Source organism: Rhipicephalus microplus, chromosome 3 (assembly GCF_043290135.1).
Source record: "Rhipicephalus microplus isolate Deutch F79 chromosome 3, USDA_Rmic, whole genome shotgun sequence".
Lineage (NCBI taxonomy): Eukaryota > Metazoa > Arthropoda > Arachnida > Ixodida > Ixodidae > Rhipicephalus > Rhipicephalus microplus.
Genome location: NC_134702.1, coordinates 180,077,369 through 180,221,547, shown reverse-complemented (window position 1 = coordinate 180,221,547; position 144,179 = coordinate 180,077,369). Strand labels below are relative to the sequence as shown.

Sequence of the window (144,179 nt, the reverse complement as noted above, 5' to 3'; positions counted from 1 at the left end):
AGGCGAAAATGCTTTAGGCCCATGTGCTCAGATTCGGGCGCACGTTAAAGAACCCGAGTGGTCGAAATTTTCGGAGCCCACTATTGCAGCGTCTCTCTTAATCATATAAAGGTATTGAAACGTTATCCCCACATATTAATCAATCCCTCCACGTAAACTTCATTAAAGATTAATATCATCCAACTGAGAAAACAAAGAAACAAACGAAGATAGCTTTTGCGTTCCAGTCGACTTGGAGAAATGCTTTGGTAATCGTACAACTTTCTATGGCCTTGTCATTCAACGTCAAGCTGGTCAGTCAATGTCGACATTTTTCAGTTGAACGCATCTTCAGCTACATGGTGAGCAAAATGAAGGCTTTCGTTATTGTCTTTGTGGACTTCGCAGGATGGTGGCACTTAACAATTACTCTTACGACAAATACCCCACGAGTAGCGAAATTGTTCCAAACGGCCATCCCGTTTCACAACCGGTGCCAGACGCCCCCCTGGACAACTCCATTTCATTGGTATGCGTCGTCCGTCGCAACCAGAGCGAAGGCCGCGAACTACTTGCGCCACGTGTGTGCGTGGAAATTTTCCCGAAGCTGGCTTGCAATCGAAGCACTAAGCATTTTCGCATCCTCCGCTATTTTTCTTCACCAATGGCTCTAAGACATTTCCAGAGCCATCGGCTGCGCACTGCACTCATACGTACTGGACGATCATTAGCACCGGTTTTGAAATAGTCAAGAAATTAAAAAAGACAAAACACACACTATCATTGCTGGGTTTTCACAGAATGCGTAGACCGTGTCAGCGGGAGGCTTTTAGACTGCCGGCGAATCGCCCACGCGCTGGACATCGGTCTTCCAAGTTTGCCTGTCATCCATCGCTATTCCAGCAGCGGTGCTTATGTGGGTTCCTTCGAGAAACACCGAAGCGCAGACACATATTTCTTCTCATTCTGAGAAATCTTTTGATCGCGCCTCGTCTTAGTGTCGACGCTTAGTTTTACGAATTCATCCAATTAGTCTCAAACAGCGACGTGAACTTCAAGTGAACCCGTGTCAATCGAAATAACAGTGTGGTCAAACTTCTATTCTACGAACAAAACTCTATTCTACGAACACGTCGGTCCTGTGCCTTCGTAGAAGCGTACGAAAACACTAGCGTGTAATATTGACTGGTGCGTGGGTGCAGAAGGTGTCTAATCCGAAAGACAGGGGTCACAGCAACAAAGAGCGATCCACCCAGAAAATGCGGCCTGCAGCTTCACGATACACGCGGCCCAAAAATGTGCTACAGGGTGCACTGTGAAGTACGACGCACAAACGTCACCATAAAAAAACCACCGCCCGGTGGGCTTGTATGCGTGACAGCTACTGATTAATACCGCGATAGAAAGCTGCGCACATTAGCTTGACGATGGCGCCCCGATAAGATGGGAATGTGTATGGAGGGAAGTGTTCGCTTTGTTCTTTGATTCGCAGTAACCATACCACTCGTATATAATAGAATCAAGCGCTTTGTTTTAGGTTACCGCCGGACGGCCTTCGTTTCACACGCCCACCTGCGGTGACCCGACGAAGAGCGGCAATCAATTAATGGCGAACACGCATCGACTGCGCTCTGTGGCCACTGCCTATCCCGGTTCCCACCGAACCGCTGAAGTCGACAAAGCCGTATACTGCAGAGTGCGCAAGGCTGTCTTATATTGTCCGTGCGCGGTTCCTCAACGGATGCACCTCGAGCAGCCGACCGCTGGCGGCGCCATCATCACTGCACACGGCGCCATTTAAGATTCTAGAAGAAGCAAACATCAAAAAAGAGGAACAAGAAGCCGCTCGTACAACGAAGATGCGAGCGCTCTTGCTCTCCGCCCATCTACATGCGCGCGCAATTCGATGCCATCTGCATTTATAAAGGCCACCATTAACCCCGTGTCGAACCGAGGGCGACGCCGTGTAAAGGAAAGAGAGTGCCGTGTAGTGTACATCCGACCACGCATGCATTACACGCCAATCCGCTCGCTCGCACCCGGCCGTGCATGGATAATCGCGTTTACCCAAGTCTCACTCGGATCGTAAACGCGCACTTTCTCGATCGTCAGCTACTCCGGGTCACGGCTCTCTCCCCCTCGTGAATCTCTTTCTCTCTAAGCAGAAAGAACGAGCTTGCGCGTGCGCGAACCGGCGCCCTTGGCGCCCTCAGCCCTATTGTTTTGCCCCTCCATCGAGCGAACCGATCACGTAATGCGTTCGGCTGACCGACACCACGTACCCGCATGGGTCTTTCTCTTTGTTCTTCCCAGGAGGAAGCGACGACCACAAATGAACAAAAATCGTCTAATACAAAACCGACAGCAACGACGGCACGTGGGATGCGTCGTTATATTTGACGCTCTTTTTTATATAGGCACTAAGCGTTTGGCTGAGTGAACCCTTGCGCAGAGCAGATTTCGCGCACCGCTTACGCAAACGCAACTGATGCGAGTCCGAATGTCAGAACTCATTACGTCGCGAGGCTCCGTTGCCGTCGATTTGGATGCGCTCATCGGTGATGCCACTTCTCCGCTGGGCAGCGTATCGCCGTATGGGTAAATTGACTACAAAGAAATGGAGCCCAAGGTACGTGCCGCGAATGACCAACGCGGCTACAGGAAGAGAGAGTCTTTAACAGGAAGTGTGTTGGCGCGACCTTTTGCAGACGGCTCATTGTTGTCCCCTTGCACACGATGAGCGCATGTTGCTCAGCGCCGCCGCGGGGGAGCGCAGCGGTATGAGTGCGGTGCAATGGGCAAAAGTGTTATCTCATAAAGATTGAAAGAGCCGTAAATCTTCGGAGTCGGGACGTTTAGATTTGAAATGACTGAGGCATCCTATGAAGAATATGAGCGGCGAAAAGTTTGACATATGTCCCCTGTGTCATAGTCACCGATTTTTTCTGCAGAATCGTACATATATACAAAATCTCTCGTGCCTCGTTGTCACTGAAGGTTCCGTCTGGACGTCACTCTACCAGATCGCACAGGCCTTTTGTGCTTTACCATTCTATTTTCTTTCCGGGATCTTTTCCTTTTCCTTTGCTTTCTTTATTGCATTCTTGCTTAGCCTGATGCCACGTAAAACATCTTCAATTGACGGCAATTCATTTTTTTATTTCCCCGCTGTAAGAAAGAGATATATTGTGAATGCTGTTCTTCAGGAAAGACGTGCTGCAGATAAAGGCACGGGCATGGTAAAGAAGGCTGTTAGATAGGACTACGAATTTTCTGCGCATCTCTAGAGACCTCACCGTCAGAGAGACTAGAACAGTGTACTGTCTCGGTAGTTTCTAGGACTGTTAGACATGAGTGTTTGTTAGAAAACATGGCTGATTCTTCCATCATACGAGTCAATACAACCCAAAAATGAAAGGCGCCTTCGCATATGTAGTGTTCTTCGCACACTGATAGCTTGCACAACGTCTATTGGTGTTTGGAGCAATAGCACCACTTGAACTCGGTTCACCCACGTCAACACCTAGTGTCACATTTCTATCGCGATGACTAATGCCTGTGGCGTGCTAGCACGTGCCACGAAAATCCGACCAGGAGAAGACGACGACGCACCGAACACGAGATGATTCGCTAGTTCCGTAGACTGTCACGCCGCCCCGCGGCCACCAGCGTATTTTTTTCATATATTATTGGCGTTCATAGCGGCGTTCATTAGCGGCGTTCATAGCATGTGCATGTACAAGACGTCTTGGCTAGTGTTGAGCCTTCACGAGAACGTTTCTGTTGTAGTTACCAGGCGCACAAAGGTCAATGCAATCGCAGCACAGCGAAAATGGTGCGCTTTTCAGACACAGCGAAATAACAACTGAGACGCTTATTCGCGTTCGTCTGTACCTGTGAGCACGTTTTGTGCGTCATTTGTGCTTCTTAAACGCGGGGCGCGTTTAGTTCTGCTTGCCATTCGGCGCGTGACCTTCCGATTTGTTGCTATCGCGTTCATTGATTTGCCTTTGCGGCAAAGCTGTCACTTTTTTTTTCAATTCAAGTATGCGTCAAAAGTATCGACATTGCGATAGCTAGCTCAGTGAAATCTTACATTGATAAATATCCGCTCAAAACTGAGGACGTGAAAATAAATACAGATTGTCATAACACCCTTTGGGCTGTTGCGTGACAAACCACGTAATGATCGTGAGGCACGCCTTTAGTGGAGGGCAACGTGCATGGACATCGCACGCCAGAACAAGTGATGTGTTTGGCATTGATGTGTTTGGCATTGATGTTTGGTTCTTGTTCGGGTCTGTAAACGAATCTACAGAGTGCACACAGATTACAAAAAAGTTTATTAGAGTTCTCGAAAACATTCCTACGCGTTCACCTACGCAGCACTTATTCCCGGAAAATAATATAATGCCTATTGCAAAAACATTCCATTACTTACTGTGTAAAGCAGTAAAGCAGGCTACGCTTACCAACTCCACATTTTTTTTTCTAAACTTGCAAAACTTCAAGAAAGCACCGCAACCTATATACCAAACAAGGCATGTTGAACCGTTCTGTGTCAAAACATACAAATCTACATATGGACTGCAAGCCCTACAAAATAGGCTTCCAGGGCTATTCAATGAACTAAATCGCCAGGACATTAGATTTCCCGAAAGGACTTTCCAAGGACTACGACAGTATTTTAAAAAATGTTGAATGTTCTGATTGTTTGTTGCACATCGGTACAGATGATGTCAAAAAGACTTATCTTTCATCTATATATCGATTGCCTCGTACTGGTGTCTTTAGAAAAATTGTATTTTTTCATTGTTCCTTTCTTTTTCTCCAGTGTATAGCCCTGTCTTGAATGTGTTATTATTTGTATAAGAAAATACATTATGTTCTCTGTTATTGTTTGTATATTACATAATAGCATGTGAAATTGTGTAATGCCGAAATTAGTGTAGTACCTCAATACGGCTCCTACGTATTTACGGTGTTGGTGGTAAGTTTTTATCAGTTTTCTTTTTTGGTGTTTAATTATTTATTTATTTTTATCTTTCTGTTCTTCTTCGTTTCCTTTCAATATAAAAGTTGTACTTGACGTTGCCATTACGCTGCCCAGTGCTTGGGGGCTTGCAGCTCTGTCAAACTGTCGATTTCTGACGGCTTTTACTGCTCGCTTCCAGCGTCATGTACGTTGTGCAAGATGTATACAAGCGTCATGTACGTTGTACAAACAAAAAATGCCTTCAGACAAAATATATAATTAGTGATCTCACAGCCAAGACATCTGGTTGCCTGACTGTGCACGCCCATCATCGTGATATAGCCGCAGTTGTTAACATAAACCTGGACACAGCATATCGTGAATGCCACGCAGAGACACCAGCAAGCACATAATAAGAACTCGATTTGCATTTCTCCAAAGCGTCGTCAATGAATTCGGTGTGCACGCCCGAGTCATAGGGTAAGCTACGTCTGTGCTCGTGCATGCACTACCCCACTGTGGTTCGGCAACACGGAAGGCAGAGGTTCGTAGCTCGAGCAGCGAACACATGCAGGCGTTACGCGTCATGCTGGCCTTCACCAAGGCATGACATTCAGCGGTCGACATCGTTGCCTTTCTGTAGGGCTTATTGCAATACTTTTGTTAGTCGGTGCTATCACGCTCGAAGCCGTCTCGGCGGCGTAGCAACACCGCCAGTGCATGCGGAAGCTGCCCTAACTCCGACAATTAGCTGTCGCAAGCTGACACAAAGCGAAAACCGAAGAACGTCTAGGGCGACTACACGATGCCAAAGGTTCTCGCCGGAATCGAAACGCTAGAACATGCCCCTTGAGACTGGGAATCTCGAAGCCCATGCGTAAACAGCGTCGTCGCCGAATTGTTTTCTGTAGGCGCTACTGAGTGTGATGCCAAAATACTTCCCTTGGCCGCTAACAGACGGCGGCGCCACACAGTAGCGTCGCCGTCTGTTAGCGGACAATATTTACGCCTCCGACAGAGAGCACCTTGCGAGAGAGAATGCGTGAAAGACATAAGGAGCGTCTGCGGTTTGTCATGCATTTGCATTGGTACTTTAGCCGATAGTACACCGGGCACTTCTGGTCGTGGTGAGAAAGCTACTCTACAGGTTCGATCCCCGACGGCGCAACATTCAGATGCTCGAACAAAGAGAGAGCGACAGCCGGCACAGGTGGAGGAGAGAGGAGTTTTCGTAACTTTTATTTTATTCATGTGTTTTAGTAAGGGGTTGGCTGAAACGCCTCAACTAGGTGGTCGTTGCAACGAGCTGTCAAGAATCTGCCCTATTGTTCCCTCTTTGGGTGCGCAGACTATAAGACAGTGCGCGCGTACCACTCCTCCAGTACGGCCATGCCATTGCAAATTAACCGCACCCCCTTCCGCAGCGTAGTGTACCTTACCCGGATATCCAAACCACGCTAGCATCCCTGACCATCAGCAAGCTGCAGCAGCGTGGCTGCGGCTGCTCCACCAAGTTGGCTTTACGACTCAACTAGACATCGGCGTTATCAATCTTGTTGTACGCCTTCCCACTGGTGGCTTCGATACCCTTCAGGAGAATGAACCGGATGGTCATCAGAGGAGAGCAGTGAGGGTCATCCTAGGATTCCCAAGTAATGCCCCGTGGCAGAGACCCTGGCCTAGGCCAGGGAGTGCCCCTGTCCCTGCGCATTCTCCAGCGTGCGCTGGGGCGCGTCGACCGCCTTCACCATGCCACCGACGGTAAGACCATCTTCTAGCACCTCCGCAGCCAGCCGAGGTCAAGGATGGTCGGTATCTGTGCACTCTACCACCGGAGGGTCCCGGATCCACCAGTCTCGGTGGCTCCTCGACCACCCCGTCGCCGGCCGCCTGAGGTCCACCTGTCCTTGGACGGAGAAACCAAGTGCCGAACGCCTCCTGCAGCTCTGCAACAGGCCGCCGTCTCCAAGCTCCAGGAGCAAATAGCAGGCCGGCAACTGGTCTTTACCGACGGATCCGTCATGCCAGACGGTACAGTGGCAGCTGCCTGCGTTATCCCATCCCGAACCATCAGCAGGCAGTGCCGACGACCCTTCCCGGCGAGCTCCATAGCTACGGAGCTGGTGGCACTTCACCTGGTGGCAGACCTGCTGGCTGAAGACGTCCCTGCTGAGCTGGTTGCAATCCTTTATGAGAGCAAGGCAGCAGACGCTGGCCAACCATCGTCATTCCGGGCTCACGGGGAGCCTCCTGGCATCCAAGTATCGGGCTCTTGCGGCGACCGGGACGTCCGTCTTCTTTCACTGGCAGCCCTCTCGCGTGGGCATAGCAGGTAACAAGAAGGCGGACACGCTGGCCAAGGCAACACACCAGCCGGGCACCCCCATCACCCAGATCGTGGCGGCCAAAGGCTTCACACCGGCTCGCCTCAAAAAGTTCACAACCAAGCTGCCTCGGTCCATCCGGACCAGAGGGTGGCCAACGGGCGGGGACCCAAGCGTCTTCCCGAGGTAGGCCTTACCAGGAGGGAACGAGCAGACCTGCTGCAACTGCAGACTGGATATGTGTGGACGGCGGCTCGCCGCTAATTTAAGAGACGCTGCGTCTCCCCAGCCTACAGCCGCTGCGGTGACCACGAGACCCTCGAGCACGTTCTCTGTGCCTGCCCTGCCTTGACACAGAAACACTTGAGGGTCACCGCGGCCTGCTGGAGACCTGCTCTTCCTGCGACCACCCTGGAGCACCTGCTCTTTCAATCTCATCCCCGTTTACCAGCACTCGAGATCTTAGTGAAGTTCCAAGACGATACGGGAATCACGGCCTACCACTGAGAACGGGAGCCTTGCCACCCCCATCCTTGCTGCCGGACTGCTGTTCGTGCTGAGGACGTCTGCGCCACTACTCACCTTACGTTTTCTCTTCTACCCACTTTTTCACCATTCCGGGCCCCTTCCCGCAAGCGCTACGCCATGCTCCCAGCCAGGCTGCAGAAATTAGGTGCCTTCATCTTCTAACCACTATTACGACCACCACCAATCCTCCATTTCCTTTCTCACCAGTTCCTTTCTTGAATGGTTTGAAACACATATGCACAACAGTACATACATACATACATACATACATACATACATACATACATACATACATACATACATACATACATACATACATACATACATACATACATACATACATACATACATACATACATACATACATACATACATACATACATACATACATACATACATACATACATACATACATACATACATACATACATACATACATACATACATACATACATACATACATACATACATACATACATACATACATACATACATACATACATACATACATACATACATACATACATACATACATACATACATACATACATACATACATACATACATACATACATACATACATACATACATACATACATACATACATACATACATACATACATACATACATACATACATACATACATACATACATACATACATACATACATACATACATACATACATACATACATACATACATACAAGCTAGATGTTATCGGAAGCACGTGTTTCGTCTGATGTTCAGTCTTCATTACCATTGTAACGTACATATGACGTCCATAACAGTTCTAAATACACGAACCATCAGCAAACCCGCAAGGCGTACTCATGTGACGAAAAAAGCGATAGAGATACGCGAGCGTTGTGCAAATTGCACGCTGATTTCTCCAGGAAAGGCGTTCGGAGAGTCACGCAAATGATGTCTTCGACTTCAAACGAGGAAAAGCAACATAACTTGTCATCTCAAGGAAACTGCAGTTATATACGATTCGCTTCAGTTGCTTAACGTCGCAATCAGGGCCGCTCAAGCACGTGTTTGCGAGTTTACGTAACAATGCATCTCGCAGAAGTATCGAGCAAATGCTTTCCCTCTCGTATCCGTGTGTGGAAGCCAGGTAATTCTTATACGCAGAAGCACGTCCCTATCCCTGTGTTCTGTAAAACCTGCGTCACTTCGAAAGACATCAGTGTCAGAGTGGAATATATCGTGACGGCGCGTAAGGGATCTTTCGTAAAGGGTGTTTAAACTTCGTAGAAATCATTATTATCAGCCTTACTACGCCCACACAAGGCAAAGCCCACTTACACATTTCGCAAAATAACCCGGTCCTCTGCTTGCAGCGGCCACGTTATTTTCTGGAAACTATTTAATCTCGTCTGCCCAACTAATTTGCTGCCTCCGCTTAGCGCACTTGCCTTCTCTTGGAGCTCTGTTATTCTCAATGACCTACGGCCTTCTTGCTATGTACGCATCGCCCACGCCCATTCTTCGTTCTTGATTCCGGCTACGAGCCTCTCAAACAATACCTTTCTTTCTTACTTTTATCGTTAAGACTTCATGCCGGCAGTCCTGGTAAATTAAGTAGCATGCGATGGCTGATCAGTCAGTTGTCATCTTGTGCAAATATCATGTACCACTTGACAACGGTGTAAGAATTCATTCTTACACCACGCACGTGATGCCATCTGCAAGAAAGAGGGCTCCACACTCGCCGCCTCGGTTACAAGTGGTCCTTGCTAGCCCCTCTCTCTCTCCCTTTATCAGAAAACCTTCGAAATATATATATATATATATATATATATATATATATGAGATCTAACAGACAGTAATGCCAAGGAATGTACAGGGGAAGTTATTAGAACCAATAGAATGTAAATAAGAAGAAAGAAAAGTGGATGAAAAAATTACCAACTGTGAGCAGGAATCGAACCTACGACCTTCGAATTACGCGTTCGATGCTCTAACCACTGAGCTATCACAGCGGCCCTCCCTCCATCCACTTTTTTGGGTTTATCTGTGAATTTAGAAGTAGGAGTGACAGTCAGCGCCATCTATAAGCCAAATGACGAGTGTGAATACACTCTTATGCGCATGTTTGGCGTCACGTAGCACGTGAACTTATTATGAGCGGGCACTTGATTAATTGTCCCTCTTATACAACCTAAACACACCAAGTCTGCCAGTACGAGACCCTCGTTCAATGAAATAAGGGAAAGAAGTGTATACCTAAGGGCTCGTCTTTCCGTGTTTCAACACAATATTAATGAGATCTAACAGACAGTAATGCCAAGGAATGTACAGGGGAAGTTATTAGAACCAATAGAATGTAAATAAGAAGAAAGAAAAAAGAAAAGTCCACTTTTCTTGAAAAAAATAAAATATGAAACTATCATAATCATGATAAAATAAAATATGAAACTATCATAATCATGATAGTAGGCACGCGATCACTTCTCCATCTTCTTCATCTATCTTCCTTCTTTCTCTTCTGCTTCGCTCAATAAAGTAAAAATATTAAAGAAGGATGATAAATAAAATATAGAACGCAAGCATAGCCATGTGTAGTATAGTGATAGCAAGGACCGGGAAAGAGACAAGTGAGGGTGTGAAAGCCTAGCCAAGCCATGGCACCAGCTTAGGTGAGATCTGTTGTGGCGCAGCCTTGCGCAACTTAGTGCAAGCTACGTTAATTTCATTACATCGTCACGAAAGTATATATCTTTAGTAACGTACAGCATAGGCCCACCGCAAGATGGATGTGACACAGTATAATTCCTGCGATGGCTTGCAGCAATTGACGGGCAAATATTATAATACAGTCACATACACGCTAAAACTGTGCATATACAGATACCGCAGTCGTTGGCACTTTGTGACAGCAGTTCCCTCAGATAAGGTCACGGCAATTAAAACGGCAAAAGGCAGGCCGTGGCCGAGACTTCCAAGAATGCGACTGCCATACATGCAACCAGTCTCCGTAGCCGTTCGGTCCGGCTCATCAGCTCAGCGAACACCATCGACTCTGCAGGCTGCTCGCAGCAACACCCACATTGTGGCCACCGGCACTGTATCTCGGTCACCGTACGCGGGGACCACCTTCGCGCGTCAAGTCGAATGCACGCGCTATTCAGCTTCCGTGTGCGCACAGACGCCGCCGCGTGAAATTGCCGAGCACGCATATACACACGCATAGGGCATACTGCGAGCTCACGCAAGAATGACCGCGCCCTGACGCGAGCGGGCCCAGGGCGGGCGGTGGGACGAGTGTCAAGAGTGTTGCTGTTGTTCCGCGCCCGACACCCTGTGACCGCCCATCTCGGGAGAAGTGCGGGACCGTGTACGCATTGGAACAAAGGAACAACTGCCTGGAGGCCTCAATGAATACGGCCGCACCGCTGTAGTACAATCGAGAGAATGAAACGGGATAGTCAGATACACATGCGCGCAGGTATTCGCGCGGCGTCGCTCTTGAAAACTCAACAGCGCTCGCCTTCGCTCCATCGGTGCAGGAATGCTACAAGTAAACCCCCTCCTATTCTCTTCATGCAGTATATCATGATACGCTCCGGTAATGCCCGGCTTCTTGCATGTGTCTCTCCGGTTCCCACACGCGCGCCCTGCAGTTCTTGCGGGTGCGATAAGCCATTGTCTTCCGAGGCGCACCCTGTATGTGCGGGACGATGCTTCCCAGCTGTGGCACCCCTCATCAGCCCCGGGGGCATGCATGACATACGCGCGGCGGTCGACGCGACCAATGAGGTGCGTCCTTGTCTGATTCCATAGCTGTGGCAATTTCAATGGTATACACCACCTGTTAATTTCCTCCTCCTCGACAAGCTTCTACACTAGCTAAGAAGGGAAGATATTTGGGGTTCGGAATGGGTCCCCTCGATGACTCGAGTGCACGGTGGCAGCGCGAAGGAAGAGCCGTAGTCCGGTGAAGAGACGCTTTATTGCAGCCTCAGGCGACTACCCGAGTCCAAGCCCGAACATCCGCTCTACATCAGCCGCATTGATTGCGCTACACCCAACATGCTCGTAATTGGTGCCTCATACTAACTCCACCGATCGAGCGAGTTTCTAAATCACGTGATCCCTGAGGCACCCCTATCACAGCGGGTCGTTGCAGCGGTGTGCAACATTGCGGTATAAGAAGGACAAACGTTAAGTTTCACAGGCCGTTAGTTTACATCGAGCGGCATGCACGCTCCGAACAGTGTTCAAGGGAGTGCGAAACACCGGTTGGCCTTTATTTCGAGATCGCGACTATTGACCCGAACGTCGCGGGATCGAACCTCGGCCAGCGAAGTTTGGCAAAATGCTCGAGGCACGTATACTTGGATGAAGATTCACGTTAATGATCCGAAATGACTGAATTAATGAATGAATGAATGGACTTTATTTAAAGTCCGGCAGTTTTCCCGGGTGACCCGCCGCGGTGGTCTAGTGGCTAAGGTACTCGGCTGCTGACCCGCATGGCGTGGGTTCGAATCCCGGCTGCGGCGGCTGCATATCCGATGGAGGCGGAAATGTTGTAGGCCCGTGTGCTCAGATTTGGGTGCACGTTAAAGAACCCCAGGTGGTCGAAATTTCCGGAGCCCTCCACTACGGCGTCTCTCATAATCATGAAGTGGTTTTGGGACGTTAAACCCCACATATCAATCAATCAATCAATCAGTTTTACCGGGCGAGGTGAGAAAAGAGTGGATTAACCCCTGTCCCTTCCCACTCTCCGTTGATTATGATGGCGGTGGCAGTAAACATTTCTGCAGCCTATACCGTGTCCATAATCATGGTTCTGAAACGTAAAACCCGAAAAATTATTTCTATCACTCTTATTTTCAGGAAACACCCTCTTGAATCACATCGTCTTCCGAGTACTAAGCGCTTTAATTGTTGCACCAACATGCTTGTTCTGAACGACTGGTCAAGACGCTCATTTAGTGGCAAAACTAAAACACCTTAATCAACAATAACTAAGTAAATTGCAGGATATGTTAGTGAAATATACACTCCAGCATATGTCTTCATATACGTATTGCAAGCCAGTGGTGCGTACGTTTGTGTTAAGGATTTATCACGGAATCAAATACTTTCCTTTCGCAGAACGGGACTCGAAGTACTACTTTGTCGCTCAGATCACGGGGGTCATGTAAGCCCTTACGAAGGCACTTCTGCACGGTGGGTCTAAACGTAGACCGAAATGACTTTCCCTCAGTGTTTCAAAACGCGTGCACAACGTAAATATCCGTTAAAAGGGTACTGACACAAAATTTCAAGGCCGAGATAGCCTGCGGGGTCGATTCTCGTGAACATTCGTGTGCCATCTGCAAGATATCAACAGCGAATATAGCTTGGAAGGTATGTTAAATTATTTTGAAGTTTGCGTGAGTGACAGACTCCATAGCGCTATAGACACCCTCGAAGATGACACCAAGGTGACCCCCTACTTCCCTCACGTCCTCACGCTGCGGTCAACAAAACAAGTTATGATGACGTCATAGCCGCCATTTTTTTCTTTTGCCGCGTTAGTTCCCGCAGTCTATAATTCTCGGCGGCTGGTTGCGAGTGCGTGGCCATGGCTCACGCTTAGAAAGTTTAGTGTTTGGCGACATTCCAGCCCATTTCCTATTCGACGGTAATTCTTGATGCGGAACGTGCGGAAGTGCGTCACAGTTCTGTGTAATGACGTGTCAAGAGCTGCACACGCTATAGGTGGCGAGAGTTGCACCCAGTTTTCGGAACTCTCCCAAACCAAAACTGAAACTGATTGATAATGAGGGGCCTATGATTAATTATCTGTCGTGTGCTGCAGCAAACGATGCGTCTTGTCATTACAAGCAGGCCCCCAGCAACACACTGCAGCAGAAAAACGCGAGGCCAAAGCTTTTGTGTCAGTTTTAAGGTGTTAGCGCATGGTAAAAGACACTGAAGAGAAAAATAATTTCTCGTACTACTAAATTACATTAAGTATTAGTAAAATTCAAAAGAAAGCTTGGTAAGTGAGAAAACAGACAGACAGACAGACAGACAGACAGGCAGGCAGGCAGGCAGGCAGGCAGGCAGGCAGACAGACAGACAGACAGACAGACAGACAGACAGACAGACAGACAGACAGACAGACATACATACATACAGACAGACAGAAGGGCAGACGGACAGACAGACGGGCAGACGGGCAGACAGACGGACGGACGGACGGACGGACGGACGGACAGACAGACACACACACACACACACACACACAGACTGACACACATACAGACAGACAGACCCGCCGACCTGCTGGTCACGGTGATGTAGGCCCATGTGTTCAGATTTGGGTGCACATTAAAGAACACCAGGTGGTCGAAATTTCCGGAGCCCTCCACTATGGCGTCTCTCATAATCATATGGTGGTTTTGGGACGTTAAACCTCACATATCAATCAATCATTAGCCTACAAGTCAATTATCCACCCTATGCTAGAGTATGCCATGACAATTTGGGGCTCATTCACGAAAGTCAAAAAGAAAATTTAGAATACTGAAAAAGACTCAAAGATTTATTTACAACTCACGTGGTCGTAGCTCTTAGCGAATTCTTAAAAAAGAAATAATAGGCCACATTGATGAAACAAATTGTGCTACTGTGCTACACAGCCTGGAAGCATTGTTTCCGAGTGGCCCTCATGCTAGACATTGAATTTGTTACATTTGCCGTGTCAATGCAATAGAAGCAACTTTCAGCTGGGAGATGAGATGAAGTTCCTTTCCAGAAATATCACACTTTTTGGGTGCGAAGGAGCTCTGGCTCACGCCTGTATGCCGTACGAACGTGCCGCAACTCGGCGTAGGCGCTGGAGCGGTGGCAAGTAGGTCACGCCGCAGCTATGCGTTGACGTCACGCTCCCCTCACAGGTGCGCGCTGACGTCACTCTTTTCCTGACCCACAGCACGCTCGCCGCAGCTGCCGCCTCCTCCGCCCGCTCGCAACACACTTCTCTCTCGCTTCACCCTCTCCACTGCCCGCAACGCTCGACCGCATGTCGAGTGAAAACTTCTTTGGCTCGTTTATCTGCGATGAAACTAACATGAAACCCAACCTGCCTCCCGTGCTTTTCGTTTCCACAAGCATCTACTTGGGTGAATGATACACCGAGTTTAGCTTCAAACCGTTCTTCCAGCACCTGCGTCGACACCCGTTTCAACCAGGTCCGTTCGCACCGCTGATTCTTTGCATCCTATCAGGGATCCCATCGGGGAGATGGTCCGTAATTTTTTGTAATAGTAATATATCTGGGGTTTACCGTCCCAAAACTACGTTATGATCATGAGATGCCACAGTGGAATGAGATAACAACTTTATTCGCTTCCTGCAGGTTACCTGGCTGGGTTCCCACCTAGGAGTTGGCTGTGAGACCATGTCTCTCAGCAGCTTCCTTGGCGTGCTAGATCACCCAGAGTTGATTATCTAGTCCTGAGCAGAGCAGCGCGGTCTGCCAACGCTCCCGACGGTCCTCATTGGAGGCCGCGTCTCTCATTTTGCAAATTAGTGCTGGACAATCCCAGAGAATATGCACTAGTGGGGCCCTATAACTACAGTGCTTGCACGAATTTGTCATATACAAGCCGGGGTAAATGTGTTTCATAATTACGGGATTAGTGTAGTTGCCTGTTTGTAATTGCCGCCATTGAACGTGCCCGGTTGAGCTTGAGGTGAGGAGGAGAGTATTCTCGTTGTTGAAGTCTATATTGCTGCGTAATGTCTTTGAATTTGGTAAGTTTATTCTCCCCCTCCCATTCCTCCACAAGAGAGTCCGTATGGGTGGTGTCCACCGCGAACATGGCCCGGAACGTGAGACATCAAGCCACGTCATGCGCAACCTCGTTAAGATTGACCTCCGTGTGGTCGATGGGTGTGTGGGCGGGAAACCAGAGTGTGCAAGCATTTTGGTCGTCGGAGTGAGTTTTGCCCTCAGTAAGGACTTTCAACGCCACTGTAAAAGTTCTACCATTTGCAAAATTTGGGACTGCTGTTTGTGAATCATTGATACTGTGAATCGGTGTGAGCTATAGCGAGCGCGATAGCGACCTCCTCTGCCGTACCCACGTGATTTGTATTGATTGAAGCGCTGGTTATGCATTTATGTGTACGGTGTACAACCGCAAAAACAAAATGGCGATAGTTTTGATAGTGCGCTGCATCAACGAAGACCGCCTCCTTATTGCGTCCATAAGTTCAGAGCATAACTTTGGCTCTACTGATTCATATGCCTTTGTTGTGCTCAGGGTGCATGTTCTTTAGCAACGGTGGTATCACGAGTTTAGTACGGATTTCACGCGGTATGTCGTATTTGATACCATGCTAGGCGTGGTAAGAAATGCTGAGACTATGGAGAATTTGGCAATACCTGCTTTCGTATTGCTCAAGAGCTCGTACTGCGAGATCTGTTGCACTTCAATTATTTCTTCAAGCGTGTTATGAAGGCCTACTTTAAGAAGGAGATCCGTGCAGGTACTGTGCCGAAGTCTTAGCGCCTGTTTAAAAACTCGTCTGATGAGCCGGTTGAGCTTAGCTTTTTTCTGCCGCGAACCATCGATGGTAGGCAGCGACATAAGTAATGTGGCTGAGCGCGAAGGAGTGGATAAGCCTGAGAATACTACATCCATTCATACCCTGATGTTTACTACTAATTTTTTTTTTTGATAAGTCGCATTGTGTGGGAAACTTTGGCTTCTAATTTGCGGATTGTCTCACCATTTGTGGCTTTCCTTTCAACCAGAAGTCCTAAAACCCGTATTTTATCGACTGTCGGTATGACGCCTTCATCGTCCGTCTTCAGGGTAATGTCTGTGTATGACCTTGTTGTACTATACCATTAGTGTGGTCTGCCTCTGAGTGTGGGGCGGTATAAGAGGAGTTTGGACTTCTCCGCCGAACAAGAAATCCCTGTTCTGCGTATGTATCGTTCCAATACGTTTAACGCTTCCTGTAGCCGTTCTTCTATAGAGCCATCGCTGCCATCACATATACAGAGGTTAATATTATTACGACGTGTATGTGCCGGATTGATAAGAGGGAATAGAAGTGTGGACTTGGGAAGAAGAAGATCTCTCGGCAGTTTTATCCGGTGCGGCCTCGCCATCCCAGCTTCCGTTTAATAAACCCCCGTACCCCTACTTCAGGCGTAACAGAGTGGTGGAAGGTGCGGGGTACAGTATACGTCGACGAACCACGGAGCCACAGCTGTTCGAACTTCGCCGGAGCCGTCGTATTGCCGGTCTGCCACCGACACCAACTGCCATGGCCGAGAGCGAAGGTCACGCCTTCTCAACCACACAAAGGTCAGTGCCAGCTGCACCTCGATATCACTATATGGAACCCCGCCCGTTCGCGGGAAGAGCAGGAGAAGATGTGGATGCGTGGCTGACACAGTACAAAAGGGTGAGCCGGTACAACTGCTGGGATGCCACCGACCAACTGGGAAATGTCGCGCTGTTTCTCACGGAAACAGCTCTGATGTGGTACGAAAACCACGAAGATTCCTTAACAACGTGGGATCGTTTCACTGAAGAGCTCAAGAAATGCTTCGGCGACTCTGATTCAAAAAAGAAGAGCGCGGAGCGCACGTTGGCTCAAAGAGCTCAGACTCCTGGAGAAACGTGTACCACCTACATAGAGGAGGTCCTGATGCTCTGCAAGATCATAGACCCGTACATGACTGAAGAGGACATGGTCGGCCACCTTCTGAAGGGTATAGCAGAGGACGTCTACAACTTTTTGATAGGCAGGGAAGACCTCACTTCCGTCTCCGCCGTCCAACGCCACTGCCGTACTTTTGAGAAGCTAAAGACCCGTCGTATTGCCCCGAAATTTGGTAGGCTGGCAAATGTAACAACGGTCGCCAGCGTCGACGTGAGCCCGCCCGCCGACCTTGCCGCTACTATCCGGACAATAGTGCGGGAAGAACTACAGCGACAAGACACACTGTTCCACGACACCATCCGTCATACGCCTACCTGTTCATCCTACTACCCGGCCCCGTTCGCTCCTCTGCCACCATCAGTATGTGTGACAGACGTTCGCGAAGCTAGGGCTTCGTGGCCACGCCGAGACTCATTCGCGTCTGACCAGCGGTATGACCAACGTCTTCGTCCCGGCCCCGCCCCACAGAGGCGCGCAGCTCCCGTTCAGCAATCTGCTCCACCCCGTTCGGTTAGGCGACCCTACACAGCCCAGCGCTCTCAGCAGTGGTTCGGCGAGCGACCCCTACCCATCTGCTACAACTGTGGCGTCGAAGGCCACATTGCCAGGTACTGTAACTACCGGCAGCCGCCGAGGTACGACTGCCCACCGAGATCCCACCTGTCCGACTTTGCACAAGCACCAACGTTCCCTGGAAGCGCATCTTACGAGACACCAAGGCCGCTGCGAAACCGTTCTCCAGCCTCTGACCGCAGTCTGACACCCCCGCCAGCCCCTCGCTCCAATCGGTCGCCGTCTCCTAGGCGCCGCTACCCTTCGCCGCCTCCGGAAAACTAGGCAGCGCGGCCGCTGGGGGTGAGGTCGCTGGTGATTCGCTGCAAGAAGAGATACCTCCACCGGTGCTTATGTTTAAAAACAAAGTGCAAGTTTTTGTTGATGGTGTACATACGATGGCTTTGGTGGACACTGGAGCCACCGTGTCGATCATGAGTGCTGCGTTCAAAGCTCGTTTGGGAAGAAAGGTGACCTTTTTGTTGGAGAAAGCGATAACGTTCTGTGGCGTGGGCGGCAACTCGTTGTGTCCGATTGGTGTTTGTACCGCGGCAGTGTTACTGAGTGATCAAGTGTTTGTGACAGAATTCACGGTTCTTTCGCGGAGCACTCATGACATCATTCTAGGCATAGATTTCTTGCGAATGTGCGGAGCCACTGTAGACTGTCGAAATGGCGAAGTTATCATAAGTGACGCTGTTCCTCATGGACTTATCGAGAATTCGGGTACGGAAAGCGGTGCGCTCCGAGTCTATGAAGATACCGTTATCCCGGCCTTCTGTGCTGTGCGCGTTCCAGTAGCTTCTTCGCATATTAACGACAATAAGACCAGTTTCGATGCGCTAGTGGAGCCTTTCCATCTAAGTTGTATAAAGAAGAACACGTTGGTACCCCACAGCATAGTTTCAGTGAGTGAAGGTCGTTCAGACCTTTGGACAACGAATTATTCAAACGAACCGGTGCTGCTACCAGGAGGACTTAAACTAGCGTCGTTTAAAGAATACTCGCCAACAACAGTAGCTGTCCTCAGTGACGTTCGACGGGATGAACAAGTGACCGCCTGCTCAGACAGTTCGAAAGTTTTACCTATGGTTGATAAGGCGCTGACTGCCGACAAGCGCAGAATGCTTGTGGACGTTTTGTTAAAGTACTTGCAAGTTTTTGATTTCTCCCAGAGTGACCATACGCCTTCCATTCCTCCATTTCGTATACGCCATAGGATAAATACAGAAACAGCACAGCCAATCCGACAAAAACCGTACCGAGTATCGCCGTCCGAGCGCAAGATAATAGACAATCAAGTGCGTGAAATGCTCCAGAAGGGCATCATTCAAGAATCATCGAGCCCTTGGGCAGCTCCTGTGATCCTTGTGAAAAAGAAAGACGGTACCTGGAGATTTTGTGTCGACTATCGCCGTTTGAACTCCATCACGAAGAAAGATGTTTATCCTCTTCCACGAATTGATGACGCCTTGGACTGTCTCCATTCGGCGTCATACTTCTCGTCTATCGATTTACGTTCAGGCTACTGGCAGATTCCCATGCATCCAGCGGACAAGGAAAAGACTGCTTTCATAACTCCAGACGGACTTTATGAATTTAACGTGATGCCGTTTGGATTATGTAATGCTCCTGCCACATTCGAAAGGTTCATGGATACCATTCTGCGTGGCCTAAAATGGAACGTCTGTATGTGCTACCTAGATGACATCGTGATCTTTGGGCGCACATTTCGTGAGCACAACGAACGCGTGGACATTGTTCTGGAATGCATTAGAAACGCTGGCCTTGTTCTTAATTCGAAGAAGTGTCATTTCGGCGAGCGACAAACCTTAGTACTTGGGCACCTTGTGAACAAAGATGGGATCAGGCCTGACCCGAGCAAGACAGCAGCTGTGAAAGCGTGCAAACCACCTCGCTCAACGAAAGAGCTTCGCAGCTTCCTAGGCCTGTGCTCGTACTTTCGCCGATTTATTCCCGCATTCGCCGACGTTGCCTTCCCCTTGACCAGTCTGCTACGTCAAGGTACTAGCTTTGAATGGACACATGACTGTGAGACGTCTTTCAACCAACTCAAGTTCTTACTCACATCGCAGCCCATTCTCCGGCACTTCGACCCTTCGGCGCCGACCGAAGTTCATACTGACGCCAGTGGCATTGGCATAGGTGCAGTTCTAGTACAACGACACAGTGGAAAGGAACATGTCATTGCGTATGCCAGCAGAACTTTAAGTAAACCAGAACGGAATTACACAGTGACTGAGCAAGAATGTTTGGCACTCGTCTTCGCTGTACAGCGATTCCGTTCATACCTGTACGGTCGTCCCTTCCAAGTGGTCACAGACCATCATTCCTTGTGCTGGCTTGTAAGCCTCCGAGACCCATCTGGCCGCCTGGCACGCTGGGCCCTCCGCTTGCAAGAGTATGACTTCACGGTGTCATACAAGAGTGGCAGGAAGCACGCTGACGCTGACTGCCTTTCGCGGATGCCGCTTACTACAACACTTTGCGATGCCGACAATTTCGATCACCTAATTGCGTCAGTGACTCCAGTATTCCCGGACAAGACCACCTTTGAAAATGAACAGCGGAAGGATGTCAGCTTGGAGCCATTATTTGCTGAAGCACGAGCGTCCACTTTGGCCGGACGCTTTTGCGTTCGTGAAGGATTACTTTACAAGAGGACCTTCTCGGCCACGGGTTCCCGCTTCTTGCTGGTGGTGCCGCACACACTCCGTTCCTCCATTCTGCGCGCCATGCACGACGACGCAACTTCGGGTCACCTGGGAATGACGCGAACACTCCTTCGTACACAGGAGCGATTTTACTGGCCACGCATGCGCCAGTCAGTTGAGCAGTACGTGGCCAGTTGCACTCAATGCCAGACGCACAAATCAGTCACGACTGCTCCGGCTGGACTTCTACAGCCTGTGACGCCTCCCAGCACTCCCTTTGAGCAAGTTGGCATTGACCTCGTGGGCCCTTTTCCACGCTCGGCAAAAGGCAACCGTTGGATTGTAGTGTGCGCCGATTACCTGACCCGCTACTGCGAGACGGCCGCCCTGCCATCTGCGACTGCTGGCGAAGTATCCTCCTTTCTCCTGCACTCTATCATACTGCGCCACGGACCTCCTCGCGTCATAATAAGCGACCGCGGCCGTCAGTTTACGGCAGACGTTGTTGAGGAACTGCTCCGTATGTGTGGCTCGGAACTTCGTCATTCGACACCTTACCATCCACAGACGAATGGCCTTACTGAACGAACGAACCGGACACTGGTGAATATGCTTTCAATGTACGTGGCGTCCAATCACAAGAACTGGGACGACGTCTTACCGTTCATCACGTATGCCTTCAACACTGCCCAACACGAAACCACCGGCCACAGCCCTTTCTTCCTTCTTTACGTTCGACCCCCTCGTTATACCCTGGACACTATCTTTTCGTTTTATGACAATGACGATCCTTCATTAGCTGAAACACTATGCCTTGCAGAAGAAACTCGGCGTCTTGCCCGTCTGCGTACTATAGCATCGCAAGACCGCTCAAAGCTCCGCTACGACAGCAAGCACCGCCACGTCACATATGAACCGGGAGACCTTGTAATGGTGTGGAAGCCTATCCGCAAGCGTGGCTTGTCCACAAAACTTCTCGCCCACTACACTGGCCCATTCGTTGTCCTTGAGCGCCTCAGTGCAGTAGATTATAAAATAGCACGACTGACAGCTAGTGGGAGACGATCAACCAAGACCGAGGTTACCCATGTGGCTCGCCTCAAAGCTTTTAGACTGCGGGACGATGCATGAAACGCGCGGTGCGCTTCGTCTGCGAAGGGGGAAATATTACGACGTGTATGTGCCGGATTGATAAGAGGGAATAGAAGTGTGGACTTGGGAAGAAGAAGATCTCTCGGCAGTTTTATCCGGTGCGGCCTCGCCATCCCAGCTTCCGTTCAATAAACCCCCGTACCCCTACTTCAGGCGTAACAATATCATCGGCATATATGCTGTGATGAATCACAAGAATCATGGACAATTCTGAGAGCAAACCGAGGAGAGCAGTTAATAACATAGGAGATATCACGAAGCCCTGTGGAGTTCCTGCGCTTCCTATGGGTATCTCAGATTATGTGAGTGCGCCCACTTTGACTACAGCTTGTCGGTTTGTAAGGAAGTCATGAATATACTTATACGTTCCAGTTCCAAGATTTAAGGCATTAACCTGTTGAAGTATTGAACTGTGCGTAACATTATCGAATGCTTTCTTAAGATCTCAACATAGTATAGCTTTGGACGAGTGGGTCATGTTGTCTATAATTTGTGCTTCAATTGAAGCATAGTGTCCTGCCATAAAAGGTGCCTTTGGAAACATAACATAGTGCACGGGAGAACGTCATTGTCTTCAAGGTAATCTGTCAGTCAAGCTAAGAAGGAGTGCTCCACGAGTTTGCCTACGCAGGAAGTTAGAGAGATGGGTCTAAGGTTGTTAATGTTCAGTGGCTTCCCCGGTTTGGGGATAAGAATAATCTTCGTAAACTTCCATTGCGGGGGCAAACATCCTGTAGTCCAGCATGCGTTAATGTAGTGCGTAAGGTGACTAATTGATTCATTGTCTAGGTTATGTAGTGTGTTGTGTGTAATGGAGTCAAAACCAGGAGCGGATTGGGTATTAAGGAGGTGTAGTACGGTGCGAATTTCTGCTTCCGAAAATTCCTCGTCAAGAGTAGCATTTGTCTGACCGGTATAATCTGGGTGTAGTTAAGGATGCGCTTGGGAGATGTGTGTGGTTGCTATCTCTCGCGAGAGTTCCTTCTCCGTACCTGTGTAATCATGCATGAGCTTATTGATTTTCTGACGATAGACTGCTCTGTTGTTTTCAGGGTCTAATAGATGACGGAGAAGGTGCCATGTTTTTCCGAAACCCATTTGCTTGTCCATGGAGTTGCAAATTTCGTGCCACTGTTGCTGGCTTAATTCTTTAGCATATGTTTTGATCTCTCTGTTGAAGAGCGCTTTACGTTTCCGAAGATTCCTGTTTAATCTCTGAGTTTTCCACCTCTTTTGGAATGATTGTCTTGCTTCCCACGTATGTAGAAGTCGGCTATGAATCTCCTCAAGGTGGGCCTCTGGGGGCACTGTTTATGTAGCGTGATCAATGTCATGTCTTAAAGTGTTCGTTCAATGTTCAATATAATCGATGGGGGAGACAACATTTTCTCGTGACTTGCGGAACCTGGCCAATTCGACAAGCTTATGTTGTTTTCCTGCCGGTTTGGGAGGGCCCCCTTTGATGTGGATATCGATGGTGTAATGGTCGCTACTTAAGGCCTCTAGTATGTTACGCCATGTTTTTGTGGATGCATGTTTGACGAATGTGAGATCTCGTGTAGTGTCCTTGCTAGAACTGGTGCCGGCACGAGTAGGCACGCTTGGATACGTGATAAGCGTTAAGCCTTCGTTTTGAGTGTCGAGCCAGATATCGCAACCACTTTGGTGAGCATAAGAATATCCCCAAGCTGTATATGGATCATTAAAATCGCCTCCCATTGTAATGTAAATGGAACCAGCGATGTTGAGAGTGCTCTTAAGGAGGGTGCCAAACCTGTGTTTTTTGTGTTTAGGGTTACTCTATATGCTAAAGGCCAACTCCAGCGATTTTTGACCATGTCAGATTAATGGTGTTTTTATGTTCCTTAGACACCCTTCTCACGCGCCCGATAACTGAAATGCTTTAAAAACTTGAAAATAATTTTAGTTACCGAAAAACCGCAATACCGAAACAGAAACCAAACCAAGCGCGTTCTACGTGTGACGTAAAGATTTGCCTGACACTGCCAGAATCTGCCTGATTGCACATAATTCCCGCCAGATGGCATTACATGTCCACGTCGCCGTGGCAGATGGCATTACATGTCCATCACGTGTTACGTCGCAAGGTAACAGGAATGCAGCAGTCATGAAAAATAGGGCACTGTGGAATTACAATAGGTATGATGTTGTGAGAGGAATATGGAAAGGGGTCATGGTTCCTGGGCTGACGTTCGGCAATGCGGTCTTGTGCATGAGATCAGATGTTCAAGCAAGATTAGAAATTAAGCAACGTGGAATAGGTAGGCTTGCTTTAGGAGCTCACGGGAATACACCAAATCAGGGAGTACAAGGTGATATGGGATGGACATCATTTGAGGGCAGGGAAGCTAGCAGCAAGATAAAATTTGAGAAGCGATTGAGAGAAATGGGGGAAGAGCGTTGGGCTAGGAAGGTTTTCAGCTACTTGTACATGAAGAATGTCGATACAAAATGGAGGAAGCGAACCAGGAAGTTGACTGGTAAATACTTAGAAAACAGCAGGTGGCCAAACCAAAAAGAACTATCGGTTAAAAAGAAAGTGAAGGAAACGGAGACTGACATGTGGAGAGTGGGCATGATTAAGAAGTCCGCACTAGAGATCTATCGAACTTTTAAGCAGGAAATTACCAAGGAAAGGATCTATGATAATACTCGGGGTAGTTCTTTCCTGTTTGAGGCCAGGACGGGAGTACTGCGAACCAAGATATATCGGGCCAAATACGAAGGGGTAGACACAGGATGCAGTGCGTGTGGAGAGGAAGAAGAAACTGCCGAACACTTGATAATGTTCTGTAAAGGGCTTCACCCTATAGTTCAGGATGATGGCGCAGAGTTTTTCAAAGCACTGGGGTTTAGGGACCGGGAGGGCAAAATAAACTTTAAGCGGGTAGACTTAACTAGAAGGAGGTTACCTGATTGGTGGCTAAAGTCAAGGCACGAGTGAAAATTAAACTCTTCACTGCAAAGTATGAATCCTCAAACTCACTTTTTAAGGAAAAAAATAAGTATAGTTTTTGGTTCATTAGGTATTACGGCATGGGGGCGCTAGCCACCACCCGATCTAAAGGGTACAGCCATATCCATCCATCCATTCATCTATCCATCCATCCCATGGCGGTCGGCTAAAGCACTTACACTGTTAAGGTGAATATATGGCGAATCGTGTGTGGCTCACAACGCAACACCACTTGGCACCTATCGCACACCCACCAACACGGAAAAGGAAATCGCGCGCTCAACCAAGGAAGCTCCAGCCAAACCCCCACAATCCATAGCATACAAGCAGACGCTACAGTGGCACATCAGTTCGTCACTTCCGCAAGGCAAAACTCAACGTCATACACACAATGTTGCCATTGATTCTGGCAAGCGAGGTGAGCGTTTCGAGGCAAGGTATAAAATTGATTTGAAAAGAATCTGTGAAACTCTCAAGCCCGCAATTCGGCATGAATGGCGCAAACGCGCAAATGAATGTACACAGTGAATTTCATTGAGATCCATTGACCTCAAAAAATCGCCGGAGTTGGCCTTTAACTACGAAGAAGCCAGCGTGTGTTTGGCGATGTGGTATGGGTTCAATTAGAATGCTATCGATGTGCCTAATTTTAGTATCGTGTTGTACAACAGTGTGGTCTCTGCGGACTAGGGTTGTAAGGGTGGTAGTATCTCCAGTGGCCCATTCAATTGTGCGGTACCATGCTAATTTGGTCAAACCATGCGACTCCTTTAGAATAATAATATCTAGCTTCTCCTTATCGCGGTTGTTTTGTGTAAAAACTGCTTTTTCATTCGCGTAGCTTCGACAATTCCACTGCCAAATGTTGTACATAGGTTGCTTAGCCATGGGGAGGAGGGGGGGGTATAAATGTTGCCGGCTGAATTAAACCGGTGGGTGACGAAATGCGTTGGGATGGTTCAGTTCCAGGCGCCATTCCATTCGATGGCTGCGAGGAGGTCCGCGACTCCACTGCTATCATTCTTTGGTGGAAGTGTTCATTTTGCTGTTGTATTAATTGAGTGAGCGTATCTACACGATCAGTGAGTGTAGGTATAAGGCGAGACGTTGTGGTCATCCACGCAGTAAATTCTCTAATTTTATCAAGTCAATAAGAGTGGTATTACTAGTAATACGTGCGTGTAGGTCTGTCCTCACTAACCGAAGTTTCCGCTTTACTTTTAGGGGGCGGGGGGTCGCCCTCTCCTTCATTTGTTCTAGAGGTGTTTCAGACATGGTTTGTAGAGGAGTATTTACTGGGTGTTGTCCTGGGTTCTTAAATTTACGAAACTTCCCTTTAAGCATGCGGTTTTCCTCACTTAAAGCATTCATTTTCTGATTGCATTGACTAAGCATTTGTTTGAATTGAACTATCTCTGACTCTAGCTTTTTCAGTGCGTTCCAAGACGAGGCCTCCTCAGACCTATACTGCGTTCCCGCGACCACGTCTGTCCACCTCAATTCGTGTGGTCCTTGTGTTCGGCTCGTGACCCGGATCCGGACCTTGAACGGTTGCGGAATTTGGGCCGGCCCCGGCCTTCTTGTGGCCGAAGAGGAAGAGTGTTCTGCTCATTTGCATCGTTACTGCTGGCTGTAGGCTTGGGTTAAACTTGTTGGCGCTCCCAGCAGCGACGTGTCACGATGTAAGGGGTCTTGTACCGTGCTCTGCAGGTCCTGTCGGCCGTCTGGTGGTTGCTTCCGCAGAGTTGGCATGTGGGTGTACACCAGTGTTGCGGAATGAGCACCTCAATTCTATTCCCATTCCATTGCGGGGAATTTCTACTTCCCGTAATTCCATTATTTTCCATTCCTTGGGATGAAAAAGCTTACCCCGTTCCCACCCCGGGAATGGCCAGGCAAGTCAATTCTGTTCCTACAATTCCTCAACGTAGGAAAGTCATGTCTTGATTGCTTTATGGAGGTAAGAATCACTGTAACAGCACCAATCTGATGTCATTACATGTAGAAGAACTGCAAAACTACGCTAAACACGTTGCCACGGTCGTCAAGGAATAGTAGATTGGTGTCTTATTTCGTGCAGTATAACGACACTACTTGTTCCCATGTGGGAAGTTCTCCCCCTATTATGGTGTTTCCACCCTCAGCACAATCTTCAAACAAGTTAATAAACAGTTGGCAACGCATGGCTTTACTTGTTTCGAGCGTATTTTTCTACTTTTGCGGCACCTCTCTAATATAGCCACCAGGTAGTAAAGATTCAAACTTTTGCCGTTACTAACCAGGAATGTCATCTTGGTCTCTTTATCAGGGCAACTACAAAACCACATATGTTCCCAGATCTCTCATAAACACTACTGCATGTCTTGCAGTAATCGGGCATGGAGACCAATCTTAATTTTGTCGATTTCTTTGGAATAAAAATTTCGTTCTACGTGATCACGCATATATGTAGAGGGGCAGACGATGATGTGTAGAAAACGTCCATTATTTTTTTTTAATTCTATGGCTGCTAACCGGTACACAGTGTACTATTTGCAAAGTAGGAGCGTAAATAGCCTACTAAAGGCTGCTACAGTATGCGATACCGGTTACGTCTTGATATTCTATGTGCGCGTTTGCGTGTATGTCGTCATCTGCGATTCGTTCATGCCTCTATTTATGTCGTTGGGGTGCGTACTTGACATTGTTAATACATGAAGTAATCAGTGGCCCCTGAAATATTTACGTGGACAATTGCACTCCGCTTACTCTCCTATATATACTTCTGTAATTGAATTAATTATCTTGATGTGGCAATATACATGCACATATAAACGCCCGGTAACTAAATAATCAGTAATGTGTTATTTACTCGAGATAGCACTATTCACGAAGTACTTTGCAAACTAGCAAGTCTCACTAATCAGCATTTTACTACCTTCACTTCAGTTCAGTTCTTTTTGTGACAAGTAAACGGTTAGTTTTTAGTTAGTGAATGAGCAGGCATTTTTGCTAATAGTGCATGTTTGCACGAATGATATTTTAATATTATTTAAGCCAAAGTGCGTTAATGCTAAAATGACTACTTATACCGGTGTCACACGGGCACTTTTAATCGCGATCAGGGTGATCCGGATCGGTTTTCTTGATCGCGATGAACTTTATGGCCGCTGCTACACGGCCCAAACTAATCCGGTTCGAGCTTGAGTCAGATGAAATGCACCAGGTGGCACTTGCGCGCATCAAAACTTGTCATTGAGAAAACTCAGCATACGATGTATCAATAGAGCCACTTATCAGCAGTATGTTATTCGTGAAAGAACCGCTCGAACATCAAAAGCTTTGTGTGCCACTAGAAAAATAATTTTATAAGTCCATCATTCGGTAGAGTTTCCTTTGCACTTACCTGTATTACTGTGCGAGAATTTCAATCTTCACTTTTATTTCTGATGGCACCTGCTCGTACCCGTCCACTCGGAGCGACACGGAAATCTCGTTGTCCATGCCAGATTTTTCACTTCTGGCAGCTCAAGTATCCCATTGTTCCTGCGAGCGGTCAGTTACTAAAAAGGTCTCTTCATTCGACCACGAAGCGCGCGTATGGTGCGACTTAGTCGAAAAGCTAGCGCCACTCATATTCAATTTGCTTCGAGGGGCTCCAACTGTTTCGATCAACAAAAAAGTATCTAGTAACGTTGGTTTCGATGGTGCGAGAGTTGAACTTGTCCGCCTGCTTATCGTCTGCGGTCAGCACGAATCTTAAAATATGCAATATTACAAATATGTTTCCAATTGAAGCAGTTCAAAGTTGCTTTGATAAATAAATGTCCAGCTTTTGATATCTGTTTTTACGTAACTATGCTTGATTTTCTTGTTTGTTTTTGCTTTCAACAAGCGCGGCCAGGGGGTGCAGACGACACGAAATCGCCATCCCTCAGTCAGATCGCGATGCGCGATAGTGTTGATCCCGATCGGGTCTGATCGCGACTAAAAGTGACCTGTCGCAGCACCTCATGCAGATCGTGGTTAATCCATATCGGCCCTGATCACGATTAAAAAGGCCCGTGTGACCAGTATTAGCGAATCGTCGCGCAAGGATCCGGGAAGGCGCCGCCGACGTGGGACCACCTACTTTGGCTGCCTACCAGAACCAATTGCTTTCAAACGTATATTCTATCTCTCTCTCTGCGGTTCATCTTGTACAACAGTTCATCACACACAAGCTTCACACAGCGCACAGTTAACCGTGTTAAAATGTGCGCTGCGCCGACGTAGAGACCTTTGCCACATAGTGGCTTCAGGCAAACACACTGCTACAAAAAGTTGCCAGATCCCACGTACAGTGGGAACCGATGATATGCGAAGCACGAATAGGAATGGTGATAGGTCACTTTAAAATCAGCACAACGTTACGAGGTGGAGGTAGATAATGTCGTGCATGATTTCCGTGTCATGATTATCATGTTTGGATGTGTCGTTTACCTTCGTAATCTATTCACGTCACGTGATACCAAATTCAGTATATGTGGAGCTAGCGAAACGGCCGCGAGCATGTTATGAGCGTAGTATGTAGCCATGTTTTACATGAAATTCATATCATGCTTATCATATTTGGACGTCTCATTCACATTCATCGTCCATTCACGTCACGTAATACCAATAAATAGATAGATACGCTAAAACTCGCCGAAGTTCACGACAAGAAATGCCTCTTAAAACAAACAAAAAAAAGGGGGGGCGTAGTGTAGGGCGTTCTGCGGGCAAGCTGGTATACCAAAGCTTCAGTACACAAGCATCACACCAGCATCAATACGCATCACAACATTGAGAAACACTTTTCGAATATGCGTCGAAGTCGTCGACGGCGGCAGAAGCAAAAGCAAGTGCAAGCAAAGGATGGGGAGACAGCAGGCGGCTGAGGCGCCACCAAGGGAGAAAAAAATCGGGTGTAGGGCGAGCATGCCCTACAAGTTCCGCAAGACTCGTACCACGGCGTAGAGTCATGGTTACGCAAATAACATAGGAAAACTTCGAAGAAACTCTCTATTAAGGACAGAATCTTAGTAGGCGTGTTGCTTATACCTTGCTTGTAATGAGGAGTGTTGCTTATACCTTGCTTGTAAAGGTGTGTTGCTTATACCTTGCTTGTAAAGGTGTGTTGCTTATACCTTGCTTGTAATGAGCCAGGCCTTTTTAAATACTGCTTTAATGTTAAATAGGAGGGTCTTACTGATGTTTGAAGTTTGAAAAACAGCACGTCAACGAAAATGAGCTCTATCTGAGGAAAAATACGCAATTCCATTGCACGAGACGCCGCGGCATGTCTCCCGAAAACACAGGAGCTCGGAACAGCAAGTCTGCTCTCCACAAACGGTAGAGGAAGACTCCTTTAAGGAAAATAGTGTTTAACCAAGCTTGTCAAGCTTGACCTCGTCATTTGAGACTGAATCTTGAATGCATTGCACAATACCAAAGAATACATTGCTCACAAAGCTTCAGGAATTAAATTTAAAGCAAATAAAAGAGCGCTGTAAGTTGGGGCCACACAGCACTGGACAACAATGTGATAAGATTGAGGCGGAAGAAAACCGCACCCATTGGTACCGCTATATTGACTTTTCCCGCGTGTCCGTCTGCTCCGCTTTCAGGTGCCGGCGTGTCTGTCTGCTTCGCTCGGCGTCGCCATAATGTTTGCTTCCCAGAGATGCTGAGGCTACGCCAACCGGACAACGCGATGCGGCTGTTGAGTAGTGCTGCAAAAGGCAGCTACAGAAACTCTGCCATGGCAGGGAAACGGGCCACAGTGTTGTGGTGCCATTTAGTTTTGGATGAACAAACCAGTTGTGGAAAATAGCCTATATCCTGTGCAATAGCAAGGCTCTATGGCCAGAACCATAGTGAGGGTCTATAGCCTGAGCAATACTGGGACTGAACAGCTCGTGGGCCTCAATAACTAACAACTGCGAGGCACAGAAGCCTGTGCAATCTTGAAGGTCAATGATTCATCAACCCTACAATCATGAAAATCAAGGAGTCCAAAGAGGCCCCGTACCGACAGCTGAACTGCAGCAACCAATTGCCTGCACAACTAAAGAAATGGTTCCACAATTTTTTAAAGACAGCGTCGCTGGCAGTCCGGCTCCCGACTCCAGTTCGGGGTACGTGCCCATTAGTGCAGGCTTGTGTCCACCTACCTTGGAAAATAAAATGGCACGTAATTCTAAAAATGTATTAAAAAATGCGTGGCCCACATGACATTACTACAGCTGCCATGCAAGGAAGACAAACACGAGATCGAGATCCATGGAGCATGTGAGGACGCAATTTATTTCTCCTTCAGAAACTACATACATTTCTTTTTAAACTTCTCCTATATATATATATATATATATAATATGTATAATGTATATATAACAAGTCTCTCATTCCAGGGTGAAGCAAAAAAGAAGAAAAAACAAGAACAAAAGAGGGACAACACAGCTTCGCATTCTTTTTCTCGCTTCCAAATGAACTAAGGCAAATGGACACTCAAGAAAATGGGCACGAAAACTTGATGCATGCGCACATTCATTTATCGCTGTGTCCCAGCAATGCAAGTGACAACACCCAGTGTGCATTGCGCCTTCCTTTTTTCATTTCCCAGAAACCCCAATTCCTCGCGCTCCTCTCCGCTCTAGCAGCACACAGACACGTGGCCCACTCGCGCGTGTCAAAGGAACCGACCCGCAACATCTCTTTCGCTGCTTGGCTCCGCACTTTGCTGGCAGTCCAATCACGGCGAAAAGTCGCTACCTTCATCACTCACTGTAAGCTTGGAGTTCATCGGGATGAAGGCGCAGCGCAGGGACAACACCATTTACATAAATAGAGCACTCAATTTTGTTAGACAAAAAAAAATGAAAAGCTTGTCGCATAACCGGCCCCGTGCAAAACTGTGGCTGCCCCCTGCCCCCCCCCCCCCACCGTTTGCGGTGTCCTCGGCCTTGTCCAACGTTCTCACTCGTCCAACACCCGATCGCTGTTGCAAGCATCGGCGAGAAGAGATTGGTCTGCCTCGTTTTGATCAGCACTAATGTCGATTTAACACTGGTCCTGTCCTCCCAGCCACTCGACGCTCTTAGAGGAAAAAAAAATTACCAAGTGGGCTCGGGACTAAAATAAAATACACAAGGTAGCACACTCAAAGTACTGTACAACCAGCCCCACTCTCAAACATAGCTCCACCTCAGGCACGCAACATTGACGAGCGCACACACAGACACGTACAGTGGATAAGGAGGTGGCCAAGTGCTTGGCTGTGCCAAGAGAACAAAAAAATACCACTCGGCTACAGATACCCGGAGAAGCAGCAGAATAGAGGAAAGTGTGCCCCTTGCAACAAGACACTAACACGCACGCATATGTACCCGGTACATGTTACACAGGAAAGTCTCACGCACAAAACACAGACACGCAGCGCGCCCTGAACCAGCAGGCTGGGGAACAGTAAAACAGCAGTGGGGGGGAATGTTGCTCTACTGCACTTCTCGAGACTGAAAGACGCAGCTATGAGAGGCGACGAATAAAAAAAAATCTTAAGCGCAGAGAGCGAGGCCCACAGAGTTTCTTCTGCTAAGGTGGGGTAAATTTAAAAAAAAAAGGGGGGGGGGGTTCTGTGGCACAGAAGAGGAGGTCAGACCAAACGTGAAGGGGCAGGATGCGTCGAGTAGCAGTCTGTTGAACCACCCATCATCGTCATTAGGGGTGGAAGTCTGTGCCTACATGCTGTAGCCTTGGTAGCCTGGCATGGGTGCTCCGTAAGGAGGTGCGTAGCCAGGTGCACCCAACATGCCCGGTGGTGCTGTCAGCATTAGCTGGGGCTCCGGGGCTGCAAGAGAAGAAACAAGCACACTAAGCATGCAATTGTCATAACTTCATAAGAGTAGCAGCTTCATAACAACTGAACATACAAGCTTCATTATCAATTGTCATGACTGGGGACTGGCGGTACAAGAGACGCCCTTCAGCTGAGCCCTCTCAAGCAGTGCTCGTCGACAAAAGCGCTGTCTGTCCCACAAGAGCAAAGGAATAGTAAGTGCACTGCAAGGAACACGCACTGGCGTGCCAGTGACACGCAGTCTGCGTCGCACACAATCACTGTGACACGCAGTTGGTGTTTCAGAAGCACGTGCACAGACAGAGGGGGATAAGAAAGCGCGTCGCATGTGCGTAGGGGTGCTCTCTCTGGCCTCCGTTACGGCCGGTTGTGTCTCGCGGAAAGGCGTGCCTCGACGCCCAGTCTATTGAACACCGTGTAAACATCTAAATATATAGAGCGTTTTTGTCGTCAAGAAGCCTCACAAGGGTTCTTCCTTGCCCGTTGCCTCGGTTGCCAGCTGTGCCCCGCTCCTCGCTTGCATCAGTGGTGGCAGCGGTGGGATCCGGTTCATGTTCTTTTATGATGCTGGTCATGTTCTTTTACGATGCTGAAGCTGGTGAGTGCTCACTTTCTTTAGAAATTCTGCCAGGTGTTTTGGATTGATGCAGAGGTTCATCCAAAGGGGTATAGATTGGTTGCTCTTTCGTGAAGGCTTTGGTACTTTAGTGACACCTTCACGGCAGTTTGAAAGTCTGCAAAGGGTGGACCATGGATTTGAACAAGTTAAGAAAACCGGATTTATTGCTTTTGTGCGAGGAGCTGGGGATCGAGGTGGTGGCGATACATAGGAAGCCACACATGATAGATGCGGTTAAGAAGTCCGGCGTGGATGAGGAGGAACTTTTCGAGTGCTGGAAGCTAATTCAGGAAAGGATGCCAAGGGCACGAAAAGACGAGGAAAGAGACTGTCAGGCATAAAGAAGAGGCGCTCAGCAAACAAAGGCAGCTTGAAAAATTAGGGCTTGAGCTGCAGAAAACAGAGGCAAAACATGAGATAGGTAAAAGAACAGAAAATGCAGAAATTCATGTAGACGCACGAGTGAGCATGAGGTACCTCTTGCAGCCCAATGAGCGAGGACATTATAGCATTTCTTGTAACTTTTGGGGGGAAAAAAAAAGCTTGTCTGAGGATGGGCTTCGATTATGCCCCATGCCACAAAAACTGCTAATGGTTTTGCCCTGCCAAGCAGCCGACACTCTTGCATGTTTACCAGCAAAACACGCAGAGGATTATGAGAAAGTGAAGGCTGCACTTCCAAAAGAAATTTCAACTTCCACCACAAGCGTTTCGCCGAATGTTTGCGGACACTCGGGAAAGAAACAGGTGAAACATTTCAGGAGTTCAGCTTCAGCATGAAAGCATATTCGGTGGAGTGGCTAAAGAGGGACGGTGCCTACAATGAGAGACCAAGCTGGTGGATTTGATATGCCTTGAGCAATTTTACGGATGTTTAGACGAGGAGATGTATTTATGGATTCAAGATAGACCGAGAGAGCAACAATGAACGCGCAGCTGAGTTGGCCGATGAGTACACGGCCCGCCGCCAGTTAGAGAGTGCGCGTTCCTTTGTCCAGCAGACAGCCGCTCAGAGACTGTCCTGTATGTAAAGACAGTAGCGCTGTAAAGGATGCACCCGAGAACGAAGCAAAGGAAAACTCGTGAAAGAAAGGGTTTTGAGGAAAACAAGCCACTAATGTTTCAGTGCCATGAGCCAGGGCACACAGCAGCTGGCTGCCAGAAACCCAGGTTGGTGTTCTCGGTAACGGGCAGCGACGACGAAAATGTGCCCGTCTTAAAGCCTTACATATGCGACTTAAGGGTAAACTGAAAGAATTTCAAAGTACCTCATAACACCGCCGCCATAATCCACCTTCTCCATCCTGATTACATAGAAGATGAAAATTATTGACTGAATAGAAAACAGACTGAAACACAAAAGGCTTGTCTGTCCCTGTCTGCATTTGTATGTCCTTTTCATTCCTTTTGTGTTTGTCTATTTTTTTGCACAGTTACATTATGGGTCATTACCTAGTCAAGCTCTATCCCCAGAGTAGCTTCAGCCGGCCAAAAAGCTGATATTTCACTTCTGAGGATACGTTTCCTAGTTGAAATACAGCTGATCTCCTGCTTTTGTTGCACTCGAAGTTTCAGGCTTGCGCACTCAAAAGGGCGCGACGGAGCTGTTTTCACCGTGCAACATTGCTTTCACAGGACGTCAACGTTCATACTAACAGCAGGACATCACTAGTTGCACTTCACAAGCCAAAAAATCGTAACAGTCGTAACAGCGAAAGCAGCCTCATCATAACAGCGATGCAGTTATAGTGACGAGTCCCGTCATTGCAAAGCAATGACTGTGGTGAGGGGGCCCATCACAGTAGTGTAATGGTGAAAATGAGGGGGGGGGGGGGGGGCATTGCGTAAATTTGTAGTCGCTTTAGACGCCACTGCCTAGCTGTTCTGGTGGCACAGTTGGTTGACGCGCAGTTGGAGATGTGGTCGTGCCACAGGTCATTAGTACAAATCATGTTTTGTTATTCTTTTATTAGATTTTTTTCGAAGGAATGTGTCAATACTGACGTTGCTGCTTTCAAAAAGCCGTAATTTGCTTTTTTGCAAGAAAATCATGTCGCTGTTTGTGCCGGTTTTTAGCCCTACCGCGTGGATTTTTCAAGGCGCAGTGGGTACTGTTAAGTTTGGCCTGGAAATTCGTCAGGGCTGTCGCCGTTGTGCGTAAGCTGGTCCACGGGGGAGGCTCTCAATCCCTTCGGCGCCCAGTCTGCCAGACGCTGTCGAAGATTTGTGTAATTACCCAGACAATGCGGCTGGCAAAGGCGAGTTCCCGTCTTTCAAATGCGAACCCTTTCGTCGTACCTTCAAGCAGCAGCGGTGCCCGATGACCTCAGTGATTCATGTGACGACGGGGAAGCTGTTGCGACTGGTGCCAGAGCCGACAGGAGAGCGGCGCTCCTTTCGATCCCCAATCAAGTAGACGACCGGCCGGCTGCCTATGCTCATCAGGCATTGTCCGTGATGGCCGGAGGCTGAGACGTCCTGTCGCCACGACATCGGAAACAGTTCCAGAGAGGACAACAAAGAAAGCATCTTCCTGGAAGAGACCGCGGCGGCCACCACAAATCACCCCGCTAATTGAGCGAACAAAATCGGCAGACCCTTTGAGGTATGCTGTCAGGATCGTGGGAACTATCGACTAACGGCACACACACGGTGATGAAGAGCCCTGCTGGCGCCACCTTGCAGTGTAGTGTTCACAACTCAATATTCGACGTTCACTCAATATTGACGTTCAATATGCTCGTCCCCCTCACGTTGTGTGTGTGTGATTGGTGTTCCACTCGGAGAGGAGGAGCCCGACAGGGCATAAAACGACGCCGCAGAGTGCTGGACGACGCTCTGAACTATGTAATAGTTCAACCACCACGCTCGTGGTTTGTGAAACCACTAACCTTTCTTTTCTGTAAATATGTGTAAATAGTGCCATAAACCTGTTTTGTTTTCCGCATCCTCTTGTCAGCGTCCGTATCCTCCTGCGATTTTTCTTCGACCCCAACAACTGGTGGCAGCGGAGGGATGCCATCAGCGACCTTCCTTCCCATCCCTTACAACTGGTTGGCAGCGGTGAGATGAACTTCACGACGTGGTGCTGTGCTGTGGTGAGTGCTTGGTCTTTGCTTTGACTTTCCAGGCTTCAATTGTGTGAGTTTATTAGAAGCTGGATCGTGTGTGAATTAGGGAGATTACCTTTTGCGAGTTGTAGGGATCACCTAATTATGTGTGAAATGCAGGACCAAAGTACAACGGCAATCATGTCGTGGAAGGCAATGCTAAGAGATGAACTTTTGGCTGTGTATAAGCATCTTGGCATTGAAGTAGAGGAAAGAATGGGCAGGACAGCGATTGTGAGGCTGATCTCGCAAAAAGCCAGTGAGGAGGAGATCAAAAACTCAGTAGAGATTTCTGAAAAAAGGAAATGGAGGAGCGAGAGAGAGAAAGGGAGCGAGAGGAACGCGAACGAGAGGAACGGAAACGAGAGGAACGGAAACGAAAGGAACGGAAACGAAAGGAACGGGTAGGAAAAGAAAAGGAAAGCAGGGAGAGAAAGGAGAGGGAAGAAACGAAAAGAATGGAACGAGAGCAGGAGAGAGAGCAGTGGGAGGAAAGCCTGAAATTAAAACAGGAAGAGAGAAAAGAATCAATACTGTTCCTTAGAGCGTCTCAAATAAATTCGAGGATCCATGCATTCGAAGAGGGGGAGGATTTAGAGTTATCTAACCTCTTACGAAAAAGTTTGCAGAGAACTAGAGCTCGACGAAGACTGTTGGTCTATCACCTGATTGAGTGTCCTTCCGGTCATTGTGATGGGTAGATTAAACTACCTTTCCGTGGAACAGTTCAATAGGTACGATGTAGCTAAGGCAGCTTTACTGCGGTGCTTCGGCATCAGAGTTGACAGAAAGCGAATAGAGTACAAGCTCACGAACGCTCCCGTGAAGAACGCGCGATGTTGTGCTGGTAGTAAAACCAAGCCTGAGAGAGGTCGGCGTGTCTCTTATAGCACCAAGGTGGATAGTGAGCGAAAATGGGAGATAGAAAAACGGGAGCGAGGTGAAGAGCGTGAGCGAGCTCTCAGCCTAGTGATTGAACTGTCTGAAGAAAAAGTCGAGGCAAGGAGGCGGAAGTTTCAGCTATTCGAAGTGTAGCGCACGGGAAGTGCGAGGTGCAGCCCAGAGCTTAAGAGAAGGCTAGCACGTGTGAAGAGCGCAGCAGGTTCGAAGACGAACCAAATGCGAGAGCTGCTAAAGATGCTGCTCTAATGAGAGAGGCCACTGAAGGTCAGAGCGAGTGCGACGAGGTGCTGTGCCAGTTAAATGCTAGCGAAACAGCTAGGATAGCTGTAGAAAAGCTGGTACAGACCTCAACTGTGTTTGTCGTAACGGTGGATCTTGCAAATGAGGTCGAAGACATCAAGAACACCGGAGAAAGCTCGGGAGAAGCAGCAAATGCAGAGAGTGAGGAAAACAGCACGGTTGTCGACTACTCACATCAATGCCAGCTAGAGTGTCTGAAGGAAAACAGCCGCACTGTTCCTAAAAGCGCCGAGCTGTACGCCAGTCTAGAATGTGAAATAGGGGATTTTTTTCAGAAATCATTTAGACTGCACGGGTTTGACAGCGGACGAATACTGTGTGAGAGTTGACGAGCTTGCGATGAAATATGAAAGCTTGGCAACGAGCCGCAAAAAGCGGCGCATACGAAAGACTTCGCAAAGCCGCGAGAAAGACGAACAGTACTACGCGTGTAAAAGAAGGCGCAAAACCTGTCAGCATAGCAAATAAGAGCTTTGCAGCAGCGTCAAAACTGCATTGCATGCGTCCGAGCAACCGGACGAAAAGTAGGAGGAAAGAGGGTTCGCGACAGAATTCGCGGAAGAGGTTTAAGGCTTTGCGGGGACAGGAGTGTCGAAGGTGTCCTACAAGAAAAGCCACAGTAGCTAAACACCGCTCGGGAGCTAGACCAAAGAGGACACCGTCACTCTTTCCCTTGCATTGCTCGAGTTCCCTCCGCCAGATTGACAGAAGTCGGCCGAAATCGCAAATGAGGCGTAACGCTACCGTTCAGCTGGTAGCACGTGCACGTTGTGGACTCTGGCGTTCGCGAAATCCGCCAAGAGCGCGACCGCCGCGTGTGCGATTGAAGTGAGGGCCGACTGTAAGCTTGAGAGGGTGACACAGTAATTTACGGGGAAGCATGTTTGTTTGCTTATTTTTTTGGTTTTGAAGTAATATTCCTTTGTCATCTTCAAGGCTAGTTTGTTTAGATACAGTTTCTTCCCCTTATAGATTTCTTAAAAGCATTACGAGTGTTAAGAGTTATGCGGAAGCAGTAACCCGCATCAGTCAACTGACTGCGTGCTACGAGTTTTTCTTTTATGTAAGAACTTAAATAGAGTAAATGAGCAATGTTTAGGAAGGTTTTAGAATAAAACCAAAAGCGATTTTCGAAATGCTCAGGTTAGAGAAACATTCGGTACAGGAGTTTTAGCGCAAAATTAACGCCCATTTTGTTAGATGCTCATGACGTGTACGGCGTCTAGCGTTATTTTTCATAGCGTTTTGGTTTTTGTGAATATTTACGTTCAAATGAGTGTTTAGGGATACCGAAGTTAAAGGGATATCACCTATGATTAAATGCGTTTTCGCTTGCTAGCGCGCTTTGGATGAGAGCATGATGTCGTGCTAGGGCGCACAGTAAAATCCTGAACGTTCTTTAAAAAAATGGGCTGACATGGAGCTACATTCATCAAATGAGCCCGTAGCATGAAAGGTTTTGTTCCCTTCATTTTGTTGTTTTTGCGATTACTTAGGGATCATATGATCACTTGAGCTGAGAGCGTTGCGTTAACCAAATTTTGAGGCTAGAGATACAGTTCTCGGATTTATAGGACGCAGTTTGATCTGCTGCGAGTAAGTTTTCATTGGCGTCAGGGTGTCCTACAAGTAGGCACTGACGACTACGTTAAGTATTGAGAGAATGAAAAATGTGCTCAGATACCTTGTGTATAGTGTCTGACAGCTCTCGTGTAAAAACCATGTAGTTGGTTGCGTTTCATGAAATTAGTCATGAAGTTAAAGGGGAGTTACAACTTAGTAGTGCGGATGGCAGGAAAAAGCTAGTTTTGAAGTAGTGTGATTATGGTTATATGGGGCCAAATTATATTTGCCTTTGTGTGCTTCTCACACGGCAATATGTTACATCTTTGGTAAACATCTCCACGTCCATGATTGTTGTAACTTTGGCGGCACCAAATTGTCTCAAAGTTTTTGCGTACAGGTTTCTCTTTTGTTTTTCTTGAGAAGCCTGGAGGGTTTTAAGCGGGTCAAATGTGCTTGACTTCGGCATGGTATCGTGTTGTGTGGTTCGCCTTGCTGTTGTCGATCATTGTGAGCTGGTTTGGGAGTTGGTTTCGAGTTCGCAGCTGGAGGGAGAAAGCCAGGCCATCGTCCTCGTCACCAACCATTCTCTTCGTGCCCAGCGGTTGGGAGCGCTGGCCAGCAGAGATTTTTCGGGCGGCGGAGGAGCTGTTAAGTTTGGCCTGGAAATTCGTCTGGGCAGTCGCCGTTGTGCGTAAGCTGGTCCACGGGGGAGGCTTTCAATCCCTTCGGCGCCCAGTCTGCCAGACACTGTCGAAGATTTGAGTAATTACCCAGACAATGCGGCAGGCAAAGACGAGTTCCCGTCTCAAATGCGGACCCTTTCGTCGTACCTTCAAGCAGCAACGGTGCCTGATGACCTCGGTGATTCATCTGACGACGGGGAAGCTGTTGTGACCAGCGCCAGAGCTGACAGGAGAGCGGCGCTCCTTTTGATCCCCAATCAAGTAGACGACCGGCCGGCTGCCTATGCTCGTCAGGCATTGTCCGTGATGGCCGGAGGATGAGACGTGTCGCCACGACATCAGAAACAGTTCCAGAGAGGACAACAAAGAAAGCATCTTCCTGGAAGAGACCGCGGCGGCCACCGCAAATCACCCCGCTAATTGAGCGAACAAAATCGGCGGACCCTTTGAGGTATGCTGACAGGATCGTGGGAACTCTCGAGTAGCGGCACACACACAACGAGGAAGAGCCCTGCTGGCGCCACTTGCAGTGCAGTGTTCAAAACTCAATATTGGACGTTCACGTGGACCGTGCATGCTCGTCCCCCTCACCTGTTGTGTGTGTGTGATTGGTGTTCAGTCGGAGAGGAGGAGCCCGACAGGGCATAAAACGACGCCGCAGAGTGCTGGACGTCGCTCTGAACTATGTAACAGTTCAACCACCACGCTCGTGGTATGTGAAACCACTAACCTTTCTTTTTCTGTAAATATGTGTAAATAGTGCCATAAACCTGTTTTGTTTTCCGTATCCTCTTGTCAGCGTCCGTATCCTCCTGCGATTCTCCTTCGACCCCAACAACTGGTGGCAGCGGAGGGATGCCATCAACGACCTTCCTTCCCATCCCTTACAGTACGTTGTTGGTATGGAACATGATGCGTTGTTGGTGTGAAATTTCAGATCGAGTCGTGCTGACCAACTGAACTTTTTCTTTTCTGTTTCTATATTGTTTCGAGTAATGTTGCCTATTCTAAAGGCTGCATCCTACAGCGGAGCGATGGGAAAAGTCGCTGGCCAGGGAGAACCTGGACGATCAGATGAGTCGGGGTGCTCGCCAACTGATCCGGCTCGAGGAGTGGCAGTTGCCACAGAGGCCTTGTCTGAGCTCCCCCCCACCGCGAAATCCACTGCAGTATTGCAACAGTAGAGAGTTTTCACCACCATCTTTTAAAGCGCGCACGTGCAGAGACACTACCGCATCGAGACAATTGATACAGCACACCGTAATGATGTACTTATGAGGTGGCCCGTTTTAACAACGCTGCCCATAGTGAGGGGCCTCAACATAATACTGCTGTTTGTGCTCTTACTGAAGTGATTGGAAAAGTTTTTTTTTTTCTTTACTGTTGCACGAGGCGACCTTCCCTCATTGTAGGATACATCGACGCTGCTAGATGCAGGTTAAGACTTGCGTACAGTAAAAGCTCGTTAATTTGAACCGCAAGGGGAAGCTGCCTCAGTTCAAACTAACAAAAGTGAAGAACAATAGCACACTGCGAGTAGGGCATAACAATTTATTTTTAGAAAAAATATGTGATCGCGGTCTTCCTTCTTTCCTTCAAGGCGACTGCCAGTACTTTTTGCTCTAACGAGCGAATTTGGCGGAAGGCCTCTTCTCCGTTTCTTCAAAACTTAAGACGGGCGGCATTCAATCCGGCCATGACTTCCGCAGCAGAGGGCCGCACTGGTGCTTTGTCCTCCTCATCATCGTCACTGGCAGCGACAGGTTCCGCACTTCTCACATGACATATGTTGCCATCCGTGAGTACACCACACACCACTGCACCCGAGTCCACATCGACGTACAGTCGAGCCCGACTATATTGAACCCGTTTATATCAAATTATACCGTATATCGAACAATTCCTAAACACGATAAGTTTACATTGAGAATATATAACAAAAGTTAGTGTTTTATCGAACGAATAGCAACGACAACTGATATATCAAACTCCATGTGCCTCAAAAGTGCCCCAGCCAGTTGGCTTTCCCTCGCGGTTGTGGGGAAAACTGCCGGCGCCACCTTAGAAAAAGTTGGTTAGACCCGGTTGTGTGCAGGCGAACACCCCCTCCAAGAAATGATCCTGGCCCGCTCACAGCGCTTACAGCCAATCAGAGGCCATCGTGCTTTCTCCGAGGCACTGAGGCGGTAGAAGTGAGCGTCATTTTTTCTTTGTGCTTGTGTGCCTGCTGCTGCCGATTCAGCATTGTCTGTGGTGTTGCCTGTTGGTGCTCTGTGAACTGTATTGGCGCGCTGTCATCATGGCTTGCGCAAAGAGGCAAAATTTGCCGTTCACCACAAAAATCGAAATCATCAATCTGGTTGAACGCAGTTGAAAAGTCCGACGTCGCCGCGGCGTACAAAATTCCAAGGAGCGCCTTGAGTACTATCCTGAAGAACAAGGAAGACATCAGGGCTAAGTCGGACAAAAGGCCAAGTGCCCGTGGCGCCCAACGTGTGCGCGCTGCTGTGTACGAAGATGTTGAAGCGGCCGTTTACAAGTGGTTTGTGGACGTTCGGTCGCGAAACATCCCGGTGTCTAGGCCTACGATCGAGCAGAAAGCCAAGGACCTTGCTTTTCTGCTTGGCAGGAATGATTTCCAAGGCGATTCAGGCTGGCTTCAGCGGTTCAAAGAACAGCACGATATCGTTGGCAAAGCTGTTACAGGTGAAAGCAGAGCGGCGGACCTGGACAGTGTAGAAAAATGGCTAGAGGAAAACTGGCGAGATATCGCAGCAAGATATAGAGCCCAAGATGCCTTCAATGCGGATAAAACCACTCTATTTTGGCAAATGTTGCCAAACAAGACCCGTGTCGTGGTGACAAGACAAGCTGCGGCAAGGCAAACAAAGCTCGTGTGTCCGTGCTGTTGGCAGCTAATTTAGACGGATCGAAAAAGCTTCGACCTCTGGTTATCGGGAAAAGCAAAACAACGCAGTATTTTCGAAATGCGCTGTCGCTTCCAGTTACCTACCGAGCAAACTCAAAAGCGTGGATGACCGGGGAGCTTTTCAGCAGATGGCTATCGTCGTGGAATGATGATATGGTAGGCGAAAATCGCAAGGTGTGCCTGCTCGTGGACAAATGTTCATCGCACCACTGCAGTACGACCTTCAGCAACATCGAGCTGCGTTTTTTGCCCCTGAACACTACATTTGTACTGCAACCACTGGATCAAGGAGTTATACGAGCAATGAAAGCCGGCTATCGGAAGTGCCTGGTGGAGAGGCTGCTTCAGAACCTTTGTGTCGGCAGGGAGCTTCAGATCGACTTGCTCGGAGCTATTTCTATGTTGAGTAGATCGTGGGCAGATGTGAAGAAGGAGACGATCCAGAACTGCTTTAGGCATGCCGGCTTCCGCATGCCTGGTGATGACACCCCAAAATCTGACAGCACTGAAGACAACGCAGGTGTTTCCGCCGAAGTTTGGAACGAGCTGGCAGAGTTCCCGGGTGCTATCGACGGATCGACATTCGACGAGTTCGTCAGTGTGGGCGATGATGTCCCCATCATGGGCCAATTACAGGATGAGGATTACATTGCAGACGTCGTGCCGACCACGAGCCAAAGCGACAGCAAAATAGAAATCGACGACGGCCCATTGCCTACATCCTCAGAAGTGATTAGTGCACTTGCGTTGGTCCGGCGCTATTGCTTGAATGTGGAAGGTTGCGGCCTCAGCTGCTCCGACTGACAACGTGGAGGCGTGCGTGCTGTCGCAGGCAGTGAAGTCGTTGACACAGAAATAAATCCGGGACTATTTTGTTCCACAGTAGGGCACGCAAGTAAGCCACCATATTAATGAAGTACTTTAGTTTGTTATGTGCCTTTGTGTCAAAACCTATACCGGGCCTATATCGAATTATGCCATATATCGAACTAATGAACATTTTTTGGCGAGTTCGATATACCAGGAATTAACTGTAGTCCGCAAAGCCGACGTCTTCCAAAACGTTCGCTATGGGGTCGGTGACGCCGTGTTCGAGCACTGGTGGCTCGTCAGCTTGCAGAGCTTCGGTGCTGAAGCCACAGTGACAAAAGCAATTTGCTATCGTAAGCGCTGTCATTTGCTCTCAAGAATGCACAAGCATGTGTAGTGCACTTAGGGCTGTCACTTGGTAGTCATTGCACAAAATAATTCGTTCCAACATACGACTCCCATAAAATGATTTTGAATTTCTAATTATACCCTGGTCCATGGGCGGCAGTACCACTCTCGAGTTTGCTGAAAGGAAGGCCAGCTCAATGGCCTTCGTCTCAACATTGACTTTATGAGCCAAACAGTTGTCCACAAGAAGCAGGACTTTGCGGCAGCAGCGTTCGAACTTCTTGGCAAGCTTTCCCAGCCACAGCGCGAACAATTCTCCCGTCATCACGGCCTTTTTGTTGGCCGCGTAGTCTGATGGGAGGGACCAAATGTTCTTGAGGCAACGAGGACTTTTCGACTTGCCTATCACTATCAGAGGCAACTTCTCGATACCAGTCATGTTCGCAGCAAACATCACAGTTATCCGTTCCTTATTTTTCTTCCCTCCCGTGCACTTGTCGCCTTTATACGCGAGTTTTGGCGGGCAGCAATTTGAAAAATAAGGCAGTTTCATCCGCATTTAATATGTCCTGCAGAGAATACTTCTCCATGTAGCCTTGAAGCTGTTGGGAATCCCTTCGCTGATCACCAGTTGTTGGGATCCCGGGGTGCTGTGGTAGCGTGGTGTAGCTTCGGGTTGAGGAAACGAACGCTTACGAGATGTGGATACGAAAAACAAACAGGTTTATGGCACTATTTACAAATATTTACAGCATGAGGTTAAGAGTTCGCAAACCACGAACGTGGTGGTTGAACCGCTACACAGTTCAGAGCCACGTCCTGCACTCTGCGGCGCCGTTATAAGCCCTGTCCGGCTCCTCCTTCAGTGGAACACCAATCACACACGCACACAACAGGTGAGGGGTACGAGCATGCACGGCGCACGTGAACATCCAATTTCGAGTCAAGATCACTGCACTTAAAGGTGGCGCCAGAGAGGCTCTTGCTCGTCGTGTATGTCGCTGGTCGAGGGGTCCCAAGCTTCGGACAGCAGACATCAAACGGTCCGCCAAACGGTCCGCTCAATTAGCAGGGCACTTTGTGGCGGCGGTCGCCGTTTCTTCAAAGGAATACGCTGTCTTTGTTGTCCCCTCTGGAACGGCTTACAGCTTCGTGGTGACATGACGTCTCATCCGCCGGCTAGCCGGGACAATACCTGGCGGGCATAGGCAAGCGGCGAGTCGGCTACTTCTTTGAGGATTAAAAGAGCGCCGCTCCCCCGTCATCTCTCGACGCTGGTTCCAAGAAAACCGGGGTTCCAGGCGTGGGAACGCTGCCCGGCTACGCTTCTCAGCGACAGCATGGCGCCTACCGATGTGGGTCATAACAAAGCTCTTCGGAGCGCCAACCTTCACAAGTTTCCATGTTGACTGCGTTCATTTCACCCGACACAGCACGGAAAATGAGGTTGTAGCGTTCGCGGAAATTGTGCAACCACCCATCTGAAGCAGCGAAGTCGTCGTAGTCTAGCTGCAGGGCGAAGTCCGCTGCCTTTGCCAGTATGACTGGGCCACTCAGTGGTATGTCCTGCGAACGCATTTCCTTTATCCAAATGAGAAGCGCTTTCTCGAGGTCAGGATACTTTGCGGGCCGCAACCTCCTCTTTTTGCTCGCAACTTCTGCCTCAAAGGCATCTTCAATTGTCCTATTTTTTATATAAGTAGATAGCGTTTTCGATACCCCATGCTTTTTCAGGATATCTTGCTTAGGCAAGAGTCAGGTGTCCACTTCTTGCAGGATATCAGCTTTCTCCTGAAGTGTTATGGCACATTATTTGCCGCGGGCGCACGCCATCAAGTCGGAGCAGCAGAATCGCGACAGACGGGAAGCTACTACCGGCGCTACCGCAACAAATGTTAGCCGAGGCCTAACACTTACACAAAGAATCGCGACAGTCGGAAGCTACTCTCAGCACAAACAGCCGAGGTGTACGACGCATGCCCGAGGCCGACTGCAGAGAAGGCTGGGCGAAGCTACGACGCACCCGATTTGCTGTGTGCTGGTCATGCCATCTGTCGTCTAACAGCGACAACTACGCAGGATTTTCAAAGGATCCGAGATTGGCACTTAAAAAAAAACAAATCTTGGAGGTTACGTAGGATGGAGAGCAGGCAGCCGCCGAGAGAGAGAGATTGTGGGGGAGGGGGTGAACAGTAAGTGGCGCTATTTTCTGCACTCTGGCCTCCGTGCCAGTTTTTCCGTTTTTCTCTCTGCTCCCTGTCAACGCCACCTTGTAACTCTGCAGCCGCCCTATCCAGTGACTAGCCAAGCCACCGATGCGGTGGCGCGCAGTCCGAGTTATCCGCGGCAGAACCTACTCGCATTCGAATTAACGGGCTTTTTTATTCATAGGCTTGTATGGAGCTTGGCCGGACCATAACTTATAGTTCGAATTATTGAAGTTCGAATTAATGAGCTTTCACTGTAATTGTTTCATCGACTCTGTCACACCTTGTGGTTTATTCAAGCCCACAGCTGCACCAGACAGCACTTGCAGATTAAAACATCCAGATGACCGGTCACCCTCAAAGCTTGGGTGTGTACGCATTTTCATCATCTAGAATGATACGGAACCCGTGCCGCTCCCGCAGGACAAGAGTCGTCTCAGGATGGGAAGACAGCTACAGAGAGCACACCCCCATGTGAGCATCTACAGCACCGTAGAGAGCTGAATGCTTATCTACGTTTGCATATACAGTTGAGCCCACATATAACGGCCCCACTTAAAACGAACTTTCGCTTAAAACGAACAATATCCCCGTGACCGTGAAAATATACATTGGTTCAATAGCACAAAATCGCACTTACAACGAACGTCTCTGAGCACCGCTGATCGGTTACAGCAAACAAAGTCTGCGGTCTGCCGACTTCCCTGGAAACCAATTTTGACCACGGATCAGGCATCGGCAAGGTGCCCATACATTCTTATAGTTAAACGCCAACCATGCCTCTGCGACCCTTTAGTTGCCGCTTTCTCCCACCCATGGAGGAAGGAAAGCTGTTTCCTTCCTCCATGCCCCGACCGCTTTTTGTCACGCACCCCTCCGTGCTTTGTCCCCCCGCTACTCTGAGCACCCCGCATCGCGAGACGGGGCCCGCGTTTTCACGCTGCCACCGATCTTTCGAAGACCGGTCGGCCATATACCCTGTTTTTGATTGCTGGTACTGTCGTTGGTGTCGCCGGCCTGGAGTGACCAGAACATTTGCCAACATCGTCAGTCACCAACTCAATCCGATAATCTGCGTCTAGAGCACGCGCATACGCTACCCCACCTACTCTGATAATTTGCAATTCGTTTCGTATTTAGGACTTGTTCTCGTTCACTTCGCACTCAACTCAGCATGCCTTCCGCGCATGCAGGAGCGTGAAAACGGCTGTTAATTTGTGCGGAACAAATCACGAAATATTGAAGTTCGTGAGACCACGCGAACCCGCCGGTGCAATAAAACGATTTTTTGACCACGGCCATCGATTCTTTGAACACCGTCGCGCGCACCGATCCAGGCGGCCATGCTTTGATTTCTGCGCACGCAGGCACTCTTTCCAAGTTTTTTTTTACGTGCGATTTTTGCGAACCTTTCAAGCAAGCTACCCAGCCTGCCTCCTTCCCTTGTGTTTTGGTTTTTCAAGGCAGCCCTCTCGCCACATCCTCCCCTCTCTTTATGACAACTTCTTGCCCCTTTCTCGCAAGTCTGCTCTTTTCTCGATCAAAACCCCTTCGCCCGTCTCCACCACTCCGCGACGCCCGCCATGCTGGCTCAAATTAGTTTTGTTTTCTGACTGGAAACGGGCCTAGAGCTGTTCCACGCGTTCTGGCATGTGTCGCGTGTGCGCGTCTTGCTCGCTCTTGGTGTGCATGTGTGATCATTCATGATGGCCAATGGGAGGACTAGCACGCTTTTTCCTGCCGCTGAACAAAACGTCGGAAATGTGACCGCTTGGCTTGAGCGTAATCCGCGCGTTAGGTGCCATGTTGCGGAGCGCTTGCTCATAGCTGTTGACCGCCTGGCAGCCAACTTGCCGCTTCGGGTGTCCCGATATTCAACTGTGAAGATGGTGAATATTTCGTGGGGGGCGGTGACAGCTACATGCGTGCGAGACTTTTCGAGAGGCCTACTTCGTCGACGTCGCGCCCAATGCTGAGCCTGAAGCTTCCGAACTGCGGTGGCGATTTGTGGCAGCGCGTCGTCGACTCTGACCTGGGAGAGCGGGTGGGACACCTCTTGATATGGTTTAATTACGGCCGATGATGATGCCGACACTGCGGAACCGTTTATAGATTGGGGCATTGTGAATGAAGTACGTGGCAAGAGCGATTTGGAGGAATCGGATTGCGAGAACGACGAAACTTTGGAGCCAGTGCCTCATGCAGCTTTTGCCACAGGCCTCGGCGAACGAGCACCCTGCCGTTTTAAATGAACTCGAGACTGCCCTTATCGCTTCTGCTCTTCGAAACACGTGCATCACGGACATTTTGGAGCAAGAAAAGTGTGTTTTCACTCAACTTTTTTTAAAAGCTGCGTTTCATTTACTACAAACTTCTGGATACACTGAACGGGTGCCGCATCACGCTCAGGTTCGTTATAAGCGGGCTTGACTGTTGGAATAGCATACTCATGAGACCTAAGCGACGAGCATATCCCCTTGCTTGAAGGAGCCAATTGGATCACATGACTAAGTCTGTGTGTGCCATTTCAGGCAAAGTATAGGCCCGAAGTCGAAGCTACATGTATTGTAGTCATGTATTGTGGTTTTCGGACTTACAGAAACATACTGTCCAATTACACAGCCCTCAGGGTTGGTACACATTCTAGGTTGACTTGCACAACGTTAGGCATCAGCCCATATGTAGCCTTATACAGCAACACGAAGAATGCGCGGAAATAATTCAGGGACATCACATTATTCAGTGATGGAAGGAACATTTTGCTTTTTGGAGCAGATAAATGGTGCTTTGGAGAAGCTTAAGGGTCTTCGGAGTCGAAAAATATGCTATAGCGTAGGGTTGCTATGGGTGTTTTCGGAGCAGGTGCATATTCCTATGGACTCCTGCAATCTAAAGAACTGTTTAAACATCAAATAAATATTTATATTTATTATTAAACATGCCGTATTCTAGTAACCAGCTAGTATACAAGCCGTATAGTAGCATCAATGGCATAAATAATGGGGGGGCCTGGGGTCATGGGAGTCCGGACTTTTATGTTCAGGCTGGGGAGGACAGCCGTTGCAGGGACAGTTCAGTATAGCACAATCAACTTTTTAAAAAGCTTCTTATCTGTTACTGCATATCTGTGTTAAATGCCCCTCAGCTGTGTTGAATATGGAAAGCTGTGTTGAATATGGAAATCTCAAAAAGGTTAAAAAAAACTGAATAGAACAATGCAATTACTCGAGCTCGGACCCCATGCTCGTTTTTTTTTTAATTCTATTTGAAAGTGACGTTTCTTACATAAATGAAAATACAACCCATATTAAAAATACAAATCCCACCATGGACCAATATGTATCACCTCTTGCGATTTTTCTGGATTTAGGTCACTGAGTAGCATGCTAGGGTAATAGTGCAAACAGCTTGTTCTTGGTTTTGCTTAGGCTCACGGGATGGTCCCATGGTTCAACTTCATTCTTTAGTTTGCCAATATCCTTTCGGAGCAGGTTTGGAGCAGTTACTAGCAAATGTTGCATTTTGGAGCAGCATTTCCCTTTTGAAGCAGTTTGGAGTAGCTTGAACAGCACTTCCATAACTGCATTATGTGTAACAAATTATTAGTTCAAGCTACGGTATCAATGCAAACGAATGAAAACCCCACGGAGGGTGGTTATTCAATGCAATAAGAAAGTCAAATCGCACGCAAAGAACGAAATCTGCACACCCAGCGCAGTATCAATCATAAATCAGGTAAGGTCTTCATTCCACTCTGGATGTAAAAAAAGTTGGTAGTTATATCCCCGATGAATGAACACGATTATCATTTAAAAACAAGTAATACTTGAAACAATACCAAGAGAAGACAATAAAAAAGCATGATTCGCACCGAAGTCTGACACCAACGACACTGTGCTATGAAATCTGCATGGTAGGGTTGCTAACAACCACCGCAGACAGACACGATTTTCTTGACACTACCTTGGAAAAAAGGGGGGGGGGGGAGAGAGTAAAATTTGAATACAAGAATTCGAACCGCTGACCTGCGTCACGGCCTCTCCAACTGCACGTCAAGCCACTACTCCATGAGAACAGAAAGATGGTGGCGTCTAAAACTACAAATTTAGAGGAACAGGCCCCCTCATTTTCACCATTACACTACGGTGACATAGTCATCACTTTACGATGACGGGGCTGTCATTATAGAGGCATCACTATTACGACGGGCCCAGTCACTTAAAATTTCACTATGGTGACTGGTCCCCTCTTACGACAGTACTGAGTTGACGAGCCCCGTCACCTTAGTCACTGCCAAAATTATAGTGGTCACAGCTTAGTCAGGAGAAAGGTTTTGCCTTTATTGCAGTACACCAGAGCTGCATGTTCTAACCAATTAGTCCAGAAATGACTCACCATAGACGAGGGGTTTCTGTTCATTCTGTGCAGATTCTTCCAGCCTCTGGTTCTCGTTCTCTTCTAGCTTGTCAACCTGCAGCACACAAAGCATACGCTCTTACTCTTTAACGATGATGCCACATATGCATATTTATTCTGTAGTACAGTCCATCCATGTTAAATTTAATTATTGCCTTTACGGACTCGTGTTACCCAAAAAATCGGCTGTTTTAACTCCACCACTTAGGAGCACAAACGCTCAGCTGAGAAGCCGTAAGCTCTCCTGTCGCACATCTGAAGAGAAGGCAGTTAACTAGTCAGCTCCGCAACGCGACACCTAGCGTGCGGATTACGCTCAAGCCAAGTGGTCACACTTTCGACGTTTTGTTGAGCGGCAGGAAAAAAAAGCTTGCTAGCCCTCCCACCGGCCACCATGAAAACACACGCACACCAAGAGAGAGCAAGACGCGCACACCCAATACACATGCCAGAACGCGAGAAACAGCTCTGGGTCCGTTTCCAGTCAGAAAACGAACCTCATTCGAACCAGCGTGGCACGCGCCACGGAGCGGTGGAGACGGGCGAAGAGGTTGTGATCAAGAGAGGTGGGTAGGCTTGCGAGAGAAGGGCAAGGAGCTGCGATAAAGAGAGGGAAGATGAGGCGGGAGAGCGATTTTGAAAACCAAAACACGGGAAGGAGGCAGGTTAGGTAGCTTGCTTGAATGGTCCGCGAAACTCTCACGTAGAAAAACTTGGAAAGAGAGCATGGTCGCCTGAATCAGTGCGCGCGGCGTTAATCGAAGAATCGGCGGCCGTGGTCAAAAAATCGTTTTGTTGCGCCGGCGGGCTTGCGTGGCCTCACGAGCTTCAATATTTCGCGATTCGTTCCGCGCAAATTAACTACCGTGAAATATCGAAGGTCATGAGGCCACGCAAACCCGCCGGCGCAACAAAACAATTTTTTCACCACGACCACCGATTCTTCGAACACAGCCATGCGCACCTATTCGTGCGGCCATGCTTCGACTTCTGCCCGCGCAGGCACTCTTTCCAAGTTTTTCTATGTGAGAGTTTCGCGAACCTTTCAAGTAAGCTACCCAACCTGCTTCCTTGTGTGTTTTGGTTTCCAAGGTGGCCTTTTAGCCACATCTTCCCCTCTCTTTATCGCAACTTGCCCTTCTCTCGCAAGCTTGCCCTCCTCTCTCTTGATCACAAGCCCTTCGCCCGTCGCCACCCCTCCACGATGCCTGCCACGCTGGCTCGAATTAGTTTCGTTTTCCGACTGGAAACTGGCCCAAAGTTGTTCTGGCATGTGTGTCATATGTGCGCGTCTTGCTCGCTCTTGGTGTGCGTGTGTGGTCATGATGGCCCACGGGAGGACTAGCACGCTTTTTCCTGCCGCTGAATAAAACGCCGAAAGTGTGACCACTTGGCTTGAGCGTAATCCGCGTGTTAGGTGCCACGTTGCGGAGCACTTGCTCGTAGCTGTTGACCAGCTATAAGCCAACTTGCCGCTTCGGTATTCCCGGTATTCAGCCGTGGAGATAGTGAATATTTTGTGAGCGGCGGTGACGACTACATGCGCGTGAAACTGTTTCTGCGAGACCGACTTCGTCGACGTCGCGCCCAATGCTGAGCCTGAAGCTCCCGAACTGGGGCGGCGATTTGTGGCAGCGCGTCATCGACTCTGACCTGGGAGAGCAGGTGGGACATCTGTTGAGATGGTTTAAATACGGCCAATGATGATGCCGACACTGCGGAATTGTGCACGAATTGGGGCATCGTGAATGAAGTACGTGGAGAGAGCGATTTGGAGGAATCTGATTGCGAGGACGAAACTTTGTAGCCAGTGCCTCATGCAGCTTATGCCACGGACCACGGTGAACGAGCCCACTGCCGTTTTAAACGAACTCGAGACCGCCCTTATCTCTCCTGCTCTTCGAAACGTGCATCACGGACATTTTGGGGCAAAAAAAATTAATGATTTCACTAGCAACTTTTTTTTAAAAGATGTGTTTCATTTACTATGAACTTTGGGATACAGTGAACAGATGCCGCGTCACGCTCAGGTTCGTTGCAAGCGGGTTCAACTGTATACTGCAGTAAGTCGAACCTCTGCAGTTACCTTAGCTCTTGCTGCTGCAAAAACAAGGTACTATGGACAGGGTAAAGCTATCAAGCTCTTCAAAAAACCTTTATGTGGTCTATCACTGGAGTACTACAATTCACCTGTGAATAGTTTTTAGGACATGTGAAACGTCATGTTAGATTGATTGATAGATATGTCAGGTTTCACATCCCAAAACCACCGTATGATTAAGAGAGACGCCGTAGTGGAGGGCTCCGAAAATTTCGACCACCTGGGGTTCTTTAACGGGCACCCAAATCTGAGCACACTGGCCTACAACATTTCCGCCTTCATCGGAAATGCAGCAGCCGAAGCCCGAATTCAATCCGACGACCTGCGGGTCAGCAGCCGAGTACGTTAGCCACTAGACCACCACAGCAGGGCCGTCATGTTAGATAAAACCCCATCAGTTGAAGCCGTTGTGTCTGCAAGTGTCATGAGTGCAGTAACCATTCATGCCGAAGCTCCACACCTCCCTTTCCAGTGCAAAGGAGAAATAACTTTCAGCTTGTATCAAGTGTGGAATGAGAGGGAACTTCTCCCAATAACACTAGCATGTGCAACGTCGTACCTGCTTTAGGCATTCGTCAATTAACTCACGGCCCTCAGTCCCCACCAGCTGCGGAGCAACTGACCACGGCGGCGGTCAGATCTGCAAAGCAGCAGAGGGTGCTAGGAATCTCTGGATACGGACAGGCCACCATTGGAACTTGAACTTAGCAACGTTTAACGTTAGAACGTTATCTAGTGAGGGAAGTCTAGCTGTATTATTCGAGGAGCTAGAAGGCATTAAATGGGATATAATAGGGCTGAGTGAGGTTAGGAGGACAGATGAGGCCTTTACTGTGCTACAGAATGGGCACGTCGTTTGCTATCGGGGCTTGGCAGACAGAAGAGAACTGGGAGTAGGGTTCCTAATTCACAGAAACATAGCTGGCAACATAGAGGATTACTATAGCATTAATGAAAGGGTGGTAGGCATTGTAATTAAACTGAATAAAAGATACAAAATGAAGGTAGTACAGGCTTACGCGCCTACATCCAGCCATGATGACGCTTCAGTTGAAAGCTTCTATGAAGACGTGGAATCGGCAATGAGTAAGGTGAAAACACAGTATACTATAGTAATGGGCGACTTTAATGCAAAGGTAGGGAAGAAGCAGGCTGGAGACCAGGCAGTAGGAGATTATGGCATCGGCACTAGAAACTCCAGAGGAGAGCTACTAGTAGAATTCGCAGAACGCAATAATCTGCGTATTTTGAATACCTTCTACCGAAAACGAGAAAACCGCAAGTGGACATGGAGGAGCCCTAATGGCATAAATAAGAACGAAATAGACTTTATAATGACTGCACACCCAGGAGTCGTGCAGGATGTGGAAGTGGTTGGCAAGGTAAGATGCAGTGACCATAGAATGGTACGGGCTTGAATCCGCCTAGACTTGAAGGAACGACAGAAACTGATACGCAAGAAGCCAATCAATGAGCTAGCACTGAGAGGGAAAGTACAGGAATTCAGAGTGTCACTGCAGAACAGGTACTCTGCTCTTAGCGAGGAAACCAACCTTAGCGTAGATACAATGAATGATAATCTGACGAGTATCATCACGGAGTGTGCAGTGGAAGTTGGAGGCAGGGTAGCTAGACAGGACACCGGCAAGCTTTCCCAGGAAACGAAGAACCTAATTAAGAAGCGTCAAATCATGAAAGTGTCAAGTACAACAGACAAAATAGAACTGGCAGAGCTTTCGAAGCTGATTATTAATAGACGTAAAGTATGCGATGTAAGAAGGTATAACATGGAGAGAATTGAGCACGCTCTGAAAAATGGAGGAAGCGTCAAACCAGTGAAGAGGATTGATTGATATGTGGGGTTTAACGTCCCAAAACCACTATATGATTATGAGAGACGCCGTAGTGGAGGGCTCCGGAAATTTAGACCACCTGGGGTTCTTTAACGTGCACCCAAATCTGAGCACACGGGCCTACAACATTTCCGCCTCCATCGGAAATGCAGCCGCCGCAGCCGGGATACGAACCCGCGCCCTGCGGGTCAGCAGCCGAGTACCGTATTTTTCGGTGTATAAGTCGCGGTTTTTTTCTGAATTTTTCGTCGGTGCGACTTATACAACGGTGCGACTTATATACAGTCTAAATCGGATCAGATGCCGTGAATTAGGGCCGTTTCACATGACACAAAAGTAGCGATTTTCAGTCCGTGAATTCGCTCGCAGCGAAAAAAAGGCGCCAGTTCGCTCCCACCGCAGCGGTCCGTGGCGAGCTTCCAACATGTTGGAAGTTTTCGCTCTGATCGCAGCGGCGGGAGCGATTTTTGTTCGGGACCCGTCGAAATAGGGCCAGGCCCGTCAAGCCGTCGAAATAGCGTCGACGTGTTTGTTTTAGCAAAGATTGGAAAGTGCTCTTCGTTACCGTTCATAGAAGCTTAATAATATCGTAACGTACAGATTTTTATATTTGAAACATTCCAGTGTCTGCCACAACAAACGGTGGCAAGAAACGTTTCTCGCCGCTCCAGTCGCAGAGCGAATATCGTGGACCGTTCGCGGTCTATGTCAAACGAAACCGCCATTAGCGGCGGCTGCGAATAGAGTGATTGAAGCGAACGGAACGATTTTTTTTTTTTCGCTGCAATTGCGGCATGTGAAATAGCCTTAAGGCGGCCTGGACATTGCGGCCACGCTTTCTCCGTCGGGCAGTTCGCCGTGCGCTCCCTTTTGTCATGCACGGAAACCACATTTCAGAAAAAAATAAAAAGAGTGGTAAATTACCTCCCTAGAAATAATAGTGCTTATATAGTTTTGCACAGAAAATAAATAATCATTGAGGGGCGAAAAAAAGTAGAGGTACTTAACGAAATTATAAATAATGGAAGGCAAGTTCGCATTTCGGACAAGAGCCGCTGGAGCCGCTTCGGTTGCCATCACTTCCGCCCGCTCGCCCGCCGCAGCAGTCGCACTTGCTGCCATTGTGCATGGTCAGGTGTTCTGTGGCATGGTAGCATAGGCGTAGCGGCGTTGTTGCAGCGTCCTCGTTAACCATGGCGCCACATGGAAAGCAAAGTCGGCGAAGTTTTGATGCGAAGTTCAAGCTGCGTGCAGTTGAATTTGCAGAACAACACGGAAATCGTGCTGCAGGAAGAGAATTCGATGTCGCCGAAAAAGTAATCCGGGACTGGCGCAAGGCTCACAGCGTCCTCCGGACAATGAAGTCTACTAAGAAGGCCAACCGCGGCAAGAAGGCACGCTGGCCGGACCTTGAGCGTAGCCTGCGAACGTGGGTGCTACAACAGCGAGCCGAAGGGAGAGGCCTGTCTACAGTGCAGCTGCGCCTGAAGGCGAAGGCTTTGGCAGCGGAGACCAACACTGAGGGATTCAGTGGTGGTCCATCGTGGTGTTTCCGCTTTATGCGGCGGAATCAGCTCGTCATGCGAGCCCGGACTACAGTGAGCCAGAAGCTACCCGACGACTTTCAAGCGCAGCTGGAACGCTTCAGCTCATTTGTGAGGGAGGAAATTGCAAAGAAGAACGTCAGCGCGAGCCACATCGTCAACATGGATGAAGTGCCGTTGACCTTCGACATCCCGCTCGGGAGAAGTGTTGCCGAGAAAGGCCAGAAAACTGTGACGGTGAGGACAACTGGCCACGAAAAGTCTCACTTCACCGTTGTGCTCGCCTGCTGCGCAGACGGCACCAAGTTGCCTCCCATGCTCATATTTAAACGGAAAACCTTGCCGAAGGACATTTTCCCTCCCACGGTGGTGGTTCAGGCGAACGCGAAGGGTTGGATGGACGAAGAAACAATGGGCGTGTGGCTTGACCGCTGTTTTTCACGTCGACCCGACGGATTCTTTCACGTGAAGCCAGGAATGCTGGTGATGGACAGTATGCGGGCTCATATCACCGACATCGTAAAAAAAAAGATCAGTTCGAAGAATTGTGTGCCTGTTATCATTCCCGGCGGCATGACCAAGTTGCTTCAGCCGCTCGACATATCCGTCAACCGCAGCTTCAAGGCCGTTCTGCGACGTTTGTGGGAGTCATGGATGTCGGAGGGAGAGCATAGCTTCACTAAAACGGGTCGCATGAGACGCGCTGAGTTTGGCGAAGTGGCGAAATGGGTGAGCGAAGCTTGGCATTCCATTTCTGACAAAACAATTGTGGCGGGCTTTCGCAAGGCCGGGTTGATCCCCGGCGTGGCCGATGTTGAGTCCGATTCGAGCGAGTCGGAGGACGACAGTGACGAGCCAGCAGTGCTACAACCCGAAATAGCCGCCCTGTTTGTGAGCGACTCGGAGGAAGAGGACTTCGATGGTTTTGACTTGTCGGAATAATAAAAATACTTCTGACTGGAAATATTGTTTTTATGTTTGTTGGAAGGCGCTCGCACGCGTCTGCCAACAGCTGGAAACTTGCAAAAGCGGCGGCCGCCTCAAGCATGCATTTTCGCAATGCTTTCTCACGACGCGACACTCGGCCGGATAAGCAGGTGCGACTTATACACCGGTGCGACTTATATATGTTTTTTTTTCGGAAAAACTGCCATTTTGAGGGGGGTGCGACTTATACAAGGGTGCGACTTATAGACCGAAAAATACGGTACCTTAGCCACTAGACCACCGCGGCGGGGCAAAAGCAGTGAAGAGGAAACTTGGGATAGGCAAAAGGCGGATGTATGCACTAAGGGACAAAGAAGGCAAATTAACTACCAATATGGATAGGATAGTTAAAATAGCGGAGGAGTTTTACAGAGATCTGTACAGTAGCCGAGACAACCACGACCTTAATACTATAAGAACTAGCAGTAACCCAGACGACACCACACCGGTAATGATAGAAGAAGTCAGAAAAGCTTTGGAGAGCATGCACAGAGGCAAAGCTGCTGGTGAGGATCAAGTAACATCAGATCTGCTGAAAGATGGAGGACAGATTGTGTTAGAAAAACTAGCCACTCTATTTACGAGGTGTCTCCTGACGGGAAAAGTACCAGAGTCTTGGAAGAACGCTAACATCATCTTAATACATAAGAAAGGAGATGACAAGGACTTGAAGAATTACAGGCCGATCAGCTTGCTCTCTGTAGTATACAAGCTATTTACAAAGGTAATTGCTAGCAGAGTAAAGAAAACATTAGAATTCAATCAACCAAAGGAACAAGCAGGATTTAGAACAGGCTACTCAACAATTGACCACATTCATACTATCAATCAGGTAATAGAGTAATGCTCAGAGTATAACCAACCACTATACATAGCCTTCATAGATTACGAGAAGGCGTTTGATTCAGTAGAAATATCAGCCGTCATGCAGACACTGCGGAATCGGGGCGTAGATGAAATATATATAAACATTCTGGAAGAAATCTACAGGGGATCAACTGCTACCATAGTGCTTCATAAAAAAAGCAACAAAATACCAATAAAGAAGGGTGTAAGGCAGGGGGACACAATCTCCCCAATGCTATTCACTGCGTGCTTACAGGACGTTTTCAGAAGCCTAGAATGGGAACAGTTAGGGATAAGAGTTAATGGAGAGTACCTCAGTAACCTGCGCTTCGCCGATGACATTGCATTGCTGAGTAACTCAGGGGACGAATTGCAACTCATGATTACAGAGTTAGACAAGGAGAGCAGAAAGGTGGGTCTTAAAATTAATCTGCAGAAAACGAAAGTAATGTACAACAACCTCGGAAAGGAGCAGCGCTTTGCGATAAGTAATAGTGCACTTGAAGTTGTAAAAGACTATGTCTACTTAGGGCAGGTAATAACCGCAGAGCCTAACCACGAGATTGAAGTAACTACAAGAATAAGAATGGGGTGGAGCACATTCGGCAGGCACTCTCAAATTATGACAAGTACATTGCCACTGTCCCTCAAGAGGAAGGTATATAACAGCTGTATCTTGCCGGTACTTAGCTACGGAGCAGAAACCTGGAGACTCACAAAGAGGGTTCAACTTAAATTGAGGACGACGCAGCGAGCAATGGAAAGAAAAATGGTAGGTGTAACCTTAAGAGACAAGAAGAGAGCAGAGTGGATTAGGGGACAAACGGGAGTTAAGGATATCATAGCTGCAATAAAGAAGAGGAAATGGACATGGGCCGGGCATGTAGCACGTAGACAGGATAACCGCTGGTCATTAAGGGTCACCAACTGGATTCCCAGAGAAGGGAAGCGGGGTAGGGGGAGACAGAAGGTTAGGTGGGCAGATGAGATTAAGAAGTTTGCGGGTATAAATTGGCAACAGCAAGCACAGGACCGGGTTAACTGGCGGAACATGGGAGAGGCCTTTGTCCTGCAGTGGACATAGACAGGCCGATGATGATGATGATGATGTGCAACGTACCTTGGTGATGTATTCCCGCATAACTTGCACAAAGTAGGGCATGGCAAAGTCCATAATGTTGTGCTTCCATGCAAGCTCGAGGATGACGTCGGGGTGCAGCAGGTCGTAGCACTGGAAAAGACAGGCACCAAAGCACTCGTAGTTCTTCTCGTCCAGGAACCAACTCAGCAGCTCCTCTGCCGTCTCGGCATTCTTGGACTCGGCAGCATACTCCATCGCGTCCCGGAACAGGCGATCCTTCTTGCACAATTCCACCGACTGCTTCCAGCGGTTATTGCCCTTGTACAGATAGGCGGCCAGGCGTCTGAACTCAACCAGGTCATGCCGCTCCAGCCGCTGTGCCAGGGCAATGTTGTCGAAGTTGTCGAAGGCATCGATGGAGGTGCGCAGACCCTGGAAGTCCTCCTCCTCGATGAGCAGGCCATTGAGAGCCTCGTTGACCGCCTTGTTGTTGAGGCTCTGCACCGAGCGCAGGTACGGCTTGACCAGGGGCAAGTGCCCCACTCGACTGAAGTGGCCCACGGCCCGCGTGTGATCCATGCGGGGCGCCAGTACCAACAGCAGGTCATTTAGCAACATTGGCTTGTGGTCCAAGTAGAATTGCACAGCCCGATAGTAGAGCTCGATGTTCGCAACCTGCAAGGTCGAGGCAAAAGGGTCTCGCTCACTGGCTACAATGTTCATAGCCACGGGCATGTTGCACTTATTTGCATTTAATGCATGGTCAACTTTAACACTACCACAACACCATTTCCGAACTCATCACTGCACTAGTCTGTCCTAAAGCTTTGAAAACATTTCTTCAACCTTTCAACAGTCTTGCACACCATGTTCACGAGAGTACAAGAGATGTGATGTTTAGTGGCACAGCAGCAGTAAGCGACTGAACGCGAGTGTATTAAATGTACACTTAAGCATTATAATTTGAATACAATTAATGTAACATTGCTGTTATTCAGTAAATCCGTATTCAGAAAATCTCGAAAGGGATGTTCAACTTTGCAGGATGTTCAGTATCATGACGTCATCACTGAATTGGCCGTGAGATTTTGAGCAGCCCGCAACAGAAGAGCAAGTTCTGTACGAGAACAAGTGTGGAGTTTGAGTGTACCAGCTTTTACACACTGTGATAAGGCCATGTCACGACTTGAAGTACAAGTCTTCGAAATGCTTTCAGTAATTATTAAGTAATTGTTTGAAGCACAGTTTAATTTTTTACAAATGCAAGCTTGTTTAGAATGCACTTTTGTTGTAAGAGCGACTCTCGTGTGCCGCCGCACGGACCACCTCAGCATCTCAACCCCTGGCCAGCACATGAACACTGCAAAGCAACTGCCACATTCGTAACGTAAAACCATGCACCTGCAAAACAACAATCGCTGTAAACACACAAGGCAAAGTTCCCTGTAGGCTTGAGTATACAGTGAAAGCTCGTTAATTTGAACTTGGATAATTTGAATTTTTGGATCATTCGACCTGTAAGTTGTGGTCCGGCCAAGCTCCATACAAGCTTATGAATAAAAAAGTCCATTAATTCGAAGGCAAGTAGGTTCTGGCGCGGATAATTCGAACTACGCGCCGCCACGCCGGTGGCTTGGCTAGTCACTCGTTATGGCGGCTGCAGAGTTACGAGGCAGCGTTGATAGGGAGCAAAGAGAAAAACGAAGAAACTGGCACGGAGGCCAGAGTGCAGAAAATATCGCCACTTACTCTTCACCCCCCTCCCCCACAATCTCTCTCCCTCTCGGCGGCTGCCTGCTCTCCATCCTACGTAACCTTCAAGATTTGTTTTTGTTTTTTTAAGTGCCAATATCCGAGCCTTTGAAAATCCTGCATAGTTGTCGCTTTTAAATGACAGATGGCATGACCAGCACACAGCAAATCGGGTGCGTCGTAGCTTTGCCGAGCCCTGGTAGGTGTTCTGTGCCCAGCCTTCTCTGCAGTCTGTCTCGGGCTTGCGTCGTATACCTCGGTTGTTGGTGCTGGGAGTAGCTTCAGACTTTCGCGATTCTTTGTGCTGGTGTTAGGCCTCGGCTAACGTTTGTTGCGGTAGTGCCGGTAGTAGCTTCCAGTCTCACGACTGCTGCTCAGACTTGATGGCGTGTGCCCACGGCAAATACTGTGCCAAAACACTTCATTCCAGCACACACAACAAGCTGGCCTTCCTACCAGCAAACACGACAGGAGTACTGCAGCCCATGAACCAGGGTATAATTAGAAATTTAAAATCATTTTATCGGCGTCATATGTTCGAACAAATTATTTTGTACAATAACTACCAAGTGACGCTCCTAGGTTCACTACACATGCTTGTGTGTGCTTGGAAGCAAGTGACAGCGCTTACGATAGCAAATTGCTTTCAACACTGTGGCTTCAGCACCAAAGCTCAGCAAGTTGACGAGCCACCAGCGCTCGAACACGGCGTCACCGCCCCCATAGCGGACGTTTTGGAAGACGTCGGCTTTGCGGACTACGTCGATGTGGACCCAAGTGCAGTGGTGTGTGGTGCACTCACTGCACTCACTGTGTGGTGCACTCACTGCGACATATGTCAGGTGAGAAGTGCAGAACCTGTCGCTGCCAGTGACAATGATGAAGAGGACAAAGCACCAGTGCGGCCCTCTGCTGTGGAAGTCATGGCCGGATTGAATGCCGCCTGTCTTTTCTTAAGTTTTGAAGAAACGGAGAAGAGGCCTTCCACAAAATTTGCTCGTTAGAGCAGAAAGTACTGGCAGTCGCCTTGAAGGAAAAAAGGAAGACCGCGATCACAAATTTTTTCTAAAAATAAATTCTTATGCCCTACTCGCAGTGTGCTATTGTTCTTCACTTTCGTTAGTTTGAACTTTCGTTAATTCGAACTGAGGTGGCTTTGCCCTGCGGTTTGAATTAATGAGCTGTTACTGTAAACACTGCACACATCCACAAAGTACTGAAATCTAGAAGCTAGCGTCTGTCGCTGAAATTCAAGACTTCCCCAAGCAACGATGAAAAAGTGCATGCGGGGAGCCCCACAGTGCACAGTGATGTTGCCAAAAATAGTACAGGGCACCATAATTTTTTTTTATTTTGCTTACTAGACAATCAGCACGTATTAAACTTGATTTCGAGATGTCACCTTTGACAAGCATCTCATATATGGCCCCTGTGCAAATGCATAAAACATTAAAATTACGACAATCGTGTTCAGTGGTCTAGGGGTACGGCCTGTAGGTCAAGTGTGCATGTTTAACATTATTGCCTCACCTTGGTGCATATGCCTAGCGAAAGAGAAGCAAGTGCTTTCTTTTAAAAGGCCCCTATAACACCTCAGATATCTTGTCAAACATTTCAACTAAACACGCACATCATGTGCAGAATGCTGCTACGATCAACGATTCTACACGTGGCAGGCAGCGCTACAAGCAGCCCGGTTGAAGAAAGTTTCCCTCTTCTCCTGCGAGCATCCGCACGACGCCGAAAACTTGAATCTGACGCACAGCACATTGATGCTATGATTGGTCGAGCAAAAGCCTACGACTTCCAGTTAGTCTGCAAGCAGCTGTCCTTGCTGCTTGTTGTCCGCTATGTTCCCTTCGTGCGTGCAAATCAGCTATTGCGGCCTGTAACGCAGGGTCCATACCAGCAGGATTCGTTAAGCACAGGCCAGCTTGGCAGCAGCTGTTCCCTGACAGGCACACAGTTGATGGAGAGACGGACCCATGGAAACCGGAAGTAGCCGGTGTTTCAAGGAGTGCTTTGGGGGTAACGTACGCTGTGCGAGATTGGTAGGGGCGCTAAGCGGCTTTGGGAGAGGATACCTACCAAGGGTAGCGAAGGAAGGAGAGAAAAGAGTGATCTCTGCGTTTCGAAACTCCGCTATTAAAACACAGTTACGAAAAAAATTTCCTGGCTTTGTGGTCATTGTATACTCGTGCACAACTTCCCCCACACAACTGGTTCAGGCCAGGTCTCCCGCATCTAGCGTCACACGAGTCGACAGGATGAAGACCTCGCAACCACTTCATCGCCCGGCCATCATCATCGAAGACCTCAGCGAGACTCAGTGACCGAACGCGGACCACCAAGACCACCAAGCATCATGACAGCAGCATCAGACGACCTTGACATTCCTAAGTACACCGTATCAGCGGACGACGGACCCGTACAGGACTGGTTCAACCTGTTCGAGCTCCATGCTACCACTGCATCTTGGTCGGAACGGGAGATGGTTACGAACTTCAGCGACTATGTCACCGGTGAGGCATTTAAGTTTTACCTCACCCACATATTCGACAACGACGAGTCTTGGCAAAAGATAAAAGAAGGAATGATCATCTGGTTTCAAGACTATAATGAAGATTCGATTAGCACACGTACTCTCAGTGCATTCAAACTCAGTCATCGCAGTCATAAGCAGCCTTCACGCACTCGAGTACAGAGCATGAATTTACAATTCCCGTCAGGTGAAGTTAGCCACATGCTCACGGAAAAACCACATGGTCGTGTTCCCAACCTTCCACCTGGTTCCTCATCCGCGGATATATCACCAATGCTCAACTCACCGCTGCATAAAAGAATTGAATCCGCTATTAATGACCGAGATGCATTTAATACTTCATGCCACATGCGTACTTTGCAAACTGACTTGGCATTCAGCCCAGCAGTGCCACAAAGACAGAAGCATTCACAATCAGCATCTTGTGAAGGAAAGTCTTCTGCAGAAGCGTCTAGTGCTAATCAATTGCAAGATCGAAGTGACGTGAATCCAGTATACAACCTCACTGCCAACAATGAAAACAAAAGCACAGGTGCAACTTCTGATGACACAAGTAATCTTCAGGCAACCACCAACAATGAACGATTTATGAATACAGAAGATTCAAGTGCACGAAACCCCGCACATTGTTTTGTGCCGGAAACATCTGCATTGGTTCACGTCGTAGAAGCCTGCGAAGGACTTGCTAAGAATCCTGACACAGCACGATCAATGTCACACCACAAGCAAGTCAACGAAACCAAGAAACTACAACGTCAACGTATACTTCAACATTGTCAACGACGAAAGGAAACCTCATCGAAACCACTTTTAAGGCTCAAAGAACACTTCAAAAAGGTCCATCGTCGTGGATACATTCTCCACCAAAAATCAAGAATGTGCCTTCCATCAAACCATCTGCGACATCGCCATAGAAAAATCTCCAAAAGCCACAAAAGCACCCCTTGTACTCGGCAGAAACACAGGCAGCGCCCAATCAACCTCGATCAACGCGCGCGCAAGCTGCCTGCACGACCTGTACCACGACGATGAATTCCATGCCTACGATATCCGAACTGTCCATTCTGCAAGGTGTTCGAACCTCGTTTGTTCTTCACAAGAATGCCGGCTGCGATTTCCGCTATCTCCACGTCCAAAGCATTCTTGTGTTATCCAGGACGCAACCATCAGCCTCGCCCACCAGAACTCCTGCGTTAACCGGACTGCTGCACTCATTCCTGATCGTGTGACGTATGAAGCGATGATTAGTAGAGGTCGAGAAGGAAGAAGTCGGAACGGAATAAACATGGGGTATGAGCCAGGCCACGTCTCCCGCATCTAGCGTCACATATATATATAAAGTATATGTTCTTTCAAGACACTCAAAATTGCTATGCCATTCCTAGTTGAATGCACGATCAAGTCACATTGGACACCGCAACTAGTTGTACATGCAGAGACTCTTGCCAATGTGTTAATTCACATTTGATAAACCTCCGATTTATCTGCACATCTGAATCATTATTTTTTACATTTATCGGTCATGCTACCGTGAACTTCCGATTTTGAGCACATTTAGGAACTGCAAAATTTCACTGAATTAGAAAAACGTGCTGCTCGTGTAGATGATCTTGAACGGACCGTAAAATCTCTAGAATCCAAAATTGTCGACTTAGAAGACAGGAGTAGGCGTTCTAATCTGTTGATCTTCGGTCTTCAAGAGGAAGCCGGTGAAACGGAAACTGAGCTTAAGCAAAAAGTTGTTACCGATATATTTTCCGAGAAATTAAATGTAAATTGTAGTTCGATTGGAAGAATCCATCGTCTAGGGAAGCCGGGTAAACAAAGACCAGTTATCATTTTTTTTTCAAAACTTCAATGAAAAACGTGATGTTCTAAAAAACGCCTACAAGCTAAAAGGGACAAGCTTTACCGTACAAAACGATTACTCGCGTGAAACACTCAGAAAACGTAAATTGCTATGGGACAGTGCGAAAGCAGAAAAAAAAGAAGGCAAGAAAGTCGCTTTGATAGACGAGAAACTGCGAGTCGATAACGATTACTTTATATGGAGCGATCCCACCAACAGCAGGGTTAAAATTCATCGTAGCACTTCAAAAAAGGACTGACTTCCTCCACCTCGCGATTTCCGAATTTTGAACATTAATGCACGAAGTGTTCTTAATAAAACTGATAAGCTTGAAGCGGTTATTCTTGGGCATAACCCACACGTGGTCGTCATCACGGAAACTTGGTTGCATGACGAAATAGATGATACGGACGTCTTTCCCTCTGATTACCGTGCTTTCCGTCGTGATAGGCATACAAGGGGTGGTGGTGTTGCTGTCTTGGTGAGGCAAGATATCACCGCAGTTCTCCTACGTCAGACAGCTAATCTTGAAACGCTTTCTTTAAAAATTTTATGCCGTAATACATCTTTTCTATTATTTGCTGTTTATCGAGCCCCTGATTCCCCTCCGCAATTTCTTCAAGATCTGCATGAACACATGGCATCTTTTGTACACAATAAAATTTTTTTAATAGGTGATTTCAATCTACCGGGCATTGACTGGATTCGCGGTACATATAGCGCTGATGTGAGCGTAAACAATGAACATTTGCGTGACATTATTTTGATGCATAACTTACAGCAAGTGGTTACTGAGCCTACACGAATTAGCGCTGCTTCAATAGTTGACCTTATATTTATTAGCCAGACTTTTCAAGAGTTTTCTGTTTCTGTTGAACAAGGCATTTCTGATCACGAACTTGTGGCTTTTTCCTGTACCATCGATCTTCCCAAGTCTACTAGTTGTAAAACTGTTTCTGTAAAGGATTATTCACGTGCCAATGATGAGAGCGTACTAGATTACCTTGATGATAGTCTGAGTGCTTTTGGGGGACATGACGCTGCTAAACTTTGGGACGAATTTAAGAATATTTGTATGCACTGTATCGACAACTTTATTCCAAGCAGAACTAAAAAAACATCCAAACCTACTCCCTGGATGACGCGTGAGATAGTGCATGCGAAGAGAAAAGTCAAACGTCTGAGACGACGGGGTATTTCTCGTGACGAAATCGTACCATGCCAAGCTAAATTAAACGAGGCTGTTAGGGCAGCTAAACTTCGTTACTTTCAATTTACCCTGCCTAACTTCATCCGAACTGCTCCCAGCAAGTTTTGGAGCTTTCTCAGCAAAAAAAGTAAACCAGTTGACCATATTATGCACGAGGGCAATCCTGTCGTCGCTAAACAAGAGATCGCTGTTCACTTCAATGCTTATTTTAATAGTATATTTTCAAACTCGCCTGTTCCCCGTTGCCTGAATCACACATTGGTGAAGGATGACTTTAGTTTTGTTTCTTTGCCTGGCGTCTTTTCTATGCTGTTGAATATAAAAACAAAATCATCACCCGGGCCTGACAACTTACCAAACGTGTTTCTTCACAGATACGCCGAAATGCTATCGCGTTTTCTTGTTATCATCTTTCGTGCATCACTATCTTCAGCAGTGCTTCCGAACGACTGGCTATCTGCTCGTGTCATTCCTATCCTAAAGAAAGGCGATCCATCATTAGTTCAAAACTACCGCCCCATATCACTAACCTCCTCTTGTTGTAAACTTTTAGAACACATTATTGCTAACGAAATCACTAGGTTTCTTGATGATCGAGCTATTTTAACTCCTATGCAGCATGGATTTAGGAAGGGCCTCTCCACTGTAACCCAATTAACTACTGTAATTCACAGTCTCGCTAGCGTTGTCGACAAATCAGGACAAACTGACATCATATTTCTGGATTTTAGGAAGGCGTTTGATCTCGTGTCACACGCGAAACTAATCGAAAAACTTGTTCATCTGGACGTTCCCTCATACCTAGTAAATTGGATTTCTGCTTACCTCACTAACCGTAGGCAATTTGTTGCAATTGATAATTGCTGTTCGAGTGACCTTGCTGTTACTTCTGGAGTTCCCCAAGGAAGTGTTCTTGGACCTTTATTATTTAATATATACATTAATGACATAGTTGACTATTACTGAACCTGTACAGATAAAATTATTCGCTGATGACTGCTTACTCTTTAATGAAATTACCTGCCAGCAAGACCAAATCACCCTAAACTCTAACCTTCAAAAAATTTTAACATGGTGCGAACGCTGGGACATGCAGCTTAATATTGATAAAACAGTATTTATGAAAATCACCAAAAAAATTAATAAACTTTCGTTTACGTATAATCTTGCATCCATGCCTCTTACAGAGGTTGATGAATATAAGTACCTGGGTGTCATCATAACTAATAATCTCAGTTGGAACTCCCACATCTCTCACCTTTGCGACTCAGCCTTCAAAAAACTCTGCTACCTCAGACACAAATTAAAACATGCTCCTCCCGAGACCCGTCTAACCGCTTATACCTCTCTTGTCCGTCCTAAGCTTGAATATGCAGCTATCGTATGGGATCCTTACACTAAAACTAACATCGATGCGCTAGAAAGGACCCAACGTAAAGCAGTAAGATTCATCTTCTCCAAATATCGCACCAGTGACTCTCCAAGTGACCTAATGGCCCAACACAACATTCAGTCCTTGCAACTAAGAAGAAAAATTCACAGGCTTAAATTTCTATTCTTACTGTATAATAATAAATTGTCTCTTTCTCCTGAACCTTACATAAAGCCTCTCACTGCTCGCCGAACAAGACATCGCCACTCTGCCACATTAACGCCTTACAATACCAGAACCAACATCTTTAAGTATTCCTTTTTTTCCTCGAACAGTAGCCGACTGGAACAGCCTACCTCTTAGTACACTCAGCAACACCGACTCTATCGCATCCATTTCATCTTAGATCTAGCCCTTCCTCTTTCAATACAGTGATCCAGTATTTTTTTCCCCCTGTTTATTTTTTTTTTACTAACTCCTTTGTACATTGATTAGATAGTTCTGTATTGTTTATCTTCTCATATTGTATATTATTTTTCTTTGTATCACATTTCTTTTAGTGCTCATTTACTTGTTAGTAGATTCACTTTGTTGTTGCTTTGTATAGATCCTACTTGTATATATTCTTGATATTTGCAGACTTTGTACTTTTGTTCGTACTTTTCCCCTCCTGCCTGGGCCTATTAAGGCCTGCAGTATTCCTAAATAAATAAATAAAATAAAAAATATTAATTTTGGAGCACTCTCGAGCAACTAACTTCACATCCGAGATACATAGAAGTGAAACGCATTTACTTTCAAACACCTGAACAATTCTAGCTCTTATGAAGAGCTAGAAATACTTTGATTCATTGCAAATCTCAGACAAAAGCATCTCAGTAGTACAGCATACTTTGACTTTATGTGTATGAAGTGTAGACTGATAACATTACCTATTGTATCGTATGGCCTACTAGCAAAAAAGTTTGAGAGCAGTGGCAACAAACTCTGCTGAAGCAGTGATAAGAAAACCCAGCAGTTCCCGTCAGACTGAGGGCACATGTGATAGCATCACTTGGTATGCGAGGCCTGTCATCAATTGGTCATCAACCGGACAAGAACAAGTCGCCGCCTGTCCTCCATAAAGAGCACGAAAGTATGCCAGGAGGGGAGACAGGGCTCAGTTGCTCAAAGAACGCAGCCACTGGCACGTGCTGTTTCGATGGGAGTCAGAAAACTGAATGTGAGCTTGCTGTGCTCTCAAAATTTACTTAACGTTCACAGAACTCTCAGTATGAAAACTGCCTTGGTCCCTGGAGTGGCCTTACTTCCTTACACCAGTGTTTTGCAGAGCTAAGCGAAATCTGATCTAAGAGTTAGCTGCTAGCCTCATTTTGTTGAACAAAACAACACTGCTATTGCATTCACTATTTCACTCTTAGGTAAAACGTTTTTTTAACCGCCAGCTATTCACCCTGGAAAGAGAGAGGCCGTGACTTAACATAGCATAGCCGCTCTCCATAAGGCAAAGCACCTTCCAGCACCAGGGCAGTCTGCGACAGGCCAGCAACTGACAGCTGTGCATATTAAAACAATCTGGCTGCTCTGACCAGGAGGCACTTCTCATGATCAGATTACATTAAAAAAACAAGCAAGCAACATATTAGAACTGGGACCGCAGCAATAACTGGCTCACAAGGGCAGGGCCTTTTGGGTATATTCACTACAGTGATTGCAAACCCGGATGTGCTGGTGGAAACAGCAACGAAAAACTCTGCTGGATGAACATGCTTGAGTAAAATAGAGTATAATCACTAAACGGAACTGGAAAGGACCAGGAAAATGTGTTCAGTTTAACAGGAGTTCTTTTTAGTGAGAGATGAGTAAGGCTGAAAAATTCTAGTATGAAACCTATTGCGCTAGAGGCAGTTCCAAATAAGCAGGATTTCTGTTAAACAAATTTACATTTACCGAGTGTCTGCTGTATACTTTAGGAAAGCATCCATCACGTTCCCCTCGTTCACTAGGTCTTCCATAAAAACAAAGCATGGAAAATTCAACATTGTCCTATACATCGCTAGTTCCCCCTAATTTCATTCCACAATGCCCAGAAGCAGAAATGACATCCATTTTACCGATGTGTGTAGTTATTGCTGAACATTGCTTTCAGTCGTACGACACTTGAAGTAAGTTAGCAGCAACATTTCAGGAACAGACCATATGGCTGTAGACAACATCCTTGAATAGATGGCTGTCGTGATTTCTCAGAACCTTTCGGTCTAGACACTGCAAGCTTCAGCGGGGAGCGTGTTTTGCCATCAGGCTGACTCGCAACAAAAGTTGCGTCAGCACCGTGCATGAAGTGACGGCTTACTCGGGATGCATGTCCGAGCACCGTTTATTCAATGGAATAATTCTTAGCCTGTAGATGCGACTTAGGTGGCTCAAAGATCACGCTGGACAAGTTTTGACGGGCCGGCGATGCGACTATTGCCGATAGATGCTCCCAAACCAGCGACTGGCTCAGCTTAATGCTATTGCTGTTGATATTACCAGGATGACACACTATATACAACAAGAGCACTTTGGCTACTCCTTTATTGACATGCTATGTACATTATGCACTAATTACCATTAATTAGGCTGGTGCAAATAGTGAGTTTTAGGCTGGAAGTGAATTGTGATTTGGTCAAATAATTTTCAATTGAATTCGAATAGTATGCATCCCATGTTAGAAAAATTGGCATATTTGTCATGACGTAACTAAGCTGAACAGTACTTTTCAAGAATTGAAACACGGCCTGTGCGAACGCCATTCTTGTTTGGTTCAACGGAAGTGGAAACAACTTTGAATAGTAGCAGGATTGATTAATATGTGGGGTTCAACGTCCCAAAACCACCATATGATTATGAGAGACGCTGTAGTGGAGAGCTCTGAAAATTTCGACCACCTGGGGTTCTTTATAGTGCACCCAAATCTGAGCACACAGGCCTACAACATTTCCGCCTCCATCGGAAATGCAGCCGCCAGAGCAGAGATTCGGTCCCCCGACCAGAGGGTCAGCAGCCGAGTACCTTAGCCACTAGACCACCGCGGCGGGGCGAGTAGCGCAATTTTACATCCGGTAAAATGCAAGTGATAACTGGCAAAACAGGTTATTGTTTACTATATTTACAGCATATAAGCCTGTATAACACGCTTTTAAACTTAATATATGATGAACTAACTGATGCGGGGCGATGTGTTCATTAACCTTGAAGTGAAACATCGAGACAGTGTAGATTTCTCTGAAAGATGTTTTCATGGCTTAGCACCTCTTCACTGCAGTGAAACTGCAGACTAATATACACCTATTTGTTCGTTTAGAGTACTTTGACATTTCTAACAATCTGAATTCGAAATGAAGCAAGTATGAATACAGTAATATTCGCTCGAATATTTGTTCAAGCCTACCAGCAATGCATGACTGATAAAACAATTGAGCAGAGTAAAACGTGGAAGAAGACTGAGCACCTTGGTGATGATTTCCTTGAAGTGTGCCTCTCGCCAGGCTTCCGTCGGGTGCTGCATCATGGTGACCACAGCGTTGTCGAACTCCTCGTACTTGTCATAGAGGAAGACCAGTTCAGCCCACAGGTGTGCCTGTTCGGCGGCCCGCAGCACCTTGGGAATGTTGACGCGCGACCAGAATAGCTCGAGGTGCTCACGCATCTTGCCGGGCTTGTACTTGGAGTAGAGGATGGCCAGCTCGGTGAACATACCCATGTGGGCACGCTCCAGCCCCAGGGCCGCCTCCAGCAGGGAGATGAGCTCCTCAAAGTAGCCCCGGTCCTGGTAGTAGTTGATGAGGTCCTCGAGCTCGTCGGCGTGCACCACAATGTGCAGGCCACACATCTGAGCCAGCCTAAACTCCTCGCTGTCCACGCATGCAAAGCACACCTCCTTCCAGGTGCGCGTCGAGTTGGCCTTGCGCGCCGAGTCCACGGCACCCTGGAACTCCTTCAGGTGCACCAAGGTGATGGCCAGGCGGGCAAAGTTGGACACATTGTTGTACAGGAGCTTGGCCGGCTCGTACAGGCCGTCCTCGAAGCAACGGTCACCGATGCGCTGCACGTCCGCGTGGTTGGGGCCTGACACAAACTCCTCCAGGTCGGCCAGACGATTGGTCTTGGCGTACGCGTAGATCAACTCGGACTCCACATACGACTCCCGCCCCTTCTTGCGCGCCATCTGCAGGTACCGCACCAGGTCCTCCCACGATCCCGTCTTGTGCGCAGTTTGCACCACATCCAGATAGGCGGTGTGGTCGCCCGCTTTGATGAACGAGTCGATGGCCTCCTTGACCATGCCTTGGCTCAGCTGGGCACGGGCCAGCTGGCTCCACACTCCGGGCTCGTTGCATCGCTCGGCAAACTCGTACGCCCGGTCGAGGTTCTGAATATGCTCGATCAGCACCTGCAGGGAGAACGAGCGATCCGTCACAAGGCACTCGTGGACAACCTTCTGGAGGCTTCATCTGAAGGGCCCCAGCAGCAAATTTTTACAACAAAGGTACTCATGGTTCATAGCAACTGTGAAAAAGAAAAATTGGAATTCCAAAAAGCTAACAGAAAATAAGTACGCAGAGAAAGACAAGCCACGCTTACAACATGGAAGCACATCTTTTGCAATCAACAGCAAACAGATTACACACCTTTCTTCTAAGCTCTTGAATTTATTACAGGTTTTACTGCACTGAATCGATTTTAAGTTCGACGTATTTCTTTGTGTACTGCAAGCACTGATTTGATTTGATTTGTGGGGTTTTAACGTCCCAAAACAACCATATGATTATGAGAGACGCCGTAGTGGAGGGCTCCGAAGATTTCGACCACCTGGGGTTTTTTAACGTGCACCCAAATCTGAGCACACGGGCCTACAACATTTCCGCCTCCATCGGAAATGCAGCCGCCGCAGCCGGGAATCGAACCCGCGACCTGCGGGTCAGCAGCCGAGTACCTTAGCCACTAGACCACCGCGGCGGGGCGTACTGCAAGCACCGATGGCAATTATCTACGTAGAGTGGAACTCCTATTATAAGTCTCCCGGTTTCACGACGATTTGCATTTTACGATGAATCGGTTATGTCCTGACAAAATTTCCAGAGAAATGATTTATTGATAACCTTGGTTATACGGTACAGTTTTACACAGACTTTCAGAGTTTGTCTGAAAGAAAAACTGTATTCACTCGAATTAAATGTCTGTCCAAAATGTGAACTTTCGTTCCCCCGAGGTTGACTATTAGAAAAAGTAGAGACCGAGACCGGATGTCTTCTTAGAATGGAAAGTTCATTCGCCTAGAAATTCATGCTCTTCTGCATCGCACGCGTATGTATCTAGGATCGTTACTTAGCCAAGCTTCACACAGAGGAGCTTCAGCCAGCCGAAAAGATACTTTAACGTTTTCGGTCTGTAGAAACATTTCCTGGCCTACATACACACCTCATCTCCAGCCTTTTTGCACTCGCACGCACAGGCTTGCGTACATGTAAGGGTGCGACGCAGCCGTTTTCATCGTGCGAAATTACTTTCACTTGACGTCAACATTCATAACAACAGCGCATCATCGCTAGTTGCACTTCAGAAGCCAACAAGTTACAAAGCGCACAGCTCAGTGGCACACAAAGGCATTCTATGCAAACTCGTGGCCCGTCGCATTTATGTGAGAGCGACGATATCAAGCTACTCCTTTGATGGGAGGCTGCTGCCAATGCTGTTTCGGTTTTGTTCTCATGCGCAGGCAATTTTTGGAATGTTTAGCGACAAAGATGTGCATTGGACTAGATTTTTCAAGAATTGAGAATAAAGATCCCCTCCAACTATGTAATGCTGTTTTTAGCTGCCACAGACAAGAATTATTTATTCTACTTTCCTAGCAGAAGAACAATATCGTGCTGTGGGCTTATTCAGATGGTTTGTAGCCACTTTTTGGGTAAGGCTGAGTGTCGCTGCTTGTAATCTTAGTTCTTCAATTATACGATGCCCGGATTATGACGGTATTGCTTGGTCCTCTGAAAGTCGTATAATTGGGATTCCACTATAACTATATCTAGTCGCTCACGTCTGGATGCTCTCGTGATCATCCCCTCAACTTGCTGTGGACCAAAATTATATGAATGGCTTAGATAGCTTGAAGAATATGGCGTGCTGGTCAAGACATGAATTAAGTCACAATTCCGTCGCATAACACTTCCCAGCAGACAGTGGCACATACCCGCGGGTGGGTCAAGTGTCTTGGTACGCAGGTATGTGCCACAGGTGATCGACGCTTAGTTTCTACCCAGAAACGAGGAGAACAATGGGGGAATTTTAACGTGCGAGTGCTAACAAAGGAAGAAAAAAACTTTATTTGCAAGGGTGTGGGACAGGGGTCATGAGCTTGACGGGTGGGGCCCCAAGTCCAGGGCTCCACTGGGTGCCGCCGCCTGCCTGACATGACGCAGAAGTGCAAGTCTGAAATGATAGTTGTCTGCGGTATATCTCTGTGTTCCTGTGCTTTAATTGCAAGGGCAATGGCAAAGTATTCCGTCTTGGAGATCGAGGACGTGTACAGCGATGCACATGTCACCATGCAGTTGTTGCTAAGTACTGATGCAACTGACCGTTTAAAATTTTACCTCGAAGCGTCCACATACAAAACACTTGATTTGTTTTTTAATGTTTTTGGAGCCATCGCACTCTCTCCTCTCTGCGCTTTGTTTATTTTTACGTGTTTGTTTTAGCGAGTGCTAAAAAAAAACAGACATCAGCAGCCTTGACCAGACAAAAAGAATCAATGTCAGGGTCCCAGCAGGAATCAAACCCAAGCATTCTGCATGGCAAGCATTCTACCACGGCACCCCACCAGGTCTCTGAATAACTTTTCAAATAGTTCGTAAGTATCAGTTGTGGTTACAGTATTAGCTATCCAAATTTAGAAACATTACATATATACTCCCATGATAAAGCAGTCACGTCGGGTTAACGTCAATTTTAGTTAGGTGCCATGTGATTAAGTTGACTTATGTAGTGTCCAGGGCTACGATCTTCGCGAGCACCAGCGCTTCGAATCACTATCGCTTCTGGTGTTGCTAATACTCATGCTCCTGTTCGCATCGTTGTGCAAGTGCAAAGAACTGGTTATACAACGTCTGCAGCTTTTCCACATATGTCTGTGCATACAGCGTTTATACATATGCCTTGCATAATTTGGTACTGTGTCACTCAGTAAAATAAGTTACAACATGGTCGCCTTCCCTCCGCAAGCTTCCCATAACATTGATTCCCAAGGTATGTGGGATCTGCCGAATGTTTTAGAAGTTTAAGTAACGGCATAAGCAAAATAATCTATTTGTGGACACTCTCTGCCCGCCGCAACAAATACCGCACCCAGATAATGTTCGGCTTTAGTACATGCGCTGGCCACAGTATCGTAGCACAAAGGGACACTGCGCCACGAGGGCCTAAAGAGAGCAAGCGTCAAGAGGCACAAGCACTGTTTTTTAGATGCAAAGCAGCTTATGGCAAAGTTCAATCCACTGGTGTACGACCACCTATTCTGCACATGTGCTACAGCTGGCCCAAGCACTGCCAGAATGCTTTCACGTGCTAGCGCATTCTGGCCTCTCCCCCTTACACTCTCTGAAACCACGTGAAGGCATCGGGAAACAAGATTCTGCAGACTTCGGATGAACCAACGCGTTGTATCTTAGACCGTGGTAGCGCATTCAGGCCTGCGCAAGTGACTGTGGCCTCTCGGCAATCACGCGATGGCCTCGGGGGGGGAACGGGATTCTGCAGTCTTGCGATGAACCAACGCATTGTATCGTAGTCAGACCTTGGTAGCGCATTCAGGCCTGCGCAAGTGGCTGCGGCCTCTCTCAGCAATCATGTGATGGCGTCAGGGAAACGGGATTCTGCAGAATCGCGATCAACCAATGCGTTGTATCCTAGTCAGGCCGTGGTAGCACGTTCAGGCCTGCTCAAGTGGCTGTGGCCCCTCTACCTTACCCTCTCATCAATCACGTACCGTATTTACTCGATTCTACCGCGCCCTCGATTGTAACGCGCACCCGATTTCCACCGCGAAAAAAAAAAAAAAAAACTTAAGACATCGATTGCAACGCGCACCCATTTTTCTCGCTGGCCCGCACGATCACATTACTCGAAAAAACGACTCCTTTCGGGAGCGTCTTCCATTTAAATATGAGGTACGGGCGAAGCTTGTGCATTGCCGTCACTGTAGTTTTACCGTGGACCGATGCCAGCACGCGAACTTGCTTCGCCCCCTTCTCGACGGTTGTGGTGCCAGGCATGTCGAAGTAAAGAGGCGTCTGATCGACATTCCTGATTTGCCCAAGCAGGTAGCCGTTGTTGCGCCGCAAGTTTAGGACGAACCTATGAAAACTGAAGCTTTTCATCGTACTCTTCCGCAAAACTTTTCGCATATGCATGTTCCCCTTCGGAGGGAAAAGCCTTTCCTCTTCATAAAGTTAGTTAGCCAGCACCTGCTCGCTTTAAACTGGCTCCGCATTAGACCTTTTTCTAAGAGTAATTGCATAGCCCGCACTTGGAGCAGTTCTGTCGTCACGGGCCGCTGTGCCGCTCGCTGCTCAAGCACATACTTGCCGAGCAGCTATTTAATTTGCGCAAAACGACCCTGCTGTGGTCCACTGAAGCCTTTGGGTGAAGCTTTGCTGTCGACAATCTTCTGCTTTTGTTTCCGCCGGTCCCGCACGCACGTTTCAGGAACTCCGAACGACCGCGATGCGGCCCGATTTCCGTCCGTTTCTGCACCCGCGATGACTTTTCTTTTAAAAACGGCATCGTGGTGCACTCGAGTTTTTGGAGTCGGCCCTTCCACGCCGTCGATGCTAATGCACTACTAGATGACGAACTCCTCAGCACACGTACGAAGTGCCGCACATGGGAAACACATAGGCAGAAATGGCCGACGCGCCATGCCGACGCACATAGGGGGCGGCTATTTTGGATTTGCCGATGGCAATAGATTGACTAATTTTTTTGTTCGTACTCGATTCTAACGCGCATGCGATTTATGAACTCGCTTAACCGGAAAAAAGGTGCGCGTTAGATTCGAGTAATTACGGTAATGGCATCGGAGAATGGGATTCTGCATACTTGCGATGAACCAACACGTTGTATCCTAGTCAGACCGTGGTAGCGTGTTCAGGCCTGCGCAAGCGGCTGTGGCCTCTCTACCTTACACTCATCAATCACGTGATAGTATCGGGGGAACGAGATTAGGCAGACTCGAATTCTTGTGCCCCCGTGTGGCATGCTCCAAGAAGAGTTTGGGACAAGTAAAAGCAACAGAAACTACAGCGATTTCATGGTGTGCTCCACTTGCAAGGATGCGTTAACATTGGGCAAGGTGCCCAATATGAATGTACCTTTGCACTGCTTTGCATGCTACACATAGTTCCCTTCTAAGTGAGAAATATCATGGCAAAACCTTTAGCACTGTTTATCCTGTAGTGCCAACTATATCATCCCTGGCTTTCTTGTATGCTTTATTTTGCTTAGCCAACTTAGGTCCCACCTCACCCACCGGCCAAGGACTTTTCCAAGCCTTCGGCCTCCCACGTAGTGCAATTTTTTATTCTCCTACTTTTTTAAGCACAGTGCACATTATTGGGTTGAACTAGAAACAAGCAGTTTTTTTTCGTGACCGAAAAATGCTACGCCCAGTAAGCGCTCCTGCAGTTGCCTCCATAGTGTTCTCCCGTACACAACGCCGTTGGGGACACTGCATAAGTAGCTCTATCTATAGTACAAACGCCGGCCACAGTCACGTTAGGGGCACTGTAACATGGGGGCTGTAAATTATTAAAGACGATAGTCTTTCTTGGGGACCTTCAACGAAAAAATTTTGGTTTGTCTGTACATTTGTCTGTCCGTCCTTACCGATACCTGAAACTGCACCGAACTGCCAACCCCATTCGCAGCGCCCACCAATATTGCTAAAGGTTGAGCATTCATACTTGTGCGATTGTCAATTAGGAAGCAATTATTGCGCATATCCGAGGCACCATAACAACACGATGTTTTGTATGTGCGGCTTTATACTAGAGAAGGCACACACAATTCTAAAAACCGTAGTGTTCATCAAACTCCGCTGACAGTGCAACGGGATGCTCAAAAAGGTAAGTGCTTCCAACGCTTTGCTAAGACTACACGGTGGTGGCACCAGCCCATCGCTTTGCGTTCTACACCTTATCACCTCTGAGACAAGCACCCATCTTTCTCCGCGGGCACGCACGCCTTCCTTCGTTTTCGAACTACCAGATGGCGCTCGTGTCTAACGTGCCTCGATGCGTTCGTTCGCCTCTGCTACCCGCTCGAGGCACTAACACAGCGCCTCCAGAATACCATTCACAAATTTTCTTGCGCAGAACATCAAATAAACGTTTTGTTCACTCTCTCCAGGCGCAAGACTATCGTCTCGCGACGACATTTGCAGTGTGACATGCAGATTCAGGCCAATCTTTTAGGACTTGTCGTGGGGCAGAGTGTCTGCACCTAAATTATTTTTCTGACACGTGGTTTCAGTATCCTACTTGTTTGCCAATTCTAATGGCTCAATAGAAGCATAGCCCAAGTTATAAGCACCATGCAAGTTTTGAAAGGTTGCCGTACTTAGCCTACTTTATGCAAAGAATTTTTGATTGATTGATTGATTTGTGGGGTTTAACGTCCCAAAATCACCATATGATTATGAGAGACGCCGTAGTGGAGGGCTCCGGAAATTTTGACCACCTGGGGTTCTTTAACGTGCACCCAAATCTGAGCACACGAGCTGCAAAGAATTTTTTTTTTAAACGTTTAAATAAGTTGAAGTACACGGGCTTCTAGCATTTTGCCTCCATCTTCATTCTGAGGTTTATTGACGAGACAACTGCTTGCATGAGTGCCAATAAGTTCGCAGCTTTGTCTCACAGGTCGTTTTAGTCTGCTGCCACCTCAAGAACTGACGTCTATCTGGTTCATTCAGTGCATGAAGCAACGAGATTGACTAATCCCAGGTGGGCATTGAAACAACTGAAGCCCTTCGAAAAAAACTTATTGCGGAGCAAAACTGACTGTTTCCATACAATGGAGGGATGAACTTTTAAACTAATATTGAGCGATTCGTTTAATGTCTGAACGAAACATGTGACCATTCTAAACATAGAAGATGTGGTTCTAAGATGCCAAAAGCCCACTACAATTCTGAGGCACACTGTACTGTGGGACCCTGCGTTAGTTTCAGCCACCTGGGGTTCTTTAACATGCACCTGGATTTTTGCCTTTTAACCCTATCAAAACCTGATTTCAGAGACCGGCAATCTAACAGACACCTTGCAGATCAGCAGCGCGGTGTATCACAATGGCAATGCAGGCACACCTGAATAGCTGAAGTGTTGACGTCGAACTTGCGAAAGATGGCGAAGGCCTCCTCGTAGAGTTCACTGCCAATGGCAATGTTGGCGATGTCAGGGGCATCGTAGTTGTCCAGTCGGTTGATGTACTCCATGACCCGCGAGCGGTCCGCCTTGATGGCAGTCAAAATGAGCAGGTTCTGCAGGTTGCGGTGGTCCGAGAAAACCGAGTTCTCCAACACAATCTTCTCGAGCAGCTCAATCAGCTCATTAGGCAGGTCAGCCGTCATGAATGCCTTGACTGTCACGGAGATGTCCTCGGGGTCCTGTGTCTCCGAGAGGGCCGTCTGGACCACCTGGTCGATGAGGGGGCGCCGGTACGGATTGCTCTCCGCCAGAACCTCTGCCCACAGGTCCGGATCTCGCCGTCGGACCAGGTAGCGAGCCTCGCTTTTGAACAGCGAGTTCTCATTGCACACCTGCACACACACAAGAACTCTCAGCAGTTGGCCAGTATTGCTTTGTTTAGCATGCAGAGTTCTCTAATGCAATAGCTTTCTTTAGCTACACCGCAGACCTTGAAATGTGCAGTGCTCAGATTGAAACCAAGCAATTTAGGGCAATGTAATGAACATACTATTAGTTCCATGATTTTCAGTTCAGGTCATAGCAGCGTAATTTTGACTGAAATGTGAAGATTAGAGCCAGTATTAATTTTAGAGACCAGTCACAATTGGTTGTTGCTCGTCCCCCATTCCAGACATTTCAAAGAGCCTCAACCAGTCGTGCACAGCAAGGATAAACCTTTTATTATAAACATATACAATATTGCACAAAGACTTGAAATATTTGCTCACACAAAGATCACAGCCTTCATCAGCGTAACTTGAGACTTCTTTCCATGTAATGATCATAACTTGCAACACTGAGCACAGACAACAGTTACTCCTGGCCACGTGCGGAGGCTTAGCACAAACCACTAGCGTCCAGGGCCTCAAGCTTTAGAATTAATGCCAGTGATCAAAAGACGAGACTGCTAAGATGCTTTGCTTGCACTGCCTTTCACCTGCATGCCCCCTCTACAGAACTTGCAGCTGAAACTGCACTGTGCTTGGAAAAGTAATTGAATTAACATGGACGTTTCCAGCATGGCAGACAACCAGAGGGAGTCGCTCTTTCCCTTTGGGAGTACCACTGCCTTGGCTAAGCTTGAAAGCAATGTCTCTTGATCCCACCCTCCTGGAATACACTGGATGCACCGAAAAGCAAGTAAAACAATGATAAAGGCCGGTATAATAAAATTTACGATGTGTGCACACCTGAATGCTTTCCTGCGGACGTTACTGACTGAGTGCCCACCCTGATAAGAACAGCTATAGCATAGAGCGCTTATAATGCAAGTCGCCCAAGTCTAGAATATTCAAGCTACAACCAAAACAACCTTCAAGCGTTTCACTTGCATAAAACGTGTTGAGCACACAGCCGAGAATGCGGGGTGCTTACAACCCTTCAGATTTCCTAATGTCCAAAAATTGACATTGCAAGACCCCTGTAGCCAACGAAATATATGTGGGGGGGAAACTAAATTTCCATTGCAGAAATCTACAGACTACGTTTCAGACCACCTTGATAATGTGCATTACAGCGAAACTACATTGAATTACGGCCTAAATTTAATGCGATGAAAGCCAAACTGTATATTTCACGTTATCGTATGCCAAACCACCATTCAAGTGTTGACATACCACTCGTGCCCCTCTTTTCATAAACAATACAATTTCCTTTCGTTGAAGTAGAGCAGCTGTAAAAAGTTATATCGATTCCATACTAAATTGCAACTTTAATTGCCCACAAATGATAGTGAAAAGTAACCAACAATAGGCTTAGCCTGTGGTTCGTCATGTCGCGGCTAGTTTTTCCAAGACAATGTGACTATCAGGCGTCGAAAAGATTGCACTAAAGAACTGAACCAAGAGTAACACAAGTTAAGGAGTTTGGGTTCGCAGCTGGGAGATCAACTACAAAAGCCTACCAAGCTGGCATAAGTTCATGCATTGGCAGCAAAAACCAAAGCTCGCGTTATAAAGGCATTTGCTTTTAAACTTGTGGGCGAGAAAGCAACTGTGATGCCTGTAGCAAGCACAATAATGAAGACTCATTTTGTTCTAATTTGAAATCAAAAGTTGTGAAACAGACCTAAAATCGAAAACTAGTTTCGATTGTAAAATCGTTCTGAAATGATCCCCGAGTATGTCCACAAAGCTAGCTTTTCTGCACAGCTTTCAAGCACTGCTGTAAAACCACCTTGGCACACTGGTGGCTCTATAGTGTGCAATTTTTTTTGTGTGTATAAAATGTGCTCATGCTTTTTTTTTTTTCTCATGAGAGCGACGTCTAGTTACATTGGAATCTACTTCAACTTACTATCGTGTAAATACGGTATGTTATATGTGGTCTGCACAGTAACCCACGTGACAAGCAGCAACGCAACTCCACCCGTTTTGGAGTGTTCGTAACTGGAATCGCGTAGCAATGAACAGAGGGCCAGATGCCACCCTTATTCAATTACGTACGGCAATGGAGGAAAGATTAATTGTGAAGCTCAGACTAGCTGCCTATCACACTGGGCCAAAATGAAGTCCAATGCACTTCGTGCAGAGGTTACATAGGCGAAGACGTTCGTGATGTGCCTGTGCTCAATCGTTCTCATGCCTCTATGTACAGTGTAAACCACTTGCAATATAACCTCATTACAACAGGTCTCCACAGCGAAGAGTAGTCTGTTGTAAAAGGATGTAGCGCGATTACCGTCATTCATCATCATCATTTCTTAGTCACCACGTCGCGCCTCTAACAAAGATCATGCCTAGCTCAAGCTGCCTGAGTAACGGAACAGTTTTACGCGCCTGGTGTGTCGAACGCTGGCAGCAGCCGCTCTACTTCAGCCCTACGAATAAAGTGGCAAGGCCGCCTTCACACATCGTCTCATTGTCTCGTCTCCCTCTCGCCGCCACAAGGAGTATATTCAGTTGTCAGTCCCTTCAAGTTCTGGGAGTAATAGTTACGCGGGAAGAAAAAAAAACAAGTCACTGACAATTTGTTTCCGGGGTGCAATTATTGCGAGAGTAAATGTGGCATGTAAAATTTCTTATTCTTTCCAGTTATGACATGCCAGAAAAGTGAAAACAAGAGACTTGATAAGGTCGTGCAGGATAAAGAGTGGTAACCATGCAACTAGGCTACATTAGTGTTTCTGCAATGAGCCACCATCGAAATGAGAAGCCTTAAAAACTAGCTCAGGTGGTTACCTGGACCAGCTCTCGGTCACACTGTCCCCGCTCGTAGGCAATGCAGGCCAGATGGGGGTCGCGCTTCTCGCAGTATCGGCCCACAACGGTGCTCTCATAGTAAGGATTCTCACGCAGGAACCGCTCTGGGTTGTTGTTGGAGTCTATGTAGATCTTGGCCAGCGCATTGTGGGTGGCCGGCTCCTGGCAGCCCTCGTGCAGCCGCCCCTCGAGCCAGGGCAGCAGTAGCTTAAGCCGGTTGCGCTTCTCCACCTCGGCCACCAGCTCGTCGGTTGAGAACTGGCCGCGAACCACCAGGATCAGGTTCTTGATCACCTCCTCCGCACAGTCCACGTCCAGCAGACCACCCACCACCACGGGCAGGCGCGAAGGGTTCACCTGCACGTCCAACAAAGAACGCTCAAGGGTTACACGCGATCAATTTCTCGAATCACGGACCAAACTCACTTCAATTTATCTGCCATTGCACTGCAGTTTGACAAGATATGCTGCTTCCCAGAGACTAGAGAACAGCAATCAAAGACTGCTGCTCCGTGCTAAGAAATCTGTGCCATCTGTATCGTAATGGCAAGCCCTACTTTTGTGCACAACACACTAAAACGATGATGCTGTTTCTTTACTGCTTTACATTTCCTTGCACTATAAACAGCTGACAATCGCACGAAAAAAACAACCAGTACAATAAAACCCCATTATTCGGACTTCACGAAACCGGGGAAAATGTCCGAATTAACTGAGGGTACGAATTATCGCGAGTAAGAACAAAGCACTTGAAAAATGTTTCCTACACCATCAGACCTATTTTAAAAAGTCTGATCGCGGTTTGCTTCATGGACGCAATGTGCGACGAAGTCACAATTTTGCCAAGTTCCTGCAGGTGGCTTAGTCGGCGCACACTGTACGAGGAAAGAAGGAAAGCATGCAATGCTTTCCTTCTGATGGATATGATGCTGACGAGCGTGGACGCTCGTCAGCATCATATCCATCATATCCGTCAGCATCGAGGGGCGGCTGCACACGTATGTCATTTCGAAAAGTTAGTTCGAGCGCAAAAACTTGACACGATCACTCACACACGCACACACCCATGCATCAAACACACAGCGCTCACTTCCAACTGATTTATTCATAGCACGAAGGCTTGATTGAATATATACAGGACGCATTGTGCGCACACACACACCAAAGAAGGCCAACAGCATACATTATCAAAACGTACAGTTAATCAATGTCATAGCCTTGGAGCTATAAACTGAAGTTCGCTTGGTAACAACGAAATTGAAGGGGCACTCACACAGTGATCTTTATTTTTTTCAATAAAAAAGGCCTTTAACACTTCACGTGCAGTTTTACTTGCGCTTCTGCCTAGAATCTTCGTTTCATAAAATTGTGCGTCACAACCACACGAGATGACATGCGCAACCAGGTGCGCATACTTGTCATCTCTTTTTGTTAATTTTTGAGCGTGTTCCCTTAATCGGTCATTAATACACCGTTCGGTTCGGCCAATACTAGCTTTTCCGCGGGATAAAGGGTATGGAGTACACAACCCCCATAGAACACTTAACAAAGGCCCTCTCATGTTTCTTCTGACAGCCGCGCTTCTTTTTATCGCACACACGTTGGCACAGTCTTCCAATTTTTTCTGGTGCAGAAAACACCACCGGGACGCCGTGCCTGGCCGCGACTTTCTTAAGGTTGTGCGAGACCTTATGAATATATGGCACAACTTGTGGCCTAATCCTTAAGGGCTGGGTAGCAGTCATCGCTTCCAGTGTTCCAGGTTTAATTTTCTGCAGAAGTGATTCAGCAACGGCCGTAATGACCGATCGAGGGAACCCAGCAGCCTCTAGTCGGCTCACCTGATTAAGGAAACTAAGTTTCATGCTGTGTGAAACTTAGTTTCCTTAGTCATAGAACAATGTACATTTTGGACAGGACGAGACGCCGTGGCCGAATTAACCAAAATAACGGGTGTTGGATTCCCGAGAGTTTACTGTATAGTCAAACATGCTGAACTCTCTCATCGGCACAAGCTAAGTGCAAATTACGATACCACGTCATCCATTCACCGTCGCACGACTAGCAAAGGAGGCACGCACCTTTTGGACGTAGATCTCGATGTACTTCTGCAGGGAATTTCGGTACAGGTAGAGTACCAGGTCGTGGACAAAGTCGAAGCGGTCGCACACTATGATCAGTGGCAGCTGGTCAGTCAGCTTGGCTTCCTTTAGGAAGTTCTTGACTCTCTCAGCATTGTAGCAGTTGCTCTCTCGGCAGATGCGTTCCACCTCCTTGATCTGGCCTGTCTTGCAGGCGGCCTGGATGTACTTGAAGTGCACCTCCGGGTCCTGGCTGAAGTTCACGATAGAGCCGAGGAAGTAGAACAGGCCCTCATAGCTCTTGAACGACTCAAACAGGTCAATGAGCGCGGTGGTCGTCAACTGCTCGTGATACTTGGTGGCCACCTGCACGCAAATCTGCAGGTTCTGCCGCAGGTTGTGCGTCAGCATTGCTCGCAGGCACTCCAAGGAGTCCTCCACCGACAACGAGCCAAAGTAGTTCACCAGCCACTGCATGGAACGGAACAGCAGCACGAAATCATGTTAGGATACAACTCAAAACACAGTTTGCAGGCAAAAGTATCAAAAACAATGATAAGAGAACTAAATTTTAAATACTGCCTTTACACAGCATCACCTGCACTAAAAAGACATTGTCTACGTCAACCTTTCACTAGGCTCTACAAACAAGACAAACAAAGCATATTTTAAAAAAACCATCTAAAAACATTTCCCTGCTGAAACACCCTTGGTTCCACAGCACACATTATCACCTGAACATCTGCCACACATTTAGAGAGGATGAAATAACCTGCTGTAATATTCTTAAAAACTGTAGCTTTGAACGACAGCACTTAATCTGCTCTTCGTTCTTCACGCAAGTGCTCAACGTGCTTTTCTTCACATTGAACTTTTCGATCACTACCTTTCGAGATTCTCCCGCTTGCAACGCTTTGAACATTTTTATCTTCGCAGCAAATCTTTTGCTTCGTACTTCACCCTCTTCGCTGTGAGAGTTGGGGCCACAGGAGATGGAGGGGAATCCATCCCAGCACAAAATTGACAGCACAAACACACAAAAAACACATGGTGATGAAAACGAAATAAAAACCGGCAAACTTTTCAAAAAACAGCAAACAGTAAGACTACAGATGGCACTGATCACATACAAATAATTTAAAGCAGACTAGAGATGAGCAATCCAACTCAACCATCACGCAAATGTGTTCGACGCACAAGAAAAAAAAAGAAAGACAAATCCGTGGGTTGCCCATTGCTGATGACAGTAGCGATGCTCTGCCTTCCATTTTGGTTGTTTAAATCACCATGTGTGTGCGTTTTTTTTTTTGGGGGGGGGGGGGGTGCCTCCGAGATGAATCTCAGAGGCCACATTCTAATCCCAAAGTTATTTCGGTGCGCCGTCGATTTGGCTGACAGAATCCGCTGCTGCTTCCCCGTCGTGACTACCGCAGTCGGGCGTTCAAATTAACCAAAACGCGGCCGAATTTATCCGAATTAGAGTTCTCAGCCATAGAACAATGTAGATTTTAAACGGGACCAGACACTTTGGCCGAATTAACCGAAATTAGGAATTAACGACATTTTACTGTAGGTCAAAAATGCCATTGAAAAAACGGCAAAAAAATTTCACGAAATGTGCATGAGGTTTTGCATAGACTGACACCAGAAGGTTCAGGAGTGTTACAGCAAAAATACATGTGCCACAACTTCCTTAAGGGGGGATGCTACACCTTCCAAAAACTTTTATTTTTGCGAGTACCTCAGTCAAATTTGGAGAGCCTATGTAGATTTTACTGCTGATTTCAAAAATCTAATTCTTTTTTTGCTGTGACAATTAGTTTTAAAGATATAATGAACTGCAACTTTTTTCAATTAAGGCCTAATTAGCTAATTAACTGTAACTTGGATATTGATGTGCAACCTATAGAACCAATTCGGTATGTTCACAGTGTGCAATAAAGTATAAATCCTTGTTCTGGGCTATTTCGAAGCAAAGTTGTGGGATGTTGAATATGACATGAAAAATTTCCCCATCTACACTTGAAACAAAAGATCCATTTAGAGAATTTTCTCCAAAAATTATTACAATAAAACTTACTTTACGACACATCCCCTGCATTTATCTTCGAAACAAAAAAGAAATCGTAATGATAACCCAGATAGAACAAGAGATATTGCTCCGGCATAATGGGAAGCACATGAAAATTGTCGTTATGAGAAATCGAGAAAAAACGTGGGCACACATTTTTATTGCAGAAGATGCAACAAGACAACCTCAAAACGCACCAGAAGCATAGTCTGAATGCATTCTGTGCTCATGCCTCCTCTTCACTAGCTTCCGGAGTTCCAATGAGGCTGTTCTTTTCTTATTGGAGACAATGCTGCGACGGTGGTCTTTTTCTCTCGCTCTCCTGGCACCAGTACTTGTCGCATTCATGTCCATTTCACCTAAGATTGCCGTTGCAGAATTCAAATTGCCCGTGTTAAAGCGCAGCACTGCTTCTGCAACAGCTGCTTCAACAGCGAACAGGGACGCATGGTGCTCCTTGGGGGCCAAACTCCAGATTACCGAATGTAGGCTCTCGGAGTTCTGCGTTTTGCCGCGTTCGCACCTCTGAAGCAGGGCTCTTTCCGAAAGCCGGGTATAAACCGGTAGTAATGCCTCTGCCACGTCGTTCGGTAGATTGTAGGCATGCCTGGGGTCGGGCTCACCCTTTGCTTTTGCGGCATTGTGCCGACACCATGAAGTTTCACCAGCTGGGCACAGACTGTGGTCCGAGCATTCATCAGTGGAGGTGACGTGGCGGTATGTGGCCATCACAGCCTTTTGCATCTCGCCCACGTCACCTTCATGCGATTTCAGAGCCCGGCCATAATATGTGCTCAGCCTGGTGATCAGCTCACCTGTGAGCCTGCCTTTCCCACCAAGGCCTCTTTTCCCATCGCACTTTTGTTTCTGCACCAGGTTTCTCAATGCGGTGCCCATCCGTTTCTGTACAGTGGAATCTCGATGATACGATCACGGCTAATACGAATTTCCGGATGATACGAATTTTTCTGTGGTCCCTGCCGAGCCCCATTACTTTGCAATGCGCTAGAGTATGTTTGTTACGAATCGATTTTCTGCCCCCGTCGTTTGATACGAATGAACGCCGCCCCACTGACGGCCGCGAAATGGAACAGCGCTCAGCCGTGCGCCGGAATGCGCGCTGCGCCGCCGGTTTGGCATTTTGCCAACGGTGCCAGCCAAGAGCGCGTGGCGCCTCCAACATCGGCGCGCAGCGTGCGCAATATCGGAGACCTCGGAGACTGCTTGCGCCCTTTGATTTCGGTTTAGGTTTAGAGATGGCGCTGGCCACGGTTTCCTTTCTTTCTCTGTTTTTGGGTGCGGCGGCGAGGACGCGACGACGCGGCGGACTGCGCGGGTCAAGTGGGGCGGTGACGCTTTTGTTGCTCTTGTGCTTTTCCTCTTTCTCTGCGTGGCGTTGGACGGAGTGGTTGCAGTGCTCTGCTTCGGACGCATTCTTTGTGTTTGCGACATTTTGCCTAGTCGCAACGAGCTATGTCTCGCAAGCGAAAAACACTCTCCTTTAAGGAGAAATTAGACATCCTTCGAAAGGTTATGAGGATCCTAAGAGAAAGCGGACGGAGTTGGCTAAGGAGCTAGGCCTTGCAACGTCAACACTGAGCACAGTTGTTGGACAGCGAGAGACCATAATGAAAAACGTGCTTTCATTCAACGTTCAACGCAAAGCAAGCGAAGACCGCTCAGCACGTGAAACTTGAAGAGACTCTCCTGACTTGGTTTAAAGAGGTAACCGCAGCTGGCGTGAATATCGATGGCAAAGTTTTGCGGGAGCAAGCCGACGAGTTTGCACTTGCTCTGCATATCGACGGATTTCGGGCCTCAGGTGGGGTGGCTGCAGCGCTTTAAGACTAGGCACGCTCTCGTTTACAAAAGGGTCTGCGGCGAAGTGAAAAAAGCTGACGAGGCAGTTGTCAGCCACTGGTTAGAGAAGCTGCCGTCACTCATTGCAGAGTATGAGCCTCGTGATGTTTTTAATGCTGATGAGGCAGGTCTCTTTTTTAACCTGCAACCCGAAAAGAGCCTCTGTTTAAAAGGCGAAACATGCAGAGGAGGAAAAAAGCAAAGAGCGTATTACTGTGCTCTTGTGCTGTAAAGCCGACGGATCGGAAAAGCTTAAGCTGACCGTAGTAGGAAAGTTCCAAAAGCCTCGGTGCTTCAAGCGCGAGAGTCGTTTGCCGTGCGTCTATCGCGCAAACAAAAAGGCGTGGATGACAGCGTGTTGTTTGAAGAGTTTTTGTCACTCCTTGACAGGAGGATGGCTTGTAAGAATCGGAAGATTTTTCTTTTTCTTGACCAGTGCGCCGCCCACCCGAGGCAAGTGAATAAATGCTTTTCACGTACTTGTGCCTGGATGAGTTCACGTCTGACTCTTTGTTAATTTAGGTAGTTTTATTTGTTCCGATGATACGAATTTCGGCTAATACGAATATTTTTCGTGACCCCGTGAGATTCGTATCATCGAGATTCCACTGTACATGATTAATACAGTCTTCCTTCTGCACGTCAATGTAACCATACACCTTGGCGTCTTGTATGGCGCGAAATGTCCTAGCGTCTCCATCAGACAGCATAGTTGTGTAGCGCAGGCCATGGCGTTCAAGCGACCTCTGAAATAGAATTAGAGCCGCCTCCACTTCCATTTGCCCCGCTTTGCTGTTCGTATTTTTTTGGCATTTGTGGTTAGCCTTCCATTCTTGATAGCCCTCACTACTAGGCTTTGGGCCCACCTCGCAGCCTAGGCAAAAGTTGGAAAGAACGACGTAGTCCAACACGTAGCCACTAAATAATTCGATAACTGTGCCCACGCCGATGTGGGAAGAATGGCCTCGCGTCTTCCACGTGCCGTCGTAGCTAACGGCAATATTGCCCCGGTGGCCGAAGCACAAGTCATCATAAATTGTTCTAACCTTTTCCGCACATTCGCTCATAGCGGACTCAGCCGCTCGCGTTGCAGCGGGTGCCAGCGTGTTCTTCAAATGCCGCTGAAACGTCTTGTGGTGCATACCGCGGTGTGAGATGCCCATTGTTGCGAAAATATCGTTCATTTTCGTTTGGCCGTTGCCGGTAGCCACCATCGCCCTCGAAGCGAGAAGATTTACTTCAAACAGATTGCACGCTTTCGTGCTGTTCGCGCGGGGCGAAGTCCATTCATTCGCGATCTCGCCGCACCTTTCACACTGCACTAGCACTTTAACGGCAAGTCCGTAGTCCCGATCCCCTCCGACGATCGTAGCCGGTCCGTGGCAGGCTTTGCAACACAAGGCACCCATTATCGCATTTAGGATATCTAGATGCATAAGCAGATAAGGAGCAGCGTGGTCCGAGTCCTGTGCGGTTGCCTCTCTACAACTCGCGGTGAAAAAGTCAATTTTCCGTGCAGTTGCTGGCGCCGATGAAAGCCGGTCGAGCGTCGCTTTCTCCCGGGCATGATTTTCTTCAACTTCGGCGTTTGTCACCACCTTGGCGTCGATTCCTAGTCGTCCGGAGTTCGCTTCACCGTCATCGTCGTCGGAGGCAACGCGCTCGGTCGCACCATCGCTGAACGGCCGCGGAGCGTCGACACATCGTTCGTCGGAGTCAACCAAGGGCTCTGATGACTTCGTAGACTTTCTCCCACGACCTTTGCGTTTCCTGCAACCAAATGCGTGCACGGTCCGATACTTTTTTGCGTTTCCAGGCATGGCGATACGATCAGAAGCTTCAGAGTGCTCTGCCGATTTCGAGGCGTCACAGCGGTAACCCTTTCAAAATGGCGTCGGTTCACTTATGCAGGCGCAAGCCGCGAGCTTCCAGCCAACCGGAAAGCGCCATTTCAGTCACGTGCGCCGTTTAGCCAATGGCAGTGAGCGCGGCTCTTCGTCTTTGAGGCCCCGTTTTACGAGCCGGGGAAACGCTCAATGTTGCTTACTGAATAAAAACAGCTGAAAACGTGTTCTTTCAAACAAGACCAAAATGACGCCGATCGAGCGCGTAGTTCCCGCGTATCGTAGAGCCGAAACCTGCGCTATTCGCCCTCAATTTAAAGGGCAGGACGCCCGTTTTCGGTTTTTTAAAGTTGAATAACGATAAAAGTTGATGGTATTCGGCTATGAAATTTTGTAAATAGGTGCGCAATGATGTCGGGAACGCGAAAAGAAGGTCCGCGAAAACTCGATTTTTTGGCTGATTTTCGTCCCGAAGTGCCGCGTCCCCCCTTAATAGTTGTAGCAGGGCAGTTATGAACCCCCCCACCAAAAATAGAAAAGAAGCCTTTTAAAATGCACCGGGAAACTAGTCATGATCCATAACATTTTTCTTTAGTTTTACTGCTTTGGCGATACTAAATGATCTAAATGATGCTGCTCATTTTTGGCAGAAGCCTTGCTTTGCCGCTACAGTCGAACCCTACTACAACGAACGCCGCTACAACGAAAACTTCAAGGTTCCTCCTCAGCAGTCTTTACGAGTCTATGCATAAATATTGTCGCCACAACGAACACTTTTTTTTTCTGCCGTACCGCTTCAACGAAATTCCACGATACGATTCGAGGCTCAAATATTTATTGCTATACAGTAAACCTTTAACACTTGTGCATTGTCAGAACCCGAAAATATGTCGGCAAGTCTAAAACACGCGTTGGCACCACCAAAAATTATCACTGTTGAGCAAGCATGGGCACCGCCATCGCTATCGAGCAATGGCGGCACCCATGCTTGCTGAACAAAGGTGGTTTCTGGTGTTTTTCCCGAGTTCTGGAAATGCATCAAAATGCTGAAGATTGTGCTTACTGTACAGCCACAGACGATCTGAAGCTGAAGCTCAGTTGCTTCGTTCATGGTTTCCTTCGCACAGCTGCTGGGTGCACGTGCAGAACGATGCCTTTGCAGATTCCTGTGCTTATCATTTTGTCCCCGCCTGGCTAGTGTGGTAACTAACCAGAGCGGTTGCTTGTGGGAATTATCAACAAAATCGGCTAGCAGCGAGTAATGGGTGATAAGACTGGCATAAAATAAGGCAAAAGTCACCGCGCCACGATACCCTGCTGCCATCTTGGCATTTTGACGGCGGACAGCTGCTGGTGTTAACAACTTAATGCAACTGTTTGGTTCGTTCATGAAAGCGGTTGCAGTCATTGTTTCAGCGCGTTTTTCACCATGGCCTCACTATGTATGGGTGAGAATTGCGTCGTGATGCTTCTGGGATAGAATAAAAAGCAGCGAACACTTTTTGAATTTTGAGAATGAACGTTCCTTTGTTTTTCTAGTTCAGAACGGCTACACTTTTTCCGATTTCACTAGAACGAAACTTTCGCTTCAACGAAGCTTCTTCTGCGCCCCTTCAGTTTCTTTATAGCAGGGTTCGACTAATTGTTTTATTCTGCCCTGCTTGACCCAGTAGGCGTGATGCTTACATGCAGCTCTTTGAACACAGCTGCTGCACGATTGTTGCCTGCATAAAAATGCAGCACAGCGTTTTAACCCTAGTTGCCCTTTGGTTATCTAGCTCCAGATAACGGAGTGAAAACTCAATTGAGTCCCGTGTTTTACCTCTCAAACAGCCGTTCCTTGCCACTGAGGCTTCTGTTGCCTTCCCTCCTGTGCTTTTGAAACAAGATAGGTAGTGCAAAACTCTGCACATAATGCAGTCTTTTTTAGTGACTTGACACTTTGCTCTCTTGTGTACGGCTGTCACAGTCGGATCATGGTTGTGCAGCAAAGCTTTTGGCACTGCAATGACCTTTCCAACTTTTTTTTTTTACTGCTTCCACTTCCATCTGTCCCAACTCTTGCTGGTCATGTTATTGAGAGAATGGTGGCTTGGTTTCCACTAGCAGCCCTCGCTGTTTGGCTTAGGGCTATTATAGCTGCTCATTACAAAACTACTCTAATCATTAATCATGTACCCAGTGAAAAATCCCATTACAGCCCCAACACCAATGTCAGAACAATTACCTCTCATTAGCCAGGTGCCATCAACACACGACGTTTCCTTTAAGCCCAAAGCATAAATCTTCATAAACTTTGCTCACTTCTTTCCTCAGTGTCATGACTGCTTCAGCAGCTGGGGTGGCAGCAGGGCCCAGCGTTTTATTTTCAGATATCGCTGAGAGGCTTTGGGCATTCCTCACCACAAAAGTCTCATTGACGAGAAAATGTCCTCCATAGGAGTGACCACTAGCACTGCAGAGTTTAGTGCATGTGGCAGACCTGTTTATTTCAAAGGGGTTGCATGTTTTTTTGCCCACAACCACTACCTCTCGCCTAACCTTGTTGCACCCACACAACAAAGTTGGCTTCATGGCTAGGCCTTCGTTACAGTTGCCCATGCAAGTTTGATATCTCTACCACCTATGTTGCACTGCGAAGAACCAAGGAGCTTATTCACAAGGTCAAGATCAATGATAAAGTATGATGCTGTCATTTGCGTGGCCGAGGATGATGTCCCTGTGCTGGAATCGGCGAAAACTGTGCTTTCTTGTGATGTCACATGTGTTGAATCGAGCCGATCAAGCTTCACTGTTTCACACACCCTTTCTTGAGAAATGTCGCTGCTTGGGACGACTCAGAAGTTTATTCTGAAGCGACCGGAATCGGCGCAGTTGTCCTCCCACAGAATCAGAGGATCACAGACCCACACTATCGTCGCTAACAGATGTTGGAGGGTTCGCAGGGTCGAGGGTAGCTGGCTCACCACTTTCACGGATCGACGATGTCGTGCCATTAGCATGTTCATTTTTCACACGTCTTTTGCGAAAGCTATGCACTGCACAAAACTTTTTAGCTACGCCAGGCATGTCGATCGTGCCATTGTAGCAAAAAGGGAGGAGGGGGTGGGGGGCTTGTGTGTACGTGTGACAGCTGTCATGCACAGCGTTGCTTATCGAGAACAAAGCCAGCAATGAGAGCTTTTGAACGACAAAAATGGTTGGGATTGGGCAAGCCATTCACAAGTTGGAGGCAGTTAAAATGCGCGGCCCTTCAAAGTTCAAAAGCTGCCCAAGCAAATTTTAAACAGCTGTTTTGGCATAAATTCGCAGTATTTTTTCGTGAAAATTGAAGACTTGTGTGGGATGGTAAAACGAATATGAAAATGAGGACATTGAAAATTAGATTTTTGGCAGATTTTCGGTCTCACCTCTGCATTCAGCAAATGAGTGTGGACAATGGCCCGCTTGATGTCGTACAGGTCGGTGTAGTGTTCCAGGGCCCGTTGGAGGAGGCCTGCCTTTTCGCAGAGCTGTGCCACGTGGGCGCGGTCGTAGTGGGTGAACATCTGGTTGCCCAGGATGGCATCGGCCACCTGCGGCGCTGTCATCAAGTTCATCTCCAGCAGTCTTGTCTGGAGGTGGCTCTCAGAGGGTCGGTTGTTCTTCAGGGCATCCAGCAGGAATGCGGTGCACTGCTGGACTAAGTTGGACTCCATGAACACGTCCACAATCTGCACAGAAAGTGACGTGCTCAACAAACTAGCAGCAGCACTGCTAACAGGAACCCCCTTCTCCTAAGCTCCCATAGCAACACCTGCAAAAGGACCTCCCAGATCTGTAGTTTTGGCAGTTAGCGATGCTGCTAAATACACACATTCCCAAGAAAGTGTATGCAAGGATGGCCATTGCAGTAGTGGGAGGATAAAGCACAGCACATTCAATGCTGAAAATATGGGTTCACAAGTTAGATTTAGGTGTATTATTACCCATACCACATCATTCATACATTGCATATTACCTTGCACATTAATTGCCTTCTCAGCCAATCAGTTGTGATCCACAGAAAGCCTAGCTTCCCTTTTTTTTTTTTTCAAGTCCCAACTGAGCCCCACCTGGTTGATGTCGGCCAGAGGCTCCTCGTCCTGCACCAGCATCTGGGCAAAGGCCGTGCCCTGGTCGGGGCTGAGCCGCATCACTTGGCGCAACAGCAGCACATAGTCGGGCGTGTAGCCCACCTTCTTGGCATACAGCACAATCTTCTGGAACTGGCCTGTCTCGGCAAAGCACTGGATCACCTTGGCGGGCACGTTGGCACGCAGGTAGACGGACAGTGCCAGCGTTGGGTCCACCTGCTTCACGAGGTCACCGAGCTCTTCACTGCACTCGAGCTTATCGTCCTTGAGCCACTTCTCGAGCAGCTGCTTGCGGCCCTGCTGCAGCACAGGCCGACATAACTCCAGGGACTCGTACTTGTTCAGCTGGCCCTGGTCCAGCAGTATGCCAAAGTACTGCAGCAGCGGCGACGTCTGGCCCGGCTGGTTGGGCACTTGCTGGAAACGCTGGATGGTCTGTGGCGTGCGCAGCACCCCGCGGGGGGCGTTGGCCGCCACCTTAGCCGCCTCCGAGTACTGGCCGCTGCTAAACAGTGTGTTGAAGCGCACCACAAAGAGGTCCTCCGCACCAGACAGGTTGTTGCGCACTGCCATGCGCAGTGCCAGGTCTGGGTTCTGGAGGACGTTCGTGATGTATGGGATGATGTTCTCTTCTTCCACGCTTACTGACAGGACCTGCACAGGCACACATGGGACATGAGCCTTGCAAAAGTCAGCCAGCTATAATGGACAAGCCATGAGGACATGATTCACCATACAGCCCCCACCAAGGGCTGCATCATGAATACAGACCAGTAGCAGATGGGCTGCATCATGAATACAGACCAGTAGCAGATATCAGAAGTCGTGCGTATTCGAAGAATAAAGCAACAGAAAACCACACACAGTGCACTAACAAGCTCTGACAGTCCTATACAAGTGGAACATTACATCACGAAAAAATAAGAAAAAGCTTGCAACAGAATGATCAGGAGATCCCAAGGCGGCACAGAATCTCAACACTGCTCTCATGAGGAAAACAGCAAATATTTTAACTGGATTAGCTCTTGTATATTATTAAATAAAATTTGGAACAATTTTTGAAGCAGAAAAATTCCTTTCGGAGCACTAAAATCCAGGTTACGAGAAAAAAAATTCATTTCTTATTTTTTTATTTATTTATTCAATACTGCAGACTCGAGGTCCAAGCAGGGTGGTGATACACATACAAATCAAATAATTGCGAAACGAAACAATAAAGGGCAAAGATGGTTGTTTGGTAGGTTAGCTCATTCATCACATGTATTAGTAAGACAGTTCCATTCACATATGGTTCTTGGAAAGTATGAATACTTTAGTAGGTCTGTGCGAGCAAAATATGGGATCAAGGCCTTTGGGTGGTGGTGTCGGGTGGGCCGGCTACTAAGGGGTGTCAAATACGGGGATGGGTCTAGAGCTATTTTTTTGTTCAAAAGTTGATCAAGGAATTCTAATCTAGCTTTTTGTCTTCACATTTGCAGTAAGGGAATGTTGTTGGCTAGCATTAAATCTGAGGGTGAGTAACTTGGAGTACTTGTTGAACATAAATCTAACAGCTTTTCTTTGAATACGCTCAAAAGTGTATATTACGTTTTGTATAAGGATCCCATACTATGCTCACGTACTCTAGTTTTGGCCGCACAAGGGCTGTGTAACAAAGTAGTTTAACATTCGTGGGAGCACTTTAAGTTTATGTTTAAGAAGACAGTTTACGAAAGGCAGATGAACAAACATTATCAATATGGAGATTCCAAGATAAGTTGGAATGAGTGTCACACCAAGGCATTTGTAGGAGTTTACTTGTTGCAGTGCTGAAGACCCTAATAAGTATGTATACGATTGTGGATTCTTTTGGCGAGTCACCGGAAGGCACATACATTTGTTCGCGATGAGACACATTCCCGATTTGTTGCACCATTCATATATATTGCAAAGACTTGTGCTCAGATCGTTGAAATCATTAGTGGAACGTATTTATTTGAACAAAACACAATCGTCTGCAAATGATCTTATTTCTACACTAGGGTGAATAACATAAACAATATCATTGATATACAACAGAAATAGCAAAGGGCCTAACACACTGCCCTGTGGTACGCACGATGTGGCCGGAAGACAGTCCGAATATTGACCCCCTACATCAACGTATTGTTCGCGATTATTTAAATATGCAGAAATCCAACGAATGAATATTTCGGGTATACCTATTGTTCCAAGTTTGGAAATGAGTTTACTATGGGGAAATTTATCGAAGGCTTTGCAGAAATCTAGGAAGAGCATATCTGTCCTACCGTGTCTATCGATGTTTAATGCAAGAGAGTAAAACAGTGTGACAAGTTGACTTACGGTGGAAAATCCTTTCCGAAAACCATGTTGATAAATGGTTAATATAGAGTGTTCTTCAATATACTTGTTTATACTAGTAGCTATGATGTGTTCAATAATTTTACAACATTGTGAAGTTAGTGAGATTGGACGGTAATTTCCTAGTGGTAAGCGGTCCCCCTTTTTAAAGATGGGTACAACGCGGGCTGTCTTCCAGTCACTGAGCAGCTGGGAAGACAAAAAGAACAGCGAAAAATAATAACCAAAAACTTTGCTAGAGATAAAGTATATTGTTGTAGCAATATGTTCTGTATGTTATCAGGACCACAGGATGCCTTAGTTTTTAAATTTAGCAACATAGACACCACACCTGGATAAGAAATAAACAGTGATTTAGCATAAGGAAAGGATGTAACATTAGATATACACTTGAAATCAGAAGTGTTGAACACACTCTCGAAATATTGATTAAAATGCCTGGCAATGTCTTTCTGATCGGTGACGTTGGTTCCATCAATTGATATTTGGGATACAGGTCTTTTCTTTTCACTGATAAAACTCCAGAATTTACTGGGGTCATTTGCAATAAAGTTAGGTAATGAGGTTTTAAAGTAATACTCCCTAGAGCTGCGGACAGGTTGAGCAAGACTGTTGTGCGCATTATGTATCAAATCAGCCGTTGCCCGCCTTTTTTTAGTCGCTTAACTTTGCGCTTCATATGAATGATGTTGCAATTTATCCATGGTGTTGTTAACTTTTTTTGTGCTTGGAAGGCACAAAATTATCTAAACAAAAATGACACATTTGTTTGAATCGTGTCCAAAGCACGCTAACATTTACGTCATCAAAATTTGTAAGACATGTTTCTAGGTGTTCAATTATATCTGCATCATTAGCCCTGGAAAAGTCTTTAAAGCAGCGAAATACAGGGTTTTTATGGCCAGTTAGTGGAACAAGAGGAAAGAAAGTGAAGACATAGCTATGATCAAAAAAACCTTGCCCTACCTCTACTGTATATTCAGAGAAATTACGGTTCAGAAACAATATCTAATATTGAGGTGGAATCCCTCTGTACGCGCATAGGTACCTGAACTACCTGCAATAGGTCATGTATAAGCATGATGTCAAACACTATGTTAACATGTTTTGAAGTGTTAATGCCGGCGTCAAGGCGCTCCCAGTCTACTCCAGGTAGGTTCAGGTCACCAAATCAGTGAGACCTTTTTACTCTGAAATTTGGCCATGTAATTTTTCAGTGTGCTAAGGTATTCTGGAGTAACGTCTGGGGGTCTGTACAACCCAATTACAATGAGACAATGAACCCAGCATGTAGCCCTAATACATAAGCATTCTATGTGAACAAGATCATCCAACAAAACAGCATCAATACACTGTTTTACCAATATAGCCACCCCTCCTCCCCTAGTGCGTCTGTCTTTACGAAAAACTGTATAGGATGGGGGGAAGACGTCGTCATTGGGCAAATGCTCGTGTAGCCAAGTCTCGGTAACAACTGTAATATGTGGATCATGTTGCAGCAGAAGCACTTCGAACGCTTCAGTTTTATTCACAATGTTTATGGTATTAATATTTAGTAGCCTTAACTGTTCGTTACATAGTGCTGGAATAGGTCACGAGTGCGGCTTGGAAGATTGACGGTCTCCTGCTTTTACTCTCTTGTTTTGCAATTCATCTCTACTATATCTACTATAAGCCTGTCGTATACTAAGAATACTTTTTTTCCTTGTCGCTTGTCGTTCTTAGCACTGTCCCACAGCATTTTTCGTTTCTTCCCACAGCATTTTTCGTTTCTATCTCGAAAGAGCAGATTTGGAGCAGTATGAAAAAGAAGAATGTACAAAAAAATATGTACAAACTATTCAACATCCCCTAAACTATGCATAGTGTATATACACTGCTATTTAGACATACTTTGAATCACCCCACTTAGCAAACAATGATAGAGTTCACGGCGGCATTTACCATACCTGTAAATACTTTGACAGGCTCTGAGGATTGAATTATGAATTTGCCAAGCTGACCACCTTGAGATTTAGGAGATCCGTAAAAGTGAGAAGTAGAGGTGGCGAAAAAGGAATCTGCCACACAGTTTTGCTTGACTTTTTAAGCCTGCAGAAATATTCAGTGCTCCAAATGATCGACAGTAGTTTAAGACGTAAGCGATCGTATTAGTACTCACAATTATGTGGTCTATACATGCTTGAGTAAATGAATAACTGTGCTGTGTCCCGTGACTATAGTGCCAACAGCCCCATCAGAATCTCTAAATTCTTTTTGACAGGCCACTGGTGTACTAAGGCGAAGGTGGCTTAAGTGGCATTCTTCATGGGTTAGACCAAGGCAAAAAAGTTTTCGAACCTCCACCCCACTCCCTCTCAACAATTTTTTATTTGGGCGCAAGGGTTAGGTTTGGAGCACAACTTCTCAGCTCGCCTGCAAGGTGCATTTGACTAAAAGTAACGACGACGCACGCCCATTGGCCCGGTGAAGGCACTGGATATCTATCACATTTTCAATCGCTATGGCAACTACATGGTCACCGGGAACACCGACATTTGCCGCACATGAGTTTGCGCGCAGTAACAGCAGCAAGCGCTTCCAACATTAATTCCCAACATGCCATAGATGCGTTTGCAGACTAGAAAACTTGTTTCCCACGACGCGTTTCTGGATATGGCAATGCATTTTTTGTCTTGAAGTTGCTTCATACTTGCTGCAGTCGGTGGATGGACGGGCACGCGGCATTGTTACTTTATTCGATCGAGATTCACGATTTTACCCCATAGTATAGGGTTAGGATTTGCACGCCTGGATTGATTGACGACGCAAACCACAGGCATCCAATGTTGCATTAATTTCATGCCAATTTTAGCACAACACAGAAAATTTTGCAGCTGGTCGAGCATTTTGGCGCAGCATGGAGCAATTTCGGCAATTTCATGGTTTTGAGGCAGCTCGACACAAAAATGGAGAATTGTATCAAATTGGTGAAATTCGCGCAGCAGTTGCACCTCTACAAACTAAAAGAAAACTTGACTATACATAGATGGATATTTGATTTATATGTAGGGTTTAATGTCCCAAAACCACCATATGATTATGAGAAACACCGCAATGGAAGGCTCCAGGAATTCCGACCACCTGTGGTTCTTTAACATGTACCCAAATCTGAGCCCACCGGCCTACAGAATTTCCGCCTCCATCGAAAATGCAGCTGCCGCGGCAGGGATTCTATCCTGCGACCTGCGGGTCATCAGCAGAGTACCTTATCCCCTAGATTACCGCGGCAGGGCATACATAGATGGAGGAAACAACACTACCATCATGTGTGTTTCTTCCTAAACACCCAGAAGATAAAACTGAGCACTTCTGGTCTCTATCAATGGTCACCTCTACACTTGTGTAAGGCAGTACACAGTTAAGACCCACGCGCTTTGAAACCATTCATACACAAGTCTGTTTGTCGTCTTGTACTGAGCTAACGAAATTTGCATAACAGTGTGCTGTTTATATTCGGCTTCTACCTGTGAGCTAACGAAATTTGAATAACAGTGTGCCGTTTAGATTTGGCTACTACCTGTCAGTCAAGCTGACAGGAAAATGGCAGTGTGCACTAGGTACTCGACCAGACTTCACACCATTGAGCACTTTCAAGCATTCGCAAGCCCCTAGGTCTCACTTCCACTTCCTGTGATACAGTTACCACGACCCCCAGGTGCTAATGTCGTGCTCTTAGTGCATAATTACAAAGTAGCATATTTGTCACCACAACAGAAGTGAGCCCCCAAACCCATTTACATCTTAAAAAGCAAAAGTTTTTCAGGTCATGATACACACCAGTGTAGTGTTTTTCTCCTTGTCATCACACCCTGAGGTCATGCTACACAGCAGGCACCGAAAGAAAAAAAATCACTGAAAGTGCACAAATCCCCGTTGCTTCGCTCATACTTGCAGACTTGAAAGGTTCTGTGGAAAGTGGTTTGTAAGGCAATAAACACTCGTAGAGAAGTCATTTAGTGGCTACTCCTGATGCTTGTTGCAGAGCCCTTTATAAGTGAAACGGCAATTGCACAGGCTTTTTTCTAAATGTGCATAGACACTCATTCCCACTTCCGTGCTCACCCAAGAAATTCAGAATTTCGCAGTGGGATCACATGCAGCAGAGGCAGCTAGACACTATGGATGCCACCGGCTTACCTGTCCCTTGCGGTTGACTCCAATGATGCCCGATGTGGCCTCGTGGGGCGCGGTAACAAAAATAGTGTCTGCCGAGATGCGGTTCATGTAGATACAGGTGCCAGTCTCCAAGTCGTACAGGTGCACGTAGCCATACTTCGTGATGAGGAACACCACGTCGTGCTTGGGGCTCATCTGCATGGCCACCGGAAAGTCGTTCTGCGCCTCGGGCGGGAAGAACACGTCCACTGCCTTCTTCGGATAGGCCTGGTTGCCGGGCGCGGGCTGGCCCACCTCAATTATGTGCAGCTTGCCACCGTGCGGCGTACGCACGGCAAAGCAGAAGAGGGTAGAGGGCTCAGTGTTGCCCTCCTGCTTGAACTGGGCAAAGGCGGCAGCGTGGCCCTCAATGGGCTGGCTCACTTTGCGCTCCATCGAGTAGAGCTGCATGGCCCCGGCCACACGGTTCTGCTGGGCCGAGATGCCGATGAGGAGCAGCCACTGGATCTTGGCATCCGTTCGGTAGTTGATGATCTGGCAGCCGCTGAGGCTGGAGTGGCGGTCGAACATCTTTTGCGGCTGGGAGTCTCCCTCCATGCTCCAGTGGTAGACGGCCCCCTCCGTGACCAGGGCAATGGTGTTGACGTTGATCCATTTCCAGAAGACCACATCTTCCGTCATGGTGTGCGCCTTCACTTTGCTCTTCATCTCAATGTTGAAGATCTGCAGGGTGCGCGACGCCTTGAGGGCGATGACTCTCGAGGCAGGGTTCATAATGGCAGAGTCGGCAGAGATGGGCCGCCGGATGGGGTTGGTCGGGTTGGCCATGTCTACAATGACCACCTGCGCAGCGTCCCCGACTTTTTCTCGGACGCAGATGAACTTGTCCGACTCCATGGTGAGCGTGTTGAAACCCACGTTGGCTGCATTGATCCCTATGTTGGTGAGCTGCAAACAAACAGATTGCAAATAGTCAAAGGTGGGTGAACGCCATGCATGCAAAGCAGTCTTGCATACAAATGCTGTTTCACACAGAGGAAAAAATTTTTAAACAAGTGCCTTTACACTTTACACCACTTTGGTGAGTAGCAAATAATCAAAACAGCGTAAATTACTACATGCCAAATTGACTAAACCAAGAAACATGAATATTTGTTACAACTATACATTCATAACCAATCCCAATCAGTAATAACTTGCATCAAATTGAATATTGTGCCTAGTGACAGGTTCTAAATGAAGTATGAAAAAATCTGCCCCTTGACCTGGCCAGTCTGCACAGCACTGGTAGGCAGAAGTTACATTACCATAAATATTCATGGAAACCTATCAGTGATATTAAAGACTATAGTCTTTCTTGGGGACCTTCGACGCAAAAATTTTGGTCTGTGTACATTTGTCTGTCCACCCTTAACCACGTCGGGTACTTGAAACAGCAGACCCCATCCGCAGCGCCCGCCAATGTTGCTCAAGATTGGGCGTTCATGCTTGTGCAATTGTCGATTAAAGAGCAATTATTTTGCATGTCTGGGGCACCATAACATGTATATATTCTGCATGTGCGTCTTACTAGAAAAGGCATACATAAGTAATTTTAAGGACCGCAGCGTTTATCACGCTGCCCAGACCATGCAACGCTTGCACGGAACGGGGAGTGTTCTAACACTTTGCTAAGACTTTCCTAAAACTGCTAAGACGAGACAGCGGTGGTACCTACTGTCGCCTTGCGTTCTACACTTTATCACCTCCAAGATGGGCGCACACCCGTCTCAGAGCCACACGCGCTTTGTTTTCTAAGAAAACTGCCAGATGGTGCTCATGTTTCATGTGTAACGTGACTTGATGCGCTCGTTCGCCTCCGCTGCACGCTCGAGGCACTAACGCAGCGTCTCCAGAATACCACTCAATGATTTCCTTGCGCATAACTTCAATTAAATGTCTTGTTCACTCTCTCTAAACGCAAGACTATCGTCTTTCGATGACATTTGCAGAAACATGCAGATACGGGGCCAATTTTTTTGCTAGTCATTGCACACCATCCTTAACACATGCTCAGATAAACTGCTCCAAAAGTTTTATAACTAGAGATGAGAAATATGCAATGTGAATTTGTCTTATTCGAAGTCCCCTCTAAAGAGATTAAGTTTCAGAATTATACTCCGGATCACTGCTAGTAACAGCTGGTTCAATCTAAAGTGCATAAAAAAAAAGCACTATCGATTTCCACACTGTGGCAGCAATTTCACGAGAAGATAGCATGAGTAGAGCCTCCAGAAGAGTTAATGATTGTTAATGACAGAGTTAATGACACAAAGCGCTTTCAACCAATTGCTATGAAATTGCTCTGGCATATGGCAGCGAAACCTACCGATGCCATGTGGTTCAACAATCCAGGGAATTCAGACAATTATGTGGAATAGGATATATCTAGTCTTTCGTTTCAATGACTGAACAATACAAATTACAGCTTTCAAGATATTATTCCATTACAGGTAAAAATGTCTGCTAGTTGGTTGCACTATATATTTTGATGGCCAATGCCACTGTGGACCCCAGAACGAGTGTAGGTGTTTGTTCATCTCTATCGCCATGCAGCTGAAAAACATGACCACTTTTTCACCGCACACCTTAATTGACTGTAAATAAAGCATTTAGCAGAACCGGCGATTTAGTAAGAGAATTATGTGTCTTGATCAGATGACAGTGAAGAAACTTTATAAACCTGCAGTATTATGCAAACACACCAATTACATGGATACAGCTAACTGCACAGATCCCTACTGCGTGAGCTACACATTCACCAATTTAATGAAACGGCGGTACAAGCTTTTTTCTCGCTTCTTTTTGCTTTTAAATTTTTAATGTCGTAATCTTCAATGTCATATACACGGAGCAGTTGAACTAGCAAATCAGAAAGAGCGGCGACACCTGCAGTAGTGCTCAGAACCGTGACCGAAAACTGGTAGGAGAGGCCACAGCAGTCGCCAAAAAGCAGGGTCTGTGCATACACAGTGCAAAGAAGGTGTAGGCGGACCAAAAATTGTTTATGAATTCCCAGGCTGAGCCAGCAAGAACTGCTTTGCAATGGTTGAAAAACAGAAGCCATAGAGACAAACTGATGTCACACACACACACATCCATTTCAGCACAAAATTTAAGAACAGAACCAACGTCCATTTTCCCTTTTCTAAAAACTTATGGTGGCAAAAGTAACCACATAAGAGCTCTTGGAGATTTATCCATCCCATTAAATTTATTCAACGTTTCACCTCAGTGTCCCTTTTAAGCTGCCGACTAAAGGTCGGCACATTGTTAGCCAGAATGGGCCGAAGATAGCCAGGAAACTCATATCGCAGGTAGAAAACAGCAACGTACAATGCACAGAGTTACTATCTGTAGGATAAGAGCCTGTAACGAAATGCAATATAGATAAGCAGATGTTCCATCGACTATCGCACAGGCAAGCAATAAGGCACACATACTTGTGCAATGCAGACGTGAATATTTAGGTTAAGTTCATGACCGCCGATAAGTTGCATCAGCTATAGGGCGCTTATACAAAGAGTTGACAGACTTTTGCTTCCTATATTACAGTCATGGTCATCTTGTCATTATCCTGTAGATGGCATATCACCCAGGTCCTTATTAGGTTGAAACGAAGAACTTGCTTGGATAGGCAGTTTATGCACAATGAAAACATACCTGCACCAACCAAAAATTGGGCTGGTGGGGTTGAACCGTTGCAGGGATGAATGAAATTTCTTGCACAGCTTACATCCACAACCCTTCCTCAACACCACACACAAGTGACCATAGTGTTTAGGGGCAGGTGTCACACTAGTGCAACCACATTGATTGTGGATGTAATGCTCTGGTGTAGAGTACAGGTTGTCCTGCTGTGAATTTAAACATAGTATACTTTAAATTATTTGTCACTAACAATGCATAATATAGGCCTGAGAAGATACGATCAAAATGGCTTGCAGAGGTACAACAGCCAAAATAGAATTTGGAGCAATTTTTGGAGCAGCAAAATGTTCCTTTTGGAGCACGAAAATCCAAATTTAGAACAGGTCACGCTGAACAAAACATTCATTTTGTACCCCGAAAGACCGAATTTGGAGGAGCACGAAAAAAGTCTTACATTTTGAAAAAAAAAATATGAACAAATCATTCAACATGCCCTAAATCGTGCACTGTGAGTAAGAGCACTGCTATTTCAATAAAATCAGTATTATCAATCACCTCACTGAGCAAATAATGAAAATGTCCACACTAGCATGTTCCGAGTGCAAATTGCTCGAAATTCCGGGATTTGGTGGGGTAGCGAGAAAATAAAAACTGGCACGATTTCTTTAGGGTGCTGAAAATGTCGTACACTGTTGCAAATAATTGCCAGTAACTTTTTCAGACGTCATCAATCCAACTAATGCTCACATTTATGCACCTTATACACGCTTGAGTAGTTGAACAAAATGTGCTGTGTCCCTTATTAGCACTAACAGCGCCTTTAATATTAAAGCACGCTTTTCCGCAGGGCATTGGTGTACTGCAGCAAAGGTGGATTAACAGCGTTTTGAATGAGTAAGAAGAAGTCATGAGACACCACTACCTCACCCCCCCTTCATGAACAAAATGTGCTGTGTCCCTTATTAGCACTAACAGCGCCTTTAATATTAAAGCACGCTTTTCCGCAGGGCATTGGTGTACTGCAGCAAAGGTGGATTAACAGCGTTTTGAATGAGTAAGAAGAAGTCATGAGACACCACTACCTCACCCCCCCTTCATACTCTTTCGCAATGGGATTAGGTCTAGAGCACAACTACTCTTGCTTGCAAGGCCGGTTCAACCAGATAAAGTAACAACCCCGTGCGCTTCTTGGCCCGCCAACGACACCGGATATCTATCGCCGGGACAACGCAACTTCAAGACAAAAATGTTTTATGTGCCATTGCTGCGACAACCAACGAAGCCGTCGGCAATGCCGATTTTCAAAGCACGTCAAGTGATCACGCACGGGAAACTCTGTATACGCTTCCAACTTTAGTTTCTAACATACCATAGCCACTTTAGCCGACAATGAAGTTCCCATTACCCGAGAGGCGTTGGTGGCTACAGAAACGCTTTTTTTGTTTTCAAGTGACGTCGTCCCGCCGATAGGTATCCGCAGCGGTCAGTGAACCGATGGCGCGCGGCTTTGTTACACTAATCACGCGTCGAGAGTGCCCTTACCTTATAGGAATATATCTTACACCGTAGTTTACGATTAGGGTCTCTGCGCTTGGATTGATTTATGCTGCAAACTGCAAGCAGATAGCCAACGTGGCCACCGTTTCTTGCCGAAATCGGCGCAACTGAGAAAACTGAGGTTGGTCTAAAATTTTGCACAGCTCTGCGCAAGAGTGGGGAATCTTATCAAATTGGCAGAGCTGTTGCACCCCAGGGTATGTCATGGAAAGTGTGCGTGAAATTCAAGGCAGCTCCACCCCTCGTATTAGTGCTGAGAGGTGTTACCAAGAGCATTTTTTTAGTGAACAGTGGTGTTTCTAGTATTGTGAGAGGTCTGTTTACTAGTACCACTGAAATTGCTCGGGTTTACATGAACAAAAGTTTGGGAGAGCTTACACAATGTCGCACTCGAGAAAGCACAGTAAACAAGGACAAAGGAAGAAACCCAAGACTAGAAGATGGGCACTGATGCCCGGAAAGCCATTCCTATTCATAAATCAATGCAGATCTCAAAAGTACATTATGCGAGAACACCTTAATCTGCCACGAAAACTTGAGCAGACAAGGAAAGTGCATTACAGTTAAGAAAAAAATGCATCAGCTGAAAAGTGATCATGTGACATGCTCAGGTTAAAGCCTTTATCAAGAGGAAACAGGAAATGTCAAATTATCTTCCAAGATTATTCCCAGGGGTAAAGACTTCTGATGACCGAGGTTCCTTAATTAGCAGAAAAAGACTTCCAGATCTCGACAGATCGCAAGACATTTGGAAGTTCACATGGATATTTTTTGACAATATTTAGTGAAAGCAGAAGAATGGTGATAATGTAGACTACAGTACAATACAAAGTACAGATAAGAAACATGTTCCATTGTGTGAGTGCTGAAATGGGTGTATTATCAAATGGACAAAAGAACCTAGGCCTTATCAAATTTAAAAACTAATTGCAAATATGAGAATAACGCTTCAAAATACTCGGATGTCCATTTATCCCATTACAACCACCGGCTGCAATATTGAGTAGGTACAGCCTGCTGAAGTGGTCCAGCTAGTTGCGGATTCAGAACATCAATAAAGCTGTTCTGGCACAGATTTGTAGCAGAAAGTACTACTTAGGAGCAGGTTTAGAGTTGCCAGTGTGGTACGAGTTGTACAGCAGTAAGTTTGCAGCTTTAGTTCGTGTGTCGTGTTTTGGCTGGCGTCCCCCTCCCCTCGGCTGATAGGCCTATAGATGTATAACTAGCAAAATGGAGCAAAAGGCACAGTTGAATATAAATTGCTTGAACAGTCCTACAGATCAGAAGGCAAAGCCGAATCGTTCCAACTATGAATGCAGACTGATTGACTATTACGACTAAAAACCTGTTTCAAGAAAGCTTTACGGAAAAAAAACTACCGCTAATTGTAGCACCAAGTGCACAGAATATGAAGGCGTCTTACTTAAAGTGACAATGATTTTCAGTAATAGAAAACATTGAGAGAATACTTGTATTCATTTGTCTGCATGCCCCATGTACATGACAAGGTGCCAAGCGGTATCTGGCCAGGCATTCTCCCAATGAAAATAGGAAACAAAAAATACTAATACAAAACACTAGATGCAAATTATGTGCTACTGCTACTGCACTAGAAATGCTTGCCATATAGTGGCAAGCAAGGAAGGACAACGGGAAATGAAATAAAGCGAGCGACACTAGCAAATAGAAATGCCCTCGTTTTGAGAGTCTCATCCTTACCATCGAGGCAATTTTTTTTTCATGTGCGCGACATTTTTTTCTTACCTCCTCCATCCTCTTCAAAACTATATCTGCTTTCACATAAACAGGTGAATCATCCTACCCACAAAAGGTGCCCAGAAGCTCTGTTTCCGTTGACCTGTCAGTCTCCGTTATACAAATGTGCTCGTCTGATATGGCAAAAGGCGGCACACAGACAGCTGCCGTGCAGCCGATACACGAGTGCCCTCCCCTTGTGAGGGCAGCGCCTGGAATATGATACCCCCCCTAAGGGGGTGGAACTTTGTGGCATCTATACCCTCCTTTATTCAGTACACCGGGACAAACAGCATTTGTGCAATCTACTTGCTACTGTAGACATGCCACTGCTGCTGTCCTTTCACCCACCTCCCATCAGTTTTCAGCAACTTTTAAATTGAGAGTACTTTCATAGCCTCCTATATTTTTTTGTGCCCGCGCATTAGCGCTAAATACATACGCGCCATCCGTCCCTTATAGTTTTGGCGCTCGCCGCCAGATGCCGCACCGATCCCATAATAACAGCAGACGACGCGGCCTATGCACGCTTGCGTTTATGACGGTCTAGAAACCGTCTACATTGCATTGGATTATGCGTATACGTTAAGAAGTGCGCACACACCAAATTTTTAACACAAGCACTGTATGCAGAATGCAATGTGAGCTTTGTTATTTGATTTCGCGCTCAAAGCTTGAGCACTTTTCGAGACAATGGTTTGACATGAAAATCTTTTGCCAAGTCGTGTTTGTCAGTCACACTCGTCGCGAAGTTCAGAAAAAGTGGGCGGAGAAACTTCACGAGCACAACCTCCAAAAGTTTTTTATGATGTCCCGGGGTCGAGCACTTGAGTTTGTCACGTTTCTGTAGTATTTGCGCGGCGTTGTCAACGGCAGCCTTCAGTGGCTGATTCATCTTTCTCGCTCTTGCGAGGAAAACTTCCGCGTAATTCTTTAGAGAATTTAGAACCATTACGAGCTCAGTTGACGGATACAGGAGTACACCTGGGTGGATATCTCCACATTCAATCAGAACATGCTCCGCTGTTTCCTTATCTTTCCCGCAGCATGTGCATTGTTCTTCTTTACTGAATCTTGCTTTATAACTACGCGTTCTAAGGCAACCCGATCTCGCTTCAAACAGTAAAGCGCTTCCCCTTGAATTATCGTAAAATGCCTCCCTCCTTATTTCATTTTTGCCCTTTCGGTAGTTACTCAAAGCCGGTTTTTTCTCCATAGCTGCCATCCATTCTCTCGTTTTGCGCCTCGGCGCTCCGCCAGGAGCGCTCGCATCCCATAATAGCTCGGGGGACGGCGCTGAGGGACCGACCGCTCGGGCACAAAGTTATAGAGGAGGCTATGGTACTTTTTACTCTTGCACAGTCCCTGCTAACTCAATGATATGGGCAACAATCAACAATGTAAACAACTCTGCAGCTGTACCAGATTGTTTAAACACATTACATATCCCCAAGTTTCTCCTGACTTAGAATGCCAAGCAGACAATGCAGTGTAGCCAAGATACTGAAAAATATTGCCTCAGCAAGGATAAGTTGGAGAAATGCATTATCAAAGCAACACTTGTATAATGTTTGGGCGAGTGTAAATGGCTGCACAGCAAAATCCACCTCAATACGAGACCTCTACTCAGAGCAAGCGTGACAAACCAAAATATATTGCAAAATAAAAGCTGCTTGATCAAAGCAGTTGAAATCTGATGCCAGTTCATATGAAGGCCTGAATTCTCATGCCTCGCTTGGGTCAGTGCCATTATTTATAAATAACATACAACTGTATTTTGATGTAGCGTAGCTAAAGAGTTCAGTGCCTCAAAACGCCATTTCTATATCATACTATGACAGCAACCCCAACACCCTTGTCGAGAAACGACGCTGAAAGGGGCCTTCGCTTGTTCGCCAACACAATGTCGGAAACTTGGCCAAGTGACCCCAGTGTCGGGAAACGCCACCTACATAAATTAAACCCATCGAGAAAGCTTCAAGTTCCATCAAACTTCCGAGATAAAACTTTACTGTGCCACCTGTGGTTAGGAGTAGCTTTCAAGAAGGCGTACTCTTTTTGCATAGAAACAGCAGATAGCTCCAGATGCGAGTCGTGCGATACTGATGAGACAATAGAACATCTGTGTTCATGTGATTGTTTTGCGAGCAAATGCAATGCACTAATTGAAACTAGATAACAGAGCTTTTTCCGAAGAGAAGATCCTCGGTTCAAGGCTCTATGCGTCGCAAGCCAGCAAAGCGATGCAGGCATTGCTAGGTTTTCCAAAATCGGCCGGACTAATTAAGTGACCACCTATAAGCGTACAATGGACATGGTCATATGTACCCACACAGTGCTCTTCTCTCCTATCGCCTCACCTCTTCCCTCAGTACCGGGCAGTAAACCAGACGTGCATCTGGTTAACTTCCCCGCCTTTCAATTCTTCCCTTCCTGCTCCTCCAGGCTTGATACTGATGTATTGGCACTACAATTGATACTTGGTATTTGCTTAAACTAAAACGACCAGTTATTACAATGGGTAGCGATTTCAGAGCCTTTCTCACCAGCACTAGCACGTTAATATGGTTGCTAGTGATAAATACCTTTCAGAGCAGCAGTATTTTATAGTGGTAAATGGAAAAAGCAATGCAATCGGTGCTAATACTAAATTTTTCACATGTATGCGTAGGCTACATGGTACCCAAACTTTTGCAATTCTGGATAAAGATAGCACTGCATGTAACAAAGCGGCAGCAATGACAATACAAGCTACCAATGCTCGTGTCATCTCGGGCTTGGCAAACTTCAAAGCAACCCAACGTGCACTCGCATTCGAACTAGGTAATGCTCTTAACGAATGGAAGCAGAGCCAAAGCAATAGTTAATTTTGCATAAGCATGGGAAAAGAGTGCTCTCAGCATCAGTGTGATGGTAAATATGTATTATAGCAGAGAAAAATGCCATTGATGAATATCAGAAGATGCACTGTGGATCATGCAAGCCTTAAAAAAGTTGAAAAGCTTGAGGTACAACAATGAAACAAGCGAGGCACTACTTCGATAACGCTGTTTGAAAGTAGGGAAATGATTAAAGTAGAAATTATACACAAGCAGTGAAAGGGAGTGGAAGCCTTGCCTACCCTGAAGAATTGCTAACTTCGCGAGCAGTGAAAGTGACTGCGAGATTGGGCAAAGTGGCAACCAACCAAGTGCAGCTCGAGAATAGGCACAGTTCTGTTACTGTAGTGGTACAATCGGTCACGGTATGTCCAATCAACCGCAAGAATAGATATTTGTAGACTCAATCCTTGCAGGCAAAGCTGCAGGAGTGACAAGCAGCGAGCTAATGACTCCAACCACTTTTCAGAGTAGAAGTGCCTGAACACTACTTTCTAACTAAGCCACTTTTCATATGCTACAGTGCTCGTAATGCTACATCATGACACAAAGCGCTTGCACGACATTCTACTGCGTGCATGCAGTCTTGATTACAAGCACAACACGACAGCCGCTCTTATTTAGGGGCCTACATGCAAGCTTGCAGTGATGCACAATAAGAGTGTTGCATCTTTAATCAGAACGAAAAGACAAGAAAGCCAAGGAAAGTAAAGAGGATAGCCTTATTGGTAGAGCGTTGGACATGTTATTCAAAGGTCCTGCCGGTGAGCGAGTTCTCTTCATACAATTTTTTCACATGTATATTGCACTTACTACAAGTAAACTATAGTCTGGTACAACTTAAGAAGGCAGGAGAAGCTCCACCCAGATGACCGAAGTGCAGCAGCCAATTTGCTCCACGACTAAAGAAATAGTCCCGCTCAAAAAATTGTGACTGCTTCTAAAACTCGTATTTGTGGGTATAAATAAGTTTTGTGTATGAAGGCTTTGGTAAAACTAATGATGGAAATGCTACAACACATGCCGGATTGCGAGAGAAAAAACTCCGTACCTTCTACACCACTGTGCGTCATCTGCTACGGAGCAAGATCGACGGCACCGGGCGTGCAGGTTTCATAGCAAATGACTCGTATGTACTTTTTGTGTTTGCACAAGCTTTTCTTTTTGTTGGGTTAGGCTTTTTTTTTTGTTGCGAACCTGCAATTTCGTGAGTTTGTGCATGGCATTCCGTGCGAGAGTTATTCAATTATATGAGTTGCGGAAATACGTTCCAAAATCCGGACACGCGGTTGACCCAATTTTTCGGGAGTTAGATGACGTTCACGCCACCTGGGAGTGGCAACACAAACCACAAATAATGCGTTTAATAGTGGGCGTACGGATCAATAGGTAGCGAGACATCTGCTCACTCCACACAATGGGGCCAATGACTTGTTTAGATTTCTACATGGAGCCTATGGGGAGTTTTGCAACTCATGATTGAATAACTGTTCCGTGCAAGTTCACTTAGGCGCAAATAAAACACCATGAAAGAAACATGCACGATGTTTGTATCAGTATGTCACCGCGGGTCCCGTTTACAGACAAAGCGCAGCGTCACCAATGTTCGCTGCAATCTCATTGCTGGCTCACGGCAGAACACGCAGCACATGTGTATCGGAAGCTCACAACATTTCCGGCATGACAGACCACCACATATAATTCGATTCCACTCTGACGAAGGGAGACTGATAGCCAATGGTACTCGGCCCAGTTCGAAGCGAAGGTGGCCATGTTAGGCATTTTCTCCGTCGTCTGGGTCCTTGGCTAGAGTAGTCTGGCGCATGACATCACCTGAAGTGCGCATCTATTGGTGAAAGTTCGTGTACATCCGCCTTTGAGGGGAAAATGCTGCTGCTTTAAGTTGTACATGACTATATATGTACACGTTCCTTGGCTCGATTACCGTAACATTCGACACAACAACCGAGCCCTTCATTTCCCAGTCTTTCGGAAACAGTGCGTGCAAGAGTGAATTTCTTCAAAGCTTCACTTTGACTAGATGGGACAGCATTCTTAGGTAGCTGCACAGAACAAAATGCCTGAAGGACTCTCGAAGAAGCAGGACAGGACAAATGGTGCACAAGTTCATGAAGTTCTTGCATAGCACTTGTTCCGTCCTTTTTTTGGTTTGTCTTTCATGCATACTTACTGCTCAGTGCAGCTTCATTAGAATGAATCACCTGGTGCGCACCTTCCACACATGACGCCTTACACTATGATGGAAATGTGAGCGTTGGGACAAGTCTCCAGCTTTTGTAATGCTGCCTCTGCGCGAAAGCAGGCACAGACTGGACGTCAAGGATGCATCGATGAGAACAGCAATCGGAAAGTGTCGCGCGGAGCCCAGCGTCCATTAACCGTCGGAACAAGAGTTGCGGGAAGGCGGCGGGGGCACCAAAACCCGTTTGTAAACTAACGATAATTGCTGCACGGGTGTGACAGGGCCGGGGAGGCGGCGGAGATTTAACGGGGTGCTTAGCCACCACCGTCCACGACAAACCAAAAAGGAGCGCCGAAATAAACCGCTTCGCGTGCACATTCGCGCAACGCGAACACAAGTCGTCGCCGAATGACTCGGGCATTTTTGCAAAGGAAGGATGGAAACGCCGATTTCCGCGAAGCGAGCTCCGTTCGGTGCGAGTGGTGGCGGCCGGCTGTCGTGCGTGCAGTGCGAAACCGAAACAAGCGAAGCGCCGCGACCACGGTGGCACAGATTCGACCAAAGGCGGGGCATTAAGGAAACCGGGCGAAAGGAAGTACCGAAAAGGAAAGACCCTCTCCGGTAGCAATAAATGGCAGCTGAGCAGCAAATGAACTGCCGACGGTAGTGAAAGAACCAAGGCGAGCGTCCTTAGCGCTGTGTAAAGCAAGGGGGCGGGTGTCTAGTAGGAGTGTCTCGCTTATTTTTCTGTTCGCACTCGTTCTCAAAACTGCAGCAACCAGCCGACTGACAACACAATAACCTACAACAATGCACCGCTTCTAAAGGCGGCCATCGCGCAAGATGAAACCGCGAAGCGAGCACTCTTTACGCTTTTTTTTACGACGGAAGGAAGACGCTGCCGGTGAGGGTGAATTTTTAATCCGTAGCGATGCGACGACGGGGCGGGGTGGAACAAGGTGGTTGAACCGCTTTTCCGTCGGCTGTTCCGTGGTTTTTTTAACGCGGTGGGTGGAGCCGAACGGGAAATGCCACGGGGACCGTCTGCTGCCTTCCGGGCCAGCTCACGTGAGCGCACAAAGACGAGCTTCGAAGGAGGTCGTGGACACTACGCAACCTTTCTATATTTGTACGTCGGATGCGGGCCAGAAAAATATACGGTATAGACGAAACGTACCATGTTTACGAAAACACCGCGTGCTCATCGCGAGTATGACCCGAGTGTGCTTCCAAGACGTGCGCGGCGAGCGAAGGGAAATAAAATTGTCACTTCCGGAGAAAAGAAACCCGGTCGCGTTGCAATGTTTACACACTTCGCCGAGGACGGCACCGGGCGGACGACGGGGCAGCGGAGCGGGGCGGCCGAGTTCAAAATCGATACCTCAAAGACGCGACCCCGGCCCAGTTTCGGCTACGAAACTCGGAAGGGGAGGGTTTGCTGCGATTGACCACAGGTCAGAAACACACAGGGCCAGTTTCGATACGAGAGCTAGCGAGACTGCCGTGTCCGCAGCCTATACAACGCTGCGGCCAGCGTCATCCGTGACGTGCCTGCCCTTCCGATCGACGAAAGGAATCTGGAGAACCCGTTTTCATTTTTTGTTCACTCACTTTGGCAAAAGCGCTTAGTCGCGGCTCATCCTCGAAGGGCAACGCAGCGCTGGCGTTAGGAAAACGTAGCGTCAAGCAAAGGCTACAGTTCGGAAAATACGGAATGAACTGCACGGTCCACAATGCGGTCAAAACACCGCTTGTCATCGCCGCCGGGACGTCGCTTTCACACGACGGACGGAGGGGGGGGCGTATCGGTGCCGCTCGTCGACTGTCGAAAACGTGCGGCAAAAATGAGCGACGTCCCACACCGTCCAACGGCGTCGCACTTTGTCACCGGACCGTCCTAGTGTAACACCACTAGCGAGTGTTCTTTATTTGTTTTCTTTCTAAAGGTCCCAGCACAGCTCCATGCGACTATGCAATACATTAGGCCTAATACCGGTTGATGACTCTCACCCGAAGCGAGGCTTATATTGCGGGCGAAATATGTGCCTTCCGCTCACCTGTAAATGCTCTTGGAAGCGTATCGGTAGTATCTGCGTCATTGTGGCTCGGAATCCCGCTCCTTCGCGATGGAGTTTGGCCACACGCTCCCCACGAAAAACGTTTGAATGAGGAACACCTCCAGTCGCAGTCCCGTACGCAACAACTTCCACCCAATATGGCGCACGCCGGCCATGTATCAGCCGAGGCAATATAGTGCCCCGCAAAATAAATTATTATCGACCAATTTCAATGCCAAACGCAACATAATTTGAGTTATTTATTATGCGTATAATTTTTGATTTGGTCAGTTTTTTTTTACTTACACTATTGTTGTTTTATAACGTGTTAGTGCAAAATCACTGGCGTAGGAATACAATGCGCCCTGAGCTACGTGCAGTGCCACATTGCATGATCGGTGATCGGCTGCGCTCGACGTGAATGTAATTTCAAGCTGGAGTCAATCACCACGGCTCAACAATTCGCCGCCTTGTACTTCTTCATACGTTTTACCTAGATGCCATTTCACGTGTTGATCCTTCGAGAGAACTCGGATCGGTTCTTTGAAGACAGGCTCCGATGCATGCCATATGTTGGCGGGCCGACCCGCGATATTTTTGTTCGACAAGATTTCCCGGTGTATTCCCGTATGAGTGTGCGTAAGACCTCAAACACGGACGCCTAAATTATGAAGCGAAAAAAAAAGAAAGTGTTTATGCGTCGCTGCCGTTTTTGCAAGGTGCCCCCCCCCCCCCCCCTCACTGTCATCTATCACGTGCGCCGTGACGATGCAGCTGTCATTTTCCCCATCTGTAAACTCTGTTTGAATTGTTTCGCTGTGCAGTTGAACGGGCATATATCGGCTTATCGCGAAATAATGCAATATATAAACAATTCGATATATCAAATACTCTTGTGAGAAAAATTTATTGAAGGGCAGTTTACAACTGTTCACTGTACAGATTAATTCGTTATAAGCGGGTTAGACTGTGCCGGTAAAACTGATTACAAATGCAAGTGTGCATGACTTGTAGCTTCAGGAGGCGAATGTCTCGTGCAGCATCTTTTTAACATTTGTCTAACCTACAAGCAAACGAATAAGTCACTTACGAGAACTATTGTCGGACAAGAAATCAACAGCATTTACAATAAAGCCAACATTTTAACTTGCTTGCACTACATAACCAGCTTTTCTGTTTTTCACTGCACTGTGTCCTGTAATTTATAGATGACTTGTACTTGCCACAGCCCCAATCAATCGTGATAAGCTCTTTTCTGTTGATCAGTACATGATGAAGGATGTAAAATCAGGACATTTAAACAGGCCCCACTAGGTTGTCTCTCACATGCATCTTTTGGAAATCCTTCAACATAAGATGTCACTGCAGCCAACATTTCAACAAATGGACTTTATTTGTCAAGGTAGCCAGCGTCTTCATTAGCAGCATGTTTATATATGCTTTGCTTGCTCTGCCACAAGCCTAACAAACTTGAAGGATGTTTGAGCTTCACCTTCAAGAAGAGTGAAACGAGGTTGCATGATCAGGCTCCGATCGCATTGCCTTTTCAATTGTTAGCCTGACCTAAAGGAGAATTGACATGAATTTGAAATATTTTCAGATTTTTGCTCTAAATAAAAACAATGGTGTCGAGAACCTTGAAATAGTATCATGGTGCCTGGCAATGCATTGAATATACTTCTAATACTGCTGCCTTAAGAAAGTACTTTAGGTTTCGATATCGAGAGGGCAGCTTCACAGTGATGTGTATTGTCTGACGTCAAAAGGCAGACAGCAACTTCCAACATACTAGCAGCAGCTGTCAGACGCACGTTGCGCATGTAAACAACGATGGATCAATTGTCTTCCAGCAACTATGGCAGAAATTTCCGCGATTTTGGTTGTGTGCAAGACGCAAGGTCCACAAATCCAGAGAACTGTTGGCTTGTCGTGATGATGTTCATTGTAGTGGGGCTAGCCTGCATATGCTGTGTGAAATCCAAATACAATATTTTATATGTGTTGTCTGGTGTCTGCAGAGCGTTAACGCTGCCTATCGAGGAAAAAACAAGTGCCCCTTTTGCAGTGCCTCAAATTAATGTCGGCGTTACTTTGACTTCGTGAGTGACACCACAACAGAGGCATAAGAAAAAGAATGTCTGTTATAACACTGGCAGTTTGGAACTATTCTAGCATGCCTACCTAAAGTACAGCTGCGAAGAGCCCACTATGCCGTAATTCTTCCATTTGCGAATCAGCAAAGTACCCTCTACTCGACCGTAAGGAAACGTGTGCACCTGCACACTTTGCAACTGTTGTTAATAATAACAACCAATTATGCACTTAATAATGGATGGGACATTAAACCTGCAGGCATTGTGAGATTCACATGCCTTTGATGCCTGATGCAACTGTTAAGATTCTGTCCAACATTACATGTGCTACACTTAATGCTACATAATATTTGAATAGGTTTTTTTCCTAAGCAGTTCAAAGCACATGTGTGGCTCTATGGTATAACTGACTGTCATGCACAAGGTCTGGGTTTGATTCCTAGTCGAATAGAATATTTTTATCACTTATTCATTTCAATCTCGAATTTTGGCTCGTGGACAATGCCAAATTTTTGGTCTCAATCTAGGACGATGGCATCGGCGTTCTCGCGGAACGAGCTCTTTAATCTTAACATGTGAAACAAAAATAAGATGGCTAAGAGTATTAACAAGAGCCTAAGGACTGTGCAGCGAGACGAAATGTTGAGGTGTACCATCAAGAAATGGGAAGACAATAATGCAGATTGGTGAGCATACCGGACAGTACAATTATTCTGATTCATGTTAGGTAGAAGAAATTTAGTTTGACTGGCTATGTCAAGTAGGCGGCAGGCTTCTGATGATGCATTAAAGTGAAGTAATGTTTGCGAAGGGAAGGCACAATAGTTGGAACGTTATGGAGGGCTTGGAAATGCTACGAGTTTGAAGGAACTCTTACGCATAACTTAAAGGAGCACTGACATCAAATTTCAGAATCGAGATCTGCCCTTGATTTGATAGCTTGGTATGCGTAGGTCCTCGTGATTATATCTGAACTGCGTCCATTGCATGGAAGTTATTTTATTTTGATGCAAACAGTGCACACAAGCTCAACAGAAAATGGAGTCGGCAAACCTTCTGGAGCTCACTCACGGAATGTATCTCGCGCTTTGGATTTACCCGGACTCATACTCACCAAAATCTTTCTCAGGTGGACTAGCTCGGACTCACACTCATAAAAGTTTCTTTCAACCGAACTCACCAAAATATTACTCACTCAGACTCACGGCTCAGTCTGAGTGAGTCCGGGTGTGTCAACACATGAGTTCATTAGCCTAGAATTATGCTTTTCAACCATGATGTGAATGCTCTATAGCAACGATATCTCACGTAACTGGTGCTGTTCTTTGCGCCTTTTCATATAGCACCTTCAAATAAGAGTCATTAGTGTTTGTAAACCAGTAAGGTCAGTTTTCTCCAAATAGACGACAACATAACACATGTTTATTAAGAACTGCTTCGGAAGAGTTAGTGGGTAGGAGGGAGGGTCAAGGTCCTCCCTTACGTAACTCATGCCTCTGATCAGGAAATATTGAAATGGTGTATAAAAGACATTGCTTTGGAATACGTATACGAAGACACGAGTATGAACGTGAATCCAGGTAAAGCTAATATAAATGCTGATTTGAAGATGAGTAGACACGACCATAGGCTGGCAAAAGAAAGTGAATCTCACTAAAGCTCGCTTAAGGTCATCGGCAGGATTTTATCTTGGGGGGGGGGGGGGGGTGCAAACCAGTGTTGCTTTGCGGCTGGGAGAGGGGGAGAGTACTTATGTAGCTTGTATGAGGGAAAGGGCTGGTGAGGCTTGAGGGGGGCAAGTGCCCCTTTTGCACTCTCCTGCCGACGCCCATGCACTCGCTCAACAAATATATATTTTGCTTTGGACTCATTCGAACTCGGGCTCACCAAAATTTTCACGGGTCGAACTTACTCACACTCATGAAAATACCACTCACTTCGACTCACTCAGACGCAAACTTGTGGCTCTATCCAAGCCTGAGTGAGTCGACTCATGAGTTCGCCAACCCATGTACGGCACACATTATAAAAATGTATGGTCTCATCGCACAAACATTTAAACTTTATTCTTTACTATTTTTGGCTAAAACCTGAGAAGAAATGTCAATTCTGTTCACTGTGATGTTTCTCACCATGTGTCTGGTCGAGGGCATGACAGATGGCACCGCCTCATCAACAGATGACGCTCGGTGGTTTTGGTGGCGCAGTTCGCGCGAGCTGAAATAAAGCAGTTACTCAACGGAGTCTGTGTTGGCTGGTCGTCTCGTTACTACCCTCTTCCCTCTTATACCGCACCCACAGCCGTCACTGTCCCTCCCACAGAGAATTTCATGAACGCTCCATCTAGTAGTGCTAACTCATTTTCAAGACACCAAGGACTTCTCTGGCAGTTCACTTGGCTCTCTTTCCCATACAGACAGATGTTTGCACTGCTTGTTTTAGGAAGAAAACCTAAAAGTCTTTATAAATTTAATCAATGATTCACATTGCATCTTTCTTCAGTCAAACATATTGTTTCAGTACTAACGATGAACCTTCAGGGAGTAACAACAAACTCCCAATATGCATAGCATTTACATTAGCCAAGAAAATGTACTTAGGATTCGAGTGGACACCAGCTAGCACGGCTGTCTTTGACAGTGGAGGGCAGGTGTGCTGCGGTTTTGTGAGGGGGTCTGAAATTTTCGTTAAGCTGTATATGTATATAGAGTGCTTGCTTGCGCCGGTTGGTGCATGTCTATAGAACACCAGTAACAGCACAAATAATGGGACAATACAAACAGATGAAGATCTGCATTTTATTATTTAACTCTTCCAGCGTGGGCATGAACTGTCCAATGGCAATGTAATAAATTCATTTTGCTGAAATGCAGCTTCAAACAGATGGCAGGAATTTTTCTTGTCTCCTTGAGCAGTTGAATTTAATGGGGACAGTTAGGCTATTTGGTGCATCTTTAGAGACACAGGCGCTAAAAAAATACAAGGGTAAAAAAAATGACGGTTCTCTTGCTTTTGCTACGCTTTCTCTGTTTTTGCGTGTGCTTTAGCTTTGGTTCCATAGTGATGAAAGAATTATCTTCAAAGATAAAAATAAGATAACTTACATTACCTTTCAAGTTATGTTGGGAGATAAGCCCATTGACTGACAGAGTGAATGTACACAATTTTTCAACGATTTCGTTCTGAGAAAACATGCACTCTACAAGGGGTAGCGAGTTTACACAAAGGTTTTAATGGACTACTCACAGACTGACATGGGAAAATTTAGGGCAAAGTGATGCACATACTTTCATTTCAATTGCTCTCAGTTGAGGTCAAATCGGCGTACTTTGGACTCAAATGCATAGATCGGAGCCAACATTATCGTTTGAAACCAGACTCACCTCGACATGTTGTAATTATCTCAAATCATTTATCTCAAGCTTACCAGTCGCTATACCAAAATAATTGGGGGACACTTAAGCTATGTCTTTAGGAGTTCAACGCAACAGTGATATTCAGTCCCTAGTGCATACTTCAACCACTTTGTGCATATTTATTGTATGATGTTAACCAAGAAGTTTAAATGTTGATTACAATAAAATCCGTAAAGTTGAATGTGGCTTGTATCAGTGAAGGTTTCATATATGGCTGCATTCTGTGTAATTGGTGGCATACATTAAATCATGAGCTCTTATGCACGTTTAATTCTTTCAAAAACTTGCTTTTCACCCACAACATGGTCTTAAGGAAATACCCACAGCAACGTGTGCACCTTTTGTACTGAGTGGCCAGCCTCAAAGGGGCCCTGCACTACTTTTTAAGAATGATCGGAAAACGCTGCCGATAGGTAGTAGAGGCTCCCGAGAACACGCAAGCCAAATAATATAGCACAGCACGCAGGCTGCAATGCACCATAATTTTATCCAAGTCGGCTAAAAATTACTTCCTTTTCTCTCGACAAATTACATAGAAGCTCATAAATCACTCTTAGAATGCCTTCTATCAGCCATTGTCTGATTTGAACATGGCGCGCTCAGTCATTGCAGGGATTGCCGCAACTTGTCTATGCAAGCGTGTGCGATCACACTGAAAAAGCCACGTATTCAAAGAAAAAGAAAACATAAAAGGCCACGAGGCACCCGTAACACATTTTTATTGCCCATGCCAACCCCTTTCGCTTAGCTTCCAGCGCTTTCGCCAGGACGAGAGAAGATAGAATGCGATTGCAGCGGGCGACGAATCTTTGTAACTTCGCTCGTATGGAACGAATTCTCAACATTTTTGCGGCATTGAATTTATAAGGCAATAAGCTCTCTTAGCAAGTCCATTCCATGGTTACTTGAAAAAGTGTTTAATGTAACATTGAATGTAACATTGCTTTCCTTGAGCAAGCCTCACGTGCAAACAAAAACAGCACACCAAGCTAATTAACTACTAGCTTCTGACAGAACCATCGCTTCTGACAGAACATAACGCATCATCTTCTGAGTTGGTTCCCAGCTCACCTTGGACAAATCAACGATTCCCCTCCCAATCTCAACGAAGCAGCACACGAGGCGGCACGAGAACTCTCCAACCGCGCCTCCCCGGGGATGCGTTCTACCGGTGAAGAGGATAACCGGGAAATTCTTACAACATATAACGAGCTCACTAAGCATTTCTACCTGTCTAGAAGGATTTTCCCTCCACCTCACAAAAATCTAACCCGGCCCCAAGCAAGTACATTAAGGCTTTTGCAAACGCGGATGTACCCTACTTTGAAAATGTTAAACATCATGTACCCTGACCTTTACCCAAGTAATCTTTGTCCACATTGTGGGGAAATAGCTTCATTAGAACACATGCTCTGGCAGTGCACCAAATTCGCTCATTTATCGCACATCACCTCTGCCAGATGGGAGGCGGCAATCCGCAGCTCGTCCTTGGCAGATCAGCTCTGGGCTGTCCACCAAGCCCGCGAGGCGGCTGAGGAGCTTGGCATCCCAGTCCCCACGTGGGAGCTGCCCGCAACACAGTGATCTGTGTTTTGGAGGACCAAATAAAAGTTTATCCAATCCAATGGAACGAATTCTCAACATTTTTGCGGCATTGAATTTATGAGGCAGTAAGCTCTCTTAGCAAGTCCATTCCATGGTTACTTGAAAAAGTGTTTAATGTAACATTGAATGTAACCTTGCTTTCCTTGAGCAAGCCTCACGTGCAAACAAAAACAGCACACCAAGCTAATTAACTACTAGCTTCTGACAGAACCCCCAACTGAAATGGTGTTTCAATTATTGCTCTGAATGCGCTGCACTGAAAAGAAACTGCAATACTGCGTCCACAGAATGCTCTTCTTTGTGCTTAGGAGTGGCGCAGCGGTTAGTGTGTTTAGTTGAACATCTTCTTTGTGTCTGAATACAACAGGTGATTGGCATTATAGACACCTACAACTATTAAAATGTATCTAGTCTGTATGCTGCAGAAATGTCATTTATTAACATACACGCACAATCAAATGTTTTATTCCAATGACTGCTACACCTAGAGGTATCTTAAAGAGTGGTTGACTAAGAGTTTTGGTGACTGACGATAAATATTTACCATTGTAGTTAGTGAAGTAAAAAGCCCCAGTAAATAAGTAATTGCAATACTATAACAAAAAAGAACCTACCAATGAGGACCACTGGGGAATAAAAACAGACTTGCTATTAAAAAAATGAAAAAAAAAATATGGTTGGGTAGTCTAAAACTGGACAGGGCAACACTGCCCCATTTTTTCTTGGTCTTACTAGGTAGCTGTAAGCACCATACAAGGCGACACCACAACCATCTTCATCGTTTGCGAAATCACTGAATTCGTGAAAATTTTATTACGAGCTTTTCTAAAATGCTTCAACAGCACCAAAGAGGGCGCTACAACCCACTGCAAGGTTGCTTTCGCCTCGTGATGCACACAGGTCGTAGTTCGCTTTGATTCCACCAAGAGACAGTTGGCGCTGTGCTCCCGAGATGGTGGTGCCCCCATGCAGGCGCACGGTTATGCGGGGCCATGGGAAGGGAGCTCTTGCTGTTTTGGCGCTTGATGCCGCCAAGGACAGTTGTCTCTCGTGAGGGTTCTGTGGGCATGATACTGCAACTATGTGTCCACGGACTACGGAGGAGAGGCTAACGTCAGTGACTCTACACTTGCGGTCCATTGTACCTGTTATGCTATTTGTGTGTTATACTGTGAATATATTGGATTGTCAAGTTAGTTCAGTTATTTATCAGATTCGGATGGCGAGCTTGCCGTTACGTAAAAACTGTTAATAAATCTGCACTGTGGCATGTTTGCATACGTTTTTTTTTTTTTTTTCCGAGCCGAGACCACACACACTGCATCAAGAAAACGTGTGCCACATTTTAACAAAAATTATTGCCTGGAATGCTTTGTCAATGCTTCTCTCAAAAATATTGATGCTCCAGCACAAAGTTGGCCAAAATTTGTGTTTAATCTATGTCAAGATGAAAATTTGCCCACCTTCAATGTATAACTTTTTATAAAATGAAGTTAGAACATCCAGTCTAGTTTTACTGCATGCAGTTCTGATTCCAGATTATTTGATGAGCTGGTTTACTCAATAACTCTCTCAGTTTAATAAAACTCCTGCTCCTGAAAAGGCACACAAAATAGTTTATATTAAACTATGCGTACCATACTTGAAAAATTACTGCATATTTTAAATTGGCACACAAATAAGCATACACAAAGCAAGTACACTCAAACCTCAATAAGGAGCATTCCCACTACTGTCTGATCCTACCGGTTTAAAGCCGGTACGCACCGATGATCCCACCAGAGAAGGATTGGCCACCCTGGTGCAGTATCTGGCCACCCCCTCCCGTAGGCATTGGTCAATTAACTCACGGCCCTCAGTCCCCACCAGCTGCGGAGCAACTGACCACGGCGGCGGTCAGATCTGCAAAGCAGCAGAGGGTGCTAGGAATCTCTGGATACGGACAGGCCACCATTGGAACTTGAACTTAGCAACGTTTAACGTTAGAACGTTATCTAGTGAGGGAAGTCTAGCTGTATTATTCGAGGAGCTAGAAGGCATTAAATGGGATATAATAGGGCTGAGTGAGGTTAGGAGGACAGATGAGGCCTATACTGTGCTACAGAATGGGCACGTCATTTGCTATCGGGGCTTGGCAGACAGAAGAGAACTGGGAGTAGGGTTCCTAATTCACAGAAACATAGCTGGCAACATAGAGGATTACTATAGCATTAATGAAAGGGTGGTAGGCATTGTAATTAAACTGAATAAAAGATACAAAATGAAGGTAGTACAGGCTTACGCGCCTACATCCAGCCATGATGACGCTTCAGTTGAAAGCTTCTATGAAGACGTGGAATCGGCAATGAGTAAGGTGAAAACACAGTATACTATAGTAATGGGCGACTTTAATGCAAAGGTAGGGAAGAAGCAGGCTGGAGACCAGGCAGTAGGAGATTATGGCATCGGCACTAGAAACGCCAGAGGAGAGCTACTAGTAGAATTCGCAGAACGCAATAATCTGCGTATTTTGAATACCTTCAATATAAGAAACATGGACATAACTATCTGTTATAACAAATTAAATGAAAAATAATTTTGCAATAGATACAGTGTTATAATACACTTACAGATATAATGAAGATATTTTCTTGTAAGATGCAACTTTGTTACAATGAGGTTTGAGTCGACTGTAAAACACATCCAGCATCTTCGAGTGAATTGAGTGCCCATTGTTATTTTTACATCCTGGAATTTTCTGGGGCGCACCTCAATCTAAAGCACGTGGGCCAATAGTATTTCACCTCTATCGAAGTGCGGCTGCTGTGCTAGTTGGTAGGTATTCACTGTGAAAGATGTGTACACAGAAAAGACCCCAGAAATTTCAATCAGGCATGGACAGATGATGCCCCACGGAGCACGAAATCAACCTGGCAGGCATTTCCTCTAAGCACTGAGGGAAGCCAAAATAAACAGATGCATTGAATGGGTCACTCAGTTGTGCAGCAGGGAAATGAAGGCACTTCAGGGATTGCTGCGACACTGTGACATCATGAGCATTGAACTAGTTTCAACTTTTGAACAATAAAAAATTGACAGCGGCACACAATTACGAAAATGTTTTTATGTCAGCAAGTCAACAAGGGACAAGGTCATGAAACAAAGAAGAACCGATGCGCATGAGCCCGAAAATATCACGTAACCACTTCCCCAGAGGAAACCAGGAAAAAAAATTTTCATTGCCCAGTCTGTCATCCCGAGTCTGAAATGGGGGGACAACTCGTATGACACTTCATTCTACGGAGTCCACAAGACGATGTGCTGTCAGTTGGGTGGCGCTTCGTCCAGGTGCTGCATGCTCAGCTGCGACTCGGCAATGTCGTGCAGCGCTTTCTGGATCTGCTCAAGGAGCGCCTCGCCCTGCTGAACTACTTCCTCCAGGCGTCGGGCTGCCTCCTGGTTCTCCACTTCCAGCCGCCTAAGGTTGGCCGCCTGCGGAAAAAAAAAGGAGGAGACTCACTTGTCGATCACCCTTTCCCTAGACCACACACATTGGCAGCCCCGATTGCCGGCCGTATTTTGTTCTATATCTCTAGAACAGTGCTCAAATGAAACATGCATAAAAGTTCATGAAGCTTTATATAATCACCCAGGACGACCCAATAGCAGAAGCCATCTCCTTTTCTTCTCAGCTGATGTATTATTGGCTTTCCCCCCAGTTTGAGGGGGAGGACAAAAAAAAAAGTCAGGATCAATGCGACAGCAGTGTGGGGCAGTTCATATTTAATGCAGGTCACAGATCAACTCTTTATTTGTGTGTAATGAACAGACACAAATGACCAAGGCAAATGCTGTGGGCAATAGTAACAATAATTATGAATCTTTAGTAATTACACTGATAGTTGGGCTAGGTGGTGTTGGTTCATAGTTATGAACAGTGCAAAAAACACGGGACACAAAACGGACTGTGTCTGTGTGGTTTTCTTCTTTTGTGTCCTGTGTTTTTTGCGATGTTCATAACTTTAGTAATTACCCTCAAACCTTGACATAACGAAGTATCGGTTATAACAAAGTAAATTAAAAAGTCTCACAAAAGATGTAGTGTTTGGAATAAACCTTCACAATAAATTTTCGGATGTAATGAACTTATTTTCGTGTAAGATAGAACTTTGTTATATTGAGGTTTGAGTGTAGTTCCTTAAAGGCCAACTTCAGCCATTTTTCAAGCTTCACTGGGCATGTTCCATAGCATGATTCTTATCCCAGATTACAGATGCAGATTCGTAACGCGTGAATTTTATTGATTGCCTTAGCTTTCCCACCTTACTTCCCACTGTTATTGGCAAGACTGTGTGTTCGAAGTCATTCAGGACAAAACGACAGAACCGAGGTGCCACTGGAGTGTCTGCTGCTCACAAGCAACCTTTGCGTGTTTTCAGTTAGCACTTCTTTGTTTTGGTGGGAGTACTTCAGTTCCTCCCAGTGCGCATGCTTGCAATCAATGGTTGGCAGGTGGTGTTGCGCTGTGGGCTACATTTGCAAATAACGGTTACCTTCCTTCTCCACAGTAGTGTGTTTTTAGCAAGCAGCACGGGCTTACTGTACATCAAGTATAGTGACACTTGTGGGAATTGAGGCTGGCCCGCTGCCTTTGCGCGGGCTTTCCCGCCTTTCTCCAATTCTCATGTCCCGACATGTCTGCCCTCCTTTGCTGTCAGCCGCGCTGGGAAGGGCGGAGTGACGTTTAACTCCCTCACCCGGTAGCGGATGTTGACTGTGGCGCCGCGCGCGGGGACCCCCGAGAGGTTTTTCGCGCGCTGCGTCGGGAGCGGTGAGTACAGTCCGGGACTTCAAACGGTGAGCCACGCATTCTTTTCCGTCCGTCGAGTCCCGTCGCTCGGGCTCGTCGGACTTCGCCGACGGCGCCTCGCGCCCGAGGCGAACGCTCACCTTTTGTTGCCCCGCTGCGTACTCACGGCCGAAGGGCAGTACGGTGTCCTAGTGCGTGGCCTAGCTACGCCGACACGTCTCCCTCCGAAGCCAACGCGAGCGCCTTTGCCCTCGCTCGAGCAACCGGCCCCTTTGTTCCGGTGTCTCCGTGGATCACCTTTACCGCGGAGACGTGCTCGTGGCACCCTGTGTAGTACTTTGTGCCCGTGGCGGGGATAAGCCTACTTGCTTTCCCGCCGCGCCTTTTTGCAACGGGCTGTACTGCGTTTGGTGTTGCCACAATAAAGTGTTGCGACTTGAGCAGTATCGTGTTTCCCGCCACGGCGAAGGTTAACGCGTGCCCTGCGGCTCGCTAAGACCGGACCCACGCTGGTGGCCGTACTCCTTCGGGATACGTGTACACCACACACTGTACTGGCTGAAGTCACTAGAGTGCACATGCGTGAACATTACTGAACAGAAATACTGTCCGTCCATTATGACCAGCGCGGTGCAACAGCAGAAATAGAATTTGGGGCAATTCTAGGAGCAATAAAACATTACTTTTGGAGAACTAAAGTGCAAGTTTGGAGCACGTTACGAGAAAAAAAAAAAGTATTCAATTTTTATCGTGAAAGACCTAATTTGGAGCAATATGGAAAATACAAGAAAAATATATGTACAAACCATTCAACATCCCGTAAATCATACAGAATGAAGATGCACTGCTATTTCTATATAACTAATATTTTGAACCACCCCACCAGGCTAACAATGATAAAGTCCACGTCAGCATTTGCCATGCCTGTCAAATCTTTCGACAGGCTGCGAGGATCGAAATCAGGATCTACCAAGCTGGCGACCTTGAGATTTGGAAGATTCGTAAATTGAGTAGAGGAGGCGAAAAAAAAAAAATTGTGCACAGCTTTGTGTGCCCGGCTAGCTCAGTCGGTAGAGCATGAGACTCTTAATCGCACAGCTTTGCTTGACTTTTTAGGGTTGCAAAAATATTATATACTGATCCAAAATATAGCCAGTAATTTTATAGACCTAAGCAATCATATTAGTACTCACAATTATGTGGCATATACATGAACAAGTAATTGTCCAAACTGTGTTGCGTCCCGGGACTAGTGCTAACAACCCCTTCCAAATCTTAAAACGCTTTCCCGCAGGTCGCCAGTGTATTGCAGCAAAGGTGGCTTAAGTGGCATCCTGCACAAGTTGGAACAAGGCAAAAAAAAATTTTTGAGCCGTTACACACACCCTTCCCTCCCTCCCTTTTTTTCATGATGTGGTTGGGTTTAAGGCACAACTTTATGGCTCACTTGCAAGGTGCGTTTGACCACACAAAGTAAGAACGGCACGCACCTATTGCCAGTCAACGGCACCAGATATCTATCACATGTGCCGCTGCTATGGCAACCAACATAGTTGGCGGCAATGCCCAGGTTCGCAAAACATCTACTTCGCGCGCAGTAAAGTCAGCACATGCTTCCAGCTTTAGTTCCTAACATGCCATAGGCACGTTTGCTGACAAGAAAATTCATATTTCCCATAAAGCATTGGTGGCTACAGCAATGCATTTTTTTTCTCGAACTTGCGTCGTGATGCCGATAGAGCGGATCAATCGGCACGTGGCATTGTCACTCTATCTGGTCGATCGCATCTCGCGAGTGTCCTGCCCTAATGAGTATATCCCACCGTCGTTAGGTTACATCATAGGTTATGGTCTGCGCACCTAAATCTCTAGACTATTTGACGACGAAATCTATCGGGAGCCAACATGGCCTGCATTTCTCGCTGAAATTAGTGTGATTGAGAAAATTTTGAGGCTGGTCAGGCATTGTGGTGCAGCTTGGCACAACTTCGTGGTTTTGGCGCAGTTCAGGGCAAAAACGGGGAATCGTATCAAATTTGCACAATTGGCACAGTTATTGCACCCCTGCTTGACGAATTCTTTTATACAGCTAGATCTATCAGTATGAACATCTGCAGACTAAAACATGTGCCAGGTCGGTAAGACAGTGTGCATAACGTGCAGCCCAGAGAAGGCTTTTTCAGAATATAACGCATCTGAGCTGCTTAACGAGGAAAAAAATTGTCTGTTTTGATTGGCAAACAATTCTTTCAAAGGTAGCACTGCATTTATACACTCTCAAAGGGAGTCTGCATTTATACACTCGCCATCGAATGTTCAAGCATTATCACTAGCGGCGACGTAGGTTCCAGAATAATCTGCAATGTTCACGAAGTGGGCGTAATCTTAACACAGTGATCTACTACAGCCTCAAAGCTTTTCGAACATCGTAGGCATGGTTTGTGCTGAACGTTGTGTAACGGAGCGATAATAAAACTTGAGGAAAGCAACGTGGCATTGCCCCCCTCTGAAAAAGGCATCGTAGTGATGCTTTAACAAAAGATGAAGGTACAATAATAAAGACAATAAACAATAAGTACAAGCAATAAAGCACAGCAAGAATAACAGAATACAGTCCTCAGGTTCACGCATGAAATGGCTTGAGGCGCACTACATGGAGGACTTCAAGTCGAGCACGGCACTGTTGAGAGTTGGTAATGCTGTCGGGAACAACCTTCTAATCCAGTGGTCCAAGACATCGAGCTACTCTGTACGGTCCGACATATTGTCGCAGAAGTTTTTTCACCGAGTCCACGTTGGCGTATCGGCATCCATACCCAGATACGGTCACCGGGCTGGTACTCCACGAAGCTTCATTAAAGATTAAAACAGCGGAGCCGCCTGCCGATTCTTGATGCACAAACGGGCGAGTTGACGAGCTTCTTCCACGCTCGGTGACCTCAAGCTTCTTCATTGGCGACGTTTGGCAGCATGGCGTCGTTGTAGAGTTCCATGCCATGTTCCTTTCCTCAAGTTTTGTTATCACCGCGTTACACTACGTTCAGTGCAAACCGCGCCTACGATGTTCCAATAATAGATTGTTGTTTTAAGATTATGCCCACATCGAGAACAGTACAGATTATTCTGGAACCTATGTCGCCGCTAGCCATAATGCTAGAGCATTCGATGGCAAGTGTATAAATGCCAACGCGCTTCGCCGCTTGTCGGTTGATCGACGGCTGACGCTCTGCCTACCGCTGTTAGTGCCAGTGCCTCGCTGTAATCTTACTTTTCATTTGTTGGCCACAAGTTCAGCCCAAATAAACCCTTCAATCTTCAACCTGCTCTATTCGTCGTTGTCACGACGCCGTAACATCTGGCCGAGGTGCTGGGTAATCCATGTACTGCACGCCCCCTTCCAGCCGTGAACCGAGTCTACGTCGTAGAGAAGACACCGACGCCAACCACGACCAGCGAGTCAGCCGTAGGCAACAAGGTCTACCACTGGAGTATAGGCCTTTACCCAACAAGACTCGCACTTCCACAATGACGGCCACTGCTGCAACGATGACTGCCTCTGCGCCACTGCCTGCGGCTATTGTGATGCACCTACCCAGGGAGCCACCAAGCTTCCATGGAGCACCTAATGAAGACCCGAAAACCTGGCTAGAGACATACGACCGAGTCACTTCCTTGAACAGCTTGGGCACCAAAGAAAAAGTACGCCACGTATACTTTTACCTAGAAGACACCGCAAAGGTGTGGTTCGAGAACCGGGAGCCCACGCTGCCAAGCTGGGATGTCTTTCAGATGACGTTCCTCCGCACAAGCAGGAGCATCGTCCGCAAGGAACATGGCAATATTTTTCTTAAAATTAACTGTACAAAAAGAGTATAAACAGTCAGTGTTTCCTCCCAATTTTTCTGAAGGTATAACTGTTCGTGTGCATTGCAAGGTTAACACCAATCGATTTATTTCCCTCTGCAGGGTCTTTTTCTTTAACACTGGTTAACTAACGCCCAGTACTGGAACGATTATCAAGCCAGTGACCACTGCCATACCTGTAGCTCAGGAGAAGCTTCTTCACTTGGCAGGGAGTCGATCAGGACATCGATATCCTTTGCAGTCCTGGCTATCAGTGTCGCAAACAACTGTGGGTAGTCTGAAAGACATAAAAAAAAATACACCAACCAACTTTAGCCTCTAGGCTATGCAACAGTGGCCTACGGAGGCACATGCAACCAAATTATATAGAGCAGTTACAAGTCTATACAAGATGAACTCTAGAATGCGTGAAGCAGGTGGACCTACTTTGGCTGGACAAGACAAAAACAACAATGTGAACTCAGCCGTGTGTCAAGAAAGTTCTCGTTCTAAGCAGTGTAGCGAAGATGTAGTGGAGCACGGGCATGGGTGTGTGCGGGGCTTAGTAAAAGGAACACAAGAATGAAGAGAGAAAAAGAACAACCGGTCCAGCAAATGGGCGCTGTCTCTAAGTCTCATCCTTTACGATGGCGCAGTCGACGAAGAAGACTTACGCCCTGGCTTCTTCGTCCAGGACACCCGCCAACGTGCAGCCGCGGTAACCAAAGCTTGAGGACGGCGTCCAGGCTGTCTCGGCAGCTGTTCACCTGCCACCACCGTTCGGGGACAGCGTCAAGGCCTCGTCGGTGGCTCCAGTCCACTTTACCAGTACCAGTTCACGACAAAAGGCGCCGTCCACACGTCCTTAACAATGGATTCTGCCGTGAGTACCAAAACCACTACGCACTGTGTGAACCCCGTCCATGTTCCATAGGGCACCTCACCCAAGAACAATGCGGAGCTCGCGTGTGTTCTCACGCAACTGCCCGAACAGCTTGATTGCTTGGCGTCGTTGAGCTCCAGGGTCCGGCCGGCCGCGTCCCCATTTACTGCCCTCTCGGAATTACTGGAGTTCCAAGGCTTCCAGGATGACACCCACCTATAGATTGCGACCATCAATGCGCTCGGCTTGCGCCATGCTTTGTCCGACAATCAAAAATGGTTGATAGCCATCAACCGCCTGTGCAGTGCTGCAGAGGCATGGCACAAGTACAAAAGCGTCGAGCAACGTTCCTAGATGGAATGGAGTGGCCGGCTCATTACAGTCTTTGTCAGATTGGCCGCGACACTTGCAAGCCAAACAAGGCACATACCGAGGATGAGGTTCTGGAAAACCTCTTCAAGGCTGCAACTGCACAGTGCAGCTCATCGACAGGCAGCTTGGTAGCCTGCCCTCCAGCAACCACCGGAACCGACTTCGTTTCTTTGCCATTTCGTACTCCCCCACCGAGTTTCAAAGGTCATATCGGCGTTATACCACCAGATTCCCAACATCACTTCATGCGCCACCAAAGGCAGTCCCTTCTAGCACTAGAAGTATGCATCGTCAGCATTGGCAAGCTTACTGCTCTAATGCAAAATGGAGCTCCACGCACGGTGCTGCATCAACACCATGCCCCAGCCACCCTGCAACCATGGCATGAGGCGCCCCTGCGTGTCCTTGGTGGCTCCATTTTGTTTGTCGGTGCGCTTGATCTGCACCTCGAAACGAAAGCCGGGAGCATGTTCCTTGTCAGCGTTCCCGTACTCGGGGACCTGCCCGCTGATATGATCCTAGGAGCTGACTTGCTCATCTCCGGTGAAGTTAACCTCACCATTGATCACAATGAAATCCATCTCAGCTTTTCGACTCCGAGTACGGCATCAACACGTTGAGCCCAAGTTGACAGACCACAACTTCAAGAGCCTAGTCCCTACTGATACAAAGATCAGCTACTCTGACTATACAGACACGCAACTGATGGCTTTGAAGCAGTCATTGGCCGAGAGCTCAAATGTTTCATTCAAAAAAGTCAGCAAGAAAACCACTGATGCACCTCAGGTCAGCGGAGCCAGCTTTATCCATCCCGGCAGGGAAGCATGCCAGCGACAGCGATGCATACCAGTCTGCTGACGATGGCAAATGCTCTTTTCCGAAATCCCGTCTACCACCAGACATCCGCGCGGATCAACACGCATTAGCTCTCCCCGTCTTCGGACCCACCAAACACTCAATGCACCGGTGAAACCGCGACCAGTTCAAGCAAGGTAGCGAGGTGCCTTCAGAAAACGTCAATGGTTTCAGCGGGAGGTGCAAGCACAGCAGTATTCACACATGCAGGCATAATACAGGGCCACAAGTTACCACCTTTTGTCCTATTCGTCGCAGAATTAAAGATTTTGGAGACCGCAACGTAGAAGCTGCTAAGCCTAATTATGACCTCTCATCGTACCTTGTCTGAACTTGCACGCCTTCTGCGCTGCGCAAGCATTTACCTGCTCAGCACGTGAAAGTGGATGACGACTGGTGCCCCAAACTGCAACAACAGAATTGTCTCCTAAGCATACTGCAGCCACAACGAAGCAGCCAATCTCGACCGCCTGAGTCGCAAGACAGATTGAGGTGTGCAGAAGAACGGCCAACTAGGCACCGCCAGTGGCACCCAGCAGAGAAATCATTGCCCTACTTCCGAAGCAAGCCGCAGTGTGTCTCAAAATGACCCAAACGAGGCAGCCAATGCCGCTCTCCAGAGGCGTCAGTGTTACCAATGATCCTTCAAGATCCAGTACCTATGAACGCTTTACCTCCTGAGGAGACAACCACTGCCAGAGAAGGGCTATTTTTTGGAAGGGCTCTATGTTCGCAGCGTCGCCAAGTGTAGCGAAGATGTAGTGAAACTCGGGCATGGGTGAGTACGGGGCTTAGTAGAAGGAATAGAAGAACGAAGGGAAAAAAAGAACAACCAACCGAGCGAACAGGCGCTGTCTCCGAGTCTGATCCTTTACAGCAGTTACATCTACCCTCAAACCTCGATATAACAAAGTACATGAAAATTATTCTTGCAGACACAGAGTGGTATTAAACATTTTTAATGAATTTTTGGACCTAATGAGCTTATTTTCATGTAAGATGCAACTTTGCTATAATGAGCTTTTAGTGTATTCCAAAATGGTTGCGATTGTAAAATCCTGCATAGCCACAGCATCTAGTGCTACTCAATGATTACTTTCATGAAACAGAAGAAACTCTCACCCATTCTTTCCTTTCTTCAAAGAGGAAAGCAGCCTGCCTTACCTTACTTCCCAAACTATTCCACAATGAACCACGTTACTTGTCACTTTTTCACTGATCACCTACATAGGGTGGCTATCACCTTTTCCAGTCATATAGTGATTGTGTGATTTCTTTTATCCCCAGACGTCAACAGACTGAAACCACTAGCCCACGTCTCAAATTAAAGCCACCCTGTCACATTTTTTCGATACGGTTAAAAAATGCTGCCGATCCGTAGCCGAGGCTTCTGACAACATGCAAGTCAAGCCTTGGAGCGCAGTGCATGACCTTGAATTTACATCTAGTTTTCACATTAGGCTAAAAACTTATCACTCTTCTTTTGGAAAACAATGCCATCAAAATTCAATATGATTGCAACACAAATGCCAAGTACATGATCATTGGCTTATTTGGGCATCGCGAGAAGCACGGTTGCTGCAGCTGCCCCGGGAATCCACGAAACAACCGCACTGCACTCTGTAGTACAGGTATTATGTGTAGTATAAAACTACAGCAGCGCACTCGCGGTGATGTGGAAAGCAAGCTGTGTGTTTAAAGGAAAAATAAGATAAAGTGCTCGCAGCCATGATCCACACTGACAAACAGACAGACCAGCCTCTTGCCCCCTTGTCAACTCTTTCGATGTAGCTTTCAGGACTTTAATGTTATGTGCCGATTGTGAATGATAGGAGACTTTCAATAGTTGTTTGGCTGAAAATGTGTATTCCTTCCTTCAATATTCACAGTGCCTATTGGCACTGTGGATACTGAAATAAACAAATTCACTCGTATCAAAGAAGAAAGCGCATGAAGCATCAGACAAATCCTCGTAACTGTGCTCACACTGGACGAATTCTAAACATTTTTGTGGCAGTCGATTCGCTAGGCAGTAAACACTGCGATAATGCCATTCAATGATGACTTAGAAAAGTGTTGTAGAGCCCCTTTTTAAATTGTCCAGCCATGCTTAGGTCAGCTACATACAATCTGTTCCTTTCTGTTCAGTGGCACTTGTTTCGTTGTGTATTTTTTATTGAAAATTTTGTGCTGTGTCATTATACATCCCATTTTTTTTGTAAGACCGCAACAGTTTTCAATGGCCTCAATCTTCGAAGATACTGTTAAAATAAATAAGTGAGCAAGTGCTCCTGATACTCCGGCAGGACACGACTGCTCGGAACAGCGTGATAAAAAATGCAGGCCGCACAGCCAAAAGCAATAGTCAACAAACTGCAGTAAGTTGCAATGGTAAGTTCGATGAGTTGGTAGGGAAATGAAAATGAAAAAAAAATGGAAATAAACAACAAAGGAAAGAAAAGGACAAGCAAGTGCAGACTATGAACTGAAGCTCTATTGCAAGAAGGAGGCAATATAAAACGGACAGAATAAAAAGCAAGGGGGGCTAAGGGGAAAGGGGAAAAAAAGGCACCAAATCACCAAAAACCTAGGCCACATCAAGCATAGCACACCAGTCATACAAAACCAAGATAGCTTAAGTTTTTATCATGTATGGCCACAGAGTGATCACTGATGCAAGAAGACTCATATTTCTTGTGAATATAAGCACCGTCAATGAGTTTGCGCACTTTTTGGTCTTTATGCCGGAACAACACAGAAGTATCACCAAAGAGCGGAGCGCAGTCACATTTCTTACAGTGGGCTGCTAGATAAAGGCCGGAGTAGCCTCTCAGTGAATTAAAACATTCTCGAAATCTAACACTAATACAGAGACCTGTTTGGCCGACGTACACACGATTGCATGACAAGGGTATGGAGTGGACAACACCGGTGATTTAGGATACATAATTATGAATATGACTAACAATGCATGTATCTTGCTGGACATTTTGCTAATTCACGACTCGTCTGTCTGCTTTGACACATAAAGTGGATAACTTGTTCCTGGCAGAAATAACCACTTGGACTTGGAGATTAACCGTTTTTAGGTGGTGGGTAAAACCGTGTATATAAGAACAGCAAATGTCTCATGCTGTGCCTTCTCGTCCAAGTTACAGACATCACCAGGACCTCTCTTAATCTTCTTAAAGAATTTCTCGCAGACCTTTACCAATACGTCCCGTGGAAAGCCTGTTTTCAACTAAATGAGAGCAGGATATCTTCAGTGCAGAGCTAAACTATGAGATTGCAATGGCATTTTTAACCAGTTTCGTATGGCCCGATTTGTAGTTCAGTTTTACAGGCCTAGGCACCACAACATGCGTATACATTGGTTCTTTAAGTATTCCGGAATTAACTTCAAGCGAAGACCACACTGCCCAAAACTCTCTAGAATACCTGCTGACATATCTTTAGTTCCCTTACAGAAAAAACAACGTAGACATCAAGATAACGAAAAACTCTATTTACAGAAGCCTGTAAAATCGTTTGTACCATCCGATCAACTTCTACTTAGAAAATTATCACTTAGAACAGGTGTCACCCTAGACCCAGTACAAACACCTTTATTTCTGCGGGTACGTCTCACCTTAGAAAAAAATAAAGACCCCAGGAAAAAAATCAAAACTTCTGTGAAAGATTCAGCTGACATACCACTTAAGCCTTTGAAGGCAGGTTCATCATGGTGACATTCCTTCACTGCTGTCAAAAGATGATTATGAGGGAGAGAATAAAAAAGGTCCTCTAGGTCAACGCTCACGGCGTCACAATCAACAGGGCTGTCATCACTCAGGAATCGGACAATCGTTTCCGAGTTAGGTGCAATGTACGGGTCATCTCTATATAGAGACAATAGGCACATCTGCAAGAAACCAGACACACAATACTGCCACGTGTCGCGTTCCATGATTATTGAACGAAAAGGCATCCTAGTCTTGTGCGTATTTGCAGTGTAAAATACCTCAAGTTGCAATTTTCTCACCTTTTTTACAAACTGCACAAGTGTCTGCAAGTTCATCTCCAGCAACGAGGCTACAGTTTGCTGTTTCCTTTCCACTGGCTTGACTGACGTGGTCCGGAAATTTGATGTGGCTTAGGTTTTTGGTGATCTGGTTTCTCGTGCCTTTTTTGCTCCTTGTTCTTGGCCCCCTTTTGCTTTTTATTCTGTCCATTATATATTGCCTCGTTCTTGCAATAAAGCATCAGTTCATAGTCTGCGCTTGTCTGTCCTTTCTTATTTTCATCCTTTTTCTGCACAGTTGTTATGGCTTGACGAACTTATTGGTACAAGTACGAGTCTTTCTCACTTTTAAAAGGTTACTGACACAAAAATTCTCGGCTGGCATTTTTGCCTCAAGTGAATAGCCCAGATCTCAACAGCCTCAACAGCTGTGTATTGCTAATTGTGAGTGCCTGAGAAGGTAATTACAGTCCGTTTTTGAAAGCTAGCACCAGTGCCTACTGTACCCTGCCATCTACACACGGTATGAGCTTCTCAAGTGCTCGTGCAAGATATCATGACGAAGATAGCACAAGCAGCTCCTTTGAGAGTTTTAGTGACACACAAACCACGGTAGTTTCGGTCCTCACATGATCACAACTAGCCAGACTGCTTTATGAGGTTACCAGAATTAGTACTGCAGGCTGGCATCAAGCCCGTGTAGATGTCAGCAGGTGTGCCACTGAAAAGTGAACTTTAACATCAAAGTATCTTATCAGCAATTGCTGGCCTTCACAGTTGCACAGAGCTGCTTCTGTATATAGTATATTTGCACGGCAGTGTAATCTTGCCTTCAAAGAATGGTGTCAGCACCCTTTAGGCCTGAGTATGTCAATTGAAATTGAGCAGCCTAGCCGAAGTGCACATGTTTGAGCAACACAGTGCATTGAGGCAATTCTAAGGCGCAGAGCAGAATTAGACGGGACATAGGTTTTCACAGGTGCCATGACCGTACAACTTCTACTTGTGACTGAACATGCCATGCTCTTGAATGCCAGAAACTCGATTGTGTTTTCTCAAAAGCAAGCATTGCAAGAAATCCATCTGTGTGCCATTTCAATGCTATCAATTGAGTTCAGTGTGGGAAAAAGACCTCTCCAAGTGGCCTCCATTAAACCTGCGTTTTGAATAGGCTGAATATAGCCTATGTCTGCAAATTACCTGACCTTATTACTGAAGAATAAACTGCACTCTTTTATTGAAAAGCAGAACTTCACAATTTGTACCCAAGCCTCTGTTACACCAACAATCAATGCTACCATAGATCACATTACCTGCCAAACTCAACATTTTACACTTAATCTAAAACAATACAAACTACTCACATTGGTATTTTAAGCATAATGATTACATCCCATCTCTTATTGTTACAACTACAATTTTTTTAATTCTTGTTGCATAGTCATTAGCTTCTTATCAAGTTTCAGATTAACAGAATATATTTGGTACACAGACACATACACTGTTCTTTTTAGAATGCTAGAAAGACAACTGTACATTACTTCTAGGTGCCTGCCTTTCCAACATACTGTTCAACCTATTTAAATTTGTCCACTCACTGTTTTGTCATAACTTGAGCTCCTCAGCTTACTGCAGTACATAAAGCCACTCTTTCACAGGTGTGAAGGCTTGATGGCAAATCACAAAAACAATTTCCTTGCTAAGCCGCTCTCTGCATATATCAGTCTTGAAACCTTTTTTTTTTTTTAACAGCTGGTTAAGGTACTAAATCATTCGACTGTGCTGTATTTATTTGAATGTAACGTTTCCTTCCTTGATTCCTTGAACAGCTTCCTTGATTTTGATGGAGGCACACAAATATAAAAGCGAAAATTTGGTAATCAAGAACAGTAGTAAGCGGCGCTGTTAGACTTGGAGGCTGACATACCTTCTTTGATTATCGCCTACCATTTCCAATTGCTGAAATTTCTGTTCATTTTTGATGTTTCCCTTTTTTTCCTTAGAGTGTATACAAGTCTTTTCATGTTCAAAACGAAGAAAGTTTTCTATTTTGAGCATCACCCCATGATGTATCTCGTTTTCTTGGATTCTTGATGTAGCCCCGCCGCGGTGGTCTAGTGGCTAAGGCACTCGGCTGCGGCGGCTGCATTTCCGATGGAGGCGGAAATGTTGTAGGCCCGTGTGCTCAGATTTGGGTGCACGTTAAAGAACCCCAGGTGGTCTAAATTTCCGGAGCCCTCCACTACGGCGTCTCTCATAATCATAGAGTGGTTTTGGGACGTTAAACCCCACATATCAATCATCAATCATATCAATCAATCAATGGATTCTTGATGTACATGGCAGCACTAATTTTTTCCAAGATGAAGCCGCCTCTGCATCCGTTGACAGTAATAGATCATAGTCTCGCCACATTGCCCGCCACGAGGGTTACAATGCTCGGCTACTGGCCCAAAGGCAGAGAGTTCGATCCCGGCGGCCGCATTTCGGTGGAGGCGGGAGGCCCGTTTACTGAGCGATGTCAGTGCACGTTAAACAACACCGGATGGTCAAAATTTCCGGAGCCCTCCGCTACACCGTCCCTCTTAATCGTATCGCGGTTTCGGGAAGTAAAACCATTCCTAGCCTAACTGTTACTCTCCGTTTCTCAGCTACAACCAGCTCATTTGAGTAGGAAACACCCGTTGTAGGTAGACCTCGCGGCCAGTCGAGCGTGACACAACCGATTCCGAGCACTCGTACCTTCTTGCGGTTGCTGACCGGGCTTCGAGACGGACTTCTCGAACTCCGGGAAGCTGCTGGGTGGCGCATACTGTTGCAGGATACCGATGCTGTTGCAGAAGTTGTCCGCTTGCTGCGACCGAAAGAAAAATCGACGCGATACAATCACGCATGGACGACAGTACACCGAAAGGATGCGTCAAAACAAGAATTCCCTCATTCGCGGTCAAGCTTTTGACAACACAGATCAGAAACACTACTAATAAAAAGAGAGCAGAGGTGAAATAACTAACCGCATTCACTGCGTCTTGAAGTTGCGTTAACCGGTCGGCCATGATGTAAATAAACGCCCCATGTTGCCAGGGGTGGCAAGCTCATTTCGTTCTTCCTTGACTAATCTCCCATGACTAATACTCGGCCCTGTTTAAAACGCTCGTAAAATAAATTTTCTATGCATTCCTACGCTGCTAACCTTCAAAAAATTGTCGATTAAGCGCGTTTATTGGTTTAAACTAAGTTTTTACAAACAGTTGTCTTAAACTCGGTCGTTTGGTGATACGGTCAGCCATGCTGCTATCAAGGAGGTTCTAGGTCCGTTCGATTCACCTGCACCGGTCGGAACCGGTTCATGTTTGTGCACGCGAAGTTCAGAAATTGTGCAGCGTGAGTTCAGCGGTGCAGGCACAGCACGACACCCGAAACGAATGACGATGTGCCGACAAGGTGATGTCCTTATTTCTTTTCGGTTAATTTACACCATTCAGCAAACACCGACCTATGGCGAAACGCACATGCGGACAGTTTATGAGGCGCAAACATCTTGGCAAAACACACCGCATTTGTAGAGGCGAGTACGGCGCCTAAGCCACCTACGTCTAAGTGCTGCGTCGTCTGCTCAGCTGCACGCGCGCCTGCACCAAGCCGGCACCGTCAGCAAAGGAGGTGCAGGAAAATTGTGAACCGGTGCTGCACCTCTTCTGCACCTTTCGAAACGAATGGCAGGGTTCAGCGGTCGTCAATGCTGCACCGCTGAAACGAATGGTAAGATGCAGCACCTCGTGAACTGGTTCACGTGGTGCAGGCGAATCGAACGGACCTTCTATAAAACCTCTGGAGTGGCAGTAGCAGCCGCCGCCAACGGGAACAAGTGAAGCCGGCAGCAGCCATATTGCTAGAGAAAAAACAGTGCGGAACCGCCATAGACCGCAATGGAATACCCGCGTTGCACGGGTCGGTTTGCAGTTCCACGATTTTAAAAAAAAATGAAAATGGAAACTATTTTTATGTTCAACCAACGAATAAATGCCTCTTCTTGTTTATGAAACAAATTATTTTATGGACCCATTGTAATTTGCACGCTTTCAGATCAATCAGTTGTCGAGTGATGCTTCGCATATCGAGCTTGCTGGAGCACTATTGTGATACAAGAGGGTTGTAGTATATATTGATTGTTTTAAGAAATGCACCTGCAGATAGTCAAAATTTAGGGGAACGCGATATTTGCTCGCCTCTTTTATATATGTGCTTGTGTGTGTGTCGGCAGATTACGAGAGAATATATATAAAGAAGTTGAAATAATTAAAGCTAAAGTTAGCAAAAAAGAGATAATTAAGTAAACTGTAATTTTTCGAAAGTTATGGAATTCTAACCAGTTTACAGGTGCGACCAAAACCAAAGCATCGATGTCGCGTGCAACCGAATAACTCCAGGAGACATACCCCAAATGAACCGTTTATAAGAACAATTGCAGTGGCGTTAGTTACACATAATATTTATGAAATTCCGTTGGCGGCGTGTGTTGTCATGGCAAGCACAGCTTTCAGAGCCTATAAACGAGGCAGCTTGATGTTTGATATAACGCCACTTTCTGATTTTGGCTACTTCGTCTTCCGGCGTTTTGGTTTCGGTTTCGTTGGCAAGATAAAACAGATTATAAAAGTGTCTCATCTTGTTTTAGACGCGATTGCTCATTTTTGTGACTACATTCCACTGAAGCTACGTCAAGGAGGTAGAAACTAACAGGTTTTTGCAGATGCGCTCGGAAAGCAGTAAAATCGAAAGTGCATTGCCAGGCCGCAGTCTGGTTGCATGCCCCGTTCTGTTGAAGCGGCATTCTTCGAAGTGAATAGAACAGAGGTGGTCACCGTCCGTAGCCCTACAACTATTTCTCCGAACAGCACATTCCCAGGCAGAACGCAGCGCGCTGTTTTTCGGAAACTTGTAACACGGATAATCACGGCATGTAATTATTCTCTACGTTCGCGAATTCCTTGATAAACATCCACCGAAATCGATGAATATCGATTTCGGTGCATGTTTCGCAAAAAAATATATATATATATATATATATATATATGCATGCATGCCGTAAGTCTTGCCTTGTAAGACCACACCAGAAAACTTGAAATTCAAAGGGCATTCAGGCGTCCTACTGGTTCCAATGTTTGATACGTGCAGCCACAGACCGCAAGTCCTTCGTCCATAAACTTAACACTCAGGGACAACGTCGTGTCAGCGGGCATTTAAAGCTTCAAGTTACCTTCCATACAGCTATACGCATGCCTTACCCGCATGCGCACTGCTGTGTTGGGGGCTGGCTGGTCCCGACGAAGCAGAAGAAGACGCCGACGGAGAAGTACGCGGCCGGCGGGGACGCCGACCAGCCCGAACACGCGGGTTGGCGCGAAACGCCGAAGGAAAGAACAACAACCGCGCTCCACGGTTACCCAACACAAACACTGCTTTTATTTACAGTCGCCTTGAAATCCTAGATTAAGGTCCCTAGATGAAACAAGTTTCCAAGGTAGCGTCACTCATTGTTCTCGAGCCGTCCTCCTCACTCTCTCGATTACTCCTCTTTTTCTCTGCCATCCGCGTCTGTGATTGGTGTGGCAGCTTGGGCTAGTTGGTATGGCATGACGATAGTTATAGTGCGAGAACAAAACGACGACACAGAGACAAGAAGGACCTTCTTGTCTCTGTGTCGTCGTTTTGTTATTGCGCTATAACTATCGTCTGTGATTGGTGTATTACTTGCACGTGATCTTGCAAATGGCTGGTGGTGTTATTATTATGAAAAAGCACCTTTTTCCTTCCTCCGTGTGAAAAAGGTTCAAAACAAGTACGCATGCGCATATGGCTCCAGCCGGATTCTCGCCGCGACCAAAGACAAAATCGTAGCCAGAACATAAACTGAAGAGGAGCGTTTCGGTGTGCGCTAACTCGACCAAGATTGTTTCGCCATGCTCGTTAAATGCAACATCTGCGTTTTTCAGCAATGCTGCGTTGCCGTTAACAACAGAAAATGGTTTCGCTTTCTTCAACTTCCCTCGTGCTTTCCGAGATGAAGCGCACCGTGAAGTGCAACTATGAACCATTTCACGCGAATGCTTTCGTGCAACTCCGTCAACGTATGTCGACGCGGATCTGCGAAGCGAGTTCACTTGTCGGTTTTTATTGAAACGCCAGGCGCGCGTCTAATGCGTGTCTAGTGCATGCCAGTTGGTACAAATACATGTGGGTATGCACGTATACAGAGCAGCTGTAGGTTGTAATCAACGCACCTTCAGAAACATTTCACTCTTGACCAGTTCCCGCTTGAGCCGAAACGCGCTGCTTCGAGACACCTCACCAGTAGAACTCTCACTTTCCAGGAAGTTCCCAGCACCGCATCAGAATCACTTAGCATCACGATTGTCCAAATGGGCACATTTAAAAAAAAACGTCATCGCAGTGCTGCTGAACGAGTGTTCGTACCAGTCTGGTCGTAGTTTTTTTTTCTTGCGTGTGCACAAGCCGGTTGTAATCAATCGTCACAACGTCACGCATTGTGGCCACTTACAGCATCCAGCAAGAAGCACGCTCACTGTGTCACAGCACGAACAAAACACAATCGGAGAAGTGGACTAGTTAGAACTGAACGAAATACCGCGGCCGTGGAACTAAAATGTACTACGCGAGACGCCATGGATAGTGGTGTAAAGTATAGAACTGCACAACGTTCCCAGTTGAGTAACTCACATCCCGCTTGCTCTTACGTTGTACCGTTTATGTTCATAAAAGTAACTGTTTATTCTACGACTTATTTCGTTCCATTTTGTTTCATTTACATCTATTCACCGTAGCAACGGAACCCAAACATTCGCTTTTGGATGAAAGTTTTAAACCTTCTAGGGGGCGCTTGAGAAACATAGGTGAAGAGGAAAGGAAAAGGTGTCGCTACCTTAGAAACTTGTTTCATCTAGGGACCTTATCCTTCCTCCGAGCTTATCCTAGATCAAGGAGGATTAAAAAAAAATGCTGGAGTGGAAATGATTGCGCAGAAGTGAAGCCGTTCCTCTGGCAAGATGGCGATTAAAAACGAAGCGTTTCCTTCGAACGCCCAACGAGTTTAATGTGGAAACTTTTCTGGGTCACATAAAGCTCCAAGTGCGTCTTACAGTTACTAGTTTTCCTTAGTGAGCCTCTAATTGGAGGCAAAATTCTTTAAAGATTCAGTCATCCATACTCGTTTCTGTGTGTAATT

At 46.8% G+C, this 144,179-nt stretch overlaps 2 protein-coding genes and 1 non-coding gene across 4 annotated transcripts; all 3 read right to left on the bottom strand.

The window, feature by feature from the left end:
* Window positions 1-9,719: 9,719 nt before the first annotated feature.
* Window positions 9,720-9,792, bottom strand: TRNAT-CGU (transfer RNA threonine (anticodon CGU)). The gene has a single exon. It is a non-coding gene; the product is annotated as a tRNA-Thr (tRNA).
* Window positions 9,793-32,240: 22,448 nt separating this feature from the next.
* On the bottom strand, window positions 32,241-115,248 carry Chc (clathrin heavy chain). The gene is made up of 11 exons (XM_037420609.2): window positions 115,078-115,248; window positions 100,958-101,884; window positions 94,397-95,071; window positions 93,713-94,015; window positions 84,528-84,998; window positions 82,426-82,803; window positions 79,144-79,596; window positions 71,230-72,171; window positions 59,051-59,686; window positions 50,579-50,654; window positions 32,241-32,699 (listed from the first exon to the last, which is right to left on the bottom strand). The coding sequence occupies exons 1-11, from the start codon at window positions 115,117-115,119 to the stop codon at window positions 32,590-32,592; spliced, it is 5,013 nt and encodes a 1,670-aa protein (XP_037276506.1). The 5' UTR covers window positions 115,120-115,248; the 3' UTR covers window positions 32,241-32,589.
* A 10,031-nt stretch (window positions 115,249-125,279) lies between these two features.
* MED21 (mediator complex subunit 21) lies at window positions 125,280-140,176 on the bottom strand. 2 transcript variants are annotated; one of them, XM_037434200.2, is made up of 4 exons: window positions 139,948-140,103; window positions 139,676-139,787; window positions 131,021-131,121; window positions 125,280-125,662 (listed from the first exon to the last, which is right to left on the bottom strand). In XM_037434200.2, exons 1-4 carry the CDS (start codon window positions 139,987-139,989, stop codon window positions 125,495-125,497), a joined length of 423 nt encoding a protein of 140 aa, XP_037290097.2. In that variant the 5' UTR covers window positions 139,990-140,103; the 3' UTR covers window positions 125,280-125,494. The 2 variants fall into 2 exon arrangements, with proteins under 2 accessions (XP_037290097.2, XP_075746726.1); XM_075890611.1 differs by lacking the exon at window positions 139,676-139,787 and having other exon boundaries at window positions 139,948-140,176.
* Window positions 140,177-144,179: the final 4,003 nt, after the last annotated feature.

Coding starts and splice junctions, on each gene's coding strand:
- Chc (XM_037420609.2), bottom strand. CDS start 115,119: ATGACGCAGATACTACCGATACGCTTCCAAGAGCATTTACAG. Junction 72,172..79,143: donor TCAACACTTCAGCTATTCAG/GTGTGCCTGCAT, acceptor TTCTCCCTGCAG/GTGCTGATCGAGCATATTCA. Junction 59,687..71,229: donor TCAAGGAAATCATCACCAAG/GTGCTCAGTCTT, acceptor TCGACCTTGCAG/GTTGCGAACATCGAGCTCTA.
- MED21 (XM_037434200.2), bottom strand. CDS start 139,989: ATGGCCGACCGGTTAACGCAACTTCAAGACGCAGTGAATGCG. Junction 139,788..139,947: donor TTCAAGACGCAGTGAATGCG/GTTAGTTATTTC, acceptor TTTCGGTCGCAG/CAAGCGGACAACTTCTGCAA. Junction 125,663..131,020: donor AAGCTTCTCCTGAGCTACAG/GTATGGCAGTGG, acceptor TTTTTTCCGCAG/GCGGCCAACCTTAGGCGGCT.